Source organism: Oncorhynchus mykiss, chromosome 6, assembly GCF_013265735.2.
Source record: "Oncorhynchus mykiss isolate Arlee chromosome 6, USDA_OmykA_1.1, whole genome shotgun sequence".
Lineage (NCBI taxonomy): Eukaryota > Metazoa > Chordata > Actinopteri > Salmoniformes > Salmonidae > Oncorhynchus > Oncorhynchus mykiss.
In genome coordinates, this window is record NC_048570.1 from 93,506,156 (window position 1) to 93,650,334 (window position 144,179).

General features: G+C 42.6%; 8 protein-coding genes and 1 long non-coding RNA gene across 28 annotated transcripts in view; 5 read left to right on the forward strand and 4 right to left on the reverse strand.

Annotated features, from left to right (window-relative positions):
• Nucleotides 1-21,586: 21,586 nt before the first annotated feature.
• Nucleotides 21,587-29,497, forward strand: LOC110526876 (zinc finger protein 319). Its single transcript, XM_036981611.1, has 2 exons — nucleotides 21,587-21,930; nucleotides 24,390-29,497. The coding sequence occupies exon 2, from the start codon at nucleotides 24,576-24,578 to the stop codon at nucleotides 26,373-26,375; it is 1,800 nt and encodes a 599-aa protein (XP_036837506.1). The 5' UTR covers nucleotides 21,587-21,930; nucleotides 24,390-24,575; the 3' UTR covers nucleotides 26,376-29,497.
• A 436-nt stretch (nucleotides 29,498-29,933) lies between these two features.
• On the forward strand, nucleotides 29,934-62,466 carry LOC110516628 (casein kinase II subunit alpha'-like). The gene is made up of 12 exons (XM_036981613.1): nucleotides 29,934-31,087; nucleotides 31,690-31,801; nucleotides 32,293-32,394; nucleotides 36,688-36,738; nucleotides 38,662-38,721; nucleotides 38,901-38,984; nucleotides 44,601-44,711; nucleotides 55,859-55,960; nucleotides 56,323-56,423; nucleotides 57,151-57,299; nucleotides 61,557-61,641; nucleotides 61,961-62,466. Exons 1-11 carry the CDS (start codon nucleotides 30,984-30,986, stop codon nucleotides 61,625-61,627), a joined length of 1,047 nt encoding a protein of 348 aa, XP_036837508.1. The 5' UTR covers nucleotides 29,934-30,983; the 3' UTR covers nucleotides 61,628-61,641; nucleotides 61,961-62,466.
• A 7,630-nt stretch (nucleotides 62,467-70,096) lies between these two features.
• On the reverse strand, nucleotides 70,097-78,775 carry LOC110516629 (uncharacterized protein KIAA0895-like). 2 transcript variants are annotated; one of them, XM_036981614.1, is made up of 7 exons: nucleotides 78,571-78,775; nucleotides 76,526-77,772; nucleotides 74,766-74,909; nucleotides 71,645-71,777; nucleotides 70,872-71,177; nucleotides 70,530-70,627; nucleotides 70,097-70,279 (listed from the first exon to the last, which is right to left on the reverse strand). In XM_036981614.1, the coding sequence occupies exons 2-7, from the start codon at nucleotides 77,726-77,728 to the stop codon at nucleotides 70,118-70,120; spliced, it is 2,046 nt and encodes a 681-aa protein (XP_036837509.1). In that variant the 5' UTR covers nucleotides 77,729-77,772; nucleotides 78,571-78,775; the 3' UTR covers nucleotides 70,097-70,117. The 2 variants fall into 2 exon arrangements, with proteins under 2 accessions (XP_036837509.1, XP_036837510.1); XM_036981615.1 differs by lacking the exons at nucleotides 76,526-77,772; nucleotides 78,571-78,775 and adding an exon at nucleotides 76,426-76,504.
• A 3,173-nt stretch (nucleotides 78,776-81,948) lies between these two features.
• On the reverse strand, nucleotides 81,949-84,761 carry LOC110516630 (C-C motif chemokine 13). The gene is made up of 3 exons (XM_021595015.2): nucleotides 84,530-84,761; nucleotides 84,286-84,412; nucleotides 81,949-82,148 (listed from the first exon to the last, which is right to left on the reverse strand). Exons 1-3 carry the CDS (start codon nucleotides 84,591-84,593, stop codon nucleotides 82,037-82,039), a joined length of 303 nt encoding a protein of 100 aa, XP_021450690.2. The 5' UTR covers nucleotides 84,594-84,761; the 3' UTR covers nucleotides 81,949-82,036.
• A 1,854-nt stretch (nucleotides 84,762-86,615) lies between these two features.
• LOC110515104 (C-C motif chemokine 4-like) lies at nucleotides 86,616-88,223 on the reverse strand. Its single transcript, XM_021594144.2, has 3 exons — nucleotides 88,016-88,223; nucleotides 87,776-87,902; nucleotides 86,616-86,814 (listed from the first exon to the last, which is right to left on the reverse strand). The coding sequence occupies exons 1-3, from the start codon at nucleotides 88,080-88,082 to the stop codon at nucleotides 86,703-86,705; spliced, it is 306 nt and encodes a 101-aa protein (XP_021449819.2). The 5' UTR covers nucleotides 88,083-88,223; the 3' UTR covers nucleotides 86,616-86,702.
• Nucleotides 88,224-98,365: 10,142 nt separating this feature from the next.
• LOC110515790 (C-C motif chemokine 13-like) lies at nucleotides 98,366-99,574 on the forward strand. The gene is made up of 3 exons (XM_036981616.1): nucleotides 98,366-98,770; nucleotides 98,923-99,040; nucleotides 99,284-99,574. The coding sequence occupies exons 1-3, from the start codon at nucleotides 98,704-98,706 to the stop codon at nucleotides 99,375-99,377; spliced, it is 279 nt and encodes a 92-aa protein (XP_036837511.1). The 5' UTR covers nucleotides 98,366-98,703; the 3' UTR covers nucleotides 99,378-99,574.
• A 321-nt stretch (nucleotides 99,575-99,895) lies between these two features.
• ccl13 (Small inducible cytokine A13) overlaps nucleotides 99,896-144,179 on the forward strand; it is a 47,708-nt gene continuing 3,424 nt past the window's right edge. The window contains exons 1-7 of one of the 19 annotated variants that reach the window (XR_005052332.1): nucleotides 109,115-109,312; nucleotides 109,432-109,549; nucleotides 109,792-110,275; nucleotides 117,245-117,315; nucleotides 117,524-117,627; nucleotides 124,325-125,448; nucleotides 125,553-125,727. Coding sequence is in view for 2 of the 19 variants with exons in the window: in XM_036981617.1 (XP_036837512.1) it covers nucleotides 109,249-109,312; nucleotides 109,432-109,549; nucleotides 109,792-109,885 (276 nt within the window). In the remaining 17 variants the exon portion in view is untranslated. Of the gene's footprint in view, nucleotides 99,911-109,076; nucleotides 109,313-109,431; nucleotides 109,550-109,791; nucleotides 110,328-116,413; nucleotides 116,500-116,660; nucleotides 116,779-117,021; nucleotides 117,836-124,116; nucleotides 124,240-124,324; nucleotides 125,449-125,552; nucleotides 125,728-137,602; nucleotides 137,836-144,179 lie in introns of those variants that run through there. The other 18 variants (XR_005052331.1, XR_005052327.1, XR_005052335.1 and 15 more) reach the window with 18 other exon arrangements.
• On the reverse strand, nucleotides 108,111-126,891 carry LOC118964988. The gene is made up of 3 exons (XR_005052339.1): nucleotides 126,734-126,891; nucleotides 118,528-118,648; nucleotides 108,111-108,525 (listed from the first exon to the last, which is right to left on the reverse strand). It is a non-coding gene; the product is annotated as an uncharacterized LOC118964988 (long non-coding RNA).
• On the forward strand, nucleotides 123,221-124,079 carry LOC118964987 (C-C motif chemokine 13-like). The gene is made up of 3 exons (XM_036981619.1): nucleotides 123,221-123,417; nucleotides 123,512-123,629; nucleotides 123,873-124,079. The coding sequence occupies exons 1-3, from the start codon at nucleotides 123,354-123,356 to the stop codon at nucleotides 123,964-123,966; spliced, it is 276 nt and encodes a 91-aa protein (XP_036837514.1). The 5' UTR covers nucleotides 123,221-123,353; the 3' UTR covers nucleotides 123,967-124,079.

Consider the following 144,179-nt stretch of genomic DNA (forward strand, 5'->3'; position numbering starts at 1 on the left):
ATGAACACTGCAGTAGAGATGCCAGACAGACGGTAGGACCTATACCATTATGAACACTGTAGTAGAGATGCCAGACAGTAGACCTATACCATTATGAACCACTGTAGTAGAGATGCCAGACAGACGGTAGGACCTATACCATTATGAACCACTGTAGTAGAGATGCCAGACAGTAGACCTATACCATTATGAACCACTGTACTAGAGATGCCAGACAGACGGTAGGACCTATACCATTATGAACCACTGTACTAGAGATGCCAGACAGTAGACCTATACCATTATGAACCACTGTAGTAGAGATGCCAGACAGACGGTAGGACCTATACCATTATGAACACTGCAGTAGAGATGCCAGACAGTAGACCTATACCATTATGAACACTGCAGTAGAGATGCCAGACAGACAGTAGACCTATACCATTATGAACACTGTAGTAGAGATGCCAGACAGACGGTAGGACCTATACCATTATGAACACTGTAGTAGAGATGCCAGACAGACGGTAGGACCTATACCATTATGAACACTGCAGTAGAGATGCCAGACAGTAGACCTATACCATTATGAACCACTGTAGTAGAGATGCCAGACAGTAGACCTATACCATTATGAACACTGCAGTAGAGATGCCAGACAGACAGTAGACCTATACCATTATGAACACTGCAGTAGAGATGCCAGACAGACAGTAGACCTATACCATTATGAACACTGCAGTAGAGATGCCAGACAGACAGTAGACCTATACCATTATGAACCACTGTAGTAGAGATGCCAGACAGACGGTATGACCTATACCATTATGAACACTGTAGTAGAGATGCCAGACAGACAGTAGGACCTATACCATTATGAACCACTGTAGTAGAGATGCCAGACAGACAGTAGGACCTATTCCATTATGAACCACTGTAGTAGAGATGCCAGACAGACAGTAGGACCTATACCATTATGATCAGTGCTGTATTCATCATGTCTACAGGTGACCTCTTCATCCACCTAGCTTACTTTGAAATGTTTGTTATGTGTTCAAACTAGACAGATATTTGAGTGGTTTAAAATGCTAATGAATACATAGACACTGGAGCAGACTAAGAGAAGTGTTCTGTAGTCCAGGACTAGGTTTAATCTGGGTCTGGGAGCCGGACACACAGATTTATCCCAAACACTAGTTATGTTCCCTCCTCCCTACATACCAGCCTCCTCCTCCCTAACTACCAGCCTCCTCCTCCCTAACTACCAGCCTCCTCCTCCCTAACTACCAGCCTCGTCCTCCCTAACTACCAGCCTCCTCCTCCCTACATACCAGCCTCCTCCTCCCTACTTACCAGCCTCCTCCTCCCTCCCTCCCTACCTACATACCAGCCTCCTCCTCCCTAACTACCAGCCTCCTCCTCCCTACCTACCAGCCTCCTCCTCCCTACTTACCAGCCTCCTCCTCCCTACCTACCAGCATCCTCCTCCCTACTTACCAGCCTCCTCCTCCCTACTTACCAGCCTCCTCCTCCCTAACTACCAGCCTCCTCCTCCCTAACTACCAGCCTCCTCCTCCCTACTTACCAGCCTCCGTAGGCAAACAGGCCACTGTACAGGGCCAACCCAAAGCTGCCAACGTCCGTCCTTGTCCCTTCAAATGCGTTCTCTGGCCAAAGACGCTCCGTCCCTCCTGGAAAGAGATCTTTCCTGGAAAGACCTCTTCATCCACCTAGCTTACTTTGAAATGTTTGTTATGTGTTCAAACTAGACAGATATTTGAGTGGTTTAAAATGCTAATGAATACATAGACACTGGAGCAGACTAAGAGAAGTGTTCTGTAGTCCAGGACTAGGTTTAATCTGGGTCTGGGAGCCGGACACACAGATTTATCCCAAACACTAGTTATGTTCCCTCCTCCCTACATACCAGCCTCCTCCTCCCTAACTACCAGCCTCCTCCTCCCTAACTACCAGCCTCGTCCTCCCTAACTACCAGCCTCCTCCTCCCTACATACCAGCCTCCTCCTCCCTACTTACCAGCCTCCTCCTCCCTCCCTCCCTACCTACATACCAGCCTCCTCCTCCCTAACTACCAGCCTCCTCCTCCCTACCTACCAGCCTCCTCCTCCCTACTTACCAGCCTCCTCCTCCCTACCTACCAGCATCCTCCTCCCTACTTACCAGCCTCCTCCTCCCTACTTACCAGCCTCCTCCTCCCTAACTACCAGCCTCCTCCTCCCTAACTACCAGCCTCCTCCTCCCTACTTACCAGCCTCCGTAGGCAAACAGGCCACTGTACAGGGCCAACCCAAAGCTGCCAACGTCCGTCCTTGTCCCTTCAAATGCGTTCTCTGGCCAAAGACGCTCCGTCCCTCCTGGAAAGAGATGAAAGTTTGTGAGTGGACTGACAGAAGAAGATATCACTGACAGATCGAAACAAAAACTCTTATTCAACACTTCTATCTCTCTGTGTGTGTGTGTGTGTGTGTGTGTGTGTGTGTGTGTGTGTGTGTGCGTGTGTGTGTGTGTGTGTGTGTGTGTGTGTGTGTGTGTGTGTGTGTGTGTGTGTATCTAGCACTTCAGTCTGTCTGTGTGTCTACTTCTCACCTCTGCCAATCTGCACACAGCCGAGGATGATGATGAGCACCAGAGCGAGGAGCTGCAGTGAAGACATTCTGGACCCGTGTGGCAGCCTTCAGACAGACAGACAGACAGACAGGCAGGCAGACAGACAGACAGACAGACAGACAGACAGACAGACAGACAGACAGACAGACAGACAGACAGACAGACAGACAGACAGGCAGGCAGACAGCCAGACAGACAGGGGGTGACCAGACAGACAGACAGACAGACAGACAGACAGACAGACAGACAGACAGACAGACAGACAGAGGTTTATTTCTCAGGTTAGGGGAGGGTTGCTAGCCTGTTGGAACCAGCCTGATCGCTGCGTTCACCATTCTATTTCATTTCACAGTAAAAACAGAATGATGAAGACGGCAATGAGACAGGGCGGCTGGTTCCTTCCACCTGGCTAGAATAATTGCTGTCCTAAGGGCATCCGTTTGTAATGTGAGGCGCACAGTACTACATAGAGCCATGACTACATGGAACTCTATTCCACATCAGGTAACTGATGCAAGCAGTAAAATCATTTAGAAAACAGATAAATATACACCTTCTGGAACAGCGGGGACTGTGAAGAGACACACACACACTGGGGTACAGACACGCGCAAACACACACACACACACACACACACACTCTCTATACACACAGACATTGTAATCTTGTTGTATTTTGGTATTGTACATTTTGAATTATAGATACAGTTGATGTTGGAAGTTTACATACACTTAGGTTGGAGTCATTAAAACTCGCTTTTCAACCACTCCACACATTTATTTGTTAACAAACTATAGTTTTGGCAAGTCGGTTAGGACATCTACTTTGTGCATGACACAAGTCATTTTTCCAACAATTGTTTACAGACAGATTATTTCACTTAAAAATTCACTGCATCACAAATCCAGTGGGTCAGAAGTTTACATACACTAAGTTGACTGTGCCTTTAAACAGCTTCCAGAAAATGATGTCATGGCATTAGAAGCTTCTGATAGGCTAATTGACATCATTTGAGTCAATTGGAGGTGTACCTGTGGATGTATTTCAAGGCCTACCTTCAAACTCAGTGCCTATTTGATTGACATCATGGGAAAATTAAAAAAAATCAGCCAAGACCTCAGAAACAAATTGTAGACCTCCACAAGTCTGGGTCATCCTTGGGAGCAATTCCCAAACGCCTGAAGTTACCACGTTCATCTGTACAAACAATAGTATGCAAGTATAAACACCATGGGACCATGCCGCCGTCATACCGCTCAGGAAGGAGACGCGTTCTGTCTCCTAGAGATGAACGTACTTTGGTGCGAAAAGTGCAAATCAATCCCAGAACAACAGCAAAGGACCTGGAGGAAACAGGTACAGAAGTATCTATATCCACAGTAAAACGAGTCCTATATCGACATAACCTGAAAGGCCGCTCAGCCACTGCTCCAAAACCGTCAAAAAGAAGCCAGATCGTACTTTTTGGAGAAATGTCCTCTGGTCTGATGAAACAAAAATAGAACTGTTTGGCCATAATGACCATCGTTATGTTTGGAGGAAAAAGGGGGAGGCTTGCAAGCCGAAGAACACCTTCCCAACCGTGAAGCACGGGGGTGTCAGCATCATGTTGTGGTGGTGCTTTGCTGCAGGAGGGACTGGTGCAGTTCACACAATAGATGGCATCATGAGGGAGGAAAATTAAGTGGATATATTGAAGCAACATCTCAAGACATCAGTCAGGAAGTTTAATCTTGGTCGCAAATGGGTCTTCCAAATGTACAATGACCCCAAGCATACTTCCAAAGTTGTGACAAAATGGCTTAAGGACAACAAAGTCATGGTATTGGAGTGGCCATCACAAAGCCCTGACCTCAAATCCTATAGAAGATTTGTGGGCAGAACTGAAAAAGCGTGTGCGAGCAAGGAGGCCTACAAACCTGACTCTGTTACACTAGCTCTGTCAGGAGGAATGGGCCAAAATTCACCCAACTTATTGTGGGAAGCTTGTGGAAAGCTACCCAAAACGTTTGACCCAAGTTAAACAATTTAAAGGCAATGCTACCAAATACTAATTGAGTGTATGTAAACTTCTGACCCACTGGGAATGTGATGAAAGAAATAAAAGCTTAAATATATAATTCTCTACTATTATTCTGACATTTCACATTCTTAAAACAAAGTGGTGATCTTAACTGACCTAAGACAGGGAATTTTTACTAGGATTAAATGTCAGGAATTGTGAAAAACTGGGTTTAAGTCTATTTGGCTAAGGTGTATGTAAACTTCCGATTTCAACTGTGCCTCGATTACCTCGTGGTATCCCGTGTATAAAGCAGAGTTATCGTTACTCATCGTGGTATCCCGTGTATAGAGTAGAGTTATCGTTACTCATCGTGGTATCCCGTGTATAGAGCAGAGTTATCGTGGTATCCCGTGTATAAAGCAGAGTTATCGTGGTATCCCGTGTATAGAGCAGAGTTATCGTTACTCATCGTGGTATCCCGTGTATAGAGCAGAGTTATCGTTACTCATCGTGGTATCCCGTGTATAAAGCAGAGTTATCGTTACTCATCGTGGTATCCCGTGTATAAAGCAGAGTTATCGTTACTCATTGTTTATTTATTATTACATGTTTTACTTATCTATTATTTCTCTACTTTCTCTCAGCATTGTTGGTAAGGGCCCCGTAAGTACAGTGGGGCAAAAAAGTATTTAGTCAGCCACCAATTGTGCAAATTCTCCCACTTAAAAAGATGAGAGAGGCCTGTAATTTTCATCAGAGGTACACTTCAACTATGACAGACAAAATGAGAAAAAAAATCCAGAAAATCACATTGTAGGATTTTTTATGAATTTATTTGCAAATTATGGTGGAAAATAAGTATTTGGTCACCTACAAACAAGCAAGATTTCTGGCTCTCACAGACCTGTAACTTCTTCTTTAAGAGGCTCCTCTGTCCTCCACTCGTTACCTGTATTAATGGCACCTGTTTGAACTTGTTTTCAGTATAAAAGACACCTGTCCACAACCTCAAACAGTCACACTCCAAACTCCACTATGGCCAAGACCAAAGACCTGTCAAAGTACACCAGAAACAAAATTGTAGACCTGCACCAGGCTGGGAAGACTGAATCTGCAATAGGTAAGCAGCTTGGTTTGAAGAAATCAATTGTGGGAGCAATTATTAGGAAATGGAAGACATACAAGACCACTGATAATCTCCCTCGATCTGGGGCTCCACGCAAGATCTCACCCCATGGGGTCAAAATTATCACAAGAACGGTGAGCAAAAATCCCAGAACCACACGGGGGGACCTAGTGACCTGCAGAGAGCTGGGACCAAAGTAACAAAGCCTACCATCAGTAACACACTACGCCGCCAGGGACTCAAACCCTGCAGTGCCAGACGTGTCCCCCTGCTTAAGCCAGTACATGTCCAGGCCCGTCTGAAGTTTGCTAGAGAGCATTTGGATGATCCAGAAGAAGATTGGGAGAATGTCATATGGTCAGATGAAACCAAAATATAACTTTTTGGTAAAAACTCAACTCGTCGTGTTTGGAGGACAAAGAATGCTGAGTTGCATCCAAAGAACACCATACCTACTGTGAAGCATGGGGGTGGAAACATCATGCTTTGGGGCTGTTTTTCTGCAAAGGGACCAGGACGACTGATCTGTGTAAAGGAAAGAATTAATGGGGCCATGTATCGTGAGATTTTGAGTGAAAACCTCCTTCCATCAGCAAGGGCATTGAAGATGAGACGTGTTTCACTGTTAGTCTACCTACATCTGTCGTTTACGAAGCGTGGGATTTGATGTGTTTCACTGTTAGTCTACCTACACCTGTCGTTAACGAAGCATGGGATTTGACGTGTTTCACTGTTAGTCTACCTACACCTGTCGTTAACGAAGCGTGGGATTTGATGTGTTTCACTGTTAGTCTACCTACACCTGTCGTTAACGAAGTGTGGGATTTGAGACATGTTTCACTGTTAGTCTACCTACACCTGTCGTTAATGAAGCGTGTGATTTGAGACATGTTTCACTGTTAGTCTACCTACACCTGTCGTTAACGAAGCGTGTGATTTGATGTGTTTCACTGTTAGTCTACCTACACCTGTCGTTAACGAAGCGTGGGATTTGAGACGTGTTTCACTGTTAGTCTACCTATACCTGTCGTTAACGAAGCGTGGGATTTGATGTGTTTCACTGTTAGTCTACCTACACCTGTCGTTAACGAAGCGAGGGATTTGATGTGTTTCACTGTTAGTCTACCTACACCTGTCGTTAACGAAGCGAGGGATTTGATGTGTTTCACTGTTAGTCTACTGACACCTGTCGTTAACGAAGCGAGGGATTTGAGACATGTTTCACTGTTAGTCTACCTACACCTGTCGTTAACGAAGCGAGGGATTTGATGTGTTTCACTGTTAGTCTACCTACACCTGTCGTTAACGAAGCGAGGGATTTGAGACGTGTTTCACTGTTAGTCTACCTACACCTGTCGTTAACGAAGCGTGGGATTTGATGTGTTTCACTGTTAGTCTACCTACACCTGTCGTTAACGAAGCGTGGGATTTGATGTGTTTCACTGTTAGTCTACCTACACCTGTCGTTAACGAAGCGTGGGATTTGATGTGTTTCTCTGGTAGTCTACCTACACCTGTCGTTAACGAAGCGTGGGATTTGATGTGTTTCACTGTTAGTCTACCTACACCTGTCGTTAACGAAGCGTGGGATTTGAGACGTGTTTCACTGTTAGTCTACCTACACCTGTCGTTAACGAAGCGTGGGATTTGATGTGTTTCACTGTTAGTCTACCTACACCTGTCGTTAACGAAGCGAGGGATTTGAGACGTGTTTCACTGTTAGTCTACCTACACCTGTCGTTAACGAAGCGTGGGATTTGATGTGTTTCACTGTTAGTCTACCTACACCTGTCGTTAACGAAGTGTGGGATTTGAGACGTGTTTCACTGTTAGTCTACCTACACCTGTCGTTAACGAAGCGTGGGATTTGATGTGTTTCTCTGTTAGTCTACCTACACCTGTCGTTAACGAAGCGTGGGATTTGAGACGTGTTTCACTGTTAGTCTACCTACACCTGTCGTTAACGAAGTGTGGGATTTGAGACGTGTTTCACTGTTAGTCTACCTACACCTGTCGTTAACGAAGCGTGGGATTTGATGTGTTTCACTGTTAGTCTACCTACACCTGTCGTTAACGAAGTGTGGGATTTGAGACGTGTTTCACTGTTAGTCTACCTACACCTGTCGTTAACGAAGTGTGGGATTTGATGTGTTTCACTGTTAGTCTACCTACACCTGTCGTTAACGAAGCGTGGGATTTGATGTGTTTCTCTGTTAGTCTACCTACACCTGTCGTTAACGAAGCGTGGGATTTGATGTGTTTCACTGTTAGTCTACCTACACCTGTCGTTAACGAAGTGTGGGATTTGAGATGTGTTTCACTGTTAGTCTACCTACACCTGTCGTTAACGAAGTGTGGGATTTGAGATGTGTTTCACTGTTAGTCTACCTACACCTGTCGTTAACGAAGTGTGGGATTTGAGATGTGTTTCACTGTTAGTCTACCTACACCTGTCGTTAACGAAGCGTGGGATTTGAGATGTGTTTCACTGTTAGTCTACCTACACCTGTCGTTAACGAAGCGTGGGATTTGAGACGTGTTTCACTGTTAGTCTACCTACACCTGTCGTTAACGAAGCGTGGGATTTGAGACGTGTTTCACTGTTAGTCTACCTACACCTGTCGTTAACGAAGCGTGGGATTTGAGACGTGTTTCACTGTTAGTCTACCTACACCTGTCGTTAACGAAGCGTGGGATTTGAGACGTGTTTCACTGTTAGTCTACCTACACCTGTCGTTAACGAAGCGTGGGATTTGAGACGTGTTTCACTGTTAGTCTACCTACACCTGTCGTTAACGAAGCGTGGGATTTGAGACGTGTTTCACTGTTAGTCTACCTACACCTGTCGTTAACGAAGCGTGGGATTTGATGTGTTTCACTGTTAGTCTACCGACACCTGTCGTTAACGAAGCGTGGGATTTGAGACGTGTTTCACTGTTAGTCTACCTACACCTGTCGTTAACGAAGCGAGGGATTTGATACGTGTTTCACTGTTAGTCTACCTACACCTGTCGTTAACGAAGCGTGGGATTTGAGACGTGTTTCACTGTTAGTCTACCTACACCTGTCGTTAACGAAGCGTGGGATTTGAGACGTGTTTCTCTGTTAGTCTACCTACACCTGTCGTTAACGAAGCGTGGGATTTGAGACGTGTTTCACTGTTAGTCTACCTACACCTGTCGTTAACGAAGCGTGGGATTTGAGACGTGTTTCACTGTTAGTCTACCTACACCTGTCGTTAACGAAGCGTGGGATTTGATGTGTTTCACTGTTAGTCTACCTACACCTGTCGTTAACGAAGCGTGGGAGTTGATGTGTTTCACTGTTAGTCTACCTACACCTGTCGTTAACGAAGCGTGGGATTTGAGACGTGTTTCGCTGTTAGTCTACCTACACCTGTCGTTAACGAAGCGTGGGATTTGATGTGTTTCACTGTTAGTCTACCTACACCTGTCGTTAACGAAGCGTGGGATTTGATGTGTTTCACTGTTAGTCTACCTACACCTGTCGTTAACGAAGCGTGGGATTTGATACGTGTTTCACTGTTAGTCTACCTACACCTGTCGTTAACGAAGCGTGGGATTTGAGACGTGTTTCACTGTTAGTCTACCTACACCTGTCGTTAACGAAGCGTGGGATTTGATACGTGTTTCACTGTTAGTCTACCTACACCTGTCGTTAACGAAGCGTGGGATTTGATACGTGTTTCACTGTTAGTCTACCTACACCTGTCGTTAACGAAGCGAGGGAGTTGATAAGTAGCTGACGCAACCAGACAGGAAATACTGGTTCAACGTAGGTTCATTCAAAGTGTAGAGATAAGATGTGTATTTTATAAAGCCAACTGATTTACATATACACTGGCAGGCGATCAATTTAGCTACATGCTCCGGTCCTGGAGAGCAGGGGAAGACGGGGTTGGAGTAAATAAGTAGCAGATACATGATGCACAGAGAAGAAGGTCGGATGGTCAGCAGTTCTATCCAGAGTGTTAGGAATGCAGGAAGAGACCCATAGACCTCAAGAATGTAGGCATAATCTCCACCAGATTTGGCGATGGTGGTCCCTAATTCAGCATAGCACAGGGCCCCCACTGTCGAGAACAACCCACACACTGCCCAAATGATCGACGACAATCCCGACAGAACCGGCTTCCTTCACTTCAACCGATGGGTGTCACGAATATCCCCGAACCGATGATGCTACCCACGATGATAGCAACACCATTCAATAGAGTTATAGTTCTTTTCAATTCAACTGTGTTCTCCCCGGAGATGCTGCCAATTTTACTCGTCTTTCTGCCAGTTGGGTTGGTGAGCGCACTGCCTCCAATCGGGGAAAACTCTTCTTCGTGGACGCCTGATTCCCCCGAGGACTTCGAGTGACGTTTCTTCAAACTTGACATATTGAGACATATTTCTTCAAACCTCTATTCAACCATTCATGCATATTGCGAGGTGAAAACCTACATACAGTTTGCTAGTTAAGTAGTCCTGTACAGTAGCTAGTTATCTAAACGTGGTATTAGTTATTGTTGGTTTGGTGATGCCGCGTGGACTGGAATGGGAGTGGAAGCTATAATAACTTTACTACAATGTTGCAGTAACCGGCTGTTCCGCCCACATATTTGAGGCTGCTGAGGATTCTCCTAGGCAGAAGAGCAACCCCGTGGCAGAGCAACCCCGTGGCAGAGCAAACCCGTGATTTCTGGTAGATCATTAACAGCAATTCAAACGCAGCATGTTTTTTGGACTCATTCGGCTGTTTTTTTTATCTGATTAAGTACAATACCATTGGAAATGAAAGTTGATAGTTCAATGAAAGTTGATAGTCTCTTCTTCCTGTTAACAATAGACGCTGGTTGGACATTTTAATGAATAGCCCAATGTCAAAACAGAGTTTTAACTGTCCAAAACAATAACGAATATACACAAACAGTTCGTGATATATTGGAAACCTAAACATGTACATACATGTGTAACAATAGTAATCATATTACTTGTATATATATTTTTAACGAGCACCTTATAAACCGCACACGCACCAAAAACCGTGGCAATAATTCACTGATATCGATTAGGGGAGAATTCAGGATGCGCGCTGTTGAAACTAACAACTAAAAAAACACATGGAAACTGGAAATCTTTTTTTCCATGGTTAGAGAACAACCTGCAGAAGACCGACCGTTACATTTTGGGTCGCTAAAACGGAAATAGAAACGCAATACGCACTTATTTGTCAATCACACATATCACGTTGAAATCAGATGGACGAGAGAGGAGGAAATGAAGTTGCGCATCCTGTTTAAACTAACACAGCTCAAAAAACGGAATATGGGAATAATGTGTACGTCATTGGTTAGAAGACGATTTGTAGAAGACATCTAGCTAAATTTTTTAAGTGTTGCGTTTTGATTAAAGTGTTTGGCCAACGCGGCAAGTGTAACGCATTAAAAATAACTGTTAATAACTTTATCGATTATCACCCTGAAATCATTAGAACAGGGGGTAAACGTTTTGGGGTGTATCGCTGTTTAAACTAACACCATTCAGAGGCCAAATGGAAACTTGGAAAAATCTATACATGGTTGGTTGGATGAGAACTTATAGAAGGCTTCAATCTATATTTTGGCATTTCGGATGTTGAGTTGTAACTTCGGGAGGCTGCCATTATGGGAAAGGGAACAGTCCACTTTTTCTGTTAGTTCATTTAAACAGCATAATATATCAACAGTGACAACGATGGGTTGCGAATTAAGTGATACATTTGAATGTCCGCGACTTTTATAGCGGGACTGCCCCGAATTATCCGTGCCAGTTCGTTAAGTCCCGCGCATCCCAAAGTGAACAGTACAAAACAACATATGTTGATTGATCTGTTTTAAGTCATCTATTTTATGTCATCGTGATGAATCGTTCGTAACCGAAAGGTCGCTGGATTGAATCCCTGAAGCTAACAAGGTTCAAATCTGTCGTTCTGCCCCCTGAACAAGGCAGTTAACCCACTGTTCCCCGGGCGCCGAAGACGTGGATGTCGATTAAGGGTTAAATGCGGAAGAGGCATTAAGTTTTACAACTGACGGTATCCCCCTTTCCCCTTCGCCAGTCTGAGGTAAAAAAAAGGATGTGTAGTTACACAAAAATGTTATGGGGTGAAAATACAAGGTTTCCTTCAGAACAACAGATCTATGCTATACCAGCTTTATTTCAAAGGGATATTGTATCCATTCCTTATGTCACAAGTTACTGGAATACATTGGTCACTAATATCTGTTGTAAACAAGTCTGGTTATTACCACACAACTACTTGCTTGTTAACAAGGTCAAAGAGGTCTCTTTCAGAATGATCTAGAAGTATTACCCTGTGAATCATTACCTGAAGAAACTCAAAAAATATATTAACTGTACTTTTTGTGTTGAGCATCCAGTAACAGTTTTGCATTTATTTTGGCATAGTCTACATGTAAAAACATAATGGAAAGATATTCATAGTTTTATAATTATTCATATTCTTGATGACTTTAGTTTTTTTTTATGTAAGAATGTGCTGCTCGGTTTCCTTAACCTTAATAAGGATAAAGAAAAACAATTTTACCTCATAAATCTAATTGTGCTAATGGCATAATTTCATATTCATGAATGTAAATTCACTAATAAAAAACCACTCTTCCGTGTTTTCTAGAAGGAAACGGAGCAGTACATTAAGAACACAATGTTCTGGGACACTGTAAAGTCCATGGAGAATAAGAGCACCTCCTCCCAGCTGCCCACTGCACTGAGGCTAGGAAACACTGTCTCCACTGATAAATCCACTATAATTGAGAATTTCAATAAGCATTTTTCTACGGCTAACCATGCTTTCCACCTGGCTACCCCTACCCCGGTCAACAGCACTGCACCCCCCACAGCAACTCGCCCAAGCCTTCCCATGTCTCCTTCACCCAAATCCACATAGATGATGTTCTGAAAGAGCTGCAAAATCTGGACCCCTACAAATCAGCTGGGCTAGACAATCTGGACCCTCTCTTTCTAAAATGATCTGCCGAAATTGTTGCAACCCCTATTACTACCCTGTTCAACATCTCTTTCATATCGTCTGAGATTCCCAAAGATTGGAAAGCTGCCGCGGTCATCCCCCTCTTCAAAGGGGGAGACACTCTAGACCCAAACTGCTACAGACCTATATCTATCCTACCCTGCTACAGACCTATATCTATCCTACCCTGCCGTTGTAAGGTCTTCGAAAGCCAAGTTAACAAACAGATTACCGACCATTTCGAAGCCCACCGTACCTTCTCCGCTATGCAATCTGGTTTCAGAGCTGGTCATGGGTGCACCTCATCCATGCTCAAGGTCCTAAACGATATCATAACCACCATCGATAAGAGACATTACCGTGCAGCCGTATTCATCGACCTGGCCAAGGCTTTCGACTCTGTCAACAACCACATTCTTATCGGCAGACTCAACAGCCTTGGTTTCTCAAATGACTGCCTCGCCTGGTTCACCAACTACTTCTCTGATAGAGTTCAGTGTGTCAAATCGGAGGGCCTGTTGTCCCGGACCTCTGGCAGTCTCTATGGGGGTGCCACAGGGTTCAATTCTCAGGCCGACTCTCTTCTCTGTATACATCAATGATGTCGCTCTTGCTGCTGGTGATTCTCTGATCCACCTCTATGCAGACGACACCATTCTGTATACTTCTGTAGACTTCTGGCCCTTCTTTGGACACTGTGTTAATAACTAACCTCCAGACGAACTTCAATGCCATACAACTCTCCTTCCGTGGCCTCCAACTGCTCTTAAATGCAAGTAAAACTAAATGCATGCTCTTCAAACGATCACTGCTCACACCTGCCCGCCCGTCCAGCATCACTACTCTGGATGGTTCTGACTTAGAATATGTGGACAACTACAAATACCTAGGTGCCTGTCTAGACTGTAAACTCTCCTTCCAGACTCACATTAAGCATCTCCAGTCCAAAATTAAATCTAGAATTCGCAACAAAGCATCCTTCACTCATGCTGCCAAACATACCCTTGCAAAACTGACCATCCTACCGATCCTCGACTTCGGCGATGTCATTTACAAATTAGCCTCCAACACTCTACTCAACAAATTAGGTGCAGTCTATCACAGTGCCACCCGTTTTGTCACCAAAGCCCCATATACTACCCACCACTGCGACCTGTACGCTCTCGTTGACTGGCCCTCGCTTCATACTCGTCGCCAAACCCACTGGCTCCAGGTAATCTACAAGTCTTTGCTAGGTAAAGCCCCGCCTTATCTCAACTCACTTGTCAACATAGCAGCACCCACAGGTAGCACGCACAAAGCCAATTCCTACTTTGGCCGCCTTTCCTTCCAGTTATCTGCTGCCAATGTCTGGAACGAACTGCAAAAATCCCTGAAGCTGGAGACTCTTACCTCCCTCACTAGCTTTAAGCACCAGCTGTCAGAGCAGCTCAAAGATCACTGCACCTGTACATAGCCCATCTGTAAATAGCCCTTCCAACTACCTCATCCCCGTACTGTATTTATTTATTTATCTTGCTCCTTTGCACCCCAGTATCTCTACTTGCACATTTATCTTCTGCACATCTATCACTCCAGTGTTTAATTGGTATATTGTAATTACTTCGCCACTATTGTTACGGTGCGTGAATGAGGACCCAAAAGCGAATTAACATAAACAGAGCTTCTTTAATAACAAAACAAAACGTAGGCTCAGATGGACCGGCAGGTTCCGACAGGACAGGACAAGGTTGCAGCAAACATGACGATAGTCTGGTTCAGGCATGAACAACACAAACAAGAATCCGACAAAGACAGGAGCAGAAACAGAGAGAGATATAGAGGACTAATCAGAGGGAAAAAGGGAACAGGTGGGAAAAGGGGTGACGAGGTAGTTAGGAGGAGACAAGGCACAGCTGGGGAAAAGAGGGGGAGAAAAGGTAACCTAACAACGACCAGCAGAGGGAGACAGGGTGAAGGGAAAGGACAGAAACAAGACACAACATGACAGTACATGACAGTACCCCCCCACTCACCGAGCGCCTCCTGGCGCACTCGAGGAGGAAACCTGGCGGCAACGGAGGAAATCATCGATCAGCGCACGGTCCAGCACGTCCCGAGAGGGAACCCAACTCCTCTCCTCAGGACCGTACCCCTCCCAATCTACTAGGTACTGATGACCACGGCCCCGAGGACGCATGTCCAAAATCCTACGGACCCTGTAGATGGGTGCGCCCTCGACAAGGATGGGGGGGGGGGGGGGGAAGACGAGCGGGGGCGCGAAGAACGGGCTTGATACAGGAGACATGGAAGACCGGGTGGACGCGACGAAGGTATCGCGGAAGAAAAAGTCGAACTGCGACAGGATTAATGACCTGAGAAATACGGAACGGACCAATGAACCGCGGGGTCAACTTGCGAGAAGTGGTCTTAAGGGGAAGGTTCTGAGTGGAGAGCCAAACTCTCTGACCGCGACAATATCTAGGACTCTTAGTTCTACGCTTATTAGCAGCCCTCACAGTCTGCGCCCTATAACGGCAAAGTGCAGACCTGACCCTCTTCCAGGTGCGCTCGCAACGTTGGACAAAAGCCTGAGCGGAAGGGACGCTGGACTCGGCGAACTGAGATGAGAACAGCGGAGGCTGGTACCCGAGGCTACTCTGAAAAGGAGATAGCCCGGTCGCAGACGAAGGAAGCGAGTTGTGGGCGTATTCTGCCCAGGGGAGCTGTTCTGACCAAGACGCAGGGTTGCGAAAAGAAAGACTGCGTAAGATGCGACCAATAGTCTGATTGGCCCGTTCTGCTTGACCGTTAGACTGGGGGTGAAAGCCGGAAGAGAGACTGACGGAAGCCCCAATCAAACGGCAAAACTCCCTCCAAAATTGAGACGTGAATTGCGGACCTCTGTCCGAAACGACGTCTGACGGAATTCTGAAAACATTCTCGATGATGATTTGTGCCGTCTCTTTAGCAGAAGGAAGCTTAGCAAGGGGAATAAAATGAGCCGCCTTAGAGAACCTGTCGACAACCGTAAGAATAACAGTCTTCCCCGCTGACGAAGGCAGTCCGGTGACAAAATCTAAGGCGATGTGAGACCACGGTCGAGAGGGAATGGGAAGCGGCCTGAGACGGCCGGCAGGAGGAGAGTTACCGGACTTAGTCTGCGCGCAGACCGAACAAGCAGCCACGAAGCGACGCGTGTCATGCTCCCGGGTGGGCCACCAAAAGCGCTGGCGAATGGAAGCAAGCGTACCCCGAACGCCAGGGTGGCCGGCTAACTTGGCAGAGTGAGCCCACTGAAGAACGGCCAGACGAGTAGGAACGGGAACGAAAAGAAGGTTCCTGGGACAAGCGCGCGGCGACGGAGTTTGAGTGAGTGCTTGCTTTACCTGCCTCTCAATTCCCCAGACAGTCAACCCGACAACACGCCCCTCAGGGAGAATCCCCTCGGGGTCAGTGGAGGCTACTGAAGAACTGAAGAGACGAGATAAAGCATCAGGCTTGGTGTTCTTAGAGCCCGGACGATAAGAAATCACGAACTCGAAACGAGCGAAAAACAGCGCCCAGCGCGCCTGACGCGCATTAAGTCGTTTGGCAGAACGGATGTACTCAAGGTTCCTATGGTCAGTCCAAACGACAAAAGGAACGGTCGCCCCCTCCAACCACTGTCGCCATTCGCCTAGGGCTAAGCGGATGGCGAGCAGTTCGCGGTTTCCCACATCATAGTTACGTTCCGACGGCGACAGGCGATGAGAAAAATACGCGCAAGGGTGGACCTTGTCGTCAGAGAAGGAGCGCTGAGAAAGAATGGCTCCCACGCCCACCTCTGACGCGTCAACCTCGACAATGAACTGTCTAGAGACGTCAGGTGTAACAAGGATAGGTGCGGATGTAAAACGATTCTTGAGGAGATCAAAAGCTCCCTGGGCGGAAACGGACCACTTAAAGCACGTCTTGACAGAAGTAAGGGCTGTGAGAGGGGCTGCCACCTGACCGAAATTACGGATGAAACGACGATAGAAGTTCGCGAAGCCGAGAAAGCGCTGCAACTCGACGCGTGACTTAGGGACGGGCCAATCAATGACAGCTTGGACCTTAGCGGGATCCATCTTAATGCCTTCAGCGGAAATAACAGAACCGAGAAATGTGACGGAGGAGGCATGAAAAGAGCACTTCTCAGCCTTCACAAAAAGACAATTCTCTAAAAGGCGCTGGAGGACACGTCGAACGTGCTGAACATGAATCTGGAGTGACGGTGAAAAAATCAGGATATCGTCAAGGTAAACGAAAACAAAGATGTTCAGCATGTCTCTCAGGACATCATTGACTAATGCCTGAAAGACAGCAGGAGCGTTAGCGAGGCCGAAAGGAAGAACCCGGTATTCAAAGTGCCCTAACGGAGTGTTAAACGCCGTCTTCCACTCGTCCCCCTCCCTGATGCGCACGAGATGGTAAGCGTTACGAAGGTCCAACTTAGTGAAAAACCTGGCTCCCTGCAGGATCTCGAAGGCTGAAGACATAAGAGGAAGCGGATAACGATTCTTCACTGTTATGTCATTCAGCCCTCGATAATCTATGCAGGGGCGCAGGGACCCGTCCTTCTTCTTAACAAAAAAAAAACCCCGCTCCGGCGGGAGAGGAGGAGGGGACTATGGTACCGGCGGCAAGAGCTACAGACAAATAATCTTCGAGAGCCTTACGTTCGGGAGCCGACAGAGAGTATAGTCTACCCCGGGGGGGAGTGGTTCCCGGAAGGAGATCAATACTACAATCATACGACCGGTGTGGAGGAAGAGAGGTGGCCCTGGACCGACTGAACACCGTGCGCAGATCGTGATATTCCTCCGGCACCCCTGTCAAATCACCAGGCTCCTCCTGTGAAGAAGAGACAGAGGAAACAGGAGGGATAGCAGACATTAAACATTTCACATGACAAGAGACGTTCCAGGAGAGGATAGAATTACTAGACCAATTAATGGAAGGATTATGACAAACTAGCCAGGGATGGCCCAAAACAACAGGTGTAAAAGGTGAACGAAAAATTAAAAAAGAAATGGTTTCGCTATGATTACCAGAAACAGTGAGGGTTAAAGGTAGCGTCTCACGCTGAATCCTGGGGAGAGGACTACCATCCAGGGCGAACAAGGCCGTGGACTCCCTTAACTGTCTGAGAGGAATGTCATGTTCCCGAGCCCAGGTCTCGTCCATAAAACAGCCCTCCGCCCCAGAGTCTATTAAGGCACTGCAGGAAGCTGACGAACCGGTCCAGCGTAGATGGACCGACAAGGTAGTGCAGGATCTTGAAGGAGAGACAGGAGTAGTAGCGCTCACCAGTAGCCCTCCGCTTACTGATGAGCTCTGGCTTTTACTGGACATGAAGTGACAAAATGACCAGCAGAACCGCAATAGAGACAGAGGCGGTTGGTGATTCTCCGTTCCCTCTCCTTAGTCGAGATGCGGATACCTCCCAGCTGCATAGGCTCAGCACCCGAGCCGGCAGAGGAAGATGGTAGTGATGCGGAGAGGGGGGCAACGGAGAACGCGAGCTCCTTTCCACGAGCTCGGTGACGAAGATCAACCCGTCGCTCAATGCGAATAGCGAGTTCAATCAAGGAATCCACGCTGGAAGGAACCTCCCGGGAGAGAATCTCATCCTTTACCTCTGCGCGGAGACCCTCCAGAAAACGAGCGAGCAAAGCCAGCTCGTTCCAGCCACTGGAGGCAGCAAGAGTGCGAAACTCAATAGAGTAGTCTGTTATGGATCGATTACCCTGACATAGGGAAGACAGGGCCCTGGAAGCCTCCTCCCCAAAAACAGATCGATCAAAAACCCGTATCATCTCCTCCTTAAAGTCCTGATACTGGTTAGTACACTCAGCCCTTGCCTCCCAGATTGCCGTGCCCCACTCACGAGCCCGTCCAGTAAGGAGAGATATGACGTAGGCGACACGAGCAGTGCTCCTGGAGTAAGTGTTGGGCTGGAGAGAAAACACAATATCACACTGGGTGAGGAACGAGCGGCATTCAGTGGGCTCCCCAGAGTAACACGGCGGGTTATTGATTCTGGGCTCCGGAGATTCGAAAGCCCTGGAAGTGGCCGGTGGATCGAGGCGGAGATGGTGAACCTGTTCTGTGAGGTTGGAGACTTGGGTGGCCAGGGTCTCAATGGCATGCCGAGCAGCAGACAATTCCTGCTTGTGTCTGCCTAGCATCGCTCCCTGGATCTCGACGGCTGAGTGGAGAGGATCCGAAGTCGCTGGGTCCATTCTTGGTCGGATTCTTCTGTTACGGTGCGTGAATGAGGACCCAAAAGCGAATTAACATAAACAGAGCTTCTTTAATAACAAAACAAAACGTAGGCTCAGATGGACCGGCAGGTTCCGACAGGACAGGACAAGGTTGCAGCAAACATGACGATAGTCTGGTTCAGGCATGAACAACACAAACAAGAATCCGACAAAGACAGGAGCAGAAACAGAGAGAGATATAGAGGACTAATCAGAGGGAAAAAGGGAACAGGTGGGAAAAGGGGTGACGAGGTAGTTAGGAGGAGACAAGGCACAGCTGGGGAAAAGAGGGGGAGAAAAGGTAACCTAACAACGACCAGCAGAGGGAGACAGGGTGAAGGGAAAGGACAGAAACAAGACACAACATGACAGTACATGACAACTATGGCCTATTTATTGCCTGACCTCCCTTATCTTACCTCATTTGCACAGACTGTATATATCATTTTTTTGTACTGTATTATTGACTGTATGTTTGTTTACTCCATGTGTAACTCTGTGTTGTTGTTTGTGTCGAACTGCTTTGCTTTATCTTGGCCAGATCGCAGTTGTAAATGAGAACTTGTTCTCAACTGGCCTACCTGGTTAAATAAAAGTTAAATAAATAAAAAATACATTTTAAAAATCAACATTCTTCTAATAAGAAATCTGTAAAAACAATCAATATGTGTGTTCCTTTTAAGGACTTTGTATAATCTGTAATTTGTTGTACCCCCTAGCATATGTTATCATTGTCTGTTTGTATACTTCTTGTATGTATACTGGTTTATCTGCAATAAATAAATAAATAAATAAATAAATATATATATATATATATATATATATATATATATATATGTATATACAGTATATATTTGAGAAAAAACAAGCTTGTGTAAGGTAGTAACACAAACTGGCCACATCAGGGACATTAGCGCAATATACAATCATTTAAACATGGATAAATAATTCAACATGTCATTTTAACATGATAGTATATGTTTCCCACTCAAACTATTGAAACAACGACATCCATGTCTCACTAATTTAAACCATTAAAGAGTTTAAAACTGCTCACACGATGTAACCAGGCGCTCCAGACACAAGCCTCCATAGTGTCTGTGCATTAGGCTGAACGTTTGCCGTCCCTACGTATTGCGCACACCCAAGTCTCTAAAGCCAGTGAGGGAACATTTACATTTTTCTCAATGTTGCCTGCATGTCAATTTCATTGTAAATACTCAAAACGGATTGTAAGTACTATGTAATCGTGTGCAGTGTGTAACTGTACTGTACCTGACATACTATATACTTAACCTTTATTTTATTTGTGTTGCATCCTTTTTAATCTTATACAAGATTACTTGGAAGTAATATGTTAATTGTGGCTCTGATGACTCAGATCAGAGAACATGAAAACTAAATTAGTCACATTGGTGCCGTGACTCCCACCCATATACTAAACTCCCACCCCCATCCATCCCTATAGGAAAATGAAATGTTCATCAATCTGTACATATTCTGATTACAGCTACAGTAGCCTAGTGTGTATCAATGTTCATAGTGCTTCAATTAGTAACGAATATAGAATTTGGCTTTACAATGCATCAACCCTCTTGTTGTGTTAGTTTCATGTTAATTAATTCTGTGTGAGTGAAAATGACCGCCCCATTATAGCTGATTATAAATCCATAATAATAGATATATTATCACCTAATGTAGTGTTAGAACCTTTTATCAACTTAAGTTATTGTGAACATAAGTTTTTAACTTCTATTTGCTATTTATGGCCTGTAGGCCTCATTGACCTGAACTCATACAACTCGTTTGTGAGTAAAACAAGCATAATGTATGGATTATTTTGACTATAACAAATACTCAGATGAAACATGTTGTGATATTTATCGCAGACTGTTTGTGTCAAAGTTTAACAAGGACTCTCTCCTCATCACCAGTGTCATGATCAAAGATATGATCATGAGCCTCACATACAATATATTGTTTTGGTCATTGTGCTGCCACAGAATGAATTGTGAGCAAGGCCTCAAAAAAGCTTTATATACCAGAGCTGAGAGAAAAGCTTCTATATATTATTGAAATAATGTTGCGATTGTTTGTGAGAATGCCAACAGGTGTGGTTCCCGTGGAGGAAATATTCTATTGGGGAAAGGTTCCCGCGGGGGTTGCCATGGAAGCCAAGAAGGGGAGTGAGGTGTGTGTGTGTGTGTGTGTGTGTGTGTGTGTGTGTGTGTGTGTGTGTGTGTGTGTGTGTGTGCGTGTGTGTGTGTGTGTGTGTGCGTGTGCATGAGTGTTCAAACACACATGCGTGTGGGGGTCTGGGAGAGGAAGTGTGTCCATCTGATGAATGGGCATGTGCCTGATCTCAATTTTATACACTAATTGTAGTCTCACCCATTAATTTATAATGACCAGTCATTTTTGACCGGGAACACCGCAAGTTAAACCCACAACTTAATGAAAATCATCTAAATGTATTTTGTGTGTTCAGATGCCCTGTGTGGACAAAGTCATGGAACCTTATGACAATCAGAATAAATGAACTACATTTGTCCGGGAGAAAACTTCGGACAAATCGGTCCAATTCGACCGGAACACAGCAGGAGGGTTACAATTATACACCAAAGTTATACCAAATCGAAGGAGAACGGTTGAACGGACTGAAAAATAAGAACAACCTTACATTATGATACAGAAGGGAGGGGAAATGTAGCTATAACATTTGAATCTACACCCCGGGGAGCGATGCAGGCTGTGGAGATTTCCGGTGTACATTATTAGTGGATGGCGTTCCGCTCTCATCTCGCCACCGTCCTCCGCCAGCCGAAATAATTATCGGAAGGTCGACTCCTGTCCTGGCACCAGAGGAAGATGACTGAGAGCCATAGCGAAATGTAAGCTGTCAACCGTGTTGACTTATATATATATATTTTTTTTTTAAGTGATGTTGTATTTATGATTGCATGAAGATGTATTACGCCGCTTTTGGTTGTATAAAAGGTGGAGTGTAATAGCTCCGGTAGGGCGGCCTAGGTCGGCGGCTGGCACAATCCGAGACCATCGATGGGGCCTCGACGTTTCCATTTTTATTTTCCCCCTTCTGAAATAGCTAAATTAGCTTGGTAGCTTAGCCATCTGGTTAGTCCTTTTCGCAGACAAGACAGTAGCTTTAGGCGAACAACAGCTGTGTTTGTGCCGGCGACGTTATAGGCCTAGACATATTATTAACTAGGTAATACAAATGATACATTCATATTTTGAGATTAGCCATCTGTTTTTTTACAAACCGACTAGCCATGCTAACCCACGTAACTTGCTTAGCTAACGGACGTTAGCCACCTAATGCTATGCATCTAATAAATAACCATTATTATCGAGCTAGTTAACGTTAGTTTATTATAATCATACACCCAGGTATAATTTCGGCGTCGTTTTTAATAGGTCACTTGTAATAGCCGCATGATGTACTGTAGGTTTAAAGGGGAGAACATGTAGTTCAGTGTCATTTTAGTGCCTGGACCTCGTCTCCGCCTCTCTAGTTAGCGAACCAGGTAACTGTTGTAGTGATGTTGTTACTAGTTGAAGAAGGATGCTGTCGTTCATATATAAAGACGACTCAACAACAAAACAACAAACACACAATCTGGTGCGATCTCCTCTCATCTCGCTTTTATCTAGCTACATATGGTAACACCAGATCATTTGATTTAACTCTAAAATATATATATGTTTTACCATGATACTCGTAGTTACTGGTGTGGCTATACAAAACAAGTCATTTTTATCAACTAACCTGGCGATACTATCAAATGCAATTGTATTTGTCAGATGCGCCGAATACAACAGGTGTAGTAGATCTTACCGTGAAATGCTTTACTTACAAGCCCTTAAATCGACAATGCTGTTCAAGAAATAGAATTAAGAAAATATTTGCTAAATAAACGAAAGTAAAAAAATAAAATTAAAAGTAACACTAAGATTAGGTTTCAATAACGTGGCTATATGCAAGGGGTACTGGTACCGAGTCAATGTGGTACCGAGTCAATGTGCAGGTTAGTCGAGGTAATTTGTACATGTAGGGGTAAAGTGACTATGCATAGATAATAAACAGTGAGTAGCAGCAGTATTAAAACAATGTAAATAAACAATGTAAATAGTCCGGGTGACCATTTGATGAATTGTTCAGCAGTCTTATGGCTCGGGGATGAGAAGCGGTTAAGGAGCCTTTTGGAGCTGGTCTTAGCGCTCCGGTACCGCTTTCCGTGCGGCAGCAGAGAGAACGGTCTATGGGTTCGGGTGACTGTCGTCCTCGATTCGTGGAAACGGGAATGACCATGTCCGTTTGAATCTAGAAAATGCTCCATTGTTAAAAATGTTTTTTTTGGGGGGGCTCCATGAATTAATCCAACAATGTGTACTTCATGTTAAAAAAACAAAACTATTTATTTTAATAACGGATAATTATCTAAATTTAAACAGACCCCCTTGCAACTGGACACAGACATTTTACTATTAAATCGAGGACGAAGATGGTATCGCCAATACCAGTTTAGTTCAAATCTCTGGTGACGTTTTGTACAGACACCTGTAATACCAGTGTAATTAATGAAACCATTCTTTGGGGGTTGAATCACATGATCTGCTTTTCAAATCTGTAGCTAAACCTTTAAGCTGTAGTCTATGTCCATCTCGAAATGTATACGATCCTGAAAATGTATAAAACATAAAATCCAGTCGTTTTGAGACTATTAATACCATAGATTTGGTTATACCATTGCGTTGCAGTTAAAAACAATGCACATGGGCTCCCGAGTGGCGCGGCGGTCTAAGGCATTGCATCTCAGCGCTAGAGGCGTCACTACAGACACCCTGGTTCGATTCCAGGCTGTATCACAGCGGTCTGAGGCACTGCATCTCAGCGCTAGAGGCGTCACTACAGACACCCTGGTTCGATTCCAGGCTGTATCACAGCGGTCTAAAACACTGCATCTCAGCGCTAGAAGCGTCACTACAGACACCCTGGTTCGATTCCAGGCTGTATCACAGCGGTCTGAGGCACTGCATCTCAGCGCTAGAGGCGTCACTACAGACACCCTGGTTCGATTCCAGGCTCTTATCACAACCAGCCGTGATTGAGAGTCCCATAGGGCGGCGACCAATTGGCCCAGCGTCGTACGGGATTGGCCGGTGTAGGCCGTCATTTCTAAAATAAGAATTTGTTCTTAAACCGACTTGCCTAGTTAAATAAAAAGGTTAAATAAAATAAAAAAACATACATGGATCCATTGCATAAAATCTGTTTCGGCTACATTTACATCATGTTCATATACCCCCTCTGTCTTTCCCTCTGTAGGGTTTCTGCCCTTTTACTAGTGGACGACCAGAGGTGTATCACCTATTGATAAGAGCCAGTAGAAAACACACCTGTTGGACATCACCAGCCCGACCAAAACCTGCCCCCATAGCCGGGCCTTATTGGATACCCCTGGGCCTCCCCTTCACACAGTCAAAACTGAATCAATACGCGCGAAGCAGCAGGATGACTGAGGCGTGGCAGCAGCACGCAGTGGCCCCCCCACCCACCGTGGTGCACAACCTCCCCCCGGGCTCCGACAGCGCCCTGGGCTGTGCCGTGTACGGGATCGTCCTCCAGCCGGATGTGGCATCCCTCCAGCAGCAGCCCCAGCACGGCCAGCAGCACGCCGTACCCGCCCAGCAGCCTTCCCTACAGGTAGGAGGCGAGGGAGGGCACAAGTGCGGCGCCTGCGGCCATGACATATCCCACCTAGCTAATCCACATGAGCACCAGTGTATGGGGACCGGGGATCGGTCGTTCCAGTGTACCCAGTGTATGAAGATCTTCTGCCAGGCCACTGATCTGTTGGAGCATCAGTGTGTACAGGTGGAGCAGAAGCCGTTTGTGTGTGGCGTGTGTAAGATGGGTTTCTCTTTGCTCACCTCGCTGGCACAGCACCACAACGCCCACAACAACGGCAACAACCCCATGAAGTGTTCCATCTGTGAGAAGACCTACCGCCCAGGTTCTGGCAACAACACCCCCACCTCCTCCGCCGCCAACCCGTCCACCGGCGAGGCCTCCAGTGGCGGTGCAGCGTGCGGAGCGTCAGCCCCTACGGCGTTTGAGGCTTCGGGACCGGACAGGCCCTACAAGTGCTCGGTGTGCCACAAGGGCTTTCGGCATCTGTCTGAGCTGTCGCGACACGAGCGGGTGCACACGGGAGAAAAGCCTTACAAGTGTGACACCTGTGACAAGAGCTTCAGCCAGTCGTCTCACCTGGCCCACCACCAGCGCACCCACAGCTCAGAGCGGCCCTACAAGTGTGCCGTCTGCGAAAAGTGCTTCAAGCACCGCTCACACCTCGTGCGCCACATGTACGCCCACTCCGGCGAGCACCTGTTCAAGTGCAATTTGTGCGAGATGCACTTCAAGGAGTCGTCGGAGCTGCTGCACCACCAGTGCCAGCCCACAGTGACGTTGGACAGGCCGTTCCGCTGCGGCTCGTGTGGGAAGGGCTTCAAGCGGCCTTCGGATCTGCGGCAGCACGAACGCACGCACTCCGAGGAACGCCCGTTCCAGTGCGAGGAGTGCCAGATGAGCTTCAAGCAGCAGTACGCCCTCGTTCGTCACCGCCGCACTCACAAGAACCCGGCCGACCGGCCTTTTAAGTGTAACCTATGCGACAAGGGTTTCCTGCAGCCCTCCCACCTGCTGTACCACCAGCACGTCCATGGCATGGAGAGCCTGTTCAAGTGTGCTTCCTGCCAGAAAGGCTTCAGCCAATCCGGTGAACTGCTCCGGCACAAATGCACCGGCTCCGGGTCGGCGTCTGGCTCCGTGACCGCGGCCACGCCGGCGGTGGAGAAGCCCTACAAGTGTGACGTGTGTGGCAAAGGCTACAAGAAGAAGTCGACGCTCCAGCGCCACCAGAACTCCAGCTGTCAGGAGAAGCCGCTGAAGTGCTCCCTGTGCAACCGACGCTTCCTGTCGCCGTCTGAGTTCGTGACGCACCGCTGCGACCCGTCACGGGAGAAGCCCCTGAAGTGCCCCGACTGCGAGAAGCGCTTCAAGTATTCCTCGGAGCTGCAGCGGCATCGCCGCGTTCACACCGGAGAGAAGCCTTACAAGTGCTCCAGCTGCGACAAGAGCTTCAAACAGCGGGAGCACCTGGTGAAGCACCAGGCGGTGCACTCGCGGGAAGCCCAGTTTAAGTGCGTGTGGTGCGGGGAGCGTTTTGTGAACCTGGGAGCCCTCCAGGAGCACACGGTCCAGCACACTGCAGAAGGAGGCGGTTATCCCACGGCACCGTGTATCCAGTGAGCAGGTCTGCTGCTGTTTGAGTGCCTGTACAGTGTGAAAACACGCGGTGACATGGAACGTTGCTCGCCAGGCATGCAGCAACACTCTTCCTGACACCTTGTTTGTATATAACCACACATTCATTATTTACATTTAGTTACACACCCGCCCCCCCCTCCCTCCCCCACTCCTTTTGCATAAACAATGGTAAAACTCTGCTTAATCCTAACCATGAAGTTATTATTGACACCTTCTTCCTCACACCAAGGTAATCGTGCCCATGTTCTGCCCTTCATTAGTGACTTCCAACTACCCATGACCCAGATCAACTGAAAACAGTACATCAACTACCCATGACCCAGAATAACTACCCATGACCCAGATCAACTGAAAACAGTACATCAACTACCCATGACCCAGATCAACTGAAAACAGTACATCAACTACCCATGATCCAGATCAACTACCCATGACTCTGATCAACTGTGGTCACCTTGTTGGATGCAGGAAAAATGCAACTTGAAAAGGAATCTTTCAATCTGAAAAGGCCTTGGAAATGTATTCATGCGTTGTAACATCAAATACTTAGGAGTTGCTTTTTAAAACAATTATGGAACTTATTCTCTGACTCCTTTATGGTCATATAATTTCTTTGCTGTGGTTTTGGGTTCAAGTTTTGGCCACACTACGTGTTGAACTCCCCCCTTAACCCTCTGGTTGGCTGTTAGTAATGCCCAATAAACCCCACCCCTCATAGACTTAAATATACGTTTCTGCATGAGTATATTTAAGCAATATGGCCCCGAGGGGTTGTGGGTTATGGCCAATATACCACGGCTAAGGGCTGTTCTTATGCACGATGCAATGCGGAGAGCCCTTAGCTGTGGTATATTGGCCATATACCCACAACCTCCTTGAGGTGCCTTTATAAACTGGTTATCAATGTAATTAGAGCAGTTCAAATACATGTTTTGTTATACCTGTAGTATACCACGGCTGTCAGCCAATCAGCATTCAGGGCTCGAACCACCCAGTTTATAATTGTGAAATATGTTTATATTTAGCATCACTGTTGTACTGTAGTAGCTTAGGTTTGCTTAACAAAAAGAAGAAGGAAAAAAATGTGACAAGTTATATCTTGTGTCCTCTTTGGAAATCTGTGGTAGATAAACTGTCTCATCTCTGTACTATAATGAATAGCAACTACTGTAGTATGTGTCAATGGGAATATTTCCCCGCATTCTGGACTACTTTGGCTCCCTATGTCATAGAAATAAACACATACCATATCTCTCCGTCAACGTGGGGCTGCCGAGTGGCACTGCATCTCAGTGCTAGAGGTGTCCCTACAGACCCTGGTCCGATTCCAGGCTGTATCACAACCGGCCGTGATTGAGAGTCCCATAGGGGGCGGCGCACAATTGACCCAGCGTTGTCCGCGTTTGACCCGGGGGGTTAGGCCCCGTCATTGTAAATAAGAATTTGTTCTTAACTGACTTGCCTAGTTACATCAAATAAAATGTAGGGTTAGGGAATGGGCCGACGATGCTCACAACCTCTGAATCCTCTACGTACTGTTTGTACATAAATACGACACGCTAACATATTAACAAACTTAGTGGTAGAAGTTGTCAAAATGTGTTGGAAGAACTGCTTCTGCCACCTGCTTTTCTACCCAGTTGAGTTGAGATTGTTTTGTGTTTTTGTATTTAAGCAAAAAAAGAGGTGTGGAGGACATCCTCCGGTCCGGTGGCATTGTCCTCCCGACAGGTGGGATCACTCCTACGCTACGCTCGTCCCTCAACCCACAGAGCAGACAGTTGGTCGTAAGACAACAGCCCACTGGTTTTTTGTTTAAACCAGTAATGTCTACATCTGGATTTCAACCTAGCAGTTATCGTGTGATTTAAAAAAATAAAATAAAAAATAAAAAAACACACATCAATCTCTTTATATCATGACTTTCATTTGGACATGTTGGCCTTGGTTTGTGCCTAGGAGGTCTTCATGTAAACCCTGCCACGTTTAGGGTCCCAATTGCACAAATTGTTCCCTCAGTTGCCCCTGAAATAGCTGTGAGAGGACTTGTATGTTAGTATGTCTATATGTTGAGGTGGAGAAGAAGGAAGTATGTGATTATGTATGCAAGTTTATACATATGTTTTTTTTTTATATATTGTTTTATGATAGTGTATTTGGAAGAGAAAAAAAAAGAAACCGTATGCTCACAATGTGTATTTGGAATGAGGATATGAAACTGAAAGGTTAGCAGTGAGAATGTCATGTGGTGCATTCATCCTAAATGGCACCCTATTCCCTATGTAGTATACCAGGGTCTCTGGTCAAAAGTAGTGCAAGCTATAGGGAGTAGGGTGCAACTTGGGAAGAAGTTTTATGTTTGACCTGGGTAGGATGATGAGGTAGTCAAGCACTTGTGTCTCCAGCTAGGCTATGAGCGTGTTTAACACTTGTGTCTGCAGCTAGGCTATGAGCGTGTTTAACACTTGTGTCTGCAGCTAGGCTATGAGCGTGTTTAACACTTGTGTCTCCAGCTAGGCTATGAGCGTGTTTGACACTTGTGTCTCCAGCTAGGCTATGAGCGTGTTTGACACTTGTGTCTGCAGCTAGGCTATGAGCGTGTTTGACACTTGTGTCTCCAGCTAGGCTATGAGCGTGTTTGACACTTGTGTCTCCAGCTAGGCTATGAGCGTGTTTGACACTTGTGTCTCCAGCTAGGCTATGAGCGTGTTTGACACTTGTGTCTGCAGCTAGGCTATGAGCGTGTTTGACATCGCAGCCAAAACATTTTTTTAAAGGCGTGAACGACTAATCTACAAATCACCTTGAATCATAATTAACTACTCAAGTGTTAGTTGCAGATCGGTCAGTCGGTCACAATTTCCCCATGATGCATCACGGTTTTGATGCTCTCGACAGGCCTTCTGCATGCCAACGCTGGTCAAATATGTCCCAGTCTGTGCGTCTGCCTCTGCTGCCATCAATTTTTGTCAACTGGGAGATATAGACGATGACATCATTCTGTGGCTTAATCTCTGTAGGCTACATTCAATCTTGAATGATATGTACAGTATATCATGTTCATATACACACTGCACTAACAAAATAAACTCATCTTACAATATGATTGTTTTACAGTATTTGTGTTCGCTTAAAATACACTGGACAGTAACTTACCACACATTCGAGAGGGGGCAAAGTACTACTAGTCCTCTTAACAGGAAGTTCTTGACAGAAAACAGGAAACTGTCTCATACACAAACACAATACTTCAATGTACATGGAAACGTTGTCCACGAGGTGCAAATTTTTTTAATTATCAGGTACCGAGGTGGAAACACACCACACCTGAAAGAAAAGTGCATGTGAATATTGAGAGTGATCATGTGACTATTTTGGTACGTAGTTCAGACTTTCACTAGATATTTGCCAGAAAGGTTTATATACATTTACTTAGTCAAATAAGATATAGTTTATGTTTCAATAAAGCAATTGCTAGGTTAAAAATGTGTGATATATCTTTAAACGAAATCCGCTACAAATGAAACCCCTGCTGGTTAGAATGCGGCCGGTAAAAAAGACAGAGTAGTGATCTTTGGGCCGCTACATCAACGACTCCAATAGTGGCTCCAATGTTGCGTTTTGGGGAGGGGGGGTCACTGGCGACTACTTCCGGGTGAGTTTTTTTTTTGTTGCAACGGAGTCCACAGCAGCAGCAGCTACGACTTGAACGACGGAGTCTTCTTAGGAATGAATATTTAAGCTAAACCCATTAGCCAGACTCAAAAACATATTCAAGCGGTTTCAAGTGTCATATTCTCAGGCATTTTTCTCGAACTTTGCGCCCTGGAGAGGGTGCCACCGCAAGCCCAAATACATGTCGCTGGACTTCCTACCCGAGTGCGCTGCTAGCTAGCTAACAGTAGCAGGCTAGCTAACGACAATCATTTCTACAGTAACGTACATGTAGCGAGACGGGATTTCACGTCTTTTCTAAACCAACTGACCATTGTTAAATAACTTATTATCGCCACTCAAGCTTGCTGTTTGATATTGTACTTATGTTGGCTTATCGTATTCGTGTACGTTAGTATTGTGATGAACACTGGGGCCCAACTTAGCTGGTTAGCATCTAGGCTAACTAGCTAACTTATCTTGCTTATACCAGAGGGGTCTGTCAAATTCAATTAGCTTGCCCAGCTCTCGGCCTCGTAAATTAATTTTTAAACCATTTCTCGATTTTGAGTTACTAGCTAGCTGTCCGATATTGAATCCTTATTGCCAATCGTGTTAGTCTACCTCGTCCTCTTTCCCCTTTCCCCTGCCGCCTCCCCGAAACTGGCGGTCCACCATAGCATCTTGCCAAACAGGCTGTTCAGGTGCATCAGGCACTCGCTCATCGTAGCTTTGACCATCCGCACAGCAAGTGCTGCCGACTGCGGTCACCAACTACGGACGAAAGTAGCCCAAACCAATGTTAAGCCATCTTACACGGAGTTAACTAAATCTAGGGTCCCCGAAAGTCGGTGCCCTGCCTTCCAATTTCGCGCCAAGAAGACTAGTATTGTTGTGGAAGGTGAGCCCCATCAGCACCGGGCGTCCGAGCTCGCGATGCCCCCTCCTACGGTCAGCAGTAAAGCTCGGGTCTACACCGATGTCAACACGCAGAAGACCAGGGACTACTGGGACTACGATGCACACGTGCCAAGCTGGAGGTAAAGAAGGATGTAGCTATTCAACTAACTGTTAGTCACTAGGGTTCTCTAATTCTGGAGAGTTGGGTGCGCACGCTTTCATTCCAAGCCTACAGGGTTTGATCAAACGTCTGTTTATCACTCGGTTGCTCTTCAGGACAGGAGTTAGGAGAACCCTGTGTATTAATGTGTATACCATGTGTATTAATCCCTTCCAGATAATCTGGATAATAACCCTACTGCATGCATGTACTCCTACCCCGCTGGTCTCTTCTCAGGATTCTCTTGTTCTTCTCTCTCCAGTAATCAGGACAACCTGGTCTCTTCTCAGGATTCTCTTGTTCTTCTCTCTCCAGTAATCAGGACAACCCGGTCTCTTCTCAGGATTTCTCTTGTTCTTCTCTCTCCAGTAATCAGGACAACCTGGTCTCTTCTCAGGATTCTCTTGTTCTTCTCTCTCCAGTAATCAGGACAACCCGGTCTCTTCTCAGGATTTCTCTTGTTCTTCTCTCTCCAGTAATCAGGACAACCTGGTCTCTTCTCAGGATTGTCTTGTTCTTCTCTCTCCAGTAATCAGGACAACCTGGTCTCTTCTCAGAATTATCTTGTTCTTCTCTCTCCAGTAATCAGGACAACTACCAGTTGGTGCGTAAACTGGGCCGAGGGAAATACAGCGAGGTGTTTGAAGCCGTCAACGTCAGTAACAATGAGAAAGTGGTGGTTAAAATCCTCAAGGTGAGCTGCTGTCATTTTTTTAATGTATTTTGAATGTTGTTTTTCCCCCGTAGGTGTTATACAATGGAGTTAATAGGCCCCTCAACCTAGACATGTGGCCCCCTGACTTAAAACAGTTGGCCTTCTATTGGCTTCAGTTGAACGGCGTCGTATTCGTTAGTGCGCACACACAATTTTTTAAAAAATTTTACCTTTATCTTTAACTAGGCAAGTCAGTTAAGAACAAATTCTTATTTTCAATGAACTGCCTGTTCAGGGGCAGAACGACAGATTTGTACCTTGTCAGCTCAGGGGTTTGAACTTGCAACCTTCCGGTCACTAGTCCAACGCTCTAACCACTAGGCTACCCTGCCGCTCCAATGGAGTGTGTAGAGTTAAGTTTCGGTCCAATTGTGTCCGTTTGGTTCTGGAGAATACGACCCTGCCTGTTTGAGGCTTTGAGGGTCTTTTTGTTGTGTTAAGTCTGGGAAATGATTGATCTCTTGTTTCAGCCTGTCAAGAAGAAGAAGATCAAGCGAGAGATTAAGATCCTGGAGAACTTGCGTGGTGGAACCAACATCATCCGCCTGGTGGACACAGTGAAGGATCCTGTGGTATGTCTCTCTCGTAGAAATATCATCTCTAGAAGGGGCTTAGAGCTTCAAACAATCACAAATTGACTGGTAAACTGGCATTGGCTGCCCGTCATCCCATAATGACATCAATGATTTGGTCTGTTCTATAGATAATATTTCTATGGTCTCTCCGGTCAGCCCCAGTACACCATTCTATAGATTATATTTCTGTGGTCTCTGGTCAGCCCCAGTACTCCCTTTTATAGATAATATTTCTGTGGTCTCTCTGGTCAGCCCCAATACTCCCTTCTACAGATTATATTTCTGTGGTCTCTCTGGTCAGCCCCAATACTCCCTTCTAATGATTATATTTCTGTGGTCTCTCTGGTCAGCCCCAGTACTCCCTTCTAATGATTATATTTCTGTGGTCTCTCTGGTCAGCCCCAGTACTCCCTTCTATAGATTATATTTCTGTGGTCTCTCTGGTCAGCCCCAGTACTCCCTTCTATAGATTATATTTCTGTGGTCTCTCTGGTCAGCCCCAGTACTCCCTTCTATGGATTATATTTCTGTGGTCTCTCTTGGTCAGCCCCAGTACTCCCTTCTATAGATTATATTTCTGTGGTCTCTCTGGTCAGCCCCAGTACTCCCTTCTATAGATTATATTTCTGTGGTCTCTCTGGTCAGCCCCAGTACTCCCTTCTATAGATTATATTTCTGTGGTCTCTCTGGTCAGCCCCAGTACTCCCTTCTATAGATTATATTTCTGTGGTCTCTCTGGTCAGCCCCAGTACTCCCTTCTATAGATTATATTTCTGTGGTCTCTCTGGTCAGCCCCAGTACTCCCTTCTATAGATTATATTTCTGTGGTCTCTCTGGTCAGCCCCAGTACCTCCATTGGGTGCATGTTTATTTGCATTTAGGGGTGTGACCTCCCCTCCACGAAAAGGGAATTAATGAGCCCACACTGTCACAGTGAGGTGCTGACTAACAGATTTACATTTCAGTTATTTAGCAGACTCTTATCCAGAGCCTCTCACAGTTAGGTCTTACCTAGCTAAGGTGAATGCACTATCACAGTCATAGTAAGTCAAACTTTTTCTCAAAGCCCACTATAAGCAAAGTTAAACTCTAGAATGAGAGAACCCCCCCTGATGAAGGCTATTTGGACAATGTTGGTGATAAATCCCACAAGCAAGGAGAGCGATGAGTGTGAGACTGTTTTCATTGTAATGTCTCTCCCATCAGTTTATTTGCCTTTAGTGGTGTGGCTGCTCTGCTGTTGTTTGAAATGTGTGCTGGTGATTGTGACCTCAACAATAGAACTCTCTCTCACTGCCATCTGCTGTTGTTTGAAATGTGTGCTGGTGATTGTGACCTCAACAATAGAACTCTCTCACTGCCATCTTCTGTTTGAAATGTGTGCTGGTGATTGTGACCTCAACAATAGAACTCTCTCTCACTGCCATCTGCTGTTGTTTGAAATGTGTGCTGGTGATTGTGACCTCAACAATAGAACTCTCTCACAGCCATCTTCTGTTTGAAATGTGTGCTGGTGATTGTGACCTCAACAATAGAACTCTCTCTCACTGCCATCTTCTGTTTGAAATGTGTGCTGGTGATTGTGACCTCAACAATAGAACTCTCTCTCTCACTGCCATCTGCTGTTGTTTGAAATGTGTGCTGGTGATTGTGACCTCAACAATAGAACTCTCTCTCTCACTGCCATCTGCTGTTGTTTGAAATGTGTGCTGGTGATTGTGACCTCAACAATAGAACTCTCTCTCTCACTGCCATCTTCTGTTTGAAATGTGTGCTGGTGATTGTGACCTCAACAATAGAACTCTCTCTCACTGCCATCTTCTGTTTGAAATGTGTGCTGGTGATTGTGACCTCAACAATAGAACTCTCTCTCACTGCCATCTTCTGTTTGAAATGTGTGCTGGTGATTGTGACCTCAACAATAGAACTCTCTCTCACTGCCATCTTCTGTTTGAAATTTGTGCTGGTGATTGTGACCTCAACAATAGAACTCTCTCTCACTGCCATCTGCTGTTGTTTGAAATGTGTGCTGGTGATTGTGACCTCAACAATAGAACTCTCTCTCTCACTGCCATCTGCTGTTGTTTGAAATGTGTGCTGGTGATTGTGACCTCAACAATAGAACTCTCTCTCTCACTGCCATCTGCTGTTGTTTGAAATGTGTGCTGGTGATTGTGACCTCAACAATAGAACTCTCTCTCACTGCCATCTTCTGTTGTTTGAAATGTGTGCTGGTGATTGTGACCTCAACAATAGAACTCTCTCTCTCACTGCCATCTTCTGTTTGAAATGTGTGCTGGTGATTGTGACCTCAACAATAGAACTCTCTCTCACTGCCATCTGCTGTTGTTTGAAATGTGTGCTGGTGATTGTGACCTCAACAATAGAACTCTCTCTCACTGCCATCTGCTGTTGTTTGAAATGTGTGCTGGTGATTGTGACCTCAACAATAGAACTCTCTCTCACTGCCATCTGCTGTTGTTTGAAATGTGTGCTGGTGATTGTGACCTCAACAATAGAACTCTCTCTCTCTCTGCCATCTTCTGTTGTTTGAAATGTGTGCTGGTGATTGTGTCCTCAACAATAGAACTCTCTCTCTCACTGCCATCTGCTGTTGTTTGAAATGTGTGCTGGTGATTGTGACCTCAACAATAGAACTCTCTCTCTCACTGCCATCTTCTGTTTGAAATGTGTGCTGGTGATTGTGACCTCAACAATAGAACTCTCTCTCACTGCCATCTGCTGTTGTTTGAAATGTGTGCTGGTGATTGTGACCTCAACAATAGAACTCTCTCTCACTGCCATCTTCTGTTTGAAATGTGTGCTGGTGATTGTGACCTCAACAATAGAACTCTCTCTCACTGCCATCTTCTGTTGTTTGAAATGTGTGCTGGTGATTGTGACCTCAACAATAGAACTCTCTCTCACTGCCATCTGCTGTTGTTTGAAATGTGTGCTGGTGATTGTGACCTCAACAATAGAACTCTCTCTCACTGCCATCTTCTGTTTGAAATGTGTGCTGGTGATTGTGACCTCAACAATAGAACTCTCTCTCTCACTGCCATCTTCTGTTTGAAATGTGTGCTGGTGATTGTGACCTCAACAATAGAACTCTCTCTCACTGCCATCTGCTGTTGTTTGAAATGTGTGCTGGTGATTGTGACCTCAACAATAGAACTCTCTCTCACTGCCATCTGCTGTTGTTTGAAATGTGTGCTGGTGATTGTGACCTCAACAATAGAACTCTCTCTCACTGCCATCTGCTGTTGTTTGAAATGTGTGCTGGTGATTGTGACCTCAACAATAGAACTCTCTCTCTCTCTGCCATCTTCTGTTGTTTGAAATGTGTGCTGGTGATTGTGTCCTCAACAATAGAACTCTCTCTCTCACTGCCATCTGCTGTTGTTTGAAATGTGTGCTGGTGATTGTGACCTCAACAATAGAACTCTCTCTCTCACTGCCATCTTCTGTTTGAAATGTGTGCTGGTGATTGTGACCTCAACAATAGAACTCTCTCTCACTGCCATCTGCTGTTGTTTGAAATGTGTGCTGGTGATTGTGACCTCAACAATAGAACTCTCTCTCACTGCCATCTTCTGTTTGAAATGTGTGCTGGTGATTGTGACCTCAACAATAGAACTCTCTCTCACTGCCATCTTCTGTTGTTTGAAATGTGTGCTGGTGATTGTGACCTCAACAATAGAACTCTCTCTCACTGCCATCTGCTGTTGTTTGAAATGTGTGCTGGTGATTGTGACCTCAACAATAGAACTCTCTCTCACTGCCATCTTCTGTTTGAAATGTGTGCTGGTGATTGTGACCTCAACAATAGAACTCTCTCTCACTGCCATCTGCTGTTGTTTGAAATGTGTGCTGGTGATTGTGACCTCAACAATAGAACTCTCTCTCACTGCCATCTTCTGTTGTTTGAAATGTGTGCTGGTGATTGTGACCTCAACAATAGAACTCTCTCTCACTGCCATCTGCTGTTGTTTGAAATGTGTGCTGGTGATTGTGACCTCAACAATAGAACTCTCTCTCACTGCCATCTTCTGTTTGAAATGTGTGCTGGTGATTGTGACCTCAACAATAGAACTCTCTCTCACTGCCATCTTCTGTTTGAAATGTGTGCTGGTGATTGTGACCTCAACAATAGAACTCTCTCTCTCACTGCCATCTTCTGTTGTTTGAAATGTGTGCTGGTGATTGTGACCTCAACAATAGAACTCTCTCTCTCACTGCCATCTTCTTTATTAATCGAGGATGAATTCTCATCTTGTCTCTCTGCAGTCTAGAACGCCGGCACTTGTCTTTGAGTGCATCAATAACACAGATTTTAAGGTACGGCTGTTTGGTGAATATCATGCATTCGTGTGAAACCACTACAACATTATTTTTTAAAGTTACTGATCTCTCTCTAAGGTAATTGTCTGTTTGAAAAGTTAAGACATGAAAATATACTGATATCATCTAACTTTTTAAATCTGTAAATGTTTTTGAAAGTACATTGCATTCCGAAAGTATTCAGACACCTTGACTTTTTCCACATTTTGTTACAGCGCTATTCTAAAAATTTATTACATTTGAAGAGACAATACAATCTACACACAGTATCCCATAATGACAAAGCAAAAACAAATGTTTTTAATTTTTTTTGCGAAACAAAATATCACATTTACATCAGTATTCAGACCATTTACTCAGTACTTTGTTTGAAGCACCTTTGGCAGCGATTACAGTCTTGGGTATGACGCTACAAGCTTGGTACACCTGTATTTCAGGAGTTTCTCTCGTTCTTCTCTGCAGAGCCTCTCAGGCTCTGTCAGGTTGGATGGGGAGCGTTGCTGCACATCTATTTTCAGGTCTTAACAGAGACGTTCGATCAGGTTCAAGTCGTGGCTCTGACTGGGCCACTCAAGGACATTGAGACTTGTCCCAATGCCACTCCTGTGTTCTGTTGGCTGTGTGCTTTGGGTCATTGTCCTGTTGGAAGGTGAACTTTTGCCCCGGTCTGAGGTCCTCAGCACTCTGGAGCAGGTTTTTCATCAAGGATCTCTCTGTACTTTGCTCCGTTCATCTTTCCCTCGATCCTGCCTAGTCTCCCAGTCCCTGCCGCTGAAAATCATCCCCAGAGCATGATGCTGCCACCACCATTCCCCGCTGTAGGGATGGTGCCAGGTTTCCTCCAGAGCATGATGCTGCCACCACCATTCCTCACTGTAGGGATGGTGCCAGGTTTCCTCCAGAGCATGATGCTGCCACCACCATTCCCCGCTGTAGGGATGGTGCCAGGTTTCCTCTAGAGGTGACGCTTGGAATTCAGGCCAATCAGTTAAATTTTGGTTTCATCAGACCAGAGAAAATGGTCAGTCTTTAGGCGCCTATTGGCAAACTCCAAGCAAGCTGTCATGTGCCTTTTTACTGAGGAGTGGCTTCCGTCTGGCCACCCAACCGTAAATGCCAGATTGGTGGAGTGCTACATAGATGGTTGTCCTTCTAGAAGGTTCTCCCATCTCCATAGAGGAACTCTGGAGCTCTGTCAGAGTGACCATTGGGTTCTTGGTCACCTCCCTGACCGTGGCCCTTCTCCCTCGATTGCTCAGTTTGTCCGGGCGGCCAGCTCTAGGAAGATTCTTGGTGCTTCCAAACTTCTTTTAATTTAAGAATGATGGAGGCCACTGTGTTCTTGGGGACCTTCAATGCTGCATACATTTTTTTTGGTACCCTTCCCCAGATCTGTGCCTCGACAACATCCTGTCTCGGACCTCTACGGACATTTCATTCAACCTCGTGGCTTGGTTTTTGCTCTGACATGCACTGTCCACTCTGGGACATTTTTTATATAGCCAGGTGTGTGCATGTCCAATCAATTGAGTTTACCACCAGTGGACCCCAATCAAGCTGTAGAAACATCTCAAGGATGATCAATGGAAACAGGATTCACCTGAGATATTTTGAGTCTCAAAGCAAAGGTTCTGAATACTTATGTAAAAAAAAAAATAATAATTTTTTACATTTCCGAATTTAACAAAACCAGTTTTTGGTTTGTCATTATGGGGTATTGTGATGTCATTATGGGGTATTGTGATGTCATTATGGGGTATTGTGATGTCATTATGGGGTATTGTGTGTAGATTGAGGACATTTTTTCTTCTTTACTACGTTTTAGAATAAGACTGTAACAAAATGTGGAAAAAGTCAAGTGGTATGAATACTTTCCAAATGCACTGTAGTTAACCTTTTTTGTTTTCATTTCATTCACAGGAACTTTACCAGAAGTTAACAGACTTTGATATTCGTTTCTATGTGTACGAGCTTCTCAAGGTAAGGGAAACTGGCAGGTCCCCTTGCTTGGCTCTGTTGCATCCCACTTTTAAAATAATTTGGCTTTCAATTTGTTTCCATTTACATTTTTTTGGGGGGTCAAGAGGGCCTGAAACGAGTCTTCAGATATAAAGGCTGTGTCGTCTAGACTGTGTTGTCCTTTGTGTTGTCTCCTATAGGCTCTGGACTACTGCCATAGCATGGGGATCATGCACAGGGACATCAAACCACACAACGTCATGATCGACCACCAGACGAGAAAGGTAGCCAACCGATCATCTTTATTTAAACAGGTTATTCTCATTGAGATACAATCTGGAGAGACCTGTGAGCAACATCAAACACTCCCTCTGTCAGGGTTGGGGTTTCTTCATTTGCTGAATTTTTTTTTTTTTTCATGAGGATTTCTGGTTTCGCTGACATCATCCTCTATTCATACATGATGGAAGTTGGCCCCGCCCCCAAACAATATTCTCTTTTTGTCTTGGTTCTCTACAGGGTTGAAAAATATATATTATATTTAACCTTCTTTTTTTCTGGGAGTCATACTGAGACCAAGGTTTCTTCTACAGATGAGAAACATGGTCATAAAATAACCAACACATTAGTAATAATGTCCTCAATCAGCTTCTTGAATTGACCCATAGACACCAACATCAGTAATAATGTATAATCAGCTTCTTGAATTGACCCAGAGACACCAACACATTCATCAGTAATAATGTCCTCAATCAGCTTCTTGAATTGACCCAGAGACACCTTCTTGAATTGACCCAGAGACACCTTCTTGAATTGACCCAGAGACACCTTCTTGAATTGACCCAGAGACACCTTCTTGAATTGACCCAGAGACACCAACACATCACATTTTGAATATTGTTCCACAAATACAGTGGAGGAAAAAAACCTAAAAGCTGGTTTACCTAACTCAATACAGACCGAATTAATTTGACTTATCCACTCATGTCTAGAGGTTAGTAATGATGTTAGGTACAGTGAGTTTTTTTTTTTTTTTTTGTAAAAAGGCTTTATGAATGAAAACACAGCAATGTATCATCCTACGTGATATCAGAGACGGCCAGACCAACTTTACGGTAGAGAATGCGGTGATGAGCACTAACACTGTCGGCCCCGCAAAAAAAAATCTAATAACATAATGTTATGAGTACAACAGGTGTAGACTTTACCGTGAAATGCTTACTTACGAGCCCTTTCCCAGCAATGCAGAGGTAAAAAGTCAATGAAAATAACAACAAGGCTGCATACAAGGATTGTATGTAGAGGTGAGAAAAAAATCATTGAATCCATTTAGAATTCGGGGGTAGCTAGGGGGTAGCTAGGTGGTAGCTAGGGGGTACCTAGCTAGGGGGTAACTAGGGGGTAGCTAGGTGGTAGTTAGGGGGTACCTAGCTAGGGGGTACCTAGCTAGGGGGTAACTAGGTGGTAGCTAGGGGGTACCTAGCTAGGTGGTAGCTAGGGGGTACCTAGCTAGGTGGTAGCTAGGGGGTACCTAGCTAGGGGGTAGCTAGGGGGTAACTAGGTGGTAGCTAGCTAGGTGGTAGCTAGGGGGTACCTAGCTAGGGGGTAGCTAGGGGGTAGCTAGGGGGTAGCTAGGTGGTAGCTAGGGGGTACCTAGCTAGGGGGTAGCTAGGTGGTAGCTAGGTGGTAACTAGGTGGTAGCTAGGTGGTAACTAGGGGGTAGCTAGGGGTAAAAGGCAGGATAGATAATACAGTAGCAGAGTGTGGCTACTGTCCAGTGAGTGTGCATAGAGCCAGTGGAAGAATGTAAGTGCAAACAAGGGAGTCAATGCAAATAGTCTGGTTAGCCGTTTGATTAACTGTTGAGCACAGGGTTTCCGTTAGCCGGCGTTTGGCCAATTTACATTTCTGATGTTGTTGAAAAAACGGATATAAATTGTCACCGGCCAATTGTCCGGTAGAAGATCCCGTTTAGAAATAATGCTTATCTTTTTTAGCCTATTCATAGACGGTAATACCAGTCGATGGAAACACATTTGACTTGTCATGCCTATCGGTCTAGTGGTTAATTTAGTGGAATTAAATGGGTGAGGTGTAGTACAGTATATTCGTTATGCGTTTTATCACATCGTACACATGCAGAGCCTTTGAGGGGAATGTCTGTCAGACAGCATCTCCCACGGCAACGGAAGGCAGGCTTCATCACCTCACTCACCACTTTGCAGTGAGCTGGAGGCAGTATGTGTTTAGAAAACATTAACTTAATTGTTTGAGACTTGAATGTTTTTTTTTTTTTACTACCAATGAGGCATGTCTTACCTTGTAGTGGCCTAGTCAATCACAACATATCTTTGGAGGCAGTTTATTTTATATCAACTTTCTTTCGTTGTCCAGGAGCCAAAGGCACAATCCTGGTCATATTAGCGACCTGTGCTAGTTGTTGATAATCCTGGTCATATTAATGACCCGTGCTAGTTGTTGATAATCCTGGTCATATTAGCGACCCGTGCTAGTTGTTGATAATCCTGGTCATATTAATGACCCGTGCTAGTTGTTGATAATCCTGGTCATATTAATGACCCGTGCTAGTTGTTGATAATCCTGGTCATATCGGTGACCCGTGCTAGTTGTTGATAATCCTGGTCATATTAATGACCCGTGCTAGTTGTTGATAATCCTGGTCATATCGGTGACCCGTGCTAGTTGTTGATAATCCTGGTCATATTAGCGGCCCGTGCTAGTTGTTGATAATCCTGGTCATATCGGTGACCCGTGCTAGTTGTTGATAATCCTGGTCATATTAATGACCCGTGCTAGTTGTTGATAATCCTGGTCATATTAGCGACCCGTGCTAGTTGTTGATAATCCTGGTCATATTAGCGACCCGTGGTAGTTGTTGATAATCCTGGTCATATTAGCGACCCGTGGAACAGGGTTGGAGTTAAAACCTACAGGAGGGTAGCTCTCCAGGAACAGGGTTGGAGTTAAAACCTACAGGAGGGTAGCTCTCCAGGAACAGGGTTGGAGTTAAAACCTACAGGAGGGTAACTCTCCAGGAACAGGGTTGGAGTTAAAACCTACAGGAGGGTAGCTCTCCAGGAACAGGGTTGGAGTTAAAACCTACAGGAGGGTAGCTCTCCAGGAACAGGGTTGGAGTTAAAACCTACAGGAGGGTAGCTCTCCAGGAACAGGGTTGGAGTTAAAACCTACAGGAGGGTAGCTCTCCAGGAACAGGGTTGGAGTTAAAACCTACAGGAGGGTAGCTCTCCAGGAACAGGGTTGGAGTTAAAACCTACAGGAGGGTAGCTCTCCAGGAACAGGGTTGGAGTTAAAACCTACAGGAGGGTAACTCTCCAGGAACAGGGTTGGAGTTAAAACCAACAGGGTGGTATCTCTCCAGGAACAGGGTTGGAGTTAAAACCAACAGGGTGGTATCTCTCCAGGAACAGGGTTGGAGTTAAAACCAACAGGGTGGTATCTCTCCAGGAACAGGGTTGGAGTTAAAACCAACAGGGTGGTATCTCTCCAGGAACAGGGTTGGAGTTAAAACCTACAGGAGGGTAGCTCTCCGGGAACAGGGTTGGAGTTAAAACCTACAGGAGGGTAGCTCTCCGGGAACAGGGTTGGAGTTAAAACCTACAGGAGGGTATCTCTCCAGGAACAGGGTTGGAGTTAAAACCAACAGGATGGTATCTCTCCAGGAACAGGGTTGGAGTTAAAACCTACAGGATGGTATCTCTCCAGGAACAGGGTTGGAGTTAAAACCTACAGGAGGGTATCTCTCCAGGAACAGGGTTGGAGTTAAAACCTACAGGAGGGTAGCTCTCCAGGAACAGGGTTGGAGTTAAAACCTACAGGATGGTATCTCTCCAGGAACAGGGTTGGAGTTAACCTACAGGAGGGTAACTCTCCAGGAACAGGGTTGGAGTTAAAACATACAGGAGGGTAGCTCTCCAGGAACAGGGTTGGAGTTAAAACCTACAGGATGGTATCTCTCCAGGAACAGGGTTGTAAACCCCTGATATAGATGTCACCATAATCTAGGACCGGTAGGAGCATCTACTGAATAATCTGCTTTCGACTATTTTAGCGAGAGGCAGGACCTAATTTCTATAGAAGAAGCCCCATTTTTTTTAAAAATGTATGTTATGATAAACACCATTCCTGCCCCTGTTCCCTACTAATCTAGGCCAGTGTTTCCCAAATAGCTGGCCTCATAGCAGCCGGAGCTGCAGCTAATTTCTCCTGGGTCAGAAGCAGAGCAACAACCCTGTTGTTTTATCAGGAGGGTCACAGAACGTGCGTCCCGAATATCACCTGAAGTGTACACTCGATTTTTACCTCTTACAACCGTCCGCAAGTCTCGCGAAGCTTACATTGTTTTGCTACACGAATTCAGCAGTAATCAGTAATCCTCTCACTGTAATGTAATGGCATTGGATTGGTGGATGCATAGGTTAGTGGGAGTTCCTACCATATTTGTTACGCCTGTCGTTTCCTTTCAGAATCAGTCAAGGGAAGTAAACAAGGTCACACTTTGGGAGGTAGAAGAGATAATTGGGTCTCCTCCAGAGAGGGAACTTCAGAAAGTGTTTCAAATGGGTCAATTTATGGCACCAAAACGCTGTGAAGATGGAGGGGGGGGGGGGGGGGTCCAGGGTGGGGCGGGCTGTCATGGTTCTGTTTCGCCACCAGGTGGCAGTAATGGAGCTGCAGCAAGCAGAACACAAAGCTGAAGGCCAAGATTTAAAAAAATGTGTTTAACCTTTTTTATTTAACTAGGCAAGTCGGTTTAAGAACAAATTCTTATTTTAGAAATTACGGCCTACGCCCGGCCAAACCCGGACGGCGCTGGGCCAATTGTGCGCAGCCCTATGGGACTCCCAATCACGGCCGGTTGTGATACAGCCTGGAATCAAACCAGGGTGTCTGTAGTGACGCCTCTAGAGCTGAGATGCAGTGCCTCAGACCTGCTGTGCCACTCGGGATCCCTTCATATTAAAGACGAGTGTAGAGAATCATTGTAGCATCTAAACCGCAGTGCCTCAGACCTGCTGTGCCACTCGGGATCCCTTCATATTAAAGATGAGTGTAGAGAATCATTGTAGCATCTAAACCGCAGTGCCTCAGACCTGCTGTGCCACTCGGGATCCCTTCATATTAAAGATGAGTGTAGAGAATCATTGTAGCATCTAAACCGCAGTGCCTCAGACCTGCTGTGCCACTCGGGATCCCTTCATATTAAAGACGAGTGTAGAGAATCATTGTAGCATCTAACCCACAGTGCCTCAGACCTGCTGTGCCACTCGAGATCCCTTCATATTAAAGATGAGTGTAGAGAATCATTGTAGCATCTAACCCACAGTGAAATATATTTTTCATGACCCAGAATATTGTATTTTCAGCTGAAAGTTAAAGACGCAAAGAAGCATAGAAATAGCACCCATAGAATAGATCTTAGACTTGGGTTCAATTAAGAATGACACATCTGTAACACACGTTTTTCTATGTGAATTTGGTCTGGTCGTCCTAGAAGTGACATTTTTGCGGCTTTTATGGATCAATTCCTTTATTTCAAATTCAAAAACCAAGTGAATGTTCAATTGTATAAATTTAAAAATGATCCGTTTTAATATTCAGACTATTTTCAACTGAATTCCTTTACCTTCTTTTACAGTTTTTCAAAATGAAAATTGATCCCAAACATACTGTAGATCCGTAGTTCCCAGATGGTCCACTAGTTGGTGGGTCAGAAGGACATTTTGAAAAGGCTTAGAAGACAGGTTAGCATAGTGCAAAACAGGAAGCTCTGCTTCTGTAGATGTCACACTGCCCCCCCCCCCCCCCCTCCAAAAAAAACCTCTAATTCCTCTGTCTGTTTGTCTCTCTCTGTCCCTCAGCTGCGTCTCATAGACTGGGGTCTGGCTGAGTTCTACCACCCAGCTCAGGAATACAACGTCAGGGTGGCCTCCCGTTATTTTAAAGGACCGGAGCTGCTAGTGGACTATCAGGTAGACACTAGTTATTAACACTACTGACACAATGTGGACTATCAGGTAGACACTAGTTATTAACACTACTGACACAATGTGGACTATCAGGTAGACACTAGTTATTAACACTACTTACACAATGTGGACTATCAGGTAGACACTAGTTATTAACACTACTTACACAATGTGGACTATCAGGTAGATACTAGTTATTAACACTACTGACACAATGTGGACTATCAGGTAGACACTAGTTATTAACACTACTGACACAATGTGGACTATCAGGTAGACACTAGTTATTAACACTACTGACACAATGTGGACTATCAGGTAGACACTAGTTATTAACACTACTGACACAATGTGGACTATCAGGTAGACACTAGTTATTAACACTACTGACACAATGTGGACTATCAGGTAGACACTAGTTATTAACACTACTGACACAATGTGGACTATCAGGTAGATACTAGTTATTAACACTACTGACACAATGTGGACTATCAGGTAGACACTAGTTATTAACACTACTGACACAATGTGGACTATCAGGTAGACACTAGTTATTAACACTACTGACACAATGTGGACTATCAGGTAGACACTAGTTATTAACACCACCTCCCACTACTTACACAATGTGGACTATCAGGTAGACACTAGTTATTAACACCTCCCACTACTTACACAATGTGGACTATCAGGTAGACACTAGTTATTAACACCTCCCACTACTTACACAATGTGGACTATCAGGTAGACACTAGTTATTAACACCTCCCACTACTTACACAATGTGGACTATCAGGTAGACACTAGTTATTAACACTACTGACACAATGTGGACTATCAGGTAGACACTAGTTATTAACACTACTTACACAATGTGGACTATCAGGTAGACACTAGTTATTAACACTACTTACACAATGTGGACTATCAGGTAGACACTAGTTATTAACACCTCCCACTACTTACACAATGTGGACTATCAGGTAGACACTAGTTATTAACACCTCCCACTACTTACACAATGTGGACTATCAGGTAGACACTAGTTATTAACACCTCCCACTACTTACACAATGTGGACTATCAGGTAGACACTAGTTATTAACACTACTTACACAATGTGGACTATCAGGTAGACACTAGTTATTAACACCTCCCACTACTTACACAATGTGGACTATCAGGTAGACACTAGTTATTAACACTACTGACACAATGTGGACCATCAGGTAGACACTAGTTATTAACACTACTGACACAATGTGGACTATCAGGTAGACACTAGTTATTAACACTACTGACACAATGTGGACTATCAGGTAGACACTAGTTATTAACACTACTTACACAATGTGGACTATCAGGTAGACACTAGTTATTAACACTACTGACACAATGTGGACTATCAGGTAGACACTAGTTATTAACACTACTGACACAATGTGGACTATCAGGTAGACACTAGTTATTAACACTACTTACACAATGTGGACTATCAGGTAGACACTAGTTATTAACACCTCCCACTACTTACACAATGTGGACTATCAGGTAGACACTAGTTATTAACACTACTGACACAATGTGGACCATCAGGTAGACACTAGTTATTAACACTACTGACACAATGTGGACTATCAGGTAGACACTAGTTATTAACACTACTGACACAATGTGGACTATCAGGTAGACACTAGTTATTAACACTACTTACACAATGTGGACTATCAGGTAGACACTAGTTATTAACACTACTGACACAATGTGGACTATCAGGTAGACACTAGTTATTAACACTACTGACACAATGTGGACTATCAGGTAGACACTAGTTATTAACACTACTTACACAATGTGGACTATCAGGTAGACACTAGTTATTAACACTACTGACACAATGTGGACTATCAGGTAGACACTAGTTATTAACACTACTGACACAATGTGGACTATCAGGTAGACACTAGTTATTAACACTACTTACACAATGTGGACTATCAGGTAAACACTAGTTATTAACACTACTGACACAATGTGGACTATCAGGTAGACACTAGTTATTAACACTACTGACACAATGTGGACTATCAGGTAGACACTAGTTATTAACACCTCCCACTACTTACACAATGTGGACTATCAGGTAGACACTAGTTATTAACACCTCCCACTACTTACACAATGTGGACTATCAGGTAGACACTAGTTATTAACACTACTTACACAATGTGGACTATCAGGTAGACACTAGTTATTAACACTACTTACACAATGTGGACTATCAGGTAAACACTAGTTATTAACACTACTGACACAATGTGGACTATCAGGTAGACACTAGTTATTAACACCTCCCACTACTTACACAATGTGGACTATCAGGTAGACACTAGTTATTAACACCTCCCACTACTTACACAATGTGGACTATCAGGTAGACACTAGTTATTAACACTACTTACACAATGTGGACTATCAGGTAGACACTAGTTATTAACACTACTTACACAATGTGGACTATCAGGTAAACACTAGTTATTAACACTACTGACACAATGTGGACTATCAGGTAGACACTAGTTATTAACACTACTTACACAATGTGGACTATCAGGTAGACACTAGTTATTAACACTACTGACACAATGTGGACTATCAGGTAGACACTAGTTATTAACACTACTGACACAATGTGGACTATCAGGTAGACACTAGTTATTAACACACCTCCCACATACACTGCAGTACATCCCGATGCACGTTTTGCTTTAATACTGGTTACATCAACACATTTATCTGTCTGCTAACATGAGTATGTTCAATAGCAGTGTGTTTACAGGTGTACCAATACATGGATGTTGTTCAATGAACTACAATGTGATTTGTTAAAAATAATGAATTGTTAGTTATTAACACTACTGACACAATGTGGACTATCAGGTAGACACTAGTTATTAACACTACTGACACAATGTGGACTATCAGGTAGACACTAGTTATTAACACCACCTCCCACTACTTACACAATGTGGACTATCAGGTAGACACTAGTTATTAACACCTCCCACTACTTACACAATGTGGACTATCAGGTAGACACTAGTTATTAACACCTCCCACTACTTACACAATGTGGACTATCAGGTAGACACTAGTTATTAACACCTCCCACTACTTACACAATGTGGACTATCAGGTAGACACTAGTTATTAACACTACTTACACAATGTGGACTATCAGGTAGACACTAGTTATTAACACTACTTACACAATGTGGACTATCAGGTAAACACTAGTTATTAACACTACTGACACAATGTGGACTATCAGGTAGACACTAGTTATTAACACTACTGACACAATGTGGACTATCAGGTAGACACTAGTTATTAACACTACTGACACAATGTGGACTATCAGGTAGACACTAGTTATTAACACTACTTACACAATGTGGACTATCAGGTAGACACTAGTTATTAACACTACTTACACAATGTGGACTATCAGGTAGACACTAGTTATTAACACCTCCCACTACTTACACAATGTGGACTATCAGGTAGACACTAGTTATTAACACCTCCCACTACTTACACAATGTGGACTATCAGGTAGACACTAGTTATTAACACTACTTACACAATGTGGACTATCAGGTAGACACTAGTTATTAACACTACTTACACAATGTGGACTATCAGGTAGACACTAGTTATTAACACCTCCCACTACTTACACAATGTGGACTATCAGGTAGACACTAGTTATTAACACTACTGACACAATGTGGACCATCAGGTAGACACTAGTTATTAACACTACTGACACAATGTGGACTATCAGGTAGACACTAGTTATTAACACTACTGACACAATGTGGACTATCAGGTAGACACTAGTTATTAACACTACTTACACAATGTGGACTATCAGGTAGACACTAGTTATTAACACTACTGACACAATGTGGACTATCAGGTAGACACTAGTTATTAACACTACTGACACAATGTGGACTATCAGGTAGACACTAGTTATTAACACTACTGACACAATGTGGACTATCAGGTAGACACTAGTTATTAACACTACTTACACAATGTGGACTATCAGGTAGACACTAGTTATTAACACTACTTACACAATGTGGACTATCAGGTAGACACTAGTTATTAACACCTCCCACTACTTACACAATGTGGACTATCAGGTAGACACTAGTTATTAACACCTCCCACTACTTACACAATGTGGACTATCAGGTAGACACTAGTTATTAACACCTCCCACTACTTACACAATGTGGACTATCAGGTAGACACTAGTTATTAACACTACTTACACAATGTGGACTATCAGGTAGACACTAGTTATTAACACCTCCCACTACTTACACAATGTGGACTATCAGGTAGACACTAGTTATTAACACTACTGACACAATGTGGACCATCAGGTAGACACTAGTTATTAACACTACTGACACAATGTGGACTATCAGGTAGACACTAGTTATTAACACTACTGACACAATGTGGACTATCAGGTAGACACTAGTTATTAACACTACTTACACAATGTGGACTATCAGGTAGACACTAGTTATTAACACTACTGACACAATGTGGACTATCAGGTAGACACTAGTTATTAACACTACTGACACAATGTGGACTATCAGGTAGACACTAGTTATTAACACTACTTACACAATGTGGACTATCAGGTAGACACTAGTTATTAACACCTCCCACTACTTACACAATGTGGACTATCAGGTAGACACTAGTTATTAACACTACTGACACAATGTGGACCATCAGGTAGACACTAGTTATTAACACTACTGACACAATGTGGACTATCAGGTAGACACTAGTTATTAACACTACTGACACAATGTGGACTATCAGGTAGACACTAGTTATTAACACTACTTACACAATGTGGACTATCAGGTAGACACTAGTTATTAACACTACTGACACAATGTGGACTATCAGGTAGACACTAGTTATTAACACTACTGACACAATGTGGACTATCAGGTAGACACTAGTTATTAACACTACTTACACAATGTGGACTATCAGGTAGACACTAGTTATTAACACTACTGACACAATGTGGACTATCAGGTAGACACTAGTTATTAACACTACTGACACAATGTGGACTATCAGGTAGACACTAGTTATTAACACTACTTACACAATGTGGACTATCAGGTAAACACTAGTTATTAACACTACTGACACAATGTGGACTATCAGGTAGACACTAGTTATTAACACTACTGACACAATGTGGACTATCAGGTAGACACTAGTTATTAACACCTCCCACTACTTACACAATGTGGACTATCAGGTAGACACTAGTTATTAACACCTCCCACTACTTACACAATGTGGACTATCAGGTAGACACTAGTTATTAACACTACTTACACAATGTGGACTATCAGGTAGACACTAGTTATTAACACTACTTACACAATGTGGACTATCAGGTAAACACTAGTTATTAACACTACTGACACAATGTGGACTATCAGGTAGACACTAGTTATTAACACCTCCCACTACTTACACAATGTGGACTATCAGGTAGACACTAGTTATTAACACCTCCCACTACTTACACAATGTGGACTATCAGGTAGACACTAGTTATTAACACTACTTACACAATGTGGACTATCAGGTAGACACTAGTTATTAACACTACTTACACAATGTGGACTATCAGGTAAACACTAGTTATTAACACTACTGACACAATGTGGACTATCAGGTAGACACTAGTTATTAACACTACTTACACAATGTGGACTATCAGGTAGACACTAGTTATTAACACTACTGACACAATGTGGACTATCAGGTAGACACTAGTTATTAACACTACTGACACAATGTGGACTATCAGGTAGACACTAGTTATTAACACACCTCCCACATACACTGCAGTACATCCCGATGCACGTTTTGCTTTAATACTGGTTACATCAACACATTTATCTGTCTGCTAACATGAGTATGTTCAATAGCAGTGTGTTTACAGGTGTACCAATACATGGATGTTGTTCAATGAACTACAATGTGATTTGTTAAAAATAATGAATTGTTAGTTATTAACACTACTGACACAATGTGGACTATCAGGTAGACACTAGTTATTAACACTACTGACACAATGTGGACTATCAGGTAGACACTAGTTATTAACACCACCTCCCACTACTTACACAATGTGGACTATCAGGTAGACACTAGTTATTAACACCTCCCACTACTTACACAATGTGGACTATCAGGTAGACACTAGTTATTAACACCTCCCACTACTTACACAATGTGGACTATCAGGTAGACACTAGTTATTAACACCTCCCACTACTTACACAATGTGGACTATCAGGTAGACACTAGTTATTAACACTACTTACACAATGTGGACTATCAGGTAGACACTAGTTATTAACACTACTTACACAATGTGGACTATCAGGTAAACACTAGTTATTAACACTACTGACACAATGTGGACTATCAGGTAGACACTAGTTATTAACACTACTGACACAATGTGGACTATCAGGTAGACACTAGTTATTAACACTACTGACACAATGTGGACTATCAGGTAGACACTAGTTATTAACACTACTTACACAATGTGGACTATCAGGTAGACACTAGTTATTAACACTACTTACACAATGTGGACTATCAGGTAGACACTAGTTATTAACACCTCCCACTACTTACACAATGTGGACTATCAGGTAGACACTAGTTATTAACACCTCCCACTACTTACACAATGTGGACTATCAGGTAGACACTAGTTATTAACACTACTTACACAATGTGGACTATCAGGTAGACACTAGTTATTAACACTACTTACACAATGTGGACTATCAGGTAGACACTAGTTATTAACACCTCCCACTACTTACACAATGTGGACTATCAGGTAGACACTAGTTATTAACACTACTGACACAATGTGGACCATCAGGTAGACACTAGTTATTAACACTACTGACACAATGTGGACTATCAGGTAGACACTAGTTATTAACACTACTGACACAATGTGGACTATCAGGTAGACACTAGTTATTAACACTACTTACACAATGTGGACTATCAGGTAGACACTAGTTATTAACACTACTGACACAATGTGGACTATCAGGTAGACACTAGTTATTAACACTACTGACACAATGTGGACTATCAGGTAGACACTAGTTATTAACACTACTTACACAATGTGGACTATCAGGTAGACACTAGTTATTAACACCTCCCACTACTTACACAATGTGGACTATCAGGTAGACACTAGTTATTAACACTACTGACACAATGTGGACCATCAGGTAGACACTAGTTATTAACACTACTGACACAATGTGGACTATCAGGTAGACACTAGTTATTAACACTACTGACACAATGTGGACTATCAGGTAGACACTAGTTATTAACACTACTGACACAATGTGGACTATCAGGTAGACACTAGTTATTAACACTACTTACACAATGTGGACTATCAGGTAGACACTAGTTATTAACACTACTGACACAATGTGGACTATCAGGTAGACACTAGTTATTAACACTACTGACACAATGTGGACTATCAGGTAGACACTAGTTATTAACACTACTTACACAATGTGGACTATCAGGTAAACACTAGTTATTAACACTACTGACACAATGTGGACTATCAGGTAGACACTAGTTATTAACACTACTGACACAATGTGGACTATCAGGTAGACACTAGTTATTAACACCTCCCACTACTTACACAATGTGGACTATCAGGTAGACACTAGTTATTAACACCTCCCACTACTTACACAATGTGGACTATCAGGTAGACACTAGTTATTAACACTACTTACACAATGTGGACTATCAGGTAGACACTAGTTATTAACACTACTTACACAATGTGGACTATCAGGTAAACACTAGTTATTAACACTACTGACACAATGTGGACTATCAGGTAGACACTAGTTATTAACACCTCCCACTACTTACACAATGTGGACTATCAGGTAGACACTAGTTATTAACACCTCCCACTACTTACACAATGTGGACTATCAGGTAGACACTAGTTATTAACACTACTTACACAATGTGGACTATCAGGTAGACACTAGTTATTAACACTACTTACACAATGTGGACTATCAGGTAAACACTAGTTATTAACACTACTGACACAATGTGGACTATCAGGTAGACACTAGTTATTAACACTACTTACACAATGTGGACTATCAGGTAGACACTAGTTATTAACACTACTGACACAATGTGGACTATCAGGTAGACACTAGTTATTAACACTACTGACACAATGTGGACTATCAGGTAGACACTAGTTATTAACACACCTCCCACATACACTGCAGTACATCCCGATGCACGTTTTGCTTTAATACTGGTTACATCAACACATTTATCTGTCTGCTAACATGAGTATGTTCAATAGCAGTGTGTTTACAGGTGTACCAATACATGGATGTTGTTCAATGAACTACAATGTGATTTGTTAAAAATAATGAATTGTTAGTTATTAACACTACTGACACAATGTGGACTATCAGGTAGACACTAGTTATTAACACTACTGACACAATGTGGACTATCAGGTAGACACTAGTTATTAACACCACCTCCCACTACTTACACAATGTGGACTATCAGGTAGACACTAGTTATTAACACCTCCCACTACTTACACAATGTGGACTATCAGGTAGACACTAGTTATTAACACCTCCCACTACTTACACAATGTGGACTATCAGGTAGACACTAGTTATTAACACCTCCCACTACTTACACAATGTGGACTATCAGGTAGACACTAGTTATTAACACTACTTACACAATGTGGACTATCAGGTAGACACTAGTTATTAACACTACTTACACAATGTGGACTATCAGGTAAACACTAGTTATTAACACTACTGACACAATGTGGACTATCAGGTAGACACTAGTTATTAACACTACTGACACAATGTGGACTATCAGGTAGACACTAGTTATTAACACTACTGACACAATGTGGACTATCAGGTAGACACTAGTTATTAACACTACTTACACAATGTGGACTATCAGGTAGACACTAGTTATTAACACTACTTACACAATGTGGACTATCAGGTAGACACTAGTTATTAACACCTCCCACTACTTACACAATGTGGACTATCAGGTAGACACTAGTTATTAACACCTCCCACTACTTACACAATGTGGACTATCAGGTAGACACTAGTTATTAACACTACTTACACAATGTGGACTATCAGGTAGACACTAGTTATTAACACTACTTACACAATGTGGACTATCAGGTAGACACTAGTTATTAACACCTCCCACTACTTACACAATGTGGACTATCAGGTAGACACTAGTTATTAACACTACTGACACAATGTGGACCATCAGGTAGACACTAGTTATTAACACTACTGACACAATGTGGACTATCAGGTAGACACTAGTTATTAACACTACTGACACAATGTGGACTATCAGGTAGACACTAGTTATTAACACTACTTACACAATGTGGACTATCAGGTAGACACTAGTTATTAACACTACTGACACAATGTGGACTATCAGGTAGACACTAGTTATTAACACTACTGACACAATGTGGACTATCAGGTAGACACTAGTTATTAACACTACTTACACAATGTGGACTATCAGGTAGACACTAGTTATTAACACCTCCCACTACTTACACAATGTGGACTATCAGGTAGACACTAGTTATTAACACTACTGACACAATGTGGACCATCAGGTAGACACTAGTTATTAACACTACTGACACAATGTGGACTATCAGGTAGACACTAGTTATTAACACTACTGACACAATGTGGACTATCAGGTAGACACTAGTTATTAACACTACTGACACAATGTGGACTATCAGGTAGACACTAGTTATTAACACTACTTACACAATGTGGACTATCAGGTAGACACTAGTTATTAACACTACTGACACAATGTGGACTATCAGGTAGACACTAGTTATTAACACTACTGACACAATGTGGACTATCAGGTAGACACTAGTTATTAACACTACTTACACAATGTGGACTATCAGGTAAACACTAGTTATTAACACTACTGACACAATGTGGACTATCAGGTAGACACTAGTTATTAACACTACTGACACAATGTGGACTATCAGGTAGACACTAGTTATTAACACCTCCCACTACTTACACAATGTGGACTATCAGGTAGACACTAGTTATTAACACCTCCCACTACTTACACAATGTGGACTATCAGGTAGACACTAGTTATTAACACTACTTACACAATGTGGACTATCAGGTAGACACTAGTTATTAACACTACTTACACAATGTGGACTATCAGGTAAACACTAGTTATTAACACTACTGACACAATGTGGACTATCAGGTAGACACTAGTTATTAACACCTCCCACTACTTACACAATGTGGACTATCAGGTAGACACTAGTTATTAACACCTCCCACTACTTACACAATGTGGACTATCAGGTAGACACTAGTTATTAACACTACTTACACAATGTGGACTATCAGGTAGACACTAGTTATTAACACTACTTACACAATGTGGACTATCAGGTAAACACTAGTTATTAACACTACTGACACAATGTGGACTATCAGGTAGACACTAGTTATTAACACTACTTACACAATGTGGACTATCAGGTAGACACTAGTTATTAACACTACTGACACAATGTGGACTATCAGGTAGACACTAGTTATTAACACTACTGACACAATGTGGACTATCAGGTAGACACTAGTTATTAACACACCTCCCACATACACTGCAGTACATCCCGATGCACGTTTTGCTTTAATACTGGTTACATCAACACATTTATCTGTCTGCTAACATGAGTATGTTCAATAGCAGTGTGTTTACAGGTGTACCAATACATGGATGTTGTTCAATGAACTACAATGTGATTTGTTAAAAATAATGAATTGTAGAGTATTTTTTTCCATCGTTCTGTGTTATCCTTGTTGTGTTTGTAGCTATATGACTACAGTCTGGACATGTGGAGTCTAGGCTGCATGTTGGCCAGCATGATCTTCCTGAAAGAGCCGTTCTTCCATGGACAGGACAACTACGATCAGGTACACACACACACACACACACACACACACAAGCAGGGCAACTACGATCAGGTACACGCACACACACCGCTCCACACTACACTAGTCCATGATACTATGCTTGTATGTAATACCACAGTGTGAAATGGCATCATTGGGAGTGGGACCAGCCACTAGTGAGGTCATTACTTCTATTGTCAAACATCCCTGTTTTTTATTTATATATATATATTTATATATATTTCATTTAGTTATATATAATTACAACTAAATGACCACATGAACACACACTATGAACACGGTTCATCTTTGACGTAGAAGGTGTGGCTGTATGCTAGATGTCTGTCTCAACGTTCCTCTGACTGTCCCCATGTTGTGTCCAGCTGGTCCGCATCGCTAAGGTTCTTGGGACAGATGAGCTGTTTGGCTACCTACACAAGTACCACATTGAGCTGGACACGCGTTTCAAAGACCTCCTGGGACAGTAAGTACCACTAGCACAGGGCTAGCCTGGCCCCTTCATCTGTTCGTGCTCTCGTCAAGTCTATTGCTCATTGAAAAGCCAAACAATTTGACAAAGCACTGACATGCCAGAAACAGACTGTCACTCGGGTGGGGAGAGGGGCTGCTGTTGAGGACTCCTGGGGTGGTATTCAGTGGCTCTATTGGGATTCGTTTTAGTGCAGTGGGTGGGCAAGACTGTTTGTTTACACGGAGCACATACCACTGTGCTAGCCTACCGTGTGGAATGTTTCAGATAGAAATAGATTGTGTAGAAATCCACATCCCAGTGTTCTGTTTCCGTGTTACCCTGAAGGACATGGAATACAAAGTATAGATCCAATCACCTTCACATTCTTCCCAGTCTCTCCTTTTATTGGATGTTTGTTCCCTTGGGGACGGCGATACTTGTGAAGCGATGTGTCAACATACCCCCTCGGAACACAACCGTAGCGTGACATTTTCAAATGTTAAACTAAATAGTGTTTCTTATTGGACCAGATTAAGCAGTACCTCCCTGTTTCTTATTGGACCAGATTAAGCAGTACCTCCCTGTTTCTTATTGGTCCAGATCAAGCAGTACCTCCCTGTTTCTTATTGGATCATATCAAGCAGTACCTCCCTGTTTCTTATTGGATCATATCAAGCAGTACCTCCCTCTTTCTTATTGGACCAGATCAAGCAGTCCCCTCCCCCTCTCCTCCCCGCAGGCAGACGAGGAAGCGCTGGGAGCAGTTTGTCCAGACAGAGAACCAGCACCTGGTGACACCTGAGGCCCTGGACCTGCTGGACAAGCTGCTACGTTACGACCACCAGCAGAGACTGACCGCTGCTGAGGCCATGCAGCATCCATACTTCTGTAAGATACACACCTGTCTGTCTGTCTACCTGAGGCCATGCAGCATCCATACTTCTGTAAGATACACACCTGTCTGTCTGTCTGTCTACATGAGGCCATGCAGCATCCGTACTTCTGTAAGATACACACCTGTCTGTCTGTCTACCTGAGGCCATGCAGCATCCATACTTCTGTAAGATACACACCTGTCTGTCTGTCTACCTGAGGCCATGCAGCCTCTATACTTCTGTAAGATACACACCTGTCTGTCTACCTGAGGCCATGCAGCATCCATACTTCTGTAAGATACACACCTGTCTGTCTACCTGAGGCCATGCAGCATCCATACTTCTGTAAGATACACACCTGTCTGTCTACCTGAGGCCATTTAAAAGTCCCTTCATCACCGTTCTCTTAATACGGCCTGTTCTGTGTGTCTTCATTTAGCCTCCACACCTCTAATAAACAGAGACGTAGATATCAGTCCACCAGGTAATAGGACACTGTAATTGATGATTTATATAAAGGCTTTTATTAAATAATAAGAGTGAGTTTGTAACGGTGCTAAAGTTGTCTATCGACTGTAAAATGTGAGCACAACAGTGACAGTTACGACTGAAGTATCTGGGAATCAATAGATTGGAGAAAAAGCTAAATCGTTTTTTAACATATCAGCCACATATCATCAGCTAAAGGCTAATAGTTTAACATTGCCGCCACATATCATCAGCTAAAAGCTAATAGTTTAACATGGCCGTCACATATCATCAGCTAAAAGCTAATAGTTTAACATGGCCGTCACATATCATCAGCTAAAAGCTAATAGTTTAACATGGCCGTCACATATCATCAGCTAAAAGCTAATAGTTTAACATGGCCGTCACATATCATCAGCTAAATGCTAATAGTTTAACATGGCCGTCACATATCATCAGCTAAAGGCTAATAGTTTAACATGGCCGCCACATATCATCAGCTAAATGCTAATAGTTTAACATGGCCGTCACATATCATCAGCTAAATGCTAATAGTTTAACATGGCCGTCACATATCATCAGCTAAATGCTAATAGTTTAACATGGCCGCCACATATCATCAGCTAAAAGCTAATAGTTTAACATGGCCGTCACATATCATCAGCTAAAAGCTAATAGTTTAACATGGCCGTCACATATCATCAGCTAAAAGCTAATAGTTTAACATGGCCGTCACATATCATCAGCTAAATGCTAATAGTTTAACATGGCCGTCACATATCATCAGCTAAAGGCTAATAGTTTAACATGGCCGTCACATATCATCAGCTAAAAGCTAATAGTTTAACATGGCCGTCACATGTCATCAGCTAAAGGCTAATAGTTTAACATGGCCGTCACATATCATCAGCTAAAAGCTAATTGTTTAACATGGCCGTCACATATCATCAGCTAAAGGCTAATAGTTTAACATGGCCGTCACATATCATCAGCTAAATGCTAATAGTTTAACATGGCCGTCACATATCATCAGCTAAAGGCTAATAGTTTAACATGGCCGTCACATATCATCAGCTAAATGCTAATAGTTTAACATGGCCGCCACATATCATCAGCTTGGTCCTTGTTCAGGAGCCGACGACATGTTGAAGCTTCTTATTTATTTAACCTTTATTTAACAAGTCAGTTAAGAACTAATTCTTATTTACAATGACGGCCTAGGAACAGTGGGGTTAACTGGCCTGGGGACAGTGGGGTTAACTGGCCTGGGGACAGTGGGGTTAACTGGCCTGGGGACAGTGGGGTTAACTGGCCTGGGGACAGTGGGGTTAACTGGCCTGGGGACAGTGGGGTTAACTGGCCTGGGGACAGTGGGGTTAACTGGCCTGGGGACAGTGGGGTTAACTGGCCTGGGGACAGTGGAACAGTGGGGTTAACTGCCTGTTCAGGGGCAGAACAACTTTTTTTTTATATATTTTTTAAAATTTATTTTTAACCTGGTCTGCTCGGGGATTCGATCCACTCCAACCACTACCTGCCGCCCCATTATGATAACCTACCTCAAAACCAAACGGTGTGTCGTCACTAAAGTAGAGACGGGTCCAGTCAAACACACTTATTCCAGGCTTTTTCTTTATTTTTTAAAAACTATTTTCTACATTGTAGAATAATAGTGAAGACGTCAAAACTATGAAATAACACATCATGCAGTAACCAAAAAACTGTTAAACATATCTAAATATATTTTATATTTGAGGTGCTTCAAGGTTGCCACACTCTGCCTTTGACACTCTTGGCATTCTCTCAACCAGCTTCATGAGGTAGTCACCTGGAATGCATTTGAATTAACAGGTGTGCCTTAAGTTAATTTGTGGAATTTCTTTCCTTCTAAATGTGTTTGAGCGAATCAGTTGTGATGTGACAAGGTAGGTGTGGTATACAGAAGATAGCCCTATTTGGTAAAAGACCGAGTCCATATTATGGCAAGAACAGCTCCAATAATCAAAGCGAAACAACAGTCCATCATTTCTCTAAGACATGAAGGTCAGTCAATCCGGAAAAATGTCAAGAACTTCAAGTGCAGTCGCAAAAACCATCAAGCGCTATGATGAAACTGGCTCTCATGAGGACCGCCACAGGACAGGAAGACCCAGAGTTACCTCTGCTGCAGAGGATAAGTTAATTAGTTACCAGCCTCAGATTGCAACCCAAATGAATGCCTAGGAACTCAACAGAGTTCAAGTAACAGACACATCTCAACATCAACTGTTCAGAGGAGATTGTGTGAATCAGGCCTTCAGGGTCGAATTGCTGCAAAGAAACCACTACTAAACGACAGCAATAAGAAGAAGTGACTTGCTTGGGCCAAGAAACATGAGCAATGGACATTAGACTGGTGAAAATCTGTCCTTTGGTCTGATGAGTCAAAATTTGAGATTTTTGATTCCAACTGCCGTGTCTTAATGAGATGCAGAGTAGGTGAATGGAGGATGTCCGCATGTGGTTCCCATCGTGAAGCATGGAGGAGGAGGTGTGTTGATGTGGGGGTGCTTTGCTGGTGACACTGATTTATTTAGATTTAAAGGCACACTTAACTAGCAGCATTCTGCAGCGATACGCCATTCCATGTTTGGGCTTAGTGGGACTATCATTTGTTTTTCAACAGGACAAAGACCCAACACACCTCCAGGCTGTGTAAGAGCTATTTGACCAAGGAGAGTAATGGAGTGCTGCATCAGATGACTCGGCCTACAAAATCACCCGACCTCAACCCAATTGAGATGGTTTGGGATGAGTTGGACCACAGAGTGAAGGAAAAGCAGCCAACAAGTGCTCAGCATATGTGGGAACTCCTTCAAGACTGTTGGAAAAGCATTCCAGGTGTAGCTGGTTGAGAGAATGCCAAGAGTGTGCAAAGCTGTCAAGGTGAAGGGTGGCTACTTTGAAGAATATCCGATTATATAAAATACATTTTTATTTGTTAAATTTTTTATTTTTTTTTAAACTACATGATTCCATTTGTATTATTTCATAGTTTTGATGTCTTCACTATTATTCTACAATGTAAAAATAAAGATAAACCCTTGATTGAGTAGGCGTCAACTTTTGACTTGTATTGTATGCATTTGAAAATGAATTTGGAGCTAAGGGTTAAAAAAAAAAGTGCTGAGCGATTTTTAGGATGTTGAGCACCAGAGCGCTGCACAAAGACCACTCAACTCTAGTCTCACTCTTTCACCCCATCTTTCTACGTTCCTCCGTCTTTGTCTTTCGCTGTCTCTCTCCATCCCTGTCCATGGACTCAATGCTAGGCAGTGAAGTGCACTCATTCTGTGTCCAGTATGCAATTATTTATGCAAATGTACTTATGTGATGTTGTGTAAATAGTTAGAAGCAGTTCAAACCCTTAAAGGGATGGTTCCAGATTTTTGCCAATTAAAGGGATACTTTTGGGATTTTGTCAGAGGCCATTTATGTACTTCTCCATAGTCAGTTGAATTTGTAGATGCTATTTTTACATTTCTGTGTCCAGTATGAAGGAAGTTAGAGGCAGTTTCGCAAGCCAATGCTAATTAGCGTTAGCACAATGGCTGGAAGTCTATGGGTATCTGCTAGCATGCCTGCAGTAGATAAAGGACATCATTGCAAAAATCCCAAAGTATCCCTTTAAGCCCTTTACATCTGACTGTAACAGAACTTTATTGTAGAAATCTCTCACTGTCCCTTTAAACTTTGATCTGTACTGATGAAGAGTGAATTGGAAAGAGATGGTCTCCTCACTACCATGTTCTGTGTCCCTCAGATCCAGTGCTGAATGAACAGACCATCTCCAACACAGACACCAAGGCAATAAGTGGATCCAATGCAACATGATGGACAGAGAGGAGGTAACATACAGACACACACAGAGTTCTCCCCAAAGAATGTTCGAGCGGCGCCACCTGGTGGACTGGCGGCGCCATTATGTAAAATACAATACTTAAATATTTTTGAGGAGATTACAGGAAATGTCAGTTACAGGTGTTGAAAACACCTGCTCAGCTGCACCACCTTGATAAATAATCCTGGGGAGAACCCTGACATGTACACATTCTCACACCTGTCCACACACACACACACACCTGCACTCGCACAGAAACACCCAGATTGTAACAAGCCCAGACTTCCATTCTTTTGATCGTGTCTCTATTCCTTCTTGCCGTCCAGGAAAACCTTTGTTACCTCAACTTGTGACCCTTTCGTGGCAGAAATGATCTGCCTCCAAGTCTACAGCCATACTGGAGCAAGAAGTCAACTTGCAACACACACAACACTCTTGGATAAAACCTAAATCTTTCACAACGTGGGTTCTAGCGTTGCTTGGCCCCAGTCACACACAACGTATCGGATCCAAGCTATGAGGTGTGACATTGCCTCCTAGAACTGCCCCCCCCCCCCCCCCCCCCCCCCCCCAGAAATCCCTGCCCGCTCCCCACCCCACCCAGCTCAACTCCCCTCTGTTTTCAAATAAGCTGATGTCAGATGTGATACAGAGACTGACTCCAGGTCAGTTTGGCACTGGTGTTGTGCTGTGAGATGTGTGTTGGTCAGTATGGAGCTGCACTGGCCTGGGGTCAGATCTATAACAGCACTGAGTGGCATGGAGACTCTTTTCTGCTATGGATAGAACAAATACTATATTAAACAGAATAAACCATTTTTATTTAAATGTTTTTGTGCCTGTTTTTATTATTTTTTTTTTTATTATATATCGATTTCTGATTGATCAGTAGAAACCTAAATACTGACAGGGCATTCAGAAAGTATTCCAGACCCCTTGACTTTTTCAAACATTTTGTTACGTTAAAGCCTTATTCTAAAGTTGATTTCCTCCTCAATCAACACACAATACCCCATTAATTACAAAGCAAAGACTTATTTAAAAAAAAAAATGTATTACAAAAGAAACTGACATATTACATTTACATAAGTATTCAGACCTTTTACTCAGTACTTTGTTGAAGCTCCTTAGGCAGCGATTACAGCCTTGAGTCTTCTTGGGTATGATGCTACAAGCTTGGCACACCTGTATTTGGGAAGTTTCTCCCGTTCTTCTCTGCAGATCCTCTCAAGGTCTGTCAGGTTGGATATGGGGGAGTATCGCTGCACAGCTACTTTCAGGTCTCTCCAGAGATGTTCGACCGGGTTCAAGTCCGGGCTCTGGCAGGGCCACTCAAGGACATTCAGAGACTTGTCCCGAAGCCACTCTTGCGTTGTCTTGGCTGTGTACCTAGGGTTGTTGTCCTGTTGGATGGTGAACCTTTACCCCAGTCTGAGGTCCTGAGCGCTCTGCTGCAGGTTTTCATCAAGGATCTCTCTCTGTACATTGCTCTGTTTATCTTTGCCTCGATCCTGACTAGTCTCCCAGTCCCTGCCGCTGAAAAACATCCCCACAGCATGATGCTGCCACCACCATGCTTCACCGTAGGGATGGTGCCTGGTTTTTCCCCAATGTAACGCTTGGCATTCAGGCCAAAGAGTTCAATCTTGGTTTCATCAGACCAGCGAACCTTGTATCTCGTGGTCAGTCTTTAGGTTCCTTTTGGCAAACTCCAAGCGCACTGTCGTGTGCCTTTTTACTGAAGTCTGGCCACTCTATCATAAAGGCCTGATTGGTGGAGTGCTGCAGAGATGGTTGTCCTTCTGGAAGGTTCTCCCATCTCCACAGATGAAATCTAGAACTCTGTCAGAGTGACCATCGGGTTCTTGGTCACCTCCCTGACCAAGGCCCTTCTCCCCCGATTGGTCAGTTTGGCAGGGCGGTCATCTCTAGGAAGAGTCTTGGTGGTTCCGAACTTCTTCCATTTAAGAACGCTGGAGGCCACTCTGTTCAATGCTGTAAAAAAATTTTGGTACCTTTCCCCAGATCGTTGCCTCGACACCATCCTGTCTCGGAGCTCTACAGACAATTCCTTCGACCTCATGGCTTGGTTTTTGCTCTGACATGCACTGTCAACTGTGGGACCTTTTTATATAGACAGGTGTGTGCCTTTCATGTCCAATCAAATTTACCACAGGTGGTCTCCAAGTTGTAGAAACATCTCAAGGATGATCATGAGCTCAATTTTGAGTCTAAGTACTTAGAATTACCTTATTTACTTTTTTATTTTTAATAAATTAGTGAAAATGTCACATTTTTTTGTTGCTTTGTCATTATGGGTTATTGTCTGTAGTTTGATTTTTATTTTATTTAATCAATTTTAGAATAAGGCTAATGTAATGTGGGGGGAAAATAAAGGGGTCTGAATACTTTCCGAATGCTCTAAGTCAAAATATGAACCCTTCTCAGATCAGTGTCTAATACATTTCAAAATGTAAATTACAGAAAGTGTTAGACGACGTCAGTTTTAATGTTGTTTTTAATAAATAATCTGTGAATCCCAGATTATTTCCAGAACATAAAATGTGCAACATTCATGCAATACAAATGATAAGAGAGTGATGATTAAAATGCAGTCTACAGAAGTCTAACTTCAGCAGGGCTGCGTTCAGCAGGTTGTAATACACTGAACACTGCAGAGAGAAATGCTATGAATAGAGCTGACACAATTCCACAACGTCTTGCCCTGCTGAACGCAGCCCAGGTGAGTTCTATTCGAAAACCCATCTAAGGCACGCCCACAACCACCTTTCTCCTCTACAGCCAATCACACACATTCCTTGTCAAACATAGGAAAGGAGGAAGCTGCTGTGATTAGTCAACTTTGGCTGCCTGACAGTATGAATTAAGGTTGCCATGGTAGCGTATCTCAGAGGCCTGTCGTTTTATATATGAGTGTGTTCCTCTGGCCAGATGTTGCTGATGCATTCCAGATCTTACGACGCCTGGATAGGTGTTTAACCGATCAGATAACCACATCATGTTATATCGGTCTGGTGCCCGACAGCACAGTCAATGAAGTGGCACACAACCATTGGTTGAGTCCAGCAATGTCTGAGCAGGGGAACGCGGCCGATAACGTCCATGGACCTGGCATCAAAGACAAAGGATCCCACGTGAGGCAAGGCAAGCTCAGGCCTTCAGCTCAGTCACATCACATTAATACAGTAGCGCTGATATCAGGGGAGCTTGAAGCCCACCAAGGGAGCTCTCGCTCAACACAACAAAATAACAATCAGAACTGGGTCTGATTTAACCACACAATAAGATACATGTGTTGTTAAACAGTGGTAGAAACTAATACCAGGGAAGATTTATTTTAAGTGAACATTCAGACCAGTCAGAATGAGTATTGGCTCTCAATAGTTTGTCTTTAGCTAGTTTCTGGAAAATAATTCCTTGGTGTTCTTTACTTGGGTTCTGGAATAGAACTGAGTGCTCCTTGCTGTTCTTTACCTGGGTTCTGGAATAGAACTGAGTGCTCCTTGCTGTTCTTTACCTGTGTTCTGGAATAGAACTGAGTTCTCCTTAGTGTTCTTTACGTGTGTTCTGGAATAGAACTGAGTGCTCCTTGGTGTTATTTACCTGTGTTCTGGAATAGAACTGAGTGCTCCTTGGTGTTCTTTACCTGTGTTCTGGAATAGAACTGAGTGCTCCTTGGTGTTCTTTACGTGTGTTCTGGAATAGAACTGAGTTCTCCTTGCTGTTATTTTTAGCAAAGCTAAACGCTTAAAACCAATCAGCTCCACAAAAAGGAGATACAAAACTAATACCACAGACATTCATAGTTTTTTGTCCTGAAAATAAAAACAGACAAATGAAATAACTTACAAATTCCATGACATGACCCTGTGGTTGTTTCCAGAGGTATAAGAAGCAGAAGCCCAGTTTTACAGACATGGGCTGCAGTGGTATAATGTAGGCTATGTACCCACTGGGCACAGACGTCAGTTCAACATCTAGTTTTGATTTATATTTGGTTGAGTTGTCAACTAACATGAATCCAATGTGAAATTAACTAAAAATGTCACGACATTGGATTTAGGTTAAAAGAGGGGTGTAAAATAGACTAAATTCCCATTGGTTGATAACTTTCTAATCCAATCAATTTTCCACATTGATTGAATTTCATCGCAGATCATTTTTTTGGGTTGAAATGCTTTAATAACGTTGATTCAACCAGTTTTTTGCCCAGTGGGTATTTTATAGGATACAGCCAGACAGGGTTGGGCTCAATTCCATTTCAATTCCAGTCCATCGAGAAAGTAAACCTAATTCCAAATGTTCTTTATTGAAGAGAATTGGAATTTCAGTGTACTTCCTGAATTGAGCTCAACCTTGTAGCCAGGTTAGCTGGTGGTTACAGCAGGGGGACATCAACTAGATTCAGCCACAGAACCATTTTTACATTCTTCAGCAGATGTTCAGAGGTTTGGAAAACATAATTAGAAATTATTTATAGACTGCAAATTGACCACAAGAAGCCACAACACATATATTTGACTAAAAAACAAATCATTTCAAACAGAGGGTTGGTAGACATCATCCAGGGGGTTGAATATGAACGCCAGGTAGACATCATCCAGGGGGTTGGTAGACATCATCCAGGGGGTTGGTAGACATCATCCAGGAGGTTGAATATGAACCCCAAGGTAGACATCATCCAGGAGGTTGAATATGAACCCCAGGTAGACATCATCCAGGAGGTTGAATATGAACCCCAGGTAGACATCATCCAGGAGGTTGAATATGAACCCCCAGGTAGATATCATCCAGGAGGTTGAATATGAACCCCAGGTAGACATCATCCAGGAGGTTGAATATGAACCCCAGGTAGACATCATCCAGGGGTTGGTAGACATCATCCAGGAGGTTGAATATGAACCCCAGGTAGACATCATCCAGGGGGTTGAATATGAACCCCAGGTAGACATCATCCAGGAGGTTGAATATGAACCCCAGGTAGACATCATCCAGGAGGTTGAATATGAACCCCAGGTAGACATCATCCAGGGGGTTGGTAGACATCATCCAGGGGTTGGTAGACATCATCCAGGGGGTTGAATATGTTTCCAAGGTAGACATCATCCAGGGGGTTGAATATGAACCCCAGGTAGACATCATCCAGGGGGTTGAATATGTTTCCAAGGTAGACATCATCCAGGGGGTAGAATATGAACCCAAGATAAACATCATCCAGGGGGTTGAATATGAACCCCAGGTAGACATCATCCAGGGGGTTGAATATGAACCCCAGGTAGACATCATCCAGGGGGTTGAATATGAACCCCAGGTAGACATCATCCAGGGGGTTGAATATGAACCCCAGGTAGACATCATCCAGGGGGTTGGTAGACATCATCCAGGGGGTTGGTAGACATCATCCAGGAGGTTGGTAGACATCATCCAGGGGGTTGAATATGAACCCCAAGGTAGACATCATCCAGGGGTTGAATATGAACCCCAGGTAGACATCATCCAGGCGGTTGAATATGAACCCCAGGTAGACATCATCCAGGAGGTTGAATATGAACCCCAGGTAGACATCATCCAGGGGGTTGAATATGAACCCCAGGTAGACATCATCCAGGAGGTTGAATATGAACCCCAGGTAGACATAATCCAGGGGGTTGAATATGAACCCCAGGTAGACATCATCCAGGGGGTTGGTAGACATCATCCAGGGGGTTGGTAGACATCATCCAGGAGGTTGAATATGAACCCCAGGTATACATCATCCAGGAGGTTGGTAGACATCATCCAGGGGGTTGAATATGTTTCCAAGGTAGACATCATCCAGGGGGTTGGTAGACATCATCCAGGGGGTTGAATATGTTTCCAAGGTAGACATCATCCAGGGGGTTGGTAGACATCATCCAGGGGGTGGAATATGAACCCCAGGTATACATCATCCAGGGGGTTGGTAGACATCATCCAGGGGGTTGGTAGACATCATCCAGGGGGTTGAATATGAACCCCAGGTAGACATCATCCAGGGGGTTGAATATGAACCCCAGGTAGACATCATCCAGGGGGTTGAATATGAACCCCAGGTAGACATCATCCAGGGGGTTGAATATGAACCCCAGGTAGACATCATCCAGGGGGTTGAATATGAACCCCAAGGTAGACATCATCCAGGGGTTGAATATGAACCCCAGGTAGACATCATCCAGGGGGTTGAATATGAACCCCAGGTAGACATCATCCAGGAGGTTGAATATGAACCCCAGGTAGACATCATCCAGGGGGTTGAATATGAACCCCAGGTAGACATCATCCAGGAGGTTGAATATGAACCCCAGGTAGACATAATCCAGGGGGTTGAATATGAACCCCAGGTAGACATCATCCAGGGGGTTGGTAGACATCATCCAGGGGGTTGAATATGAACCCCAGGTAGACATCATCCAGGAGGTTGAATATGAACCCCAGGTATACATCATCCAGGAGGTTGGTAGACATCATCCAGGGGGTTGAATATGTTTCCAAGGTAGACATCATCCAGGGGGTTGGTAGACATCATCCAGGGGGTTGGTAGACATCATCCAGGGGGTTGAATATGTTTCCAAGGTAGACATCATCCAGGGGGTTGGTAGACATCATCCAGGGGGTTGGTAGACATCATCCAGGGGGTGGAATATGAACCCCAGGTAGACATCATCCAGGTATCAGAAGAAGCGTTCTGTTTCCCTGCAGGACTGCTGTCATCACAACAACCTGTTGGACTGTATGACCATGATATAGGATGCATCCCACATGGCTCCCTGTTCCCTTTATAGTGCACTACTTTGGACCAGGGTCCAATAGGGTAGTGCACTACTGTTGACCAGGGTCCATAGGGTAGTGCACTACTGTTGACCTGGGTCCATAGGGTAGTGCACTACTGTTGACCTGGGTCCATAGGGTAGTGCACTACTGTTGACCTGGGTCCATAGGGTAGTGCACTACTGTTGACCAGGGTCCATAGGGTAGTGCACTACTGTTAACCTGGGTCCATAGGGCTCTATACAGATAATAGGGTGCCGTTTAGGACTCAGCCACAGTGAATATGATCCAAGCGTAGTAGATATGATCTGAGTGTTGATCTGTTCGTTCCACACACTCTGTCTGTCGGACACTGGCATTCATTTCCAGGGCTTTCCAACAGCAGAGTGATGAATGACACTTGGGAGGATTAGGGTCAGTCTAGACGAGAGGGAGTCAGTCAAGGATGGGATGGCCAGTCTAGACCAGAGGGAGTCAGTCAAGGATGGGATGGCCAGTCTAGACCAGAGGGAGTCAGTCAAGGATGGGATGGCCAGTCTAGACCAGAGGGGGTCAGTCAAGGATTGGATGGCCAGTCTAGACCAGAGGGGGTCAGTCAAGGATGGGATGGCCAGTCTAGACCAGAGGGAGTCAGTCAAGGATGGGATGGCCAGTCTAGACCAGAGGGTGTCAGTCAAGGATGGGATGGCCAGTCTAGACCAGAGGGAGTCAGTCAAGAATGGATGGCCAGTCTAGACCAGAGGGAGTCAGTCAAGGATGGATGGCCAGTCTAGACCAGAGGGAGTCAGTCAAGGATGGGATGGCCAGTCTAGACCAGAGGGAGTCAGTCAAGGATGGCATAGCCAGTCTAGACCAGAGGGAGTCAGTCAAGGATGGGATGGCCAGTCTAGACCAGAGGGAGTCAGTCAAGGATGGGATGGCCAGTCTAGACCAGAGGGGGTAAGTCAAGGATGGGATGGCCAGTCTAGACCAGAGGGAGTCAGTCAAGGATGGGATGGCCAGTCTAGACCAGAGGGAGTCAGTCAAGGATGGGATGGCCAGTCTAGACCAGAGGGAGTCAGTCAAGGATAGGATGGCCAGTCTAGACCAGAGGGAGTCAGTCAAGGATGGGATGGCCAGTCTAGACCAGAGGGGGTCAGTCAAGGATGGGATGGCCAGTCTAGACCAGAGGGGGTCAGTCAAGGATGGGATGGCCAGTCTAGACCAGAGGGAGTCAGTCAAGGATGGGATGGCCAGTCTAGACCAGAGGGAGTCAGTCAAGGATGGGATGGCCAGTCTAGACCAGAAGGAGTCAGTCAAGGATGGGATGGCCAGTCTAGACCAGAGGGAGTCAGTCAAGGATGGGATGGCCAGTCTAGACCAGAGGGAGTCAGTCAAGGATGGATGGCCAGTCTAGACCAGAGGGAGTCAGTCAAGGATGGGATGGCCAGTCTAGACCAGAGGGAGTCAGTCAAGGATGGATGGCCAGTCTAGACCAGAGGGGGGTCAGTCAGTCAAGGGGAAAACGGACCACGCTGACCAGAGGTAATTAGCAGCAGGTGACCATTCTTAACGCCTCTGACCACCGAACATCATCCGCCATTTTCTATTCATTTCCCGACCATTCTACATGTTGAATCGCCACCTTTGTTGACGCCCAGAAGGTGATCTACCACGCTCAGCTGAAGGTCGGTCGGTCAGGGAAGGAGTTCTCTAAGCTGAGCATCGCTCAGTTCGTTGACCGTGACGATGTGGTCCAGATGCTGAAGGTATTTCTCCTGGTCCTGCATGAAGTGAGGGATTCTGGTCCGGCGGAGGACAGCGATGTGCCGTAGCCTTTCTACGTCCTCAAACGACACCTGGAGGGCCAGAAGAAGAAGGTTAACGTCATCATCATCACATCGGTGGCAAATTTACAGACTCAACCTCTTTCCAACCCCATCTGATATTACAACAGCCTTGTCTGGGCTCTATTATGAGGTATGTATAAACTACAATTCAGCTTTTTTTGCTGCAAATGTGTCCACCATGAAACAACCAAACTATATGTCATCGCCGTGGGGGGGAAATAAACATGAACCGATCCTGTACGGGAGGATGACGACTGACCTTGCCTAGCGAGGTCAGCATCTTGAAGTCGATGTTCCTCCGATGTCGTAGAATCCTGAGGATTCCGTCCAGGTACACCTGATCTTTACTGAAACAGCCTGATTCACAACCACACAAACCATCAAGTCAACACAGGGACTACCAATCCTTTAAAAAAATGTTTACAAAATAAGTCAAGATTCTTTTGGGTGCATAGATCTACTACTGGTACATGTGCAATGGTTAGTGTAGTCACACACGACACACACACACACGACACACACAACACACACACACACGACACACACACACACACATACACACACACGACACACACACACACACACACCCACAATCTCTCACCAGGCTCCGAGGTGTCCGTCTGTCCCCTCTTGGCTCTGAGGCAGTACTCCCAGCGCACCGCGGGATCCTGGACGAACTGAGCGATGTGGCTGAAGAGCTGGCTGAAGCCCATCCTGGTGGCATGATACACCGTATAGTAGAGCAGAGCGGCGCGCCACAGGTAGGGCTGTTTCCGTAGCAACACACTGTGCAGGCTGGCCAGGCCTTCTTCCGTGGGATTGGCCGGTTTGAGGCCATACTGCTTCCTGCCTGCGGAAGTAGACCAGGGCTGGAGGTTGTTGTTCACACCTCGAAGGTAGTGGGTTCCTGGGAGGGACAGAGATGGAATAACATGAGGATGTAATAGAGGCACTGTGTACCTAGTAGGACACGCAAATTATAACTCAGAACTAATTTATGATGCTGTGTGGATGATAAACACACCCCCATCACACATTTGGGGCGGCAGGGTAGCCTAGTGGTTAGAGTGTTGGACTAGTAACAGAAAGGTTGCAAGTTCAAATCCCCGAGCTGACAAGGTACAAATCTGTCGTTCTGCCCCTGAACAGGCAGTTAACCCACTGTTCCTAGGCCGTCATTGAAAATAAGAATTTGTTCTTAACTGACTTGCCTAGTTAAATAAAGGTTAAAAAAAATAAATACAATTTAAATCCCCCATCTCCCATCCCAGATCCCCCACAGTAAACACATGCTGTATGGTGCAGTCAGCGTACTGTACATCCCAGATCCCCCACAGTAAACACATGCTGTATGGTGCAGTCAGCGTACTGTACCTATCTCATGCCTGAGCATGCCCTCCAGCCAGTGTTGTCGTGCTCCAGACAGGTTGATAGTCAGAGTGGGACGACAACTCTCCACCATCATCACCGCCTGGGACAGCAGCTCCTCAGACAGACACACCACCACCTAGACAAAGTTAACACCATACTCTTCATCATCATCATCATCCTCATCATCATCATCACCGCCTGGGACAGCAGCTCCTCAGACAGACACACCACCACCTAGACAAAGTTAACACCATACTCTTCATCATCATCATCACCTGGGACAGCAGCTCCTCAGACAGACACACCACCACCTAGACAACGTTACCACCATACTCTTCATCATCACACAGACCACCACCACCTAGACAACGTTAACACCATACTCTTCATCATCATCAGACACACCACCACCTAGACAAAGTTACCACCATACTCTTCATCATCATCAGACACACCACCACCCCCTAGTAGAGGTCGACCGATTAATCGGAATGGCCGATTAATTAGGGCCGATTTCAAGTTTTCATAACAATCGGTAATCTGCATTTTTGGAGCACCGATCGTGGCCGATTACATTGCACTCCACGAGGAGACTGCGTGGCAGGCTGACTACCTGTTAGGCGAGGGCAGCAAGGAGCCATGGTAAGGTGCTAGCTAGCATTACACTTATAAAAAAACAATCAATCTTAACATAATCACTAGTTAACTACACATGGTTGATGATATTACTAGTTTAACTAGCTTGTCCTGCGCTGCGTTGCATATAATCGACGCGGTGCCTGTTAATTTATCATCGAATCACAGCCTACTTCGCCAAACGGGTGATTTAACAAGCACATTCACGGAAAAAGCACTGTCGTTGCACCAATGTGTACCTAACCATAAACATCAAAGCCTTTCTTTAAAATCAATACACAAGTATATATTTTTAAACCTGCATATTTAGTTAATATTGCCTGCTAACATGAATTTCTTTAACTAGGGAAATTGTGCCACTTCTCTTGCGTTATGTGCAAGCAGTCAGGGTATATGCAGCAGAGTCAGGGTATATGCAGCAGAGTCAGGGTATATGCAGCAGAGTCAGGGTATATACAGCAGAGTCAGGGTATATGTAGCAGAGTCAGGGTATATGCAGCAGAGTCAGGGTATATACAGCAGAGTCAGGGTATATGCAGCAGAGTCAGGGTATATGCAGCAGAGTCAGGGTATATGCAGCAGAGTCAGGGTATATACAGCAGAGTCAGGGTATATGTAGCAGAGTCAGGGTATATGCAGCAGTTTGGGCCACCTGGCTCGTTGTGAACTGTGTGAACACCTTTTCTTCCTGACAAAGACCGTAATTAATTTGCCATAATTGTATATAATTATGACATAACATTGAAGGTTGTGCAATGTAACAGCAATATTTAGACATCGGGTTGCCACCCGTTAGATAAAATACGGAACGGTTCCGTATTTCACTGAAAGAATAAACGTTGTTTCCGAAATGATAGTTTCCGGATTTGACCATATTAATGACTCGTATTTCTGTGTGTTATTATGTTATAATTAAGTCTATGATTTGATATTTGATTGAGCAGTCTGACTGAGCGGTGGTAGGCAGCAGCATGCTCGTAAGCATTCATTCAAACAGCACTTTCCTGCATTTGCCAGCAGCTCTTCGCTGTGCTTCAAGCTTTACGCTGTTTATGACTTCAAGCCTATCAACTCCCGAGTTAGGCTGGCAATACTAAAGTACCAATCAGAACATCCAATAGTCAAAGGTTAATGAAATACAAATGGTATAGAGAGAAATAGTCCTATTATAACTACAACCTAAAACTTCTTACCTGGGAATATTGAAGACTCATGTTAAAAGGAACCACCAGCTTTCATATGTTCTGAGCAAGGAACTTAAACGTTTCTTACATGGCACATATTGCACTTTTACTTTCTTCTCCAACACTTTGTTTTTGCATTATTTAAACCAAATTGAACATGTTTCATTATTTATTTGAGACTAAAATGATTTTATTGATGTACTACATTAACTTAAAATAAGTGTTCATTCGGTATTGTTGTAATTGTCATTATTACAAATACATATAAAAATCGACCGATTAATCGGTATCGACTTTTTTTGGTCCTCCAATAATCTGTATCGGCGTTTAAAAATCATAATCGGTCGACCTCTACCCCCTAGACAAGGTTTATCATCATCACCTTCATCATCATCATTAGATCATCAGACACACCACCACCTAGACAAGGTTATCATCATTACCTTCATCACCTTCATCATCATCATCATCATCATCATCATCAGACACACCACCACCACATAGACAAGGTTTATCATCATCACCTTCATCATCATCATTACCTTCATCATCATCATCAGACACACCACCACCACATAGACAAGGTTTATCATCATCACCGTCATCATCATCATTACCTTCATCATTACATCATCATCATCAGACACACCACCACCCCCTAGACAAGGTTTATCATCATCATCTTCATCATCATCATTACCTTCATCATTACATCATCAGACACACCACCACCACCTAGACAAGGTTTATCATCATCATCTTCATCATCATCATTACCTTCATCATTACATCATCAGACACACCACCACCTAGACAAGGTTATCATCATTACCTTCATCATCATTATTATCTTCATCATCATCATCATCATCATCAGACATACCACCACCTAGACAATGTTATCATTATTACCTTCATCCTCATCATCATCATCATTGCACAAAGACATCTTGTTAACACACCAACCCTCCAACACACTACCCGTAACACACTACCCATAACACACCAACCCTCCAACACACCACCCATAACACACTACCCATAACACACCAACCCTCCAACACACTACCTGTAACACACCAACCCTCCAACACACTACCCATAACACACCAACCCTCCAACACACTACCTGTAACACACCAACCCTCCAACACACTACCCATAACACACCAACCCTCCAACACACTACCCATTACACACCAACCCTCCAACACACTACCCGTAACACACCAACCCTCCAACACACCACACGTAACACACCAACCCTCCAACACACCACACGTAACATGTGAAACCTCACTCACCTCTCCTACACAGTTCTCCTTCTGCAGGTACTTGCGTGCAGCAGCCCAGACTCGACTCTTTGGTAAAATACTTCCTCCCGTCACTTCCTCAAAGTTCTCATAGTTACCAAACTTCCTCAGAATACACTCCATAATCCCAACAGCCTGTAGAGAGAGAGGAGAGAGGAGAGAGAAACACCCAGAGATAGAGAGAGAGAGGGTGAAACACCCGTAGAGAGAGAGAGGGTGAAACACCCAGAGAGAAAGAGAGAAACAATCAGAGAGAGAGAGGGTGAAATACCCAGAGAGAGAGGGAGAGAGAGAGAGAGAGAGAGAGAGAGAGAGAGAGAGAGAGAGAGAGAGAAAGAGAGAGAGAGAGAGAGAGAGAGAGAGAAACACCCAGAGAGAGAGAGAGGGTGAAACACCCAGAGAGAAAGAGAGAAACAACCAGAGAGAGAGAGGTAGAGAGAGAGAGAGAGAGAGAGAGAGAGAGAGAGAGAGAGAGATTGAAAAACACCCAGAGAGAGAGAGAGAGAGACACCCAGAGAGAGAGAGAGACACCCAGAGAGAGAGAGAGTTTTGTTCACAAACAGACCCCACAGAGCCACAGGACAGCAACACATTTAGACCCAATCAAATCATGAGAAAACAAAAATATAATTACTTGACACGTTGGAATTTACCAAAAAACAGAGCAAAAAAACAGGCCCTAAACAGAGAGTACACAGTGGCAGAATACCTGACCACTGTGACTGACCCAAACTTAACGAAAGCTTTGACTATGTACAGACTCAGTGACCTTGCTATTGAGAAAGGCCGCCGTAGGCAGACATGGCTCTCAGGAGAAGACAGGCAATGTGCTCACTGCCCACAAAATGAGGTGGAAACTGAGCTGCACCTCCTAACCTCCTGCCCAATGTATGACCATATTAGAGAGACATATTTCCCTCAGATTGCACAGATCCACAAAGAATTTGAAAACAAATCCAGTTTTGATAAACTCCCATATCTACTGGGTGAAATATCACAGTGTGCCATCACAGCAGCAAGATGTGTGACCTGTTGCCACAAGAAAAGGGCAACCAGTGAAGAACAAACACCATTGTAAATACAACCCATATTTATGCTTATCTATTTTCCCTTTTGTACTTTAACTATTTGTACATCGTTACAACACTGTATATAGACATATAATATGACATTTGAATTGTCTTAATTCTTTCGAAACTTTTGTGAGTGTAATGTTTACTGTTAATATTTGATAGATAATAAACAAGTGAAATAAGCTATTTCACTTGCTTTGGCAATGTTAACATATGTTTGCCATGCCAATAAAGCCCCTTAAATTGAAATTGAGAGACAGAGAGAAACACCCAGAGAGAGAGAGAGAGAGAGAGAGACAGAGAGAGAGAGAGAGAGAGAGAGAGAGAGAGAGAGAGAGAGAGAGCGAGAGCGAGAGAGAGAGAGAGAGAGAGAGAGAGAGAGAGAGAGAGAGAGAAAGACAGAGAGAGAGACAGAGCGAAACATCCAGAGAAAGAGAGTTTATTAAGATACAATATGTCAGGAGGAAGACATTTCAAGTTATTTGCCACAAAACACACATAATAATTAAAAATGCAGAAATCCCCAGAGTGGGTTATCTTCCTACCATCTAATATCTTTGCCAGACAGAGAGGCCTACCTGTGCGAGGAAGAGGTCAGATAATATCTTTGCCAGACAGAGAGGCCTACCTGTGCGAGGAAGAGGTCAGATAATATCTTTGCCAGACAGAGAGGCCTACCTGTCCAAGGAAGAGGTCAGATCCATCTCTGTATTTCTCCAGCACAGCGCTGGGCTCCGGGGTCGAGTACTCAAACTGGGGGTCGTATTTATAGTCGGACTGGAAGAAGGCCTGCCTCTCCTGGTCTAGGTTAACGGGTCTTAGGGCCACAAGGAGACAGGGGCCTCGCGGTGTGGAGGGCAAGGGCAGCGGGGAGGCCCCTCCAAACCCCCGGGAAATGTGCGGAAGGGAGGTGGCTGGACGCATTCGCCCCCTGGTGGCCCGGAGGCCCATTGAGGAGTTGTTGACGGTACAGGTGCTCTCGCTGCGGCGCATCCAGCCTCCGGGGCCCAGGCTGGGGCTGGTGAGGGAGCGTGCTGGGGGCGAGGGGGCAGTGGAGGGACCACCAGCGCTACGCCAGGGGGGTTGTAGGACCCCACGTTCCAGAGCGGGCTCGGAGCCACGGAGGCGCAGGGGCGTCACGTCCAGGCTGAGGGGCCGGCGGAGAGCGGGTCTGGTCGCCACCTTATTCCGAGATGAGGCCGTTGCCACGGTGACGTCCCGCCGCAGAGAGACAACCGGTCCATCGTATGGCAAAACTGAGCGAGAGGAGTTGGTGGAGGAGCCAACACTGGCCCTAGGGCTGGGGGTAAGGCTGACATCTGCCACCAACGACTGAGGTTGAGGCTGGGGTCCATTGTGGGAGTTGGATACCCGCTCCCTCTTGGTGACACGGCTTGTCCTGGCGTGGAGCCTAGTGTTGGTGGTGGTGGGAGGATCCGCTGTTGGTTCCTCTGTTCTTTTGGCGGTTTTGGTAGTGTCAGGCCTGGTCTCTTCTGTTCTAGTGGGGGTGCTGTTGGTGGTGGTTTTGGGGGCATCCGGTTTGGTGTTTTCTAGTCCGGTTCTGTTGGTTATGGGAGGCTCTGGGCTGGTGTTTTCTAGTCTGGTGTTGGTGGTGGTTTTGGGAGGCTCTGGGCTGGTGTTTTCTAGTCTGGTGTTGGTGGTGGTTTTGGGAGGCTCTGGGCTGGTGTTTTCTAGTCTGGTGTTGGTGGTGGTTTTGGGAGGCTCTGGACTGGTGTTTTCTAGTCCGGTGCTGTAGGTTGTGGTGGTTTTGCGAGGGTCCGGTCTTGTTTCTGGACCCGTCAGGTCTGTGGTGCTGCTGCTCCCTCCGACCCCGTCGACGTCCGTCCGATCCATACAGTCCTCACCCGGGTCCAAAACCATCTCCACTGCAACAGCGCCGCTGCCGCTGGTCCAACCACACCACACTGCAAACACAAGACGGTCAGCTTTAGGGTCTGTCACAAATGACCCATTGATTGGTATGACCTTTTTAATGCAGTCAGTGCTTGTGTCAGGAACAGGAGACAGACAACAAGTTCAAAATCATTTGTGCCATTTTGCTTTAACTGGATTACATGAATCCCTTACTGGCCATGGAGCCATCTGGACAGGGACACACACATAGTATACCTCCCGATTCGAATCGGCCTGCCCTGCAACATAGACAGGGCTCGGTCACGGGCGGGGTTTCTGTGCTGCTGAATACGAAACTAGGTGGTCGGGACGGCGGGACGGGCTCCAGTCATCCCATATATGGGACTAGTAAATGACTTCAAAACAAAATATCCGAATCATATAGATGTTTTAGCCTACTACACATGTAGCCTGTATTTACACAAGGCGATCGCGACTTCTGCCGTGTGTGTTGTATTGAGGTTTAATGATCCATTCGGACCACCAAAGTGTATTGCATACACATTTGCAGGATATCTCTCCGTTATTGGGACATTGTCGTAATGTAATGGAACAAATAGTCTGTTGTAGAGTACAGCAAACCGGTTTTATGACACCGTGTTATTATATATAGTCACGCCAATAGCTATACTTGTCAATATATTGTATTCAATGACAGTAAAGGATGAATCGACAAAAAAAATAACGGTTTTCTATCAACATGTGTAGTTTTCTTCTGATCTGATCTTCTGAATCAGATAATAAATCGAGGATGAATAAAACAAGACAATAACCGAAACTACAATAATCGTATTCATAAATGTTTTTACCTTGCAGCGGGGTTTGGTGATCAGATTTGTAAATGCAGGCTTTTCTTTAATTCATGACGCCCAGCTCTGCTTGTGCTCTCCACAATGAGCCGCGGGAAGGTTTCCGGTGGCGCCCGGTGAAAAATGCTCATTGGATATGAGCAGCTATAGTGGATGGGCCGCCCGGAGAGGCACGCGAGGAAGTTCGGACTGTGTTGGAAGATATGACGCGATGGCACAGCTGAGGAACTCGAAAGTGCCATGCGCAGTGCGTGCCGCTATTCTGCGTCCTTACGCACGTGGCATCTCTCGGAGGCAACAGAGCAACGAGGAGCACGTAGGCTACGTTCCGCGAGGTTCACATAAGCCCCACATAAATATAACGGTTAGAGTCCTTATAGTGAAATCCATATATTGAGATATACAGAGCCTTCGGAAAGTATTCAGACCCCATTACTTTTTCCAGATTTTTTTTACGTATTATAAAATGGATTAAATGACAACAACAAAAAATCTCAGCAATCTACATACACGCAATACCGCATGACAAATCAAGAACCGTTAAAAAAAAAATCTTTGCAAATTTATCAAAAAACAGAAATACCTTATTTACATAAGTATTCAGACCCTTTGCTATGAGACTTGAAATTGAGCTCAGGTGCATCCTGTTTCCATTGATCATCCATTGGAGTTCCCCTGTGGTAAATTCAATTGATTGGACATGATTTGGAAAGGCACGCACCTGTCTATATAAGGTCCCACAGTTGACAGTGCATGTCAGAGCAAAAACCAAGACATGAGGTTGAAGGAATTGTCTGTAGAGCTCCGAGACAGGATTGTGTCGAGGTATAGATTTGGCGAAGGGTACAAAAACCTTCTGCAACATTGAAGGTCCCCAAGAACACAGCTGGCCTCCATCATTCTTAAATGGAAGAAGTTTGGAACCACCAAAACTCTTCCTAGAGCTGGCCGCCCTGACAAACTGAGCAATCGGGGGAGAAGGTTGTAGCGTCATACCCAGAGCCTCAACTCTGTAATCGCAGCAAATGGTTCTTCAACAAAGTACTGAGTAAAGGGTCTGAATACTTATGTAAATTTAATATTTCAGTTTTTCTTTTTTTTATAAATGAGAAAACAAATTCTAAACCTGTTTTTGCTTTGTCATTATGAGGTATTGTGATGTCATTATGAGGTATTGTGATGTCATTATGTGGTATTGTGATGTCATTATGAGGTATTGTGTGTAGATTGATGAGGGGAAAAAAACAATTTAATCAATTTTACAATATGGCTGTAACGTAACAAAATGTGGAAAAAGTCAAGGGGTCTGAATACTTTCCGAAATCACTGTAAGGCTCTGGGTATTTCTATCTATCAGTCAATAGACCTATGGTTAAACGGTCCCCAGAAGCCTTCCCATCCAAAGGTCTTCAATTAAGTCTCCATGCAGTCTTTTTAATTAAATGTTTAAATGCCTTTGTCTAATATATCATTGTGTGTTTATTTCATATATTTTTTTGTTTATCATTTATTTTCCTGAGATTCCTTTTGCCATTGAAATGCTCAATCTGATTGTGTGGCTCTGCCGATACACATGTTAATATGCTGGAGAATAGGATCCTCCAGGCTCTAGTCTAGAGCCGACCATTGCTTACCTCTTCAAGCTAGGAGGAGGCATATGCAAATAAAAGATGACTGGTCATTGGTCATAATAATCTGATTGTGATGTCATGCTGTGAGCCAATAACTCCATCCTGCCTGAACAGAATGAAATTCCAGGCGATTTTTTTCCCCTCTCTCTCCAAAAAGATTACACTAAAAATACATTATCGTAATGTTCACAATTTCAGTGTTATTTTGACCTCATAGAGTGGAAATATAATTTAAAAAATAAATAGGAGAATCACGTTTTTCACTGTACTGCCCCTTTTAACAGCATAATAATTTAATCAACAAAATGTAAGCTATGTTACTTACTACAATCACTCTGCATAGAATAGAAAGATCCTCAAAATGAGTTTTATTTCATAGTTAAGTTTATAAAATAACATTGGTTCGTGTATGATTTCACATTTTGGTTAATTTAATTTCATGTAACCATTAATCAATATAAGTAGGCTAGTATAGATTAGTAGAATATTTGATACTGTTGATCACTCACTGCTAATTTCCTCAGTTGGCCTAGACCAGGCTGCATGTAACTGGTTTAAACAACTACTTGACAGATAGAGCTCAATGTGTATCTACTGATGATGCTAAATCGGGTTTCCTTGATATTAAGAAAGGTGTCCCGCAGGGGTCGATTCTGGGTCCTGTACTCTTTACTGTTTGCATCAAAAATATCTACTTGTCTGTAAAACAAACTGTAACCTACACTTGTATGCTGTTGATACTGTTGTGTATGATATTGACCCCAACGTTGACCAGGCTCTATCTGAACTACAGTCCGTCTTCATTGTATTACAGAACAACTCAATTGACCTGAAATTAGTATTGAATGCAGGTAAAAACAAAGTACATGTTGTTCTCTAGAGCACATAAAAACAACTACGATGATTTCAGCATATGTACTTTGGATGGTTCTTCATATTGATCGTGTCCCTGCTCACAAATACCTGGGCATCTGGATAGATGGAAAGCTGTCTTTTATAAAACACATTGATGAGTTCGCTGAGAAGCTGAGAATTAAAATGGGCTTTTCTTCTATAGAAACAGCTAAATGGTAGAAAGCAGATCATTCAGACAATAGATCATGAATCTGCCGCTTGACCACAGAAAACAAATAAAAATGAATTGGTGAAGACCAAAAAAATCGAGATATATACACACACACACGCACGCACGCACACACACACACACACACACACACACACACACACACACACACACACACACACACACACACACACACACACACACACACACACACACACACACACACACAAACGTCATATGGAGGGAGCAGAGCAGTCTGGGTCTTCATGATTCAGAGATGGTTGAGATGCTGAAGATTGTATTGTCTGATCTGGTATCTGATGTTCTAGTCTCGTTCTATGTCTGAGTTCTGTTCTCTCATTATATATAAACAGCTATTACATAACAACTCAACCATGAAAAGCCCTTCCCTCAATTTCTGTTCCTCTTCTCTGGTCAAAAGTAGGACTCACTTCAGCACTGCTGACAATAACAACATGTGTAGAATTGCTTGCTCAGCATTCATATGTACATTATGCATTGGTTCTGACATTCTCACAAGATCTCACAATAGGTTGTCAAACAGAGTTATAGACCTGTTAGGTTGTTGTATAAAGTTCACAGAGTTATAGACCTGTTAGGTTGTGATTTAAAGTTCACAGTTACTTCACAGTAGTGTAAATAAATAAGAATGAAATAATATTATTGTATGTACAACAAAAATATAATATTTATTTTCTTGACAGATTTGACAGTTATGGCAGTGAGTTTGTGGTGGCGGTGGTTGATGACATCATCGTTGTCCTGGCAGAGACAACGATCTGCTCTCAATCTTGGTCACATGACTCTGGACCCAGGCCTGAGATGGGTCGACACAAAATCGATTCTCTTTCTTTGTTGTAAACCTGCAACCAATAAACAACAGACATATATTTAGGGGTAACTAAACAAGGCACACACCAAACTCACATGTGGAAGACTTCTGTATGGATGTTCCAACATGATTCTGTGTGTATTGTGCAGGTACCTACAGTCCTACTGGCTGAGTATGAAGACAAGTATCGGACCTTTCAGTTACATTCAGAATCACTATGTCATTATTAGGACTGTCAAACCATTACAACATTCTATCCAGAATATGTTTTACCATTCATCTATATATATATACAGTGGGGCAAAAAAAGTATTTAGTCAGCCACCAATTGTGCAAGTTCTCCCACTTAAAAAGATGAGAGAGGCCTGTAATTTTCATCATAGGTACACTTCAACTAGGACAGACAAAATGAGAAATAAAATCCAGAAAATCACATTGTAGGATTTTTAATGAATTTATTTGCAAATTATGGTGGAAAATAAGTATTTGGTCACCTACAAACAAGCAAGATTTCTGGCTGTCACAGACCTGTACCTTCTTCTTTAAGAGGCTCCTCTGTCCTCCACTCGTTACCTGTGTTAATATCACCTGTTTGAACTTGTTATCAGTATAAAAGACACCTGTCCACAACCTCAAACAGTTACACTCCAAACTCCACTATGGCCAAGACCAAAGAGCTGTCAAAGGACACCAGAAACAAAATTGTAGACCTGCACCAGGCTGGGAAGACTGAATCTGCAATAGGTAAGCAGCTTGGTTTGAAGAAATCAACCTAGTGAATGACCTGCAGAGAGCTGGGACCAAAGTAACAAAGCCTACCATCAGTAACACACTATGCCGCCAGGGACTCAAATCCTGCAGTGCCAGACGTGTCCCCCTGCTTAAGCCAGTACATGTCCAGGCCCGTCTGAAGTTTGCTAGAGAGCATTTGAATGATCCAGAAGAAGATTGGGAGAATATCATATGGTCAGATGAAACCAAAATATAACTTTTTGGAAAAAACGCAACTCGTCGTGTTTGGAGGACAAAGAATGCTGAGTTGCATCCAAAGAACAACATACCTACTGTGAAGCATGGGGGTGGAAACATCATGCTTTGGGGCTGTTTTTCTGCAAAGGGACCAGGACGACTGATCCGTGTAAAGGAAAGAATGAATGGGGCCATGTATCGTGAGATTTTGAGTGAAAACCTCCTTCCATCAGCAAGGGCATTGAAGATGAAACGTGGCTGGGTCTTTCAGCATGACAATGATCCCAACACACCGCCCGGGCAACGAAGGAGTGGCTTCGTAAGAAGCATTTCAAGGTCCTGGAGTGGCCTAGCCAGTCTCCAGATCTCAACCCCATAGAAAATCTTTGGAGGGAGTTGAAAGTCCGTGTTGCCCAGCAACAGCCCCAAAACATCACTACTCTAGAGGAGACCTGCAAGGAGGAATGGGCCAAAATACCAGCAACCTTGTGAAGCCTTACAGAAAACTTTTGACCTCTGTCATTGCCAACAAAGGGTATATAACAAAGTATTGAGATAAACTTTTGTTATTGACCAAATACTTATTTTCCACCATAATTTGCAAATAAATTCAGTAAAAATCCTACAATGTGATTTTCTGGATTTTTTTTTTTCTGGATCAATTTTGTCTGACATAGTTGAAGTGTACCTATGATGAAAATTACAGGCCTCTCTCATCTTTTTAAGTGGGAGAACTTGCACAATTGGTGGTTGACTAAATACTTTTTTGCCCCACTGTATATATTAATGTAGAACCTCTGAGGTTGCAACCATGCATCCCAAGCAACACAGAGTTTGTAACCATGCAGCACTAGCAACAGAGGTTGTAACCATGCATCCCTAGCAACAGAGGTTGTAACCATGCATCCCTAGCAACAGAGGATGTAACCATGCAGCCCTAGCAACAGAGGTTGTAACCATGCAGCCCTAGCAACAGAGGTTGTAACCATGCAGCCCTAGCAACAGAGGTTGTAACCATGCAACCCTAGCAACACATTTGGACCCGCCCACCAAGGATATAGAACATGTTATGTCCCGTAGAAATCTAAATCTGTGTGTGTGTGTGCGTGTGTGTGTGTGTGCGAGTGCGTGCGTGCGTGTGTGTGTGTGTGTGTGCGTGTGTGTGTGTGTGTGTGTGTGTGTGGTGGTGGTTAACTTACACCAGTGCTTGGCGAGGGCAGCTACTAGGGGTTCTAGAAACTGAAACCACTGCACCAAGAGGGATCCTCCTCGGGGAGAACTTCACACAGCAGTCTCTGGTAGTCTTTAATGAAATCCCCATGACATCTGGAAACAAAGAACGATCGCACTCACTGGTCAACACAGGCATCTCATGTGGTGCTTTTTCCTATACACTCATATGCATAATGTACACACACACTGTACAAACACACACACACACACCTGCAGACGTCATATGCAGGGAGCAGAGCAGTCCAAGGAGGAGTAGAGCAGTCAGGGTCTTCATGGTTCAGAGATGGTTGAGATGCTGAAGATTGTATTGTATGAGATGTTCTCTGATGTTCTGGTCTCTGATGTTGTGGTCTCTGATGTTCTGGTCTCTGATGTTCTGGTCTCTGATGTTCTGGTCTCATTCTATGTCTGAGTTCTGTTCTGATCTCTCATTATATATAAACAGCTATTACATAACAACTCAACCATGAAAAGCCCTTCCCTCAATTTCTGTTCCTCTTCTCTGGTCAAAAGTAGGACTCCCTTCAGCACTGCTGACAATAACAACTTGTGTAGAATTGCTTGCTCAGCATTCATATGTACATTATGCATTGGTTCTGACATTCTTGAAAGGTATCAAAATAGTTTGTCAAAATAAGTTGTTGGTTAAAATCTCACAGAGTTATAGACTTGTTGGTTAATGTTCAGAGTTATAGACCTGTTAGGTTGTTGGTTCATGTTCAGAGTTATAGACCTGTTAGGTTGTTGGTTAATGTACAGAGTTATAGACCTGTTAGGTTGTTGGTTAATGTACAGAGTTATAGACCTGTTAGGTTGTTGGTTAATGTTCAGAGTTATAGACCTGTTAGGTTGTTGGTTAATGTTCAGAGTTACAGACCTGTTAGGTTGTTGGTTAATGTTCAGAGTTATAGACCTGTTAGGTTGTTGGTTAAAGTTCAGAGTAATAGACCTGTTAGGTTGTTGGTTAAAGTTCACAGAGTTACAGACCTGTTAGGTAGTTGGTTAATGTTCAGAGTTATAGACCTGTTAGGTTGTTGGTTAATGTTCAGAGTTACAGACCTGTTAGGTTGTTGGTTAATGTTCAGAGTTATAGACCTGTTAGGTTGTTGGTTAAAGTTCAGAGTTATAGACCTGTTAGGTTGTTGGTTAAAGTTCAGAGTTATAGACCTGTTAGGTTGTTGGTTAAAGTTCAGAGTTATAGACCTGTTAGGTTGTTGGTTAATGTTCAGAGTTATAGACCTGTTAGGTTGTTGGTTAATGTTCAGAGTTATAGACCTGTTAGGTTGTTGGTTAATGTTCAGAGTTATAGACTTGTTGGTTAATGTTCAGAGTTACAGACCTGTTAGGTTGTTGGTTAATGTTCAGAGTTATAGACCTGTTAGGTTGTTGGTTAATGTTCAGAGTTATAGACCTGTTAGGTTGTTGGTTAATGTTCAGAGTTATAGACCTGTTAGGTTGTTGGTTAATGTTCAGAGTTATAGACTTGTTGGTTAATGTTCAGAGTTACAGACCTGTTAGGTTGTTGGTTAATGTTCAGAGTTATAGACCTGTTAGGTTGTTGGTTAATGTTCAGAGTTATAGACCTGTTAGGTTGTTGGTTAATGTTCAGAGTTATAGACCTGTTAGGTTGTTGGTTCATGTTCAGAGAGTTATAGACCTGTTAGGTTGTTGGTTAATGTTCAGAGTTATAGACCTGTTAGGTTGTTGGTTAATGTTCAGAGTTATAGACCTGTTAGGTTGTTGGTTAATGTTCAGAGTTATAGACCTGTTAGGTTGTGATTTAAAGTTCACAACTTGGAAATGAGGAAGGGAAAGTGAAAGACAACACATTTCACCAATCTGGAGTGTGTGACAGTTAAACATATATCTAAGAGTTTTGTTGGAGTTGAGTTGAACAGTTTATTCTGTTTCTGTGTTCCTGACTGTTGACCTCTGTTGTCTTGGAAACAGAGTTCTCTGTAGTTCCATGAGTTCTAACACATGAACTGTTTCCTGAAAGAAGAAACAACCAACATGGCTGAATCTGCTGGTCTCTAGTCTATGGAAATAGTTGATATCTGTCCATGTAACTGGCAACACGGCTCAAGTAGTTGTGAAGAACTCGCACTCACAAAATGTGAAGCTCTTGTAATCAAAGTATGAATACCAAAATAAGAATACAATTAACTTCGTTATTAAAATGTTGAAATTATTTAGCTTTATTGCTGAAAAAAAAAAAAAAAAATTGTTGACAAAACAATTTCAAAATACAGTAACTTCACAGTTTTGTAAATAAATAAGAATGAAATAATATTATTGTATGTACAACAAAAATATAATATTTTTTTTCTTGACAGATCTGACAGTTATGGCAGTGAGTTTGTGGTGGCGGTGGTTGATGACATCATCGTTGTCCTGGCAGAGACAACGATCTGCTCTCAATATTGGTCACATGACTCTGGACCCAGGCCTGAGATGGGTCGACACAAAATCGATTCCCTTTCTTTGTTGTAAACCTGCAACCAATAAACAACAGACATATATTTAGGGGTAACTAAACAAGGCACACACCAAACTCACATGTGGAAGACTTCTGTATGGATGTTCCAACATGATTCTGTGTGTATTGTGCAGGTACCTACAGTCCTACTGGCTGAGTATGAAGACAAGTATCGGACCTTTCAATTACATTCAGAATCACTATGTCATTATTAGGACTGTCAAACCATTACATTCTATCCAGAATATGTTTTACCATTCATCTGTATATATTAATATAGAACCTCTATGAGGTTGTAACCATGCAGCCCTAGCAACAGAGGTTGTAACCATGCAGCCCTAGCAACACAGGGGTTGTAACCATGCAGCCCTAGCAACAGAGGTTGTAACCATGCAGCCCTAGCAACAGAGGTTGTAACCATGCAGCCCTAGCAACACAGGGGTTGTAACCATGCAGCCCTAGCAACAGAGGTTGTAACCATGCAGCCCTAGCAACAGAGGTTGTAACCATGCAGCCCTAGCAACAGAGGTTGTAACCATGCAGCCTTAGCAACAGAGGTTGTAACGGTGCAGCCCTGCAACAGAGGTTGTAACCATGCAGCCCTGCAACAGAGGTTGTAACCATGCAGCCCTAGCAACAGAGGTTGTAACCATGCAGCCCTAGCAACAGAGGTTGTAACCATGCAGCCCTAGCAACAGAGGTTGTAACCATGCAGCCCTGCAACAGAGGTTGTAACCATGCAGCCCTAGCAACAGAGGTTGTGTCCATGCAGCCCTAGCAACAGAGGTTGTAACCATGCAGCCCTGCAACAGAGGTTGTAACCATGCAGCCATGCAACAGAGGTTGTAACCATGCAGCCCTAGCAACAGAGGTTGTAACCATGCAGTCCTAGCAACACATTTGGACCCGCCCACCAAAGATATAGAACATGTCCCGTAGAAATCTAAATCTCTGTGTGTGCGTGGTGGTTAACTTACACCAGTGCTTGGCGAGGGCAGCTACTAGGGGTTCGAGAAACTGAAACCACTGCACCAAGAGGGATTCTCCTCGGGGAGAACTTCACACAGCAGTCTCTGGCAGTCATTGCTGAAATCCCCATGACAGCTGGAAACAAAGAATGATCACACTCACTGGTCAACACAGGCATCTCATGTGGTGCTTCTTCCTATACACTCATATGCATACTGTACACACACTGTACACAAACACACACGTACGCTGTGCAGATGTCGTATGGAGGGAGCAGAGCAGTCCCAGGAGGAGTAGAGCAGTCAGGGTCTTCATGGTTCAGAGATGGTTGAGATGCAGAAGATTGTATTGTCTGAGATGTTTTCTGATGTTCTGGTCTCTGAAGTTCTGGTCTCTGATGCTCTGGTCTCTGATGCTCTGGTCTCTGATGTTCTTGTCTCTGATGCTCTGGTCTCTGATGCTCTGGTCTCTGATGTTCTGGTCTCTGATGCTCTGGTCTCTGATTCTCTGGTCTCTGATGCTCTGGTCTCTGATGCTCTGGTCTCTGATGTTCTTGTCTCTGATGCTCTGGTCTCTGATGCTCTGGTCTCTGATGTTCTGGTCTCTGATGTTCTGGTCTCTGATGCTCTGGTCTCTGATGCTCTAGTCTCTGATGCTCTAGTCTGGTTTTATGTCAGAGGTCTAGCTGAACCTCTTGTCTGGTTCTGTGTCAGAAGTCTAGCTGATGCTCTGGTCTCTGATGTTCTGGTCTCTGATGTTCTGGTCTCTGATGTTCTGGTCTCTTATGCTCTGGTCTCTGATGTTCTGGTCTCTGATGTTCTGGTCTCTGATGTTCTGGTCTCTTATGCTCTGATCTCTGATGCTCTGGTCTGGTTCTGTGTCAGAAGTCTAGCTGATGCTCTGGTTCTATGTCTGAGGTCTGATCTGACCTGTCTTTTATACAGAGAGCTGGTCCATCAGACCCATTAACAATTGACGGGGGAATCTCCCCTCTATTCCTTCATTCACTCTGAATGTCTTTCTAAGAAACAACATTCTGCCCTTCAGGTTCCTCTTCCTCAATTCTCTGTAACTCTGTTTCCTCCAGGAAGTTCAGCAGCGCTGCTATTTTCTGAAATACTCAGAATACATTTACTGGAGAATTGCATGTCAAAGGAAGGATATTAAAGTGGACTATAAACTATATGATACATTACATCAAGTACAAGAACAATTCAAATTAAATTAAGTTCTCTACATCATAACCAACTAGTTTGTAAGTCATTCTTGAAATCAACTATGTGTCTTTCAACTTTTAATTGCAGATTTTAGGATGTGTGCATTTTGATTTAAAACCTGTAGCATACCGTTAACCTTTACATCATAGTGAAATTAAATCATAGAGTCTTTTTCAATCAATTCATCTCAGATTTAGTGGGGTGTGGTTTGTGTCTTCCCTCCGTTTGGAAGGTTGGTGGTTCGTTCCCAGGAAGGTTGGTGGAAGGAAGGTTGGTGGTTCGTTCCCAGGAAGGTTGGTGGAAGGAAGGTTGGTGGTTCGTTCCCAGGAAGGTTGGTGGAAGGAATGTTGGTGGTTCGTTCCCAGGAAGGTTGGTGGAAGGAATGTTGGTGGTTCGTTCCCAGGAAGGTTGGTGGAAGGAAGGTTGGTGGTTCGTTCCCAGGAAGGTTGGTGGAAGGAAGGTTGGTGGTTCGTTCCCAGGTCGAGTCATAACAAAAGCCCCAAAAATGGGGCCCAAATCCTCTTTGCCCCTTTAATGCTGAGTGCCAAGCAATCTGTGAATTCCATTTTTGGATGAATGAAATAGTTATAAACACCCACTGATACTTGAGGAATATAACTTATACAGTTGATGTCGGAAGATTACGTACACTGTAGCTAAATAAATGTAAACTCAGTTTTTCACAATTCCTGACATTTAATCCTAGTAAAAATTCCCTGTTTTAGGTCTGTTAGGATCACCACTTTAATTTTAAGAATGTGAAATGTCAGAATAATAGTAGAGAATTATATATTTAAGCTTTTATTTCTTTCATCACATTCCCAGTGGGTCAAAAGTTTACATACACTCAATTGGTATTTGGTAGCATTGCCTTTAAATTGTTTAATTCGGGTCAAACATTTAGGATAGCCTTCCACAAGCTTCCCACAATAAGTTGGGTGAATTTTGGCCCATTCCTCCAGACAGAGCTGGTGTAACTAAGTCAGGTTGGTAGGGCTCCTTGCTCCCACACGCTTTTTCAGTTCTGCAAACAAATTTTCTATGGGACTGAGGTCAGGGCTTTATGATGGCCACTCCAATACCTTGACTATGTTATCCTTAAGCCATTTTGACACAACTTTGGAAGTATGCTTGTGGTCATTGCCCATTTGGAAGACCCATTTGCGACCAAGCTTTAACTTCCTGACTGATGTCTTGAGATGTTGCTTCAATATATCCACATCATTTTCTTTCCTCAGGAAGCCATCTATTTTGTGAAGTGCACCAGTCCCTCCTGCAGCAAAGCACCCCCACAACATGATGCTGCCACCCCCGTGCTTCACAATTGGGAAGGTGTTCTTTGGCTTGCAAGCCTCCCCCTTTTTCCTCCAAACATGATGATGGTCATTATGGCCAAACAGTTTCATCAGACCAGAGGACATTTCTCCAAAAGTATGATCTTTGTCCCCATGTGCAGTTGCAAAGCGTAGTCTGGCTTTTTTTATGGCGGTTTTGGAGCAGTGGCTTCTTCCTTGCTGAGTGGCCTTTCAGATTATGTTGATATAGGACTTGTTTTACTCTATATATAGATACTTCTGCACCTGTTTCCTCCAGCATCTTCACATGGTCCTTTGCTGTTGTTCTGGGATTGATTTGCACTATTCGCACCAAAGTACGTTCATCTCTAGGAGACAGAACGTGTCTCCTTCAGCGGTATGGCGGCTGTGTGGTCCCTTGGTGTTTATACTTGCGTACTATTGTTTGTACAGATGAACATGGTACCTTCAGACATTTGGAAATTGCCCCCAAGGATGAACCAGACTTGTGGAGGTCTACAATGTTTTTTCTGAGGTCTTGGCTGTTTTCTTTTGATTTTCCCATGATGTCAAGCAAAGAGGCACTGAGTTTAAAGGTAGGCCTTGAAATACATCCACAGGTACACCTCCAATTGACTCAAATGATGTCAATTAGCCTATCAGAAGCTTCTAAAGCCATGACATCATTTTCTGGAATTCTCTACACTTTTTAAAGCCACAGTCAACTTAGTGTATGTAAACTTCTGACCCACTAGAATTGTGATACAGTGAATTATAAGTGAAATAATCTGTCCGTAAACAATTGTTTAAAAAAATATTTGTGTTATGCACAAAGTAGATGTCCTAACCGACTTGCCAAAACTAAGGTTTGTTAACAAGAAATTTGTGTGGTTGAAAAACGAGTTTTAATGACTCCAACCTAAGTGTATATAAATTTCCGACTTCAACTTTAAATGCTTCATGAGCTTAGTTGAACTGTGATACCCCATCAGAACCCAGAATATAAGCTTGTTTGACTCAAATGTTTGTAAACAAAGTAAATTGAACCTTTATTTAACTAGGCAAGTCAGTAAAAGGGATATTCTTACCTACAATGACGGACTACATCGGCCGAACCCGGACGACGCTGGGCCAATTGTTTGCTCATGCTGTAGAAACAAGTTAACAAACGCTACGGGTAGTTTTGGACTGGACAAGACTACAGTATACTCTGTATCTCTCCCCACAATCACACCAACTTCACTAGACTACTGTAGACTCTGTGTCTCTCCCTACACTCACACCAACTTCACTAGACTACTGTAGACTCTGTATCTCTCCCTACACTCACACCAATTTCACTAGACTACAGTAGACTCTGTATCTCTCTCCACACTCACACCAACTTCACTAGACTACTGTAGACTCTGTATGTCTCCCTACACTCACACCAACTTCACTAGACTACTGTAGACTCTGTATCTCTCCCTACACTCACACCAACTTCACTAGACTACTGTATACTCTGTATCTCTCCCTACACTCACACCAACTTCACTAGACTACAGTATACTCTGTAATTCTCCCCACACTGACACCAACTTCACTAGACTACAGTATACTCTGTAATTCTCCCCACACTCACACCAACTTCACTAGACTACAGTATACTCTGTAATTCTCCCCACACTGACACCAACTTCACTAGACTACAGTATACTCTGTAATTCTCCCCACACTCACACCAACTTCACTAGACTACTGTATCTCTCCCCACACTCACACCAACTTCACTAGACTACAGTAGACTCTGTATCTCTCCCCACACTCACACCAACTTCACTAGACTACTGTAGACTCTGTATCTCTCCCCACACTCACACCAACTTCACTAGACTACAGTAGACTCTGTATCTCTCCCTACACTCACACCAACTTCACTAGACTACTGTATACTCTGTATCTCTCCCTACACTCACACCAACTTCACTAGACTACAGTATACTCTGTAATTCTCCCCACACTGACACCAACTTCACTAGACTACAGTATACTCTGTAATTCTCCCCACACTCACACCAACTTCACTAGACTACAGTATACTCTGTAATTCTCCCCACACTGACACCAACTTCACTAGACTACAGTATACTCTGTAATTCTCCCCACACTCACACCAACTTCACTAGACTACTGTATCTCTCCCCACACTCACACCAACTTCACTAGACTACAGTAGACTCTGTATCTCTCCCCACACTCACACCAACTTCACTAGACTACTGTAGACTCTGTATCTCTCCCCACACTCACACCAACTTCACTAGACTACAGTAGACTCTGTATCTCTCCCCACACTCACACCAACTTCACTAGACTACTGTACTCTCTCCACACTGACACCAACTTCACACTCAGCAGAAAGAATTTAACTGTATAATTGATTTTCAAGAAATTCTAGAAAAATGATTCCATAATTCCATTATGTTCTGTATTCAAAATGACAGAAGACTTCCTGTAGGCCTGATATGCAATCATACTGACTGACCCATCTGTTATACAATCATACTGACTGACCCATCTGTTATACAATCATACTGACTGACCCATCTGTTATACAATCATACTGACTGACCCATCTGTTATACAATCATACTGACTGACCCATCTGGCTCTACAATCATACTGACTGACCCATCTGTCTATACAATCATACTGACTGACCCATCTGTTATACAATCATACTGACTGACCCATCTGTTATACAATCATACTGACTGACCCATCTGTTATACAATCATACTGACTGACCCATCTGTTATACAATCATACTGACTGACCCATCTGGCTCTACAATCATACTGACTGACCCATCTGTTATACAATCATACTGACTGACCCATCTGTTATACAATCATACTGACTGACCCATCTGGCTCTACAATCATACTGACTGACCCATCTGTTATACAATCATACTGACTGACCCATCTGGCTCTACAATCATACTGACTGACCCATCTGTTATACAATCATACTGACTGACCCATCTGGCTCTACAATCATACTGACTGACCCATCTGGCTCTATAATCATACTGACTGACCCATCTGTTATACAATCATACTGACTGACCCATCTGGCTCTATAATCATACTGACTGACCCATCTGTTATACAATCATACTGACTGACCCATCTGTTATACAATCATACTGACTGACCCATCTGGCTCTACAATCATACTGACTGACCCATCTGTCTATACAATCATACTGACTGACCCATCTGGCTCTACAATCAGACTGACTGACCCATCTGGCTCTACAATCATACTGACTGACCCATCTGGCTCTACAATCATACTGACTGACCCATCTGTTATACAATCATACTGACTGACCCATCTGGCTCTACAATCATACTGACTGACCCATCTGTTATACAATCATACTGACTGACCCATCTGTTATACAATCATACTGACTGACCCATCTGGCTCTACAATCATACTGACTGACCCATCTGGCTCTACAATCATACTGACTGACCCATCTGTCTATACAATCATACTGACTGACCCATCTGGCTCTACAATCATACTGACTGACCCATCTGTCTATACAATCATACTGACTGACCCATCTGTTATACAATCATACTGACTAACCCATCTGTTATACAATCATACTGACTGACCCATCTGGCTCTACAATCATACTGACTGACCCATCTGGCTCTACAATCATACTGACTGACCCATCTGTCTATACAATCATACTGACTGACCCATTTGTTATACAATCATACTGACTGACCCATCTGTTATACAATCATACTGACTGACCCATCTGGCTCTACAATCATACTGACTGACCCATCTGGCTCTACAATCATACTGACTGACCCATCTGGCTCTACAATCATACTGACTGACCCATCTGTCTATACAATCATACTGACTGACCCATCTGTTATACAATCATACTGACTAACCCATCTGTTATACAATCATACTGACTGACCCATCTGGCTCTACAATCATACTGACTGACCCATCTGGCTCTACAATCATACTGACTGACCCATCTGTCTATACAATCATACTGACTGACCCATTTGTTATACAATCATACTGACTGACCCATCTGTTATACAATCATACTGACTGACCCATCTGGCTCTACAATCATACTGACTGACCCATCTGGCTCTACAATCATACTGACTGACCCATCTGGCTCTACAATCATACTGACTGACCCATCTGGCTCTACAATCATACTGACTGACCCATCTGTCTATACAATCATACTGACTGACCCATCTGGCTCTACAATCATACTGACTGACCCATCTGGCTCTACAATCATACTGACTGACCCATCTGGCTCTACAATCATACTGACTGACCCATCTGTCTATACAATCATACTGACTGACCCATCTGTTATACAATCATACTGACTAACCCATCTGTTATACAATCATACTGACTGACCCATCTGTTATACAATCATACTGACTGACCCATCTGGCTCTACAATCATACTGACTGACCCATCTGGCTCTACAATCATACTGACTGACCCATCTGGCTCTACAATCATACTGACTGACCCATCTGTCTATACAATCATACTGACTGACCCATCTGTTATACAATCATACTGACTAACCCATCTGTTATACAATCATACTGACTGACCCATCTGGCTCTACAATCATACTGACTGACCCATCTGGCTCTACAATCATACTGACTGACCCATCTGTCTATACAATCATACTGACTGACCCATTTGTTATACAATCATACTGACTGACCCATCTGTTATACAATCATACTGACTGACCCATCTGGCTCTACAATCATACTGACTGACCCATCTGGCTCTACAATCATACTGACTGACCCATCTGGCTCTACAATCATACTGACTGACCCATCTGTTATACAATCATACTGACTGACCCATCTGGCTCTACAATCATACTGACTGATGGCTCTCTTTCTATATCATTAAATTATCAGGGATCAAGGTAAGACCCAGATGCAGACCGTGTCGCAGTAACAATGTTTATAGCAGCAAAAGGGGCAAAGTTACAGGACGGCAGGCAGGCTCAGGGGCAGGCACAGTGGTCTGACAGGTGGGTACAGCATCAGGACAGGCAGCGGTTAAAAACCAGGAGGACAAGGGAAGAGCTGAGCTGACACAAAACCGCTGGTTGGCTTGACAAACAAGACAAACTGGCAACAGACAAACAGAGAACACAGGTATAACTACCCAGGGGATAATGGGGAAGATGGGCGACACCTGGAGGGGGGTGGAGACAATCACAAGGACAGGTGAAACAGATCAGGGCGTAAATAAGTTTCAATTGAAGATGCATATTTTGCTGACACACGCACTGAACCAAGTATCCTGTTTTTGTTCAGTTCAGAAAGACTCAAGTCAAGAGAGACATCTCTTTTTAAAATAACTCTCACTTCCCTGTTCTGTCACCAGAACTTCGTATGATGCAAATGACTGCGGCTTTTCTAAGAACAAACACTGCAGCACTCTTCGCTCATTGTCATTCTCAAAATGTTTGTAATAATTTGAAGCCAGAGTTCACAGTACTGCACAGAGTTACTGGTGGAAACAGGGAGGGACTGACAGTAACTGAACTGGCATGCAAATAACAAACATTTTCATTAAAATACAGAATAATTTTTAAATGTCTGCTCAGAGAAGTGAATGAAGGAATAAATAAATTAACAAATGAATGAATGTATGAATAAATTAATTGAAACAAACTACAGTTACCACCCAGCAAACATGATCCCATTTGCCCCATGTGGGCACGGGCTAGTCCACACCAAGCCCACACCAGCCCAATGGGCTAGTCCACACCAAGCCCACACCAGCCCAATGGGCTAGTCCACACCAAGCCCACACCAGCCCAATGGGCTAGTCCACACCAAGCCCACACCAACCCAACGGGTTAGTCCACACTAAGCCCACACCATCCCAACGGGCTAGTCCACACCAAGCCCACACCATCCCAACGGGTTAGTCCACACCAAGCCCACACCAAGCCCACACCATCCCAACGGGCTAGTCCACACCAAGCCCACACCATCCCAACGGGCTAGTCCACACCAAGCCCACACCATCCCAACGGGCTAGTCCACACCAAGCCCACACCATCCCAACGGGTTAGGCCACACCAAGCCCACATAAAGAGCACACCATCCCAATGGTTTAGTCCACACCTAGACCACACCAAGCCCACACCATCCCAACGGGTTAGTCCACACCAAGCCCACACCAGCCCAATGGTTTAGTCCACACCAAGCCCACACCATCCCAACGGGTTAGTCCACACCAAGCCCACACCAGCCCAATGGTTTAGTCCACACCAAGCTCACGTCAAGCCCACACCAGCCCAACGGGCTCGTCCACACCAAGCCCACACCAGCCTAATGGTTTAGTCCACACCAAGCCCACACCATCCCAACGGGTTAGTCCACACCAAGCCCACACCAGCCCAATGGTTTAGTCCACACCAAGCTCACGTCAAGCCCACACCAGCCCAACGGGCTAGTCCACACCAAGACCACATAAAGAGCACACCATCCCAACGGGCTGGTCCACACCAAGCCCACACCATCCCAATGGTTTAGTCCACACCAAGCCCACACCAGCCCAACGGGCTCGTCCACACCAAGCCCACACCAGCCCAACGGGCTCGTCCACACCAAGCCCACACCATCCCAACGGGCTCGTCCACACCAAGCCCACACCAGCCCAACGGGCTCGTCCACACCAAGCCCACACCAAGCCCACACCAGTCCAATGGGATATCCCACACCAAGCCCACACCAACCCAACGGGCTAATCCACACCAAGCCCACACCAACCCAACGGGCTAGTCCACACCAACCCAATGGGCTAATCCACACCAAGCCCACACCAGCCCAACGGGCTAATCCACACCAAGCCCACACCAACCCAACGGGCTAATCCACACCAAGCCCACACCAACCCAACGGGCTAATCCACACCAAGCCCACACCAGATCAACGGGTTAGTCCACACCAAGCCCACATCAAGCCCAACGGGCTCATCCACGCCAAGCCCACACCAAGCCCACACCAACCCAACAGGCTAATCCACACCAGCCCACACCAACCCAATGGGCTAATCCACACCAAGCCCAAATCGAGCCCACACCAACCCAACGGGCTAATCCACACCAAGCCCACACCAACCCAACGGGCTAATCCACACCAAGCCCACACCAACCCAATGGGCTAATCCACACCAAGTCCACACCAACCCAACGGGCTAATCCACACCAAGCCCACACCAACCCAACGGGCTAATCCACACCACATCCAGTGCCAGCTACTTCATAGTGTTGAGGCGGGGGCTCATTAGAATATTTTGGGGCATGGTTTGCACACAGTTCTTCTCCTCACCTGCCTTGGGGCGACCTGCCTTGGGGCCACCTGCCTTGAGGACCATCGTGGAGCCGATGAGCAAATTGCTTGTTTGCCGAATGTGGGCAGCCTACAGGGACCAATATTGTATCCTTCCGTATTTATAATTCTTCTAAATAAAAATTACTTTTTTATATATCTGAATGAATTGGAAATAATACCCACAGTCTGTGTATGGATTTAATAAGCAGTAATATGTCTGAAGGATTTTGCTGCAACAGTGAGGCATTGAAAAGAAAGTTGAGGAGGAGAGATCTGAGGAGACAGGATCTTAGAAAGACTCCTGAGTGAGAACAGCAATACAGGTATTGTTCTTATCAACATGGACACATCCTTATATCTGCATTTAAAAGTTGAAAGATACATAGTTGAATTTAAGTGTAACTTACAAACTAGTTGGTTATGATGTAGAGAACTTAATTTAATCTGAACAGTTGTTGTATTTGATGTAATGTATCATATAGTATATAGTCCACTTTAATATCCTTCCATTGACATGCAATTCTCCAATAAATGTATTCTGAGTATTTCAGAAAATAGCAGCTCTGCTGAACATCCTGGAGGAAACAGAGTTACAGAGAATTGAAGAAGAGGAACCTGAAGGGCAGAATGTTGGTTCTTAGAAAGATATTCAGAGTGAATGAAGGAATAGAGGGGAGATTCCCCCGTCAATTGTTAATGGGTCTGATGGACCAGCTCTCTGTATAAAAGACAGGTCAGATCAGACCTCAGACATAGAACCAGAGCATCAGCTAGACTTCTGACACAGAACCAGACTGGAGCATCAGAGACCAGAGCATAAGAGACCAGAACATCAGAGACCAGAACATCAGAGACCAGAACATCAGAGACCACAACATCAGAGACCAGAGCATCAGAGACCAGAGCATCAGAGACCAGAACATCAGAGAACATCTCAGACAATACAATCTTCAGCATCTCAACCATCTCTGAACCATGAAGACCCAGACTGCTCTACTCCTCCTGGGACTGCTCTGCTCCCTCCATACGACGTCTGCACAAGGTACGTGTGTGTGTGTGTGTGTGTGTGTGTGTGTGTGTGTGTGTGTGTGTGTGTGTGTGTGTGTGTGTGTGTAGCAATGCTGTGCAATACGCTGTTGGAGACACACCTGGTGATCTTTATGTTAACTGTGGTTTATGATCATTTGTTTACAGGTGTCAACGCGTTGGAAACGTTAACTGACTGCTGTATGAAATTCAGCGCGAGGATCCCTCTTCAACAAGTAGTTTCTCTCAGAACAACCTCCAGTAGCTGCCCTCGCAAAGCACTGATGTAAGTAAGCATAGTCTACTGTAAACTGTAAACATCTGGGCTAGCCTGGTCCCAGATCTGTTTGTGACTTCACGTCAACTCCTTGTCATGCCAAACAGGACCAGGAATGACAAGGAGTTGGTATGATAGCTCAAACACACCTGGAACCAGGCTACATCCAGGCTACACTGTACAAGACAAGACGGAGCATTCATATTACAGACTGGATGCTCTGAGAGACAATGTGTTGTGTATCTGTTGCAGTTTTACCACAAAGAAAGGGAAGACATTTTGTGTTGACCCTTCTGAAGCCTGGGTCCAGAGTCATGTGACCAAGATTGAGAGCAGACCACAGTGATGTCATCAACCACCATCACCCCCTAACACCCCAACTCCTTGTTGGTGCACTATAAAGGAAATAGGTTGCCATTAGTGACACAAACCTTGTCATGCATGTCTATACCCTATCTGAGATTGGTATAGAGGAGGTTCAATGTAATGTACTAGGTTAATACCCTATCTGAGATTGGTATAGAGGAGGTTCAATGTAATGTACTAGGTTAATATCCTATCTGAGATTGGTATAGAGGAGGTTCAATGTAATGTACTAGGTTAATATCCTATCTGAGATTGGTATAGAGGAGGTTCAATGTAATGTACTAGGTTAATACCCTATCTGAGATTGGTATAGAATATGTTCAATGTAATGTACTAGGTTAATATCCTATCTGAGATTGGTATAGAATATGTTCAGTAAATATGTTCAGTGTAATGTACTAGGTTAATACCCTATCTGAGATTGGTATAGAATATGTTCAGTAAATATGTTCAGTGTAATGTACTAGGTTAATACCCTATCTGAGATTGGTATAGAATATGTTCAGTAAATATGTTCAGTGTAATGTACTGCATTTTTGTTTTTCTAAAACTGTAAACATATTTGACATGTAACTATTCAGTAACCTATTTAATATATAATTTTTTATAAATCTGTAGAAGATTTCAAACATCCTGCGAAAGAGTGGTTCATATTATTCAATTAATGTATTAATGGGTTGTAACTAGGTCTATTCTACTGATATAGCTATTAATGGGTTGTAACTAGGTCTATTCTACTGATATAGCTATTAATGGGTTGTAACTAGGTCTATTCTACTGATATAGATATTAATGGGTTGTAACTAGGTCTATTCAACTGATATAGATATTAATGGGTTGTAACTATGTCTATTCTACTGATATAGATATTAATGGGTTGTAACTAGGTCTATTCTACTGATATAGATATTAATGGGTTGTAACTAGGTCTATTCTACTGATATAGATATTAATGGGTTGTAACTAGGTCTATTCTACTGATATAGATATTAATGGGTTGTAACTAGGTCTATTCTACTGATATAGATATTAATGGGTTGTAACTAGGTCTATTCTACTGATATAGATATTAATGGGTTGTAACTAGGTCTATTCTACTGATATAGATATTAATGGGTTGTAACTAGGTCTATTCTACTGATATAGATATTAATGGGTTGTAACTAGGTCTATTCTACTGATATAGATATTAATGGGTTGTAACTAGGTCTATTCTACTGATATAGATATTAATGGGTTGTAACTAGGTCTATTCTACTGATATAGATATTAATGGGTTGTAACTAGGTCTATTCTACTGATATAGATATTAATGGGTTGTAACTAGGTCTATTCTACTGATATAGATATTAATGGGTTGTAACTAGGTCTATTCTACTGATATAGATATTAATGGGTTGTAACTAGGTCTATTCTACTATACTGATATAGCTATTAATGGGTTGTAACTAGGTCTATTCTACTGATATAGATATTTATGGGTTGTAACTAGGTCTATTCTACTGATATAGATATTAATGGGTTGTAACTAGGTCTATTCTACTATACTGATGTATATATTAATGGGTTTTAACTAGGTCTATTCTACTATACTGATATAGATATTAATGGGTTGTAACTAGGTCTATTCTACTGATATAGATATTAATGGGTTGTAACTAGGTCTATTCTACTGATATAGATATTAATGGGTTGTTACTAGGTCTATTCTACTATACTGATATAGATATTAATGGGTTGTAACTAGGTCTATTCTACTGATATATATATGAATGGGTTGTAACTAGGTCTATTCTACTGATATAGATATTAATGGGTTGTAGCTAGGTCTATTCTACTGATGTAGATATTAATGGGTTGTAACTAGGTCTATTCTACTGATATAGATATTAATGGGTTGTAACTATGTCTATTCTACTGATATAGATATTAATGGGTTGTAACTATGTCTATTCTACTGATATAGATATTAATGGGTTGTAACTAGGTCTATTCTACTGATATAGATATTAATGGGTTGTAACTAGGTCTATTCTACTGATATAGATATTAATGGGTTGTAACTAGGTCTATTCTACTGATATAGATATGAATGGGTTGTAACTAGGTCTATTCTACTGATATAGATATTAATGGGTTGTAACTAGGTCTATTCTACTGATATAGATATTAATGGGTTGTAACTAGGTCTATTCTACTATACTGATATTTATATTAATGGGTTGTAACTAGGTCTATTCTACTGATATAGATATTAATGGGTTGTAACTAGGTCTAATCTACTGGTATAGATATTAATGGGTTGTAACTAGGTCTATTCTACTGATATATATATTAATGGGTTGTAACTAGGTCTATTCTACTGATATAGATATTAATGGGTTGTAACTAGGTCTATTCTACTGATATAGATATTAATGGGTTGTAACTAGGTCTATTCTACTGATATAGATATTAATGGGCTGTAACTAGGTCTATTCAACTGATATAGATATTAATGGGTTGTAACTAGGTCTATTCTACTGATATATATATTAATGGGTTGTAACTAGGTCTATTCTACTGATATAGATATTAATGGGTTGTAACTATGTCTATTCTACTGATATAGATATTAATGTGTTGTAACTAGGTCTATTCTACTGATATAGATATTAATGGGTTGTAACTAGGTCTATTCTACTGATATAGATATTAATGGGTTGTAACTAGGTCTATTCTACTGATATAGATATTAATGGGTTGTAACTAGGTCTATTCTACTATACTGATATATATATTAATGGGTTGTAACTAGGTCTTTTCTACTGATATAGATATTAATGGGTTGTAACTAAGTCTAATCTACTGATATAGATATTAATGGGTTGTAACTAGGTCTATTCTACTGATATAGATATTAATGGGTTCTAACTAGGTATATTCTACTGATATAGATATTAATGTGTTGTAACTAGGTCTATTCTACTGATATAGATATTAATGGGTTGTAACTAGGTCTATTCTACTGATATAGATATTAATGGGTTGTAACTAGGTCTATTCTACTGATATAGATATTAATGGGTTGTAACTAGGTCTATTCTACTATACTGATATATATATTAATGGGTTGTAACTAGGTCTATTCTACTGATATAGATATTAATGGGTTGTAACTAGGTCTAATCTACTGATATAGATATTAATGGGTTGTAACTAGGTCTATTCTACTGATATAGATATTAATGGGTTGTAACTAGGTATATTCTACTGATATAGATATTAATGGGTTGTAACTAGGTCTATTCTACTGATATAGATATTAATGGGTTGTAACTAGGTCTATTCTACTGATATAGATATTAATGGGTTGTAACTAGGTCTATTCTACTGATGTAGATATTAATGGGTTGTAACTAGGTCTATTCTACTGATATAGATATTAATGGGTTGTAACTAGGTCTATTCAACTGATGTAGATATTAATGGGTTGTAACTAGGTCTATTCAACTGATATAGATATTAATGGGTTGTAACTAGGTCTATTCTACTGATATAGATATTAATGGGTTGTAACTAGGTCTATTCAACTGATATAGATATTAATGGGTTGTAACTAGGTCTATTCTACTGATATAGATATTAATGGGTTGTAACTAGGTCTATTCTACTGATATAGATATTAATGGGTTGTAACTAGGTCTATTCTACTGATATAGATATTAATGGGTTGTAACTAGGTCTATTCAACTGATATAGATATTAATGGGTTGTAACTAGGTCTATTCAACTGATATAGATATTAATGGGTTGTAACTAGGTCTATTCTACTGATATAGATATTAATGGGTTGTAACTAGGTCTATTCTACTGATATAGATATTAATGGGTTGTAACTAGGTCTATTCTACTGATATAGATATTAATGGGTTGTAACTAGGTCTATTCTACTATACTGATATATATATTAATGGGTTGTAACTAGGTCTATTCTACTGATATAGATATTAATGGGTTGTAACTAAGTCTAATCTACTGATATAGATATTAATGGGTTTTAACTAGGTCTATTCTACTGATATAGATATTAATGGGTTGTAACTAGGTCTATTCTACTGATGTAGATATTAATGGGTTGTAACTAGGTCTATTCTACTGATATAGATATTAATGGGTTGTAACTAGGTCTATTCAACTGATGTAGATATTAATGGGTTGTAACTAGGTCTATTCAACTGATATAGATATTAATGGGTTGTAACTAGGTCTATTCTACTGATATAGATATTAATGGGTTGTAACTAGGTCTATTCAACTGATATAGATATTAATGGGTTGTAACTAGGTCTATTCTACTGATATAGATATTAATGGGTTGTAACTAGGTCTATTCTACTGATATAGATATTAATGGGTTGTAACTAGGTCTATTCTACTGATATAGATATTAATGGGTTGTAACTAGGTCTATTCAACTGATATAGATATTAATGGGTTGTAACTAGGTCTATTCAACTGATATAGATATTAATGGGTTGTAACTAGGTCTATTCTACTGATATAGATATTAATGGGTTGTAACTAGGTCTATTCTACTGATATAGATATTAATGGGTTGTAACTAGGTCTATTCTACTGATATAGATATTAATGGGTTGTAACTAGGTCTATTCTACTATACTGATATATATATTAATGGGTTGTAACTAGGTCTATTCTACTGATATAGATATTAATGGGTTGTAACTAAGTCTAATCTACTGATATAGATATTAATGGGTTTTAACTAGGTCTATTCTACTGATATGGATATTAATGGGTTGTAACTAGGTATATTCTACTGATATAGATATTAATGTGTTGTAACTAGGTCTATTCTACTGATATAGATATTAATGGGTTGTAACTAGGTCTATTCTACTGATATAGATATTAATGTGTTGTAACTAGGTCTATTCTACTGATATAGATATTAATGGGTTGTAACTAGGTCTATTCTACTGATATAGATATTAATGGGTTGTAACTAGGTCTATTCTACTGATATAGATATTAATGGGTTGTAACTAGGTCTATTCTACTATACTGATATATATATTAATGGGTTGTAACTAGGTCTATTCTACTGATATAGATATTAATGGGTTGTAACTAGGTCTATTCTACTGATATAGATATTAATGGGTTGTAACTAGGTCTATTCTACTGATATAGATATTAATGGGTTGTAACTAGGTCTATTCTACTGATGTAGATATTAATGGGTTGTAACTAGGTCTATTCTACTGATATAGATATTAATGGGTTGTAACTAGGTCTATTCAACTGATGTAGATATTAATGGGTTGTAACTAGGTCTATTCTACTGATATAGATATTAATGGGTTGTAACTAGGTCTATTCTACTGATATAGATATTAATGGGTTGTAACTAGGTCTATTCTACTGATATAGATATTAATGGGTTGTAACTAGGTCTATTCTACTGATATAGATATTAATGTGTTGTAACTAGGTCTATTCTACTGATATAGATATTAATGGGTTGTAACTAGGTCTATTCAACTGATATAGATATTAATGGGTTGTAACTAGGTCTATTCAACTGATATAGATATTAATGGGTTGTAACTAGGTCTACTATACTGATATATATATTAATGGGTTGTAACTAGGTCTATTCTACTGATATAGATATTAATGGGTTGTAACTAGGTCTATTCTACTGATATAGATATTAATGGGTTGTAACTAGGTCTATTCTACTATACTGATATATATATTAATGGGTTGTAACTAGGTCTATTCTACTGATATAGATATTAATGGGTTGTAACTAGGTCTATTCTACTGATATAGATATTAATGGGTTGTAACTAGGTATATTCTACTGATATAGATATTAATGGGTTGTAACTAGGTCTATTCTACTGATATAGATATTAATGGGTTGTAACTAGGTCTATTCTACTGATATAGATATTAATGGGTTGTAACTAGGTCTATTCTACTGATGTAGATATTAATGGGTTGTAACTAGGTCTATTCTACTGATATAGATATTAATGGGTTGTAACTAGGTCTATTCAACTGATGTAGATATTAATGGGTTGTAACTAGGTCTATTCAACTGATATAGATATTAATGGGTTGTAACTAGGTCTATTCTACTGATATAGATATTAATGGGTTGTAACTAGGTCTATTCAACTGATATAGATATTAATGGGTTGTAACTAGGTCTATTCTACTGATATAGATATTAATGGGTTGTAACTAGGTCTATTCAACTGATATAGATATTAATGGGTTGTAACTAGGTCTATTCAACTGATATAGATATTAATGGGTTGTAACTAGGTCTATTCTACTGATATAGATATTAATGGGTTGTAACTAGGTCTATTCTACTGATATAGATATTAATGGGTTGTAACTAGGTCTATTCTACTGATATAGATATTAATGGGTTGTAACTAGGTCTATTCTACTGATATAGATATTAATGGGTTGTAACTAGGTCTATTCTACTGATATAGATATTAATGGGTTGTAACTAGGTCTATTCTACTGATATATATATTGTATTTTTCTACTATACTGTCAACTGTTGGTCATCTGTTGTTTTTTTAATAAATGAAGACTTCTGAAGAATTCTATGATATTCATTCTAGTGTTAGATTTAAGTGCCTTTAAACGGGGTACGGTAGTAGGTGTGAAGGGCACCGGTCTGACTTTGTCTGGGACTGCCACGCTTTTGGATTTTCATGCTCAACAGTTTCCCATGTGTATCAACAATGGTCCACCATCCACATCACACAACTGTGGGAAGCATAGGAGTCAACATGGGCCAGTATCCCTGTGGGAAGCATAAGAGTCAACATGGACCAGTATCCCTGTGGAAAACATAGGAGTCAACATGGGCCAGTATGTATCCCTGTGGGAAACATAGGAGTCAACATGGACTAGTATCCCTGTGGGAAACATAAGAGTCAACATGGGCCAGTATCCCTGTGGGATGCTATGGACATCTAGTGTTCATGTTGAGGCTGTTCTGAAGGAAGTAAAATATTAGAGAGGTGTTCTTAATGTTTTGTACACTCAGTGTGTCTCCCATTTTGTGGAGATCATTGTTTTAAACCTTACATTTTTCAACTTTTCCAAAAAGAACACTAAGGAGCACTGAGTTCTATTCCAGAACACAGGTAAAGAACACCAAGGAGCACTCAGTTCTACTCCAGAACCTAGGTAAAGAACACCAAGGAGCACTCAGTTCTACTCCAGAACCAAGGTAAAGAACACCAAGGAGCACTCAGTTCTAGTCCAGAACCTAGGTAAAGAACACCAAGGAGCACTCAGTTCTAGTCCAGAACCTAGGTAAAGAACACCAAGGAGCACTCAGTTCTATTCCAGAACCCAGGTAAAGAACACCAATGAGCACTCAGTTCTACTCCAGAACCTAGGTAAAGAACACCAAGGAGCACTCAGTTCTAGTCCAGAACCTAGGTAAAGAACACCAAGGAGCACTCAGTTCTAGTCCAGAACCTAGGTAAAGAACACCAAGGAGCACTCAGTTCTAGTCCAGAACCTAGGTAAAGAACACCAAGGAGCACTCAGTTCTAGTCCAGAACCTAGGTAAAGAACACCAAGGAGCACTCAGTTCTATTGCAGAACCTAGGTAAAGAACACCAAGGAGCACTCAGTTCTAGTCCAGAACCCAGGTAAAGAACACTAAGGAGCACTCAGTTCTACTCCAGAACCTAGGTAAAGAACACCAAGGAGCACTCAGTTCTAATCCAGAACCTAGGTAAAGAACACCAAGGAGCACTCAGTTCTAGTCCAGAACCCAGGTAAAAAAACACCAAGGAGCACTCAGTTCTATTCCAGAACACAGGTAAAGAACACCAAGGAGCACTCAGTTCTATTCCAGAACCCAGGTAAAGAACACCAAGGAGCACCCAGTTCTATTCCAGAACCCAGTTGAAAAAAACACCAAGGAGCACTCAGTTCTATTCCAGAACCCAGGTAAAGAACACCAAGGAGCACTCAGTTCTATTCCAGAACCCAGGTGAAAAAAACACCAAGGAGCACTCAGTTCTATTCCAGAACCCAGGTACATACAGTGCCTTGCGAAAGTATTCGGCCCCCTTGAACTTTGCAACCTTTTGCCACATTTCAGGCTTCAAACATAAAGATATAAAACTGTATTTTTTTGTGAAGAATCAACAACAAGTGGGACACAATCATAAAGTGGAATGACATTTATTGGATATTTCAAACTTTTTTAACAAATCAAAAACTTAAAAATTGGGCGTGCAAAATTATTCAGCCCCTTTACTTTCAGTGCAGCAAACTCTCTCCAGGAGTTCAGTGAGGATCTCTGAATGATCCAATGTTGACCTAAATGACTAATGATGATAAATACAATCCACCTGTGTGTAATCAAGTCTCCGTATTTTATGTTCTGGAAATAATCTGGGATTCACAGATTATTTATTAAAAACAACACATTAAAACTGACGTCGTCTATAACTTTCTATAATTTACATTTTGGAATGTATTAGACACTGATCTGAGAAGGGTTCATATTTTAATATTTAGGTATTTAGATTTCTACAGATCAACCAATCAGAAATCAATACATCAATAAAAACAGGCACAAAAACATTTAAATAAAAATGTTTTATTCTCTTTAATATGGCATTTGTTCTATCCATAGCAGAAAAGAGCCTCCATGCCACTCAGTGCTGTTATAGATCTGACCCCAGGCCAGTGCAGCTCCATACTGACCAACACATCTCACAGCACAACACCAGTGCCAAACTGACCTGGAGTCAGTTTCTGTATCACATCTGACATCAGCTTATTTGAAAACAGAGGGGAGTTGAGCTGGGTGGGGTGGGGAGCGGGCAGGGATTTCGGGGGGGCAGTTCTAGGAGGCAATATCACACCTCATAGCTTGGATCCGATACGTTGTGTGTGACTGGGGCCAAGCAACGCTAGAACCCACGTTGTGAAAGATTTAGGTTTGATCCAAGAGTGTTGTGTGTGTTGCAAGTTGACTTCTTGCTCCAGTATGGCTGTAGACTTGGAGGCAAATCGTTTCTGCCACGAAAGGGTCACAAGTTGAGGTAACAAAGGTTTTCCTGGACGGCAAGGAGGAATAGAGACACGATCAAAAGAATGGAAGTCTGGGCTTGTTACAATCTGGGTGTTTCTGTGTGAGTGCAGGTGTGTGTGTGTGGACAGGTGTGAGAATGTGTACATGTCAGAGTTCTCCCCAGGATTATTTATCAAGGTGGTGCAGCTGAGCAGGTGTTTTCAACACCTGTAACTGACATTTCCTGCAATCTACTCAGAAATATTTAAGAATGTTATTTTACATAATGGGCCTTCATCTGACACCTAACGGACCAAAAGCTGTGATTTTTAGCCCACAACCTAAAAGGTCTATAACTCTGAACATTAACCAACCACCTAACAGGTCTAAAACTCTGAACATTTACCAACAAACTATTTTGATATCTTGCAATATTGTCAGAACCAATGCATAATGTACATATGAATGCTGAGCAAGCAATTCTACACAAGTTGTTATTGTCAGCAATGAAGAAGTGAGTCCACTTTTGACCAGAGAAGAGGAACATAAATTGAGGGAAGGGCTTTTCATGGTTGAGTTGTTATGTAATAGCTGTTTATATATAATGAGAGATCAGAACTCAGACATAGTAGACCAGAGCATCAGAGAACAGAACATCAGAGACCAGAACATCAGAGACCAGAGCATCAGAGACCAGAACATCAGAGACCAGAACATCAGAGAACATCTCAGACAATACAATCTTCAGCATCTCAGCCATCTCTGAACCATGAAGACCCTGACTGCTCTACTCCTCCTGGGACTGCTCTGCTCCCTGCATACGACGTCTGCAGGTGTGTGTTTGTGTGTGTGTGTGTGTGTGTGTGTGTGTTGGAGAGTGGATGACTACCCATATTGTGTAATACGCTGGAGCTCTTTATGTTAACTGTAGTTTATGATCATTTGTTTACAGGTGTCATTAAGTTGGAAACGTCAACTGAATGCTGTCTAAAGTTCAGCGCGAGGATCCCTCTTCAACAAGTGGTTTCTCTCAGAACAACCTCCAGTAGCTGCCCTCGCAAAGCACTGATGTAAGTAAGCATAGTCTACTGTAACTGTAAACATCTGGGCTAGCCTGGTCCCAGATCTGTTTGTGACTTTACGTCAACTCCTTGTCATGCCAAACAGGACCAGGAGTGACAAGGAGTTGGTATGATAGCACAAACACACCTGGAACCAGGCTACATCGAGGCTACACTGTACAAGACAAGACAGAGCGTTCATATTACAGACTGGATGTTCTGAGAGACAATGTGTTGTGTATCTGTTGCAGTTTTACCACAAAGAAAGGGAAGACATTTTGTGTTGACCCTTCTGAAGCCTGGGTCCAGAGTCATGTGACCAAGATTGAGAGCAGACGACAATGATGTCATCAACCACCATCACCCCCTAACACCTCAACCCCTTGTTGGTGCACTATAAAGAGAATAGGTTGCCATTAGTGACGCAAACCTTGTCATGCATGTCTATACCCTATCTGAGATTGGTATAGAGGAGGTTCAATGTAATGTAGTAGGTTAATATCCTATCTGAGATTGGTATAGAGGAGGTTCAATGTAATGTACTAGGTTAATACCCTATCTGAGATTGGTATAGAGGAGGTTCAATGTAATGTACTAGGTTAATACCCTATCTGAGATTGGTATAGAGGAGGTTCAATGTAATGTACTAGGTTAATACCCTATCTGAGATTGGTATAGAGGAGGTTCAATGTAATGTACTAGGTTAATACCCTATCTGAGATTGGTATAGAGGAGGTTCAGTGTAATGTACTAGGTTAATACCCTATCTGAGATTGGTATAGAATATGTTCAGTAAATATGTTCAATGTAATGTACTACATTTTTGTTTTTCTAAAACTGTAAACATATTTGACATGTAACTATTCAGTAACCTATTTAATATATTATTTTTTATGAATCTGTAGAAGATTTCAAACATCCTGCGAAAGAGTGGTTCATATTATTCAGTTAATGTCTTAATGGGTTGTAACTAGGTCTATTCTACTGATGTAGATATTGATGGGTTGTAACTAGGTCTATTCTACTGATATAGATATTAATGGGTTGTAACTAGGTCTATTCAACTGATATAGATATTAATGGGTTGTAACTAGGTCTATTCTACTGATATAGACATTAATGGATTGTAACTAGGTCTATTCTACTGATATAGCTATTAATGGGTTGTAACTAGGTCTATTCTACTGATATAGATATTAATGGGTTGTAAACTAGGTCTATTTTACTGATATAGATATTAATGGGTCGTAACTAGGTCTATTCTACTGATATAGATATTAATGGGTTGTAACTAGGTCTATTCTACTGATATAGATATTAATGGGTTGTAAACTAGGTCTATTCTACTGATATAGATATTAATGGGTCGTAACTAGGTCTATTCTACTGATGTAGATATTAATGGGTTGTAACTAGGTCTATTCTACTGATATAGATATTAATGGGTTGTAACTAGGTCTATTCTGCTGATATAGATATTAATGGGTTGTAACTAGGTCTATTCTACTGATGTAGATATTAATGGGTTGTAACTAGGTCTATTCTACTGATATAGATATTAATGGGTCGTAACTAGGTCTATTCTACTGATGTAGATATTGATGGGTTGTAACTAGGTCTATTCAACTGATATAGATATTGATGGGTTGTAACTAGGTCTATTCTACTGATGTAGATATTGTATTTTTCTACTATACTGTCAACTGTTGTGCATCTGTTGTTTTTTTAATAAATTAAGACTTCTGAAGAATTCTATGATATTCATTCTAGTGTTAGATTTAAGTGCCTTTAAACGGGGTACGGTAGTAGGTGTCAAGGGCATCGGTCTGACTTTGTCAAGGACTGCCACGCTGTTGGATTTTCCTTGCTCAAAGGTTTCCTGTGTGTATCATGAATGGTCCAACGAACATCTAGCCAACTTCACACAACTGTGGGAAGCATTGGAGTCAACATGGACCAGTATCCCTGTGGGAAGCATAGGACCAGTATCCCTGTGGGAAGCATAAGAGTCAACATGGGCCAGTATCCCTGTGGGAAGCATAGGAGTCAACATGGGCCAGTATCCCTGTGGGAAGCATAGGACCAGTATCCCTGTGGGAAGCATAAAAGTCAACATGGGCCAGTATCCCTGTGGGAAGCATAGGAGTCAACATGGGCCAGTATCCCTGTGGGAAGCATAGGACCAGTATCCCTGTGGGAAGCATAGGAGTCAACATGGGCCAGTATCCCTGTGGGAAGCATAGGAGTCAACATGGACCAGTATCCCTGTGGGAAACATAGGAGTCAACATGGGCCAGTATCCCTGTGGGAAGCATAAGAGTCAACATGGACCAGTATCCCTGTGGGAAGCATAGGAGTCAACATGGGCCAGTATCCCTGTGGGAAACATAGGAGTCAACATGGGCCAGTATCCTTGTGGGAAACATTGGAGTCAACATGGGCCAGTATCCCTGTGGGAAGCATAAGAGTCAACATGGGCCAGTATCCCTGTGGGAAGCATAAGAGTCAACATGGACCAGTCTCCCTGTGGGAAGCATAAGAGTCAACATGGACCAGTATCCCTGTGGGAAGCATAGGAGTCAACATGGGCCAGTATCCCTGTGGGAAACATAGGAGTCAACATGGGCCAGTATCCTTGTGGGAAACATTGGAGTCAACATGGGCCAGTATCCCTGTGGGAAGCATAAGAGTCAACATGGGCCAGTATCCCTGTGGGAAGCATAAGAGTCAACATGGACCAGTATCCCTGTGGGATGCTATGGACACCTAGTGTTCATGTCGAGGCTGTTCTGAAGGAAGAACAGTATTAGAGAGGTGTTCTTAATGTTTTGTACACTCAGTGTGTCTCCTTTTTGTGGAGATCATTGTTTGTTTGAAACTTTACATTGTTCAACTTTGCCAAAAAGAACACTAAGGAGCACTCAGTTATATTCCAGAACCCAGGTAAAGAACACTAAGGAGCACTCAGTTATATTCCAGAACCCAGGTAAAGAACACTAAGGAGCACTCAGTTATATTCCAGAACCCAGGTAAAGAACACCAAGGAGCACTCAGTTCTATTCCAGAAGTCAGGTAAAGAACACCAAGGAGCACTCAGTTCTATTCCAGAACCCAGGTAAAGAACACCAAGGAGCACTCAGTTCTATTCCAGAACACAGGTAAAGAACACCAAGGAGCACTCAGTTCTATTCCAGAACACAGGTAAAGAACACCAAGGAGCACTCAGTTCTATTCCAGAAAACACAGGTAAAGAACACCAAGGAGCACTCAGTTCTATTCCAGAACACAGGTAAAGAACACCAAGGAGCACTCAGTTCTATTCCAGAACACAGGTAAAGAACACCAAGGAGCACTCAGTTCTACTCCAGAACACAGGTAAAGAACACCAAGGAGCACTCAGTTCTACTCCAGAAGTCAGTTAAAGAACACCAAGGAGCACTCAGTTCTACTCCAGATCCCAGGTAAAGAACACCAAGGAGCACTCAGTTCTACTCCAGATCCCAGGTAAAGAACACTAAGAATCTAAAGAAGCTGAAACTACCAAGTGCCAATGGATGTTCAGACCAGTCAGACCAGATAGAAATGTATCTTCCAGGCTGTATCACAACCGGTCGTGACTGGGAGTCCCATAGGGGGGCACACAACTGGCCCAACGTCTGGGCAGAGGAACACACCCTTATGTAAAGGGACAGGCCTCCTGAGATCATATGCTACCATGGCAACCTTAATACATACCGTCAGGCAGCCAAAGCTGACCAATCACGGCAGATTCCTCCTTTCCTATGTTTGACAAGGCATATGCGTGATCAGCTTTAGAGGAGAAAGGTGGTGTTGTTGACGTGACTTGGATGGGTTTAGATTAGAACTCACCTGGGCTGCGTTCAGTAGGACACTACGTTGTGGAATTGTTTCAGCTCTATTCATAGCATTTCTCTCTGCAGTGTTCAGTGTATTACAACCTGTTGAACGCAGCCCTGCTGAAGTTGGACTTCTGTAGACTGCATTTTAATCATCACTCTCTTATCATTTGTATTGCATGAATGTTGAACAATTTATGTTCTGGAAATAATCTGGGATTCACAGATTATTTATTAAAACAACACTTTGAAACTGTCGTCTAACACTTTCTATAATTTACATTTTGGAATGTATTAGACACTGATCTGAGAAGGGTTCATATTTTAATATTTAGGTATTTAGATTTCTACAGATCAACCAATCAGAAATCAATACATCAACAACAAACATGAACATAAACATTTAAATATAAACGGTTTATTCTGTTTAATATAGTATTTGTTCTATCCATAGCAGAAAAGAGCCTCCATGCCACTCAGTGCTGTTATAGATCTGACCCCAGGCCAGTGCAGCTCCATACTGACCAACACATCTCACAGCACAACACCAGTGCCAAACTGACCTGGAGTCAGTCTCTGTATCACATCTGACATCAGCTTATTTGAAAACAGAGGAGTTGAGCTGGGTGGGGTGGGGAGCGGGCAGGTATTTCTGGGGGGCAGTTCTAGGAGGCAATATCACACCTCATAGCTTGGATCCGATACGTTGTGTGTGACTGGGGCCAAGCAACGCTAGAACCCACGTTGTGAAAGATTTAGGTTTTATCCAAGAGTGTTGTGTGTGTTGCAAGTTGACTTCTTGCTCCAGTATGGCTGTAGACTTGGAGGCAGATCGTTTCTGCATGAATGTTATTTTACATAATGTGCCTTCCTCTGACACCTAACGGACCAAAAGCTGTGATCTTTAGCCCACAACCTAACAGGTCTATAACTCTGAACATTAACCAACAACCTAACAGGTCTATAACTCTGAACTTTAACCAACAACCTAACAGGTCTATAACTCTGAACATTAACCAACAACCTAACAGGTCTGTAACTCTGAACATTAACCAACAACCTAACAGGTCTGTAACTCTGAACATTAACCAACAACCTAACAGGTCTATAACTCTGAACTTTAACCAACAACCTAACAGGTCTATAACTCTGAACATTAACCAACAACCTAACAGGTCTGTAACTCTGAACATTAACCAACAACCTAACAGGTCTGTAACTCTGAACATTAACCAACAACCTAACAGGTCTGTAACTCTGAACTTTAACCAACAACCTAACAGGTCTATAACTCTGAACATTAACCAACAACCTAACAGGTCTGTAACTCTGAACATTAACCAACAACCTAACAGGTCTGTAACTCTGAACTTTAACCAACAACCTAACAGGTCTATAACTCTGAACTTTAACCAACAACCTAACAGGTCTGTAACTCTGAACATTAACCAACAACCTAACAGGTCTATAACTCTGAACTTTAACCAACAACCTAACAGGTCTGTAACTCTGAACATTAACCAACAACCTAACAGGTCTATAACTCTGAACATTAACCAACAACCTAACAGGTCTATAACTCTGTTCATTAACCAACAACCTAACAGGTCTATAACTCTGAACATTAACCAACAACCTAACAGGTCTATAACTCTGTGAACTTTAACCAACAACCTAACAGGTCTGTAACTCTGAACATTAACCAACAACCTAACAGGTCTATAACTCTGTGAACTTTAACCAACAACCTAACAGGTCTATAACTCGGAACTTTAACCAACAACCTAACAGGTCTGTAACTCTGTGAACTTTAACCAACAACCTAACAGGTCTGTAACTCTGAACATTAACCAACAACCTAACAGGTCTATAACTCTGAACTTTAACCAACAACCTAACAGGTCTGTAACTCTGAACATTAACCAACAACCTAACAGGTCTGTAACTCTGAACATTAACCAACAACCTAACAGGTCTATAACTCTGAACTTTAACCAACAACCTAACAGGTCTGTAACTCTGAACATTAACCAACAACCTAACAGGTCTGTAACTCTGAACTTTAACCAACAACCTAACAGGTCTGTAACTCTGAACATTAACCAACAACCTAACAGGTCTGTAACTCTGAACATTAACCAACAACCTAACAGGTCTATAACTCTGAACTTTAACCAACAACCTAACAGGTCTGTAACTCTGAACATTAACCAACAACCTAACAGGTCTGTAACTCTGAACATTAACCAACAACCTAACAGGTCTGTAACTCTGAACTTTAACCAACAACCTAACAGGTCTGTAACTCTGAACTTTAACCAACAACCTAACAGGTCTGTAACTCTGAACATTAACCAACAACCTAACAGGTCTGTAACTCTGAACTTTAACCAACAACCTAACAGGTCTGTAACTCTGAACATTAACCAACAACCTAACAGGTCTGTAACTCTGAACATTAACCAACAACCTAACAGGTCTATAACTCTGAACTTTAACCAACAACCTAACAGGTCTGTAACTCTGAACATTAACCAACAACCTAACAGGTCTGTAACTCTGAACATTAACCAACAACCTAACAGGTCTGTAACTCTGAACTTTAACCAACAACCTAACAGGTCTGTAACTCTGAACTTTAACCAACAACCTAACAGGTCTGTAACTCTGAACTTTAACCAACAACCTAACAGGTCTGTAACTCTGAACTTTAACCAACAACCTAACAGGTCTGTAACTCTGAACTTTAACCAACAACCTAACAGGTCTATAACTCTGAACATGAACCAACAACCTAACAGGTCTGTAACTCTGAACATTAACCAACAAACTATTTTGATACCTTTCAAGAATGTCAGAACCAATGCATAATGTACATATGAATGCTGAGCAAGCAATTCTACACAAGTTGTTATTGTCAGCAATGAAGAAGTGAGTCCACTTTTGACCAGGGAAGAGGAACAGAAATTGAGGGAAGGGCTTTTCATGGTTGAGTTGTTATGTAATAGCTGTTTATATATAATGAGAGAACAGAACTCAGACATAGAAGACCAGAACATCAGAGAACATCTCAGACAATACAATCTTCAGCATCTCAACCATGTGTGTGTGTGTGTGTGTGTGTGTGTGTGTGTGTGTGTGTGTGTGTGTGTGTGTGTGTGTGTGTGTGTGTGTGTGTGTGTTGGGGAGTGGATGACTACCCATATTGTGTAATACGCTGGAGCTCTTTATGTTAACTGTGGTTTATGATAATTTGTTTACAGATGTCATTAAGTTGGAAACGTCAACTGACTGCTGTCTAAAGTTCAGCCCGAGGATCCCTCTTCAACAAGTGGTTTCTCTCAGAACAACCTCCAGTAGCTGCCCTCGCAAAGCACTGATGTAAGTAAGCATAGTCTACTGTAAACTGTAAACATCTGGGCTAGCCTGGTCCCAGATCTGTTTGTGACTTTACGTCAACTCCTTGTCATGCCAAACAGGACCAGGAGTGACAAGGAGTTGGTATGATAGCACAAACACACCTGGAACCAGGCTACATCCAGGCTACACTGTACAAGACAAGATGGAGCATTCATATTACAGACTGGATGTTCTGAGAGACAATGTGTTGTGTATCTGTTGCAGTTTCACCACAAAGAAAGGGAAGACATTTTGTGTTGACCCTTCTGAAGCCTGGGTCCAGAGTCATGTGACCAAGATTGAGAGCAGACGACAATGACGTCATCACTACCATCACCCCCTAACACACCAACCCCTTGTTGGTGCACTTTAAAGGGAATAGGTTGCCATTAGTGCCGTAGACCTTGTCATGCATGTCAATATCCTATCTGAGATTGGTATAGAGGAGGTTCAATGTAATGTACTAGGTTAATATCCTATCTGAGACTGGTATAGAGGAGGTTCAATGTAATGTACTAGGTTAATATCCTATCTGAGATTGGTATGGATTAGGTTCAATGTAATGTACTAGGTTAATATCCTATCTGAGACTGGTATAGAGGAGGTTCAATGTAATGTACTAGGTTAATATCCTATCTGAGACTGGTATAGAGGAGGTTCAATGTAATGTACTAGGTTAATACCCTATCTGAGACTGGTATAGAGGAGGTTCAATGTAATGTACTAGGTTAATACCCTATCTGAGATTGGTATAGAGGAGGTTCAATGTAATGTACTAGGTTAATATCCTATCTGAGATTGGTATAGAGGAGGTTCAATGTAATGTACTAGGTCTAGGATAAACTAATTGTTTATTTTTCAATAACTGTAAACAAATTTGATATATCCTGTGAAAGAGTGGTTCATGTTATTCAATTAATGAATTTCCAGATATTCTTTTTTTGAATCTAGATATTCTAGGTCTATTCTACTATACTGATATAGATATTGATGGGTTGTAACTAGGTCTATTCTACTATACTGATATAGATATTAATGGGTTGTAACTAGGTCTATTCTACTGATATAGATATTAATGGGTTGTAACTAGGTCTATTCTACTGATATAGATATTGATGGGTTGTAACTAGGTCTATTCTACTGATATAGATATTAATGGGTTGTAACTAGGTCTATTCTACTGATATAGATATTAATGGGTTGTAACTAGGTCTATTCTACTGATATAGATATTAGTGGGTTGTAACTAGGTCTATTCTACTGATATAGATATTAGTGGGTTGTAACTAGGTCTATTCTACTAACACAGATATTGTATTTTTCTAAGATACTTTCAACCGTTCTGTCGTTTTATTAATAAATGACGGCTTCTGAAGAATTCTCTGATATTAATTTTAACATTCGGTTTTAGTGCCTCTAAAGGGGGTATGATGGAGGGTGCCAAGCGCACCGGTTAGAGTGCGTCAAGAACTGCCACTCTGCTGGATTTTCCATGCTCAACAGTTTCCTGTGTGTATCATGAATGGTCCACTACACCAAAGGACATCCAGCCAACTTGACACAACTGTGGGAAGCATTGGAGTCGACATGTGGAGGCGTTGTGGTGCCCTCTTCACGACAGATAAATAAATATTGAAGTATTGTATTTTACATAATGCCGCTGCCAGTCCACCAGGTGGCGACGCTCAAACATTCTTTGGGGAGAACTCTGTGTGTCTGTCTGTATGTTACCTCCTCTCTGTCCATCATGTTGCATTGGATCCACTTATTGCATTGGATCCACTTATTGCATTGGATCCACTTATTGCCTTGGTGTCTGTGTTGGAGATGGTCTGTTCATTCAGCACTGGATCTGAGGGACACAGAACATGGTAGTCAGGAGACCATCTCTTTCCAATTCACTCTTCATCAGTACAGATCAAAGTTTAAAGGGATGGTGAGAGATTCACTCCCCATCAGTACAGATCAAAGTTTCAAGGGATTGTGAGAGATTCACCCTTCATCAGTACAGATCAAAGTTTAAAGGGACAGTGAGAGATTCACTCTTCATCAGTACAGATCAAAGTTTAAAGGGAGGGTGAGAGATTCACTCTTCATCAGTACAGATCAAAGTTTAAAGGGACAGTGAGAGATTCACTCTTCATCAGTACAGATCAAAGTTTAAAGGGACAGTGAGAGATTCACTCTTCATCAGTACAGGTCAGTTTAAAGGGATGGTGAGAGATTCACTCTTCATCAGTACAGGTCAGTTTAAAGGGATGGTGAGAGATTTCTACAATAAAGTTATGTTACAGTCAGATGAAAAAGGCTTAAAGGGATACTTCTGGATTTTTGCATTAATGTCCTTTATCTACTGCAGGCATGCTAGCAGATACCCATAGACTTGCAGTCATTGTGCTAACGCTAATTAGCATTGGCTCGTGAAACTACCTCTAACTTCCTTCATACTGGACACAGAAACGTAAAAATAGTATCTACAAATTCAACTGACTATGGAGAAGTACAGTGTCTTGCAAAAGTATTCATCCCCCTTGGTGTTTTTCCTATTTTGTTGCATTACAACCTGTAATTTAAATATATTTAAATGTTGATTTCATGTAATGGACGTACACAAAATAGTCCAAATTGGTTTAATAAAATTTAAAAAAGAACTTGTTTCAAGATTTTCCAAAAAATAAAAAACAGGATTCTGGTGCGTTCATATATATTCACCCCCGTTGCTATTTATCCCCTAAATAAGATCTGATGCAACCAATTACCTTCAGAAGTCACATAATTAGTCAAATAAAGTCCAACAAAGCCCTTTGAAATGAAATTAATTCAGAGAGAGAGAGAGAGAGAGAGAGAGAGAGAGATAGAGAGAGAGAGAGAGAGAGAGAGAGAGAGAGAGAGACTGAGAGAGAGAAATTGTATCATTATAATGCCTTAAAGTTACTCAGAAAACATGTTACATTGTATCAGAAAGTCAACCAAGTTGTTACTATCATAAATATATTTTTTTACAAGAGAAATAGTTATGTTTCTCACAGGTCAGATGCCTCAGATCATTTAAAGACTTCATACTGGCAGTGACATCACACAACAGAACACTACAACTGGAACAACACTCTCAGAAACAGTTGCACACAAAGAAATGGTCAAACCACATTATAAAATACCCTGTTTCTTAATGAACATGTTTGTTATTTACGTGCCAGTTCAGTTACTGTCAGTCCCTCCCTGTTTCCACCAGTAACTCTGTGCAGAACTGTGAACTCTGGCTTCAAGTTATTACAAACATTTTGAGAATGACAATGAGAGAAGAGTGCTGCAGTGTTTGTACTTAGAAAACCTGCAGTCATTTGCATCATACAAAGTTCTGGTGACAGAACGGGGAAGTGAGAGTTAATTAAAAAGAGACGTCTCTCTTTACTTGAATCTTTCTGATCTGAACTGAAACAGGATACTTGGTTCAGTGCGTGTGTCAGCTAAATATGTATATTCTACTGAACCCTAATAAATTATATAGATAGAGAGACATGGGTCAGTCAGTACAATTATATAGACAGATGGGTCAGTCAGTATGATTGTAGTCAGATGGATCAGTCAGTATGATTGTATAACAGATGGGTCAGTCAGTACAATTATATAGATAGAGAGACATGGGTCAGTCAGTACAATTATATAGACAGATGGGTCAGTCAGTACAATTATATAGACAGATGGGTCAGTCAGTATGATTGTATAAACAGATGGGTATGTCAGTATGATTGTATAGACAGATGGGTCGGTCAGTATGATTGTATAACAGATGGGTCAGTCAGTATGATTGTAGAGCCAGATGGGTCAGTCAGTATGATTGTATAACAGATGGGTCAGTCAGTATGATTGTAGAGCCAGATGGGTCAGTCAGTATGATTGTAGAGCCAGATGGGTCAGTCAGTATGATTGTAGAGCCAGATGGGTCAGTCAGTATGATTGTATAGACAGATGGGTCAGTCAGTATGATTGTATAACAGATGGGTCAGTCAGTATGATTGTATAACAGATGGGTCAGTCAGTATGATTGTATAACAGATGGGTCAGTCAGTATGATTGTATAGACAGATGGGTCAGTCAGTATGATTGTAGAGCCAGATGGGTCAGTCAGTATGATTGTATAACAGATGGGTCAGTCAGTATGATTGTAGAGCCAGATGGGTCAGTCAGTATGATTGTATAACAGATGGGTCAGTCAGTATGCTTGTAGAGCCAGATGGGTCAGTCAGTATGATTGTATAACAGATGGGTCAGTCAGTATGATTGCATATCAGGCCTACAGGAAGTCTTCTGTCATTTTGAATACAAAACATAATGGAATCATTTTTCTAGAATTTCTTGAAATTATATTTTACAGTAAAAGGCTGTTTCTGCTGAGTGTGAAGTGAGTGTGAGTGTGGGTAGAGATAGAGTAGAGAGATAGAGTATACAGTAGTTTAGGGAAGTTGGTGTGAGTGTGGGGAGAGATACAGAGTCTACAGGAGTCTAGTGAAGTTGGTGTGAGTCTAGGGAGAGATACAGTCTACTGTAGTCTAGTGAAGTTGGTGTGAGTGTGGGGAGAGATACAGAGTCTACAGGAGTCTAGTGAAGTTGGTGTGAGTGTAGGGAGAGATACAGTCTACTGTATTCTAGTGAAGTTGGTGTGAGTGTGGGGAGAGATACAGAGTCTACAGGAGTCTAGTGAAGTTGGTGTGAGTGTGGGGAGAGATACAGTAGTCTAGTGAAGTTGGTGTGAGTGTGGGGAGAGTACAGTAGTCTAGTGAAGTTGGTGTGAGTGTGGGGAGAGATACAGAGTCTACTGTAGTCTAGTGAAGTTGGTGTGAGTGTGGGGAGAGTACAGTAGTCTAGTGAAGTTGGTGTGAGTGTGGGGAGAGTACAGTAGTCTAGTGAAGTTGGTGTGAGTGTGGGGAGAGATACAGAGTCTACTGTAGTCTAGTGAAGTTGGTGTGAGTGTGGAGAGAGTTAGAGAGTCTACAGGAGTCTAGTGAAGTTGGTGTTAGTGTAGGAAGAGATACAGAGTCTACTGTAGTCTAGTGAAGTTGGTGTGAGTGTAGGGAGAGTACAGTAGTCTAGTGAAGTTGGTGTGAGTGTGGGGAGAGTACAGTAGTCTAGTGAAGTTGGTGTGAGTGTGGGGAGAGATACAGAGTCTACTGTAGTCTAGTGAAGTTGGTGTGAGTGTGGGGAGAGTACAGTAGTCTAGTGAAGTTGGTGTGAGTGTGGGGAGAGATACAGGAGTCTTGTCCGGTCCATAACTGCCCATAGTATATCAAAACATTTCCTGTCCTTGTTTTTGTGAAAAGCTAGGGATGGGTTTGGATAAATGTAACCACTCTCAAATTCATAGACAGAGCTACGGATGGAAGGACTGACCATCCACGATGTCAACATTATAGTTTTAACCACCTTCTCAGGATATACAGTGGGTGTTTACATTTCCTATGTTTTAAATTATAGTAAAATAAGCTTATATTCTGGGTTCTGATGGGGTATGACAGTTCAACTAAACTCAAGAAGCATTTAGAAGTTATATTCATCAAGATTTCATCAATGCGTGTATATCATTAATTTATTAGTTCAATAATGGATATAGCAACTGTAGAATGTTTTTGTTATAAACTCGACCAGGGATCAAACCACCAACCTTCCAAACTGAGGGAAGACACAAACCACACCACACTAAATCTGAGATGAATTGATTGAAAAATATTATATGATTTAATTTCACTATGATGTAAAGGTTAACAGTATACTACAGGTTTTTAATCAAAATACACACATCCTAAAATCTGCAATTAAATGTTGAAAGACACATAGTTGATTTCAAGAATTACTTACAAACTAGTTGGTGATGTAGAGAATTTAATTTAATCTGAACAGTTGTTGTACTTGATGTAATGTATCATATAGTATATAGTCCACTTTAATATCCTTCCTTTGACATGCAAATCTCCAGTAAATGTATTCTGAGTATTTCAGAAAATAGCAGCTCTGCTGAACATCCTGGAGGAAACAGAGTTACAGAGAATTGAGGAAGAGGAACCTGAAGGGCAGAATGTTCGTTCTTAGAAAGATATTCAGAGTGAATGAGGGTATAAAGGGGAGATTCCCCCGTCAATTGTTAATGGGTCTGATGGACCAGCTCTCTGTATAAAAGACAGGTCAGATCAGACCACCAGAGCATCAACTAGACTTCTGACACAGAACCAGACCAGAACTTCAGAGACCGGAGCATAAGAGACCGGAGCATAAGAGACCGGAGCATAAGAGACCGGAGCATAAGAGACCGGAGCATAAGAGACCGGAGCATAAGAGACCGGAGCATAAGAGACCGGAGCATAAGAGACCGGAGCATAAGAGACCGGAGCATAAGAGACCGGAGCATAAGAGACCGGAGCATAAGAGACCGGAGCATAAGAGACCGGAGCATCAGAGACCACAACATCAGAGACCACAACATCAGAGACCACAACATCAGAGACCACAACATCAGAGAACATCTCAGACAATACAATCTTCAGCATCTCAACCATCTCTGAACCATGAAGACCCTGACTGCTCTACTCCTGCTGGGACTGCTCTGCTCCCTGCATACGACATCTGCAGGTGTGTGTGTGTGTGTGTGTGTGTGTGTAGCAATGCTGTGTAATACGCTGTTGGAGACCTGGAGATCTTTATGTTAACTGTGGTTTGTTTACAGGTGTCATCGCGTTGGAAATAGCACCTGAATGCTGTATGAAATTCAGCGCGAGGATCCCTCTTCAACAAGTAGTTTCTCTCAGAACAACCTCCAGTAGCTGCCCTCGCAAAGCACTGATGTAAGTAAGCATAGTCTACTCTAAACTGTAAACATCTGGGCTAGCCTGGTCCCAGATCTGTTTGTGACTTTACGTCAACTCCTTGTCATGCCAAACAGGACCAGGAGTGACAAGGAGTTGGTATGATAGCACAAACACACCTGGAACCAGGCTACATCCAGGCTACACTGTACAAGACAAGACAGAGCGTTCATATTACAGACTGGATGTTCTGAGAGACAATGTGTTGTGTATCTGTTGCAGTTTTATCACAAAGAAAGGGAAGACATTTTGTGTTGACCCTTCTGAAGCCTGGGTCCAGAGTCATGTGACCAAGATTGAGAGCAGACCACAGTGATGTCATCAACCACCATCACCCCCTAACACCCTAACCCTTGTTGGTGCACTATAAAGGAAATAGGTTGCCATTAGTGACGCAAACCTTGTCATATGCATGTCAATACCCTATCTGAGATTGGTATAGAGGAAGTTCAGTGTAATGTACTAGGTTAATATCCTATCTGAGATTGGTATAGAGGAGGTTCAATGTAATGTACTAGGTTAATACCCTATCTGAGATTGGTATAGAGGAAGTTCAGTGTAATGTACTAGGTTAATATCCTATCTGAGATTGGTATAGAGGAGGTTCAATGTAATGTACTAGGTTAATACCCTATCTTAGATTGGTATAGAGGAGGTTCAATGTAATGTACTAGGTTAATACCCTATCTGAGATTGGTATAGAGGAGGTTCAATGTAATGTACTAGGTTAATACCCTATCTGAGATTGGTATAGAGGAGGTGCAATGTAATGTACTAGGTTAATACCCTATCTGAGATTGGTATAGAGGAGGTTCAATGTAATGTACTAGGTTAATACCCTATCTGAGATTGGTATAGAGGAGGTTCAATGTAATGTACTAGGTTAATACCCTATCTGAGATTGGTATAGAGGAGGTTCAATGTAATGTACTAGGTTAATATCCTATCTGAGATTGGTATAGAGGAGGTTCAATGTAATGTACTAGGTTAATACCCTATCTGAGATTGGTATAGAGGAGGTTCAATGTAATGTACTAGGTTAATATCCTATCTGAGATTGGTATAGAGGAGGTTCAATGCAATGTAGTAGGTAATACCCTATCTGAGATTGGTATAGAGGAGGTTCAATGTAATGTACTAGGTTAATATCCTATCTGAGATTGGTATAGAGGAGGTTCAATGTAATGTACTAGGTTAATACCCTATCTTAGATTGGTATAGAGGAGGTTCAATGTAATGTACTAGGTTAATACCCTATCTGAGATTGGTATAGAGGAGGTTCAATGTAATGTACTAGGTTAATACCCTATCTGAGATTGGTATAGAGGAGGTTCAATGTAATGTACTAGGTTAATATCCTATCTGAGATTGGTATAGAGGAGGTTCAATGTAATGTACTAGGTTAATATCCTATCTGAGATTGGTATAGAGGAGGTTCAATGTAATGTACTAGGTTAATATCCTATCTGAGATTGGTATAGAGGAGGTTCAATGTAATGTACTAGGTTAATACCCTATCTGAGATTGGTATAGAGGAGGTTCAATGTAATGTACTAGGTTAATATCCTATCTGAGATTGGTATAGAGGAGGTTCAATGTAATGTACTAGGTTAATACCCTATCTGAGATTGGTATAGAGGAGGTTCAATGTAATGTACTAGGTCAATACCCTATCTGAGATTGGTATAGAGGAGGTTCAATGTAAGGTACTAGGTTAATACCCTATCTGAGATTGGTATAGAGGAGGTTCAATGTAATGTACTAGGTTAATATCCTATCTGAGATTGGTATAGAGGAGGTTCAATGTAATGTACTAGGTCTATACCCTATCTGAGATTGGTATAGAGGAGGTTCAATGTAATGTACTAGGTTAATACCCTATCTGAGATTGGTATAGAGGAGGTTCAATGTAATGTACTAGGTTAATATCCTATCTGAGATTGGTATGGAGGAGGTTCAATGTAATGTAGTAGGTTAATACCCTATCTGAGATTGGTATAGAGGAGGTTCAATGTAATGTACTAGGTTAATATCCTATCTGAGATTGGTATAGAGGAGGTTCAATGTAATGTACTAGGTCTAGGATATACTAATTGTTTATTTTTCAATAACTGTAAACAAATTTGATATATCCTGTGAAAGAGTGGTTCATGTTATTCAATTCATGAATTTACAGATATTAATTTTTTGAAACTAGATATTCTAGGTCTATTCTACTGATATAGATATTGATGGGTTGTAACTAGGTCTATTCTACTGATATAGATATTAATGGGTTGTAACTAGGTCTATTCTACTGATATATATATTGATGGGTTGTAACTAGGTCTATTCTACTGATATAGATATTAATGGGTTGTAACTAGGTCTATTCTACTGATATAGATATTAATGGGTTGTAACTAGGTCTATTCTACTGATGTAGATATTAATGGGTTGTAACTAGGTCTATTCTACTGATATAGATATTAATGGGTTGTAACTAGGTCTATTCTACTGATATATATATTGATGGGTTGTAACTAGGTCTATTCTACTGATGTAGATATTAATGGGTTGTAACTAGGTCTATTCTACTGATATAGATATTAATGGGTTGTAACTAGGTCTATTCTACTGATATAGATATTGATGGGTTGTAACTAGGTCTATTCTACTAACACAGATATTGTATTTTTCTACGATTCTTTCAACCGTTCTGTCGTTTTATTAATAAATGACGGCTTCTGAAGAATTCTCTGATATTAATTTTAACATTCGATTTTAGTGCCTCTAAATGGGGTATGATGGAGGGTGCCAAGCGCACCGGTTAGAGTGCGTCAAGAACTGCCACTCTGCTGGATTTTCCACGCTCAACAGTTTCCTGTGTGTATTATGAATGGTCCACTACACCAAAGGACATCCAGCCAACTTGACACAACTGTGGGAAGCATTGGAGTCGACATGTGGAGGCGTTGTGGTGCCCTCTTCACCACAGATAAATAAATATTGAAGTATTGTATTTTACATAATGGCGCTGCCAGTCCACCAGGTGGCGCCGCTCAAACATTCTCTGGGGAGAACTCTGTGTGTCTGTATGTTACCTCCTCTCTGTCCATCATGTTGCATTGGATCCACTTATTGCCTTGGTTTCTGTGTTGGAGATGGTCTGTTCATTCAGCACTGGATCTGAGGGACACAGAACATGGTAGTCTGGAGACCATCTCTTTCCAATTCACTCTTCATCAGTACAGGTCAAAGTTTAAAGAGATGGTGAGAGATTCACTCTTCATCAGTACAGATCAAAGTTTAAAGTGATGGTGAGAGATTCACTCTTCATCAGTACAGATCAAGTTTAAAGGGATTGTGAGAAATTCTCTCTTCATCAGTACAGATCAAAGTTTAAAGGGATGGTGAGAGATTCAATCTTCTAAAATTTAAAAAGGAACTTGTTTCAAGATTTTCCTAAAAACAGGAATCTGGTGCGTGCATATATATTCACCCCTTTGCTATTTATCACCTAAATAAGATCTGATGCAACCAATTACCTTCAGAAGTCACACAATTAGTCAAATAAAGTCCAACAAAGCCCTTTGAAACAAAATTAATTCAGAAAGAGAGAGAGAGAGAGATAGAGAGAGAGTTTGAGTTTTTATAAAAACCTTTATTTTTTACTCAAGTGTTAACATAAATAATGACACACTGCCTTTTCAGAAATGAAACAACAAATGTTATTCCTAAACAAAAATAAATACATAACATATACATTCAACTTATTTCAGCAGCAAAAAATAATTTCCCCTCCTCTACAAAACAAAGCGCTCTTTCGTAGGCCCACTTCTCCTCAAATAATAGGAGATCTTTTACAGCTGAAAAGAACTCAAAATCTACTTTTATTCTTGCTTTCACTAAACCTTTAAAAACACATCTTACATCCTGCCCATATCCCGTTTCTATCTTATGTTTCCTACTCAGAAAAATTGACATCTTAGCTTGTCCCAAAATAAAATTTAACATTTGACATTTTCTTTTCTGTTGTTTACTATATTGAAACCCCAAAATAAAAACAGTGTTATTGAAAAACTCCCCTACTGCTTTAAACAAAGATTCCAGCATTTCCAATAGAGGTTTTATCCTCTCACACTCCATAAAACAGTGAAAAATGGTTTCTCTTATATTACAAAAAGGACATCCATCTCTAACATCTGAGTTAATAACAGATACAAAAGCATTAACTGCAATGATGCCATGTAAAACCCTCCATTGCATATCACCAGTACCCTTTTGTAACGGTGGTTTGTACAGTGCTCTCCATGCTGGCTTTACCTTGTCATCAATGCCCAATTTTACCCTCCATGGAGTATCTTTTCTATTTTTCAATTTATCTTTATTCAACACCTTGACACACCCCCTATACAATTCCTTCCCATTCACCTCATCCAAACCCACCTCCTCCAACCCTCTCAAATCCAGCAATAACGCCTTTCTTTCTGACTCTGGGATATTTGGTGTAATCCCTAGTTTTGGAAATGAGACGTCTTCATCTTGCACCTTCTTCTTGTGGCTACTCAGCATACCCCATTCTTCCGCTGACAGAGCCTTCCTACAGCTCCCCAGCATTTGTCCGACAATCCTTTCCGACCTCATCCCCAAATGTTCTGCCACCCGTCTTCCATCCATTAAGGCGGGCCCAGCCATGGCCATTAACTGTCTTAAGGTGATGATTTTCCCCTTCACCAGAATCTTGGAGAAATGTGGAACAGCTGCAGTTGTACAATCCAGTCTTGCCCCATACACCAGAGGTTCCTCCAACAGCCAATGCGCTGACTCCGCTGAAGTTCTTCTGGACACCTTCATTATGCTCCACACTCTGAGAAGGCCTCTGTAAAACGGAGGTACTCCCTCCCTAGAAATCTGGCTACTATCAACCAGAAATAAAGCCTTCTTTAAACCTAATCCTCCAACCCACTGTAATATAAGACCTGCCACCCCTCTCCACACCACATTTTCCGGTCCATAAAGCAACCTTTGAATAAACTGAAACCGAAAAGCAGCAGCCCTACTAGCAAGATGTACAAGACCTTGTCCCCCCTCCTCTTTTGACAAATACAAAACACTTTGTGGAACCCAGTGATATTTATCCCAAAAGAAATCCACAATAATTGCCTGTATCTTAGCCAGAAGGCCAGATGGTGGTTCTAAAACTGACAACCGATGCCACAGTGCAGAGGCAATCACATTGTTAACTATAATAGTGCGCCCCCTATATGACATACGAGATAGTAACCAACGCCATCTCCTCATCCTCCCTTCCACCATTTCAACCACCCCACTCCAATTTTTTTCCATAGTCCCCTCATCTCCTAGGTACACTCCAAGATACTTAAAACCTCCCTTACACCATTCTAGCCCCCCTGGCAAAGCCATGATCCCTCCAGACCATTCTCCAATCTGTAAAGCACAACTCTTTTCCCAATTTACCTTTGCAGAGGATATTCCCCTAAAACGATCAACCATTAGACTCAAACTATCTACCTCCGCTTGATTTTTCACTAGCACAACTACATCATCAGCATAGGCTGAAAGACGAATAGGAGGAATATCCTCTGAAAGGCACACCCCTGCAATGCGACTTCTAATGCTATTTAGTAGTGGCTCTATAGCAATAGCATATAACATCCCAGACATAGAACATCCCTGCCTAATACCTCTACACACTTTAAAAGGAGCACTCAAACCACCGTTAACTTTCAATACACTTTCAATGTCACCATATATCACCTTTATCATGGTAATAAAACCAGAGCTGAACCCAAACGCCTCAAACGTGTGCCATAAATATTGATGTTCAACTCGGTCAAATGCCTTTTCCTGATCAATTGAAATTAGACCAGCATCCAACCCAATAGCCTTAGAGACGTCCAAAAAATTACGAATCAGAGAACTGTTATCCCCTATCTGCCTGCCAGGAACACAGTAGGACTGATCCGTATGTATGATTTGCCCCATCACCTCCCTCAGCCTGTTGGACAAAGCCTTTGACAATATTTTATAATCAGTACACAATAAAGCCACCGGCCTCCAGTTCTTCACCTCCCTCAGGTCACCCTTTTTAGGCAGTAGGGTGAGGACAGCCCTTCTGCAGCTTATTGGTAGTAACCCTCCGGTTAAACTATCATTAGCTACTTCTAACCAATCCTCTCCCAACATAGCCCAAAAAGACTTAAAAAAGTCAACGGGAAGCCCATCAATGCCTGGTGCCCTTCCATTTTCCATGCCATTTAATGCAGTGTATAAATCCTGCAAAGACAATGGTTGCTCAAGCTCAACCTGAGCTTCTGCAGGCACCTTTGGGAGCCCATCAAAGAACTGCTGTGTCACTGTTTTGTCCTCTTTGTACTCACACTTGTAGAGCTCAGCATAGAACTCTACTGCCCTCTTTCTAATTTCACTAGGGCTAGTGAGCTCTTGTCCAACAGCTGATTTGAGACAATGAATAATTTTTCTTTGTCCATTCTTTTTCTCTAAACCAAAGAAAAATTTGGATGAGGCATCCATTTCAGATATGCCCTGAAATTTACTTCTCACCAATGCCCCCTGTGCTCTGATACCCAGCAGATCTGCCAATGCAGCTTTTCTCCTCTTGAGGGCCTGAGTATGGCCTCGATCTCCTGTGGTCTCAACTAACGTCATGAGTTCCACTATTTCAATCTCTAGGGCTTTCATTGATCTGGTGATATCCTTGGTGACATTCCTCGTGTATTGATTACAAAATTGTTGAATCTGGATTTTCCCTATATCCCACCATTGTTGAAGGGATACAAAACTGGCCTTTTGAGACCTCCACCTCTCCCAAAAAAAACTGAAACAATTCCTGAAGTGAGCATCACTCAATAAAGTTATATTAAAATGCCAATATGCGCTTTTAGGTTTTACATCGTTAATGAACACCACCTCTGTTATTAAACAATGATCAGAAAATCCCACTGGAGTTATCACACTTGATTTACAGACCTGAGATTGATGCTCAAAAACATAAAACCTATCTAACCTGGCCATAGAGATGATGTTCTCTCTCACATGCGCCCAGGTGTACTGCCTTGTTCCTCCATGTTGACTCCTCCAAATATCACACAGTTCATTTGTTACAATAAGGCGTTTTAAAAACGTCCTTGAGGCTATATGAGGTTCTTGGTGATTTCTATCTAAATCACTAACTGTGCAGTTAAAATCCCCAGCAATAAACAAATAATCTTCTTTGTTACATTTCTCAATGGTATTTGATAATGTCTCTAAAAAACATACCCTCTCAACTGTCACCACTGGGGCATATACATTTATCAGACACATATTGATGTTTTCATACCTTGCTCTAACTTTTAATAACCTCCCCTCAACTACCTCTTCAACCTCATATGACAAAGGCAAAAACCCTTTTGAGAACAAGATAACCACACCCCCACTTTTTGAGTTTTTATGACTACACACCACTGTCCCCCCCCACTCCTGTTGCCACATAACTTCATTTTCCAAATTACTATGCGTTTCTTGTAGAAAAATTATGTCACTTCCCTTTCCCCTCATTAACTCATACACCATGGCTCTTTTTTTAACATCTCTTGCCCCATTTACGTTTAAAGAAGAGATCTTAAAACTGCTCATGGATAAGAAAAAAATACAGAGGAAGATACAGCCACCACATCTCTTTACAGAGTTAAAACTGCAACTGAACTCTTTCATTTTCTTTAGAATTTGCATCACTTATTACTCTCGTGACCACTTTCTTGAGTCTAGCAATTTCAGGGCTTTTCAAACCTCCCCCTGTAATTTTTGACATCAGAAACTTTGCTGATTCAATAAACAATTCACGTTCAGGGAAAAAATCAGTTACATTGTAATCCTGCATATATTTCTTCCCTTTTGTCAACTTCAGAAATTGACGTATCTTCTCGATCCCATACCTCCCTTCCACCCCATCTATCTCACTATATTGTTGTGACGCGTCAGATGACTCACTCTCGCTATCCTCCCCAGAAGAAAACCCCATCTCTACAACCTGTTCATCTTCACCTGATTTATCCATCACTACCTTTCTCTTATAATTAGACCCTTCACTACCCCTTAAATTTTTCCTTTTACTCCTCGGTATTTTGAAAACATCCGCTTCCTTTTCCGTTATTTCAATCTCCTCTTGACCTCCAATTTCATTTTCCAGCACCACCTCAGCGACGGCAGTCGCAATCTCACCTACTGTTTCCCCTCCCTCTTTGTTCTGATCTACCACAATTGCCCCCGTATCCACAATGCCTTCCTCTCCTACTTTTCCAACCACATCTGCCCACCTTCTCTCTTCCCCTACACCTGTAGTATTTTCATCCCTTCGCTGTGGTACGTTAGGTGCACCCGCACTAAAGCTACTACCAGGCTCAGCGCGTTCATTCTCGGGACAATTACGCACCAAATGCCCCTCTCTTCCACATCCAAAACATTTCATTGATTCAGTAGATGCATAGAAGACATAATCAAATCCATCAATCTTAAAACTAAACGCTAAATTCAGTTCATCTCCTTCCTTCTTTAAAATCATATGCACTTGTCTCCTATGAGACACGACATGTTTCAACAACGGAGATTTGCATCCAAAAAGAACCTTCTTTATTGTAGATACGATTTGACCATGGCGAGATAACTCTCGCTCTAACACTTCATCTCTAACAAATGGTGGCACGTTAGAAAGCATAACTTTCTTCGCAGGATTCATAAGCGGAAATACCGGCGTCTGTGTCTCCCGCAACACAACACCCCTCTCAACTATCTTATTCACCTTTTCAATTGAATCTAAGAATATCACTACAGCGCTATTCATCCTTGAGGCTGATTTGATGCTATCATACCCAATGATAGCACCCACAGCCAAGCTACATTCTTCCACTGAACACCCAGCCGCAGCAGGAATTTTTACTCCATGCCTCCGACTAAGTTTTTCAAACTCTACATTTCCGCGAGTGGCCATTGCAACCAGCCCCACCCGCTGGTTGTGCCCTCGCGAAAAACCAACCTCAAAGATCCCACCACCCCTATACGTGCTTAGTGATAGTTAAACAATATACCCTTAAAACAACTAAACTAATCAATATATATATATGTACATACCAAAACCCAATAGAGTGAAAAGAAATTCCATTCGCTCTCGCAAACACTCTGCTTGACGACTCACTCCCAGCATGCACTCCGACGAGAGAGAGAGAGAGAGAGAGAGAGACAGAGAGAGAGAGAGAGAGAGAGAGAGAGAGAGAGAGGGAGAAAAAGAGAGAGAGAGAGAGAGAGAGAGAGAGAGAGAGAGAGAGAGAGAGAGAGAGAGAGAGAGACAGATAAGTGTTATCATTATAATGCCTTAAAGTTATTCAGAAAACATGTTACATTGTATCAGAAAGTCAACCAAGTTGTTACTATCGCAAATATACTTTTTACAAGAGAAATAGTTATGTTTCTCACAGGTCAGATGCCTCAGATCATTTAAAGACTTCATACTGGCAGCGTACAAGATAAAACTATTATGCCATCACACAACAGAACACTACAACTGGAACAACACTCTCAGAAACGGTTGCACACAAAGAAATGGTCAAACCACATTATAAAACACCCTGTTTCTTAATGAACATGTTTGTTATTTACGTGCCAGTTCAGTTACTGTCAGTCCCTCCCTGTTTCCACCAGTGACTCTGTGCAGAACTGTGAACTCTGGCTTCAAGTTATTACAAACATTTTGAGAATGACAATGAGAGAAGAGTGCTGCAGTGTTTGTACTTAGAAAACCTGCAGTCATTTGCATCATACGAAGTTCTGGTGACAGAACGGGGAAGTGAGAGTTAATTAAAAAGAGACGTCTCTCTTTACTTGAATCTTTCTGATCTGAACTGAAACAGGATACTTGGTTCAGTGCGTGTGTCAGCTAAATATGTATCTTCTACTGAAAACTAATAAAGTATATAGATGGAGAGACATGGGTCAGTCAGTACAATTATATAGATAGAGAGACATGGGTCAGTCAGTACAATTATATAGACAGATGGGTCAATCAGTATGATTGTATAACAGATGGGTCAGTCAGTACAATTATATAGACAGATGGGTCAATCAGTATGATTGTATAACAGATGGGTCAGTCAGTACAATTATATAAACAGATGGGTCAATCAGTATGATTGTATAACAGATGGGTCAGTCAGTACAATTATATAGACAGATGGGTCAGTCAGTATGATTGTAGTCAGATGGGTCAGTCAGTATGATTGTATAACAGATGGGTCAGTCAGTATGATTGTAGAGCCAGATGGGTCAGTCAGTATGATTGAATAACAGATGGGTCAGTCAGTATGATTGTAGAGCCAGATGGGTCAGTCAGTATGATTGTATAGACAGATGGGTCAGTCAGTATGATTGTATAACAGATGGGTCAGTCAGTATGATTGTAGAGCCAGATGGGTCAGTCAGTATGATTGTATAACAGATGGGTCAGTCAGTATGATTGTAGAGCCAGATGGGTCAGTCAGTATGATTGTATAACAGATGGGTCAGTCAGTATGATTGTAGAGCCAGATGGGTCAGTCAGTATGATTGTATAACAGATGGGTCAGTCAGTATGATTGTATAGACAGATTGGTCAATCAGTATGATTGTAGAGCCAGATGGGTCAGTCAGTATGATTGTAGATCCAGATGGGTCAGTCAGTATGATTGTAGAGCCAGATGGGTCAGTTAGTATGATTGTAGAGCCAGATGGGTCAGACAGTATGATTGTATAACAGATGGGTTAGTCAGTATGATTGTATAGACAGATGGGTCAGTCAATATGATTGTAGAGCCAGATGGGTCAGTCAGTATGATTGTATAACAGATGGGTCAGTCAGTATGATTGTATATCAGATGGGTCAGTCAGTATGATTGTATATCAGATGGGTCAGTCAGTATGATTGTATAACAGATGGGTCAGTCAGTATGATTGTATATCAGATGGGTCAGTCAGTATGATTGTATATCAGATGGGTCAGTCAGTATGATTGTATAGACAGATGGGTCAGTCAGTATGATTGTATAACAGATGGGTCAGTCAGTATGATTGTATATCAGATGGGTCAGTCAGTATGATTGTAGAGCCAGATGGGTCAGTCAGTATGATTGTATAGACAGATGGGTCAGTCAGTATGATTGTATAGACAGATGGGTCAGTCAGTATGATTGTAGAGCCAGATGGGTCAGTCAGTATGATTGTAGAGCCAGATGGGTCAGTCAGTATGATTGTATAACAGATGGGTCAGTCAGTATGATTGTATAACAGATGGGTCAGTCAGTATGATTGCATATCAGGCCTACAGGAAGTATTCTGTCATTTTGAATACAGAACATAATGGAATCATTTTTCTATAATTTCTTGAAATTATATTTTACAGTAAAAGGCTGTTTCTGCTGAGTGTGAGTAGAGATAGAGTAGAGAGATAGAGTATACAGTAGTTTAGGGAAGTTGGTGTGAGTGTGGGGAGAGTACAGTAGTCTAGTGAAGTTGGTGTGAGTGTGGGGAGAGATACTGAGTCTACAGTAGTCTAGTGAAGTTGGTGTGAGTGTGGGGAGAGATACAGAGTATACAGTAGTTTGGTGAAGTTGGTGTGAGTGTGGGGAGAGATACAGAGTATACAGTAGTCTAGTGAAGTTGGTGTGAGTGTGGAGAGAGATACAGAGTATACAGTAGTCTAGTGAAGTTGGTGTGAGTGTAGGGAGAGATACAGAGTCTACAGTAGTCTAGTGAAGTTGGTGTGAGTGTGGAGAGAGATACAGAGTCTACAGTAGTCTAGTGAAGTTGGTGTGAGTGTGGAGAGAGATACAGAGTCTACTGTAGTCTAGTGAAGTTGGTGTGAGTGTGGGGAGAGATACTGAGTCTACAGTAGTCTAGTGAAGTTGGTGTGAGTGTAGGGAGAGATATTGAGTCTACAGTAGTCTAGTGAAGTTGGTGTGAGTGTGGGGAGAGATACAGAGTCGACAGTAGTCTAGTGAAGTTGGTGTGAGTGTGGGGAGAGTACAGTAGTCTAGTGAAGTTGGTGTGAGTGTGGGGAGAGATACAGAGTCTACAGTAGTCTAGTGAAGTTGGTGTGAGTGTGGAGAGAGTACAGTAGTCTTGACCGGTCCATTACTGCCCATAGTATAACAAAACATTTCCTGTCCCTGTTTTTGTGAGAATCCAGGGATGGGTTTGGATAAATGTAACCGCTCTCAAATTCATAGACAGAGCTACGGATGGAAGGACTGACCATCCACGATGTCAACATTATAGTTTTAACCACCTTCTCTGGATATACAGTGGGTGTTTACATTTCCTATGTTTTAAATTATAGTAAAATAAGCTTATATTCTGGGTTCTGATGGGGTATGACAGTTCAACTAAACTCAAGAAGCATTTAGAAGTTATATTCATCAAGATTTCATCAATGCGTGTATATCATTAATTTATTAGTTCAATAATGGATATAGCAACTGTAGAATGTTTTTGTTATAAACTCGACCAGGGATCAAACCACCAACCTTCCAAACTGAGGGAAGACACAAACCACACCACACTAAATCTGAGATTAATTTATAAAATATTATATGATTTAATTTCACTATGATGTAAAGGTTAACAGTATACTACAGGTTTTTAATCAAAATACACACATCCTAAAATCTGCAATTAAATGTTGAAAGACACATAGTTGATTTCAAGAATTACTTACAAACTAGTTGGTTATGATGTAGAGAACTTAATTTAATCTGAACAGTTGTTGTATTTGATGTAATGTATCATATAGTATATAGTCCACTTTAATATCCTTCCATTGATATGCAAATCTCCAGTAAATGTATTCTGAGTATTTCAGAAAATAGCAGCGCTGCTGAACATCCTGGAGGAAACAGAGTTACAGAGAATTGAGGAAGAGGAACCTGAAGGGCAGAATGTTCGTTCTTAGAAAGATATTCAGAGTGAATGAGGGTATAAAGGGGAGATTCCCCCGTCAATTGTTAATGGGTCTGATGGACCAGCTCTCTGTATAAAAGACAGGTCAGATCAGACCTCAGACATAGAACCAGAGCATCAGCTAGACTTCTGACACAGAACCAGACCAGAGCATCAGAGACCAGAACATCAGAGACCAGAACATCAGAGACCAGAACATCAGAGACCAGAACATCAGAGACCTGAACATCAGAGACTAGAACATCAGAGACCAGAGCATCAGAGACCAGAACATCAGAGACGAGAACATCAGAGACCAGAACATCAGAGAACATCTCAGACAATACAATCTTCAGCATCTCAACCATCTCTGAACCATGAAGACACTGACTGCTCTACTCCTCCTGGGACTGCTCTGCTCCCTGCATACGACGTCTGCATGTGTGTGTTTGTGTGTGTGTGTGTGTGTGCGTGTGTGTGCGTGTGTGTGTGTGTGTGTGTGTGTGTGTGTGTGTGTGTGTGTGTGTGTGTGTGTGTGTGTGTGTGTGTGTGTGTGTGTAGCAATGCTGTGTAATACGCTGTTGGAGACCTGGAGATCTTTATGTTAACTGTGGTTTGTTTACAGGTGTCATCGCGTTGGAAATAGCACCTGAATGCTGTATGAAATTCAGCGCGAGGATCCCTCTTCAACAAGTAGTTTCTCTCAGAACAACCTCCAGTAGCTGCCCTCGCAAAGCACTGATGTAAGTAAGCATAGTCTACTGTAAACTGTAAACATCTGGGCTAGCCTGGTCCCAGATCTGTTTGTGACTTTACGTCAACTCCTTGTCATGCCAAACACGACCAGGAGTGACAAGGAGTTGGTATGATAGCACAAACACACCTGGAACCAGGCTACATCCAGGCTACACTGTACAAGACAAGACGGAGCATTCATATTACAGACTGGATGTTCTGAGAGACAATGTGTTGTGTATCTGTTGCAGTTTTACCACAAAGAAAGGGAAGACATTTTGTGTTGACCCTTCTGAAGCCTGGGTCCAGAGTCATGTGACCAAGATTGAGAGCAGACCACAGTGATGTCATCAACCACCATCACCCCCTAACACCTCAACCCCTTGTTGGTGCACTATAAAGAGAATAGGTTGCCATTAGTGACGCAAACCTTGTCATGCATGTCTATACCCTATCTGAGATTGGTATAGAGGAGGTTCAGTAAATATGTTCAGTGTAATGTACTAGGTTAATACCCTATCTGAGATTGGTATAGAGGAGGTTCAGTAAATTTGTTCAGTGTAATGTACTAGGTTAATAACCTATCTGAGATTGGTATAGAATATGTTCAGTAAATATGTTCAGTGTAATGTACTGCATTTTTGTTTTTCTAAAACTGTAAACATATTTGACATGTAACTATTCAGTAACCTATTTAATATATTATTTTTTATAAATCTGTAGAAGATTTCAAACATCCTGCGAAAGAGTGGTTCTTATTATTCAATTAATGTATTAATGGGTTGTAACTAGGTCTATTCCACTGATATAGATATTAATGGGTTGTAAACTAGGTCTATTCTACTGATATAGATATTAATGGGTCGTAACTAGGTCTATTCTACTGATGTAGATATTAATGGGTTGTAACTAGGTCTATTCTACTGATATAGATATTAATGGGTTGTAACTAGGTCTATTCTGCTGATATAGATATTAATGGGTTGTAACTAGGTCTATTCTACTGATATAGATATTAATGGGTCGTAACTAGGTCTATTCTACTGATGTAGATATTAATGGGTTGTAACTAGGTCTATTCTTCTGATATAGATATTAATGGGTTGTAACTAGGTCTATTCTACTTATATAGATATTAATGGGTTGTAACTAGGTCTATTCTACTTATATAGATATTAATGGGTTGTAACTAGGTCTATTCTACTGATGTAGATATTGATGGGTTGTAACTAGGTCTATTCTACTGATGTAGATATTGATGGGTTGTAACTAGGTCTATTCTACTGATATAGATATTAATGGATTGTAACTAGGTCTATTCTACTGATATAGATATTAATGGGTTGTAACTAGGTCTATTCTACTGATATAGATATTAATGGGTTGTAACTAGGTCTATTCTACTGATATAGATATTAATGGGTTGTAACTAGGTCTATTCTACTGATATAGATATTAATGGGTTGTAACTAGGTCTATTCTACTGATGTAGATATTGATGGGTTGTAACTAGGTCTATTCTACTGATGTAGATATTGATGGGTTGTAACTAGGTCTATTCTACTGATATAGATATTAATGGATTGTAACTAGGTCTATTCTACTGATATAGATATTAATGGGTTGTAACTAGGTCTATTCAACTGATATAGATATTAATGGGTTGTAACTAGGTCTATTCTACTGATATAGATATTAATGGGTTGTAACTAGGTCTATTCTACTGATATAGATATTAATGGGTTGTAACTAGGTCTATTCTACTGATATAGATATTAATGGGTTGTAACTAGGTCTATTCTACTGATATAGATATTAATGAGTTGTAACTAGGTCTATTCTACTGATATAGATATTAATGGGTTGTAACTAGGTCTATTCTACTGATATAGATATTAATGGGTTGTAACTAGGTCTATTCTACTGATATAGATATTAATGGGTTGTAACTAGGTCTATTCTACTGATATAGATATTAATGGGTTGTAACTATGTCTATTCTACTGATATAGATATTAATGGGTTGTAACTAGGTCTATTCTACTGATATAGATATTAATGGGTTGTAACTAGGTCTATTCTACTGATATAGATATTAATGGGTTGTAACTAGGTCTATTCAACTGATGTAGATATTGTATTTTTCTACTATACTGTCAACTGTTGTGCATCTGTTGTTTTTTTAATAAATGAAGACTTCTGAAGAATTCTATGATATTCATTCTAGTGTTTGATTTAAGTGCCTTTAAACGGGGTACGGTAGTAGGTGTCAAGGGCACCGGTCTGACTTTGTCAAGGACTGCCACGCTGTTGGATTTTCCTTGCTCAAAGGTTTCCTGTGTGTATCATGAATGGTCCAACGAACATCCAGCCAACTTCACACAACTGTGGGAAAAATTGGAGTCAACATGTGGAATGCTTTCAACACAATGTTTTCCTCAAACCGCTCCACAATAATCTCCAACACTGCTGGGATTTTCATGCTCAACAGTTTCCTGTGTGTATCAACAATGGTCCACCATCCACATCACACAACTGTGGGAAACATAGGAGTCAACATGGACCAGTATCCCTGTGGGAAGCATAGGACCAGTATCCCTGTGGGAAACATAGGAGTCAACATGGGCCAGTATCCCTGTGGGAAGCATAAGAGTCAACATGGACCAGTATCCCTGTGGGAAGCATAAGAGTCAACATGGGCCAGTATCCCTGTGGGAAACATAGGACCAGTATCCCTGTGGGAAACATAGGAGTCAACATGGGCCAGTATCCCTGTGGGAAGCATAAGAGTCAACATGGACCAGTATCCCTGTGGGAAGCATAAGAGTCAACATGGGCCAGTATCCCTGTGGGAAGCATAGGACCAGTATCCCTGTAGGAAACATAGGAGTCAACATGGACCAGTATCCCTGTGGGAAGCATAAGAGTCAACATGGACCAGTATCCCTGTGGGAAACATAGGAGTCAACATGGACCAGTATCCCTGTGGGAAGCATAGGACCAGTATCCCTGTGGGAAGCATAGGAGTCAACATGGGCCAGTATCCCTGTGGGAAACATAAGAGTCAACATGGACCAGTATCCCTGTGGGAAACATAAGAGTCAACATGGGCCAGTATCCCTGTGGGAAGCATAGGAGTCAACATGGGCCAGTATCCCTGTGGGAAGCATAAGAGTCTACATGGACCAGTGTCCCTGTGGGAAACATAGGAGTCAACATGGGCCAGTATCCCTGTGGGAAGCATAGGAGTCAACATGGACCAGTATCCCAGTGGGATGCATAAGAGTCAACATGGGCCAGTATCCCTGTGGGAAACATAAGAGTCAACATGGGCCAGTATCCCTGTGGGAAGCATAAGAGTCAACATGGACCAGTATCCCAGTGGGATGCATAAGAGTCAACATGGGCCAGTATCCCTGTGGGAAACATAAGAGTCAACATGGGCCAGTATCCCTGTGGGAAACATAGGAGTCAACATGGACCAGTATCCCTGTGGGAAGCATAAGAGTCAACATGGGCCAGTATCCCTGAGGGAAGCATAAGAGTCAACATGGGCCAGTATCCCTGTGGGAAACATAGGACCAGTATCCCTGTGGGAAACATAGGAGTCAACATGGGCCAGTATCCCTGTGGGAAGCATAAGAGTCAACATGGACCAGTATCCCTGTGGGAAGCATAAGAGTCAACATGGGCCAGTATCCCTGTGGGAAGCATAGGACCAGTATCCCTGTAGGAAACATAGGAGTCAACATGGACCAGTATCCCTGTGGGAAGCATAAGAGTCAACATGGACCAGTATCCCTGTGGGAAGCATAAGAGTCAACATGGGCCAGTATCCCTGTGGGAAGCATAGGACCAGTATCCCTGTAGGAAACATAGGAGTCAACATGGACCAGTATCCCTGTGGGAAGCATAGGACCAGTATCCCTGTGGGAAGCATAGGAGTCAACATGGGCCAGTATCCCTGTGGGAAACATAAGAGTCAACATGGACCAGTATCCCTGTGGGAAACATAAGAGTCAACATGGGCCAGTATCCCTGTGGGAAACATAGGAGTCAACATGGACCAGTATCCCTGTGGGAAGCATAGGAGTCAACATGGGCCAGTATCCCTGTGGGAAGCATAAGAGTCTACATGGACCAGTGTCCCTGTGGGAAACATAGGAGTCAACATGGGCCAGTATCCCTGTGGGAAGCATAGGAGACAACATGGACCAGTATCCCAGTGGGATGCATAAGAGTCAACATGGGCCAGTATCCCTGTGGGAAACATAAGAGTCAACATGGGCCAGTATCCCTGTGGGAAGCATAAGAGTCAACATGGACCAGTATCCCAGTGGGATGCATAAGAGTCAACATGGGCCAGTATCCCTGTGGGAAACATAAGAGTCAACATGGGCCAGTATCCCTGTGGGAAACATAGGAGTCAACATGGACCAGTATCCCTGTGGGAAGCATAAGAGTCAACATGGACCAGTATCCCTGTGGGAAGCATAAGAGTCAACATGGGCCAGTATCCCTGTGGGAAGCATAGGACCAGTATCCCTGTGGGAAACATAGGAGTCAACATGGGCCAGTATCCCTGTGGGAAGCATAAGAGTCAACATGGACCAGTATCCCTGTGGGAAGCATAAGAGTCAACATGGGCCAGTATCCCTGTGGGAAACATAGGAGTCAACATGGACCAGTATCCCTGTGGGAAACATAAGAGTCAACATGGGCCAGTATCCCTGTGGGAAACATAGGAGTCAAAATGGACCAGTATCCCTATGGGAAGCATAGGACCAGTATCCCTGTGGGAAGCATAGGAGTCAATATGGGCCAGTATCCCTGTGGGAAACATAGGAGTCAACATGGTCCAGTATCCCTGTGGGAAGCATAGGACCAGTATCCCTGTGGGAAGCATAGGAGTCAACATGGGCCAGTATCCCTGTGGGAAACATAAGAGTCAACATGGACCAGTATCCCTGTGGGAAACATAAGAGTCAACATGGGCCAGTATCCCTGTGGGAAACATAGGAGTCAACATGGACCAGTATCCCTGTGGGAAGCATAGGAGTCAACATGGGCCAGTATCCCTGTGGGAAGCATAAGAGTCTACATGGACCAGTGTCCCTGTGGGAAACATAGGAGTCAACATGGGCCAGTATCCCTGTGGGAAGCATAGGAGTCAACATGGACCAGTATCCCAGTGGGATGCATAAGAGTCAACATGGGCCAGTATCCCTGTGGGAAACATAAGAGTCAACATGGGCCAGTATCCCTGTGGGAAGCATAAGAGTCAACATGGACCAGTATCCCAGTGGGATGCATAAGAGTCAACATGGGCCAGTATCCCTGTGGGAAACATAAGAGTCAACATGGGCCAGTATCCCTGTGGGAAACATAGGAGTCAACATGGACCAGTATCCCTGTGGGAAGCATAAGAGTCAACATGGGCCAGTATCCCTGAGGGAAGCATAAGAGTCAACATGGGCCAGTATCCCTGTGGGAAACATAGGAGTCAAAATGGACCAGTATCCCTGTGGGAAACATAGGAGTCAACATGGGCCAGTATCCCTGTGGGAAACATAAGAGTCAACATGGGCCAGTATCCCTGTGGGAAACATAGGAGTCAACATGGACCAGTATCCCTGTGGGAAACATGGGAGTCAACATGGGCCAGTATCCCTGTGGGAAACATAGGAGTCAACATGGGCCAGTATCCCTGTGGGAAACATAGGAGTCAACATGGGCCAGTATCCCTGTGGGAAACATAGGAGTCAACATGGGCCAGTATCCCTGTGGGAAACATAGGAGTCAACATGGGCCAGTATCCCTGTGGGAAACATAGGAGTCAACATGGGCCAGTATCCCTGTGGGAAACATAGGAGTCAACATGGGCCAGTATCCCTGTGGGAAACATAAGAGTCAACATGGACCAGTATCCCTGTGGGAAACATAAGAGTCAACATGGGCCAGTATCCCTGTGGGAAACATAGGAGTCAACATGGGCCAGTATCCCTGTGGGAAGCAAAGGAGTCAACATGGACCAGTATCCCAGTGGGATGCATAAGAGTCAACATGGGCCAGTATCCCTGTGGGAAGCATAGGAGTCAACATGGGCCAGTATCCCTGTGGGAAACACAGGAGTCAACATGGACCAGTATCCCTGTGGGAAACATAGGAGTCAACATGGGCCAGTATCCCTGTGGGAAACATTGGAGTCAACATGGGCCAGTATCCCTGTGGGAAGCATAAGAGTCAACATGGGCCAGTATCCCTGTGGGAAGCATAAGAGTCAACATGGGCCAGTATCCCTGTGGGAAACATAGGAGTCAACATGGGCCAGTATCCCTGTGGGAAGCATAAGAGTCAACATGGGCCAGTATCCCTGTGGGATGCTATGGACACCTAGTGTTCATGTCGAGGCTGTTCTGAAGGAAGAACAGTATTAGAGAGGTGTTCTTAATGTTTTGTACACTCAGTGTGTCTCCTTTTTGTGGAGATCATTGTTTGAAACTTTACATTGTTCAACTTTGCCAAAAAGAACACTAAGGAGCACTCAGTTCTATTCCAGAACCCAGGTAAAGAACACCAAGGAGCACTCAGTTCTATTCCAGAACCCAGGTAAAGAACACTAAGGAGCACTCAGTTCTATTCCAGAAGTCAGGTAAAGAACACTAAGGAGCACTCAGTTATATTCCAGAACCCAGGTAAAGAACACTAAGGAGCACTCAGTTCTATTCCAGAAGTCAGGTAAAGAACACCAAGGAGCACTCAGTTCTACTCTAGAAGTCAGTTAAAGAACACTAAGGAGCACTCAGTTCTACCCCAGAACACAGGTAA

Bases quoted from the DNA above. Each gene is read 5' to 3' on its own strand.
- LOC110526876 (XM_036981611.1), top strand. From the start codon at position 24,576: ATGACTGAGGCGTGGCAGCAGCACGCAGTGGCCCCCCCACCCACCGTG.
- LOC110516628 (XM_036981613.1), top strand. From the start codon at position 30,984: ATGCCCCCTCCTACGGTCAGCAGTAAAGCTCGGGTCTACACCGATGTC. The intron at 31,802-32,292 runs GTGAGCTGCTGT...CTCTTGTTTCAG, and splicing joins TGGTGGTTAAAATCCTCAAG to CCTGTCAAGAAGAAGAAGAT. The intron at 36,739-38,661 runs GTACGGCTGTTT...TTTCATTCACAG, and splicing joins TCAATAACACAGATTTTAAG to GAACTTTACCAGAAGTTAAC.
- LOC110516629 (XM_036981614.1), bottom strand. From the start codon at position 77,728: ATGGTTTTGGACCCGGGTGAGGACTGTATGGATCGGACGGACGTCGAC. The intron at 70,628-70,871 runs GTGAGAGATTGT...GTTGTGAATCAG, and splicing joins GACGGACACCTCGGAGCCTG to GCTGTTTCAGTAAAGATCAG. The intron at 70,280-70,529 runs GTCAGTCGTCAT...CTGGCCCTCCAG, and splicing joins TGCTGACCTCGCTAGGCAAG to GTGTCGTTTGAGGACGTAGA.
- LOC110516630 (XM_021595015.2), bottom strand. From the start codon at position 84,593: ATGAAGACCCTGACTGCTCTACTCCTCCTTGGACTGCTCTGCTCCCTG. The intron at 84,413-84,529 runs GTGTGTGTGTGT...CTTTGTTTCCAG, and splicing joins CCTGCATATGACGTCTGCAG to ATGTCATGGGGATTTCATTA. The intron at 82,149-84,285 runs GTAAGTTAACCA...TATTGGTTGCAG, and splicing joins TGCCCTCGCCAAGCACTGGT to GTTTACAACAAAGAAAGAGA.
- LOC110515104 (XM_021594144.2), bottom strand. From the start codon at position 88,082: ATGAAGACCCTGACTGCTCTACTCCTCCTGGGACTGCTCTGCTCCCTC. The intron at 87,903-88,015 runs GTACGTGTGTGT...CTTTGTTTCCAG, and splicing joins CCATACGACATCTGCACAGC to CTGTCATGGGGATTTCAGCA. The intron at 86,815-87,775 runs GTAAGTTAACCA...TATTGGTTGCAG, and splicing joins TGCCCTCGCCAAGCACTGGT to GTTTACAACAAAGAAAGGGA.
- LOC110515790 (XM_036981616.1), top strand. From the start codon at position 98,704: ATGAAGACCCAGACTGCTCTACTCCTCCTGGGACTGCTCTGCTCCCTC. The intron at 98,771-98,922 runs GTACGTGTGTGT...ATTTGTTTACAG, and splicing joins CCATACGACGTCTGCACAAG to GTGTCAACGCGTTGGAAACG. The intron at 99,041-99,283 runs GTAAGTAAGCAT...TATCTGTTGCAG, and splicing joins TGCCCTCGCAAAGCACTGAT to TTTTACCACAAAGAAAGGGA.
- LOC118964987 (XM_036981619.1), top strand. From the start codon at position 123,354: ATGAAGACCCTGACTGCTCTACTCCTGCTGGGACTGCTCTGCTCCCTG. The intron at 123,418-123,511 runs GTGTGTGTGTGT...GTTTGTTTACAG, and splicing joins CCTGCATACGACATCTGCAG to GTGTCATCGCGTTGGAAATA. The intron at 123,630-123,872 runs GTAAGTAAGCAT...TATCTGTTGCAG, and splicing joins TGCCCTCGCAAAGCACTGAT to TTTTATCACAAAGAAAGGGA.